Source organism: Triplophysa rosa, linkage group LG2 (assembly GCF_024868665.1).
Source record: "Triplophysa rosa linkage group LG2, Trosa_1v2, whole genome shotgun sequence".
NCBI classification, from domain to species: Eukaryota; Metazoa; Chordata; class Actinopteri; order Cypriniformes; family Nemacheilidae; genus Triplophysa; species Triplophysa rosa.
The window spans coordinates 1,771,551-1,893,446 of NC_079891.1; the positions used below are offsets into that span (position 1 = coordinate 1,771,551).

The 121,896-nt window shown below is 40.5% G+C and overlaps 6 protein-coding genes across 12 annotated transcripts; 5 read left to right on the forward strand and 1 right to left on the reverse strand.

Annotated features, from left to right (window-relative positions):
• The first annotated feature begins 11,388 nt into the window (after positions 1-11,388).
• On the forward strand, positions 11,389-19,528 carry lhx3 (LIM homeobox 3). 2 transcript variants are annotated; one of them, XM_057351629.1, is made up of 6 exons: positions 11,389-11,582; positions 15,813-15,984; positions 16,072-16,274; positions 17,450-17,601; positions 18,268-18,439; positions 18,546-19,528. In XM_057351629.1, exons 1-6 carry the CDS (start codon positions 11,519-11,521, stop codon positions 18,971-18,973), a joined length of 1,191 nt encoding a protein of 396 aa, XP_057207612.1. In that variant the 5' UTR covers positions 11,389-11,518; the 3' UTR covers positions 18,974-19,528. The 2 variants fall into 2 exon arrangements, with proteins under 2 accessions (XP_057207612.1, XP_057207608.1); XM_057351625.1 differs by lacking the exon at positions 11,389-11,582 and adding an exon at positions 14,267-14,366.
• Positions 19,529-46,492: 26,964 nt separating this feature from the next.
• LOC130565116 (transmembrane protein 250) lies at positions 46,493-48,107 on the forward strand. Its single transcript, XM_057351685.1, has 2 exons — positions 46,493-46,581; positions 47,504-48,107. The coding sequence occupies exons 1-2, from the start codon at positions 46,565-46,567 to the stop codon at positions 48,105-48,107; spliced, it is 621 nt and encodes a 206-aa protein (XP_057207668.1). The 5' UTR covers positions 46,493-46,564.
• LOC130565021 (nucleus accumbens-associated protein 2) lies at positions 48,070-86,695 on the forward strand. Of its 4 annotated transcripts, none has more exons than XM_057351554.1 (6): positions 48,070-48,184; positions 77,425-78,285; positions 80,296-80,466; positions 81,415-81,520; positions 81,722-81,819; positions 82,048-86,695. In XM_057351554.1, exons 2-6 carry the CDS (start codon positions 77,475-77,477, stop codon positions 82,539-82,541), a joined length of 1,680 nt encoding a protein of 559 aa, XP_057207537.1. In that variant the 5' UTR covers positions 48,070-48,184; positions 77,425-77,474; the 3' UTR covers positions 82,542-86,695. The 4 variants fall into 4 exon arrangements, with proteins under 4 accessions (XP_057207537.1, XP_057207529.1, XP_057207549.1 ...); XM_057351546.1 differs by lacking the exon at positions 48,070-48,184 and adding an exon at positions 51,989-52,160; XM_057351566.1 differs by lacking the exon at positions 48,070-48,184 and adding an exon at positions 51,989-52,160 and having other exon boundaries at positions 77,425-78,249.
• A 4,231-nt stretch (positions 86,696-90,926) lies between these two features.
• On the forward strand, positions 90,927-111,067 carry nup214 (nucleoporin 214). 3 transcript variants are annotated; one of them, XM_057351497.1, is made up of 37 exons: positions 90,927-91,116; positions 93,200-93,395; positions 93,487-93,638; positions 93,747-93,945; positions 94,082-94,152; positions 94,229-94,292; positions 94,374-94,477; positions 94,569-94,675; positions 94,785-94,851; positions 94,928-95,054; positions 95,215-95,373; positions 95,460-95,946; positions 96,051-96,178; positions 96,425-96,522; positions 96,606-96,686; positions 96,771-96,920; positions 97,018-97,176; positions 97,272-97,375; positions 97,457-97,639; positions 97,769-97,854; positions 97,974-98,057; positions 98,161-98,427; positions 98,694-98,855; positions 99,172-99,274; positions 100,574-100,640; positions 100,723-100,801; positions 101,779-101,863; positions 102,725-102,774; positions 102,878-104,434; positions 106,656-106,726; positions 106,805-106,964; positions 107,034-107,177; positions 107,416-107,593; positions 108,930-109,201; positions 109,431-109,549; positions 110,729-110,762; positions 110,853-111,067. In XM_057351497.1, exons 1-35 carry the CDS (start codon positions 91,072-91,074, stop codon positions 109,538-109,540), a joined length of 6,156 nt encoding a protein of 2,051 aa, XP_057207480.1. In that variant the 5' UTR covers positions 90,927-91,071; the 3' UTR covers positions 109,541-109,549; positions 110,729-110,762; positions 110,853-111,067. The 3 variants fall into 3 exon arrangements, with proteins under 3 accessions (XP_057207480.1, XP_057207487.1, XP_057207493.1); XM_057351504.1 differs by having other exon boundaries at positions 107,037-107,177; XM_057351510.1 differs by lacking the exon at positions 109,431-109,549.
• A 1,086-nt stretch (positions 111,068-112,153) lies between these two features.
• fam78ab (family with sequence similarity 78 member Ab) lies at positions 112,154-118,213 on the reverse strand. Its single transcript, XM_057351652.1, has 2 exons — positions 117,094-118,213; positions 112,154-114,186 (listed from the first exon to the last, which is right to left on the reverse strand). Exons 1-2 carry the CDS (start codon positions 117,384-117,386, stop codon positions 113,649-113,651), a joined length of 831 nt encoding a protein of 276 aa, XP_057207635.1. The 5' UTR covers positions 117,387-118,213; the 3' UTR covers positions 112,154-113,648.
• A 490-nt stretch (positions 118,214-118,703) lies between these two features.
• Positions 118,704-121,061, forward strand: LOC130565085 (inactive phospholipid phosphatase 7). Its single transcript, XM_057351640.1, has 3 exons — positions 118,704-118,899; positions 119,242-119,771; positions 119,855-121,061. Exons 2-3 carry the CDS (start codon positions 119,321-119,323, stop codon positions 120,241-120,243), a joined length of 840 nt encoding a protein of 279 aa, XP_057207623.1. The 5' UTR covers positions 118,704-118,899; positions 119,242-119,320; the 3' UTR covers positions 120,244-121,061.
• Positions 121,062-121,896: the final 835 nt, after the last annotated feature.

The window sequence follows — 121,896 nt, forward strand, 5'->3', positions numbered from 1 at the left end:
TTTTGCTCATCAATGTTTACACCGTCTTCTTTAGAAAATAATGCGGGTGTGCTGGCGTGATGTACCAATGAGTTTAGATATAAACCTCTTATCCACGATGCATGTGTGTCACTTTATACAATTTAAATTTATACTTTAAACAATTAATATCATTTCAAGTTTCAACTTTTTGATGTGAACCCACAACCTTCGCAGTGCAATGTTCTATCAACTGAGGCACTGGAACAGTAGACGTGTGATGGTATTATTCTCTATGTGAAAATATCTCAATGAAGGAGTCAACTTCACCCAATGTGTGACTGCTTGTGTAGTGTGTTAGTGTGTGTTCTGTGTTGTGTGTTATGTGTTGCTGCTGAGCAGATGCTGAAGAGAGAGATGGTCGGCTGCTCCTTCAGTGTTGGGTTTCTGCCGTTACCATGACAGCAGTTTTACCATCACACAAGTAACCTTCAAACTCAGGTTTCAGCAGATGGAGCCAAATCAACACTGCTCTCTCTTTACCTGTATTCATATTCTCTCTCTCTCGCTCTCTACCATAAAGAATATAATAACATGATAACAACAAACAATAGGTGGAATTAAAATAAGGTGCTAGGTGTTGGATAAAATTGAATATAAAAATTGGCTTTGAAATGTGAGAGGTAATATACAGTATATGAAAAATGTTTTTAAACAAAAATGTATAAAACAAAGATGCATAAAAGAAAGAATTCTTTCATTTCTTTATGTCTTTATTTTACTGTATTATTTTTCAGCGTTTAGTATCCATAATAAACTCTGCTTGTATGTTTAAATTGTACAAAAAGCAAACAGCAAAACATACAAAGAGTTTATTTTAATTATGTTATCATGTTTGTATTGTGTTCTATTGTGTGTGTGTGTGTGTGTGTGTGTGTGTGTGTTTTTTAGTTGTTATTACTTAATAAAAACAACCCACGTTTTGTCTCATTGCGCTCAGTCATATCTGCAACATGTACCGTCCGTAAGGAACAATGACGTTTTCACTCAAGATGCACCTAGGATTACGATCACCGACGTGAGTCAAAATATCCAAACACTACATCATACATCGACAAGCAAAAAGGGGAAAGGCTTCAGGCTATCCGTTTCAAGTGACGTCCACAAATATGAAAAACACAAAGTAAACTTTTGCACTAACTTGAGGCCCAATCACAGAGGCACTCAACAATGCTCCGTTTATCTGAAATTAGTAAACATCATTATCACTTGGTGACAAATAACCTCAGCGCAATGAGAGTGGAAGTGGCTTAGCCGGCTGAGATTTTAGCGGACGTACGTCATCACCCTGTGTGCATAGAGTCTATTAAAGCAATAATATGGTCCTTTGTTGGATCTGTATAATATTGTAATTTTAAAGTTCTCCAATAAAAAAAAATGAAAGCAATAATCCCCAAGAAGCAGTGTATTTTATAACAGCTAAGGGCGTTGTGGCACGAGTCATTAAAACCCCCTCAGCTGTTATAAAACGCACTGTAACCCACTGCTTCGTGGGGCTTATTGCTTTTATAAAACGGTTATTCCATATGCTTAGCAAGGTTTTATAAAATAAAGTAAATAAAATGATATTTAGGCTTTCTAAATCGGGGTATTTTATAACGGCTTAGAACTCAGCTCAGCCAATCAGAATCAAGACCAGAACTGACCGTTTTATGATGATCGATGTTAACTGGAATGCACAATAACTGTTTTTGCACTTGAACGCTTTCTTGAGTGAATAATGTCGGTCCTCCTATAAATACAAAATGTTTACGAGTTTCAGTGACCGAGGAACTGAAACATTGGTCTTATGAAAGTTCCACACCACGCTTGGGTGTGTTTGTGCCGGCTGGGCTTTGTGTTGAGTTAGTTTGAGGTCAGGCGCTCTCCTCTGGTTCTTGGCCTACTTTGAGCTGAAGTGGATCAAGGACACGAGGATTATCCGAGAGCGCTCGCTCCAGCGGCCGCGCCAGACTCCTGCAGTCTGCCACAGATTAAGAGTGAAGATGCTACAGGAGTTTATCTTATGTCAGGCTTTTGTAGCATTTCCATAAAGAAGAGGCGAGATGATGAGAATCTTTATGTGAATGGAGGCTGGATTATCATAAAGAACTGGGTGTGATCTCTCACGCTATTCAGCTTTAAACCAAACGTTTGAGCGAGAGATTCAACTGACTGATTTGTTAAAAAACAATGTGAACATGTGAATTTTCTTTTCTATTTTACTTTTATTAAATCTTTCTAACCTAGACTAAAAGTGGGAAATAGTTGAATTAAATGTAAAAAGCATAATTTACTCGCCCTCATCATTGACCTTATGAAGTCACTTTCTGAATACATAACAGCAAAATGACCCTCGACTGGAAGAGGCCTCTGGGGGCCGGTGGTCTGCCCTGTCATTTTGTCTCAGGACCCCCCGCCCTCCAGCTCACCCACACGGGCGACCGTCAGCCCCTCTCCTCCAGGAAAGTGGGTCATGGTCTGAGATGATCCTAATCCTGCCGCCCCTGGAAAGAAAAAAACAACAGCCCCCCAGTTCATTTAGTCTTCACCTACTTGTTTTTCTGTGCGGTTTAAAGTCCTTTCGTTTTATTAGATCACATGAAAGACAGAACTCAGTCCGTGATGAAAACAATTTAGAGCTGTGTCCAGAGAGAAAGACAAATGTCCAGTGCATTTCCACCTGTGTGATTTGCGCAGCGTCCGACGAATTGGTTTCTAATGGAGAACTGCTCAGCGATAATGACGTATAATAACGACAAAGTGATGAATGCACGCTTTTAAACGGCTGACCTCCGAGCGCTTCATGACAGCACATTTGTCCGCGATGGCCTGACACGCGGCGTGATTAATACGCAGTGGATAAATGATAAATAATAAATACATTCATTTTGCACTTGATTCGTTACATCCATCATTACGCGAGTTAGAGACGAATCGGAGCAGATGAAGGTTTGCTGACATTGATTTCATTGGTTGATCCTGAAAGTTTAAAGAGTCATCCGTGATCCGTACCTTCTGAATATCAGTCGTTACTTTGTATATTTACTTCTTTAGATTTAACATTTCAATTGAGTGTATGTGATGCTCATGTCATTGGGTCATTTGCATACACTAAACTACAGAAGTTTACAGTCACTTCACCAAAATGTTATGATCTTTTGATCCTTTTGATCAGAAGGTGTTTGCTTAAAGGTTTAAAATGAGTTTTGTATACAAAATATAATTGTGCAGTAGTTTGTTGTTTTATAGTTTTAATAAGAGGACATTTCTGTAAATTCTAGACAAAGGCTGACTACAACAATAATACAACATAATTTTCCCATATTTGTGTTATTCCATCGTTTTGATAAGTTTACTATTATATGTGAATAAATTAATGATTAGTGTCCTTAAACATTTGAACGGCAGAGTATGTACAGAGTATTATATATGTACTTACAGCTGCTTTTTGTCAAAATAATGTTCAGTCAAAACAAATGAAATGTTATATTCAAACCTCTTGAGATCAGATTGTCATTTGTTAAATGTGAAATCCTATTCGTTTTCTGCCTGTCTACGTATTGCTGGTAATCTGTACTAATGAATGAACCCAACAACGATGACATCACTTCCTGATGTGACATCATATCAAAGAAAGCATTTGATCCATTTGATTGTATAAATGTCTTTTTTTCTGATGAACACAGAGAAAGATATTTGGAAGAATGTTAGCAAAATCATTGACTACCATAGTATGAAAAGTTAAATGGCAGTCAAAGGTCCCCCAAAACTGCTTGCTGTCCTACATTCTTCAAAATATCTCATTTTGTGTTTAACAGAACAAAAAAGAAATACAAGATATGTTTTCTATTGTAGTGAATGACTGATTGCTAACATTCTTCCAAATATCTCTCTCTGTGTTCATCAGAAATAAATAATTTGTACAGGTTTGAAACAACTTGAGGATGAGTAAATGGTGACAGAATTTTCATTTTTGGGTGAACTGTCCCTTTAATTGTTTGTTCCACTAATATTTATTCCATCATGTAAGACAAATACTTGAGTTTTAAATGTTAAGATATGAGACACATAAAAGGTCAACATCAGCCATTGACCCTAATGCAGTGTCACAACATGACAGATCTGCGGTCAGTTAAATAAATATTGACTTCAGAGAGGCTGTTAGTTAAAAATCTAGTACACAAACAACTGTACAGTTTTTTTAATCAAACAACCAAATAGTAAGAGTGAATGAGAATATCCAACATGAACGTTTTGCTGTTAACAGACCACATAAGAGCTGATCTCAGGAGAAGTGTTAACTTCCCTTAAGAGCTTTGAACTTTGACCTGCGGTAGTGTGTCTGACCTGATGCGCGTCGTGTTTGCACTTTCAGACAAAGCCAAACCAAACTCGTGGAAATAAAAAAGAGGTCGTAAAGGTCACTCAAAGCGACAAGAAATACGTGGCAGTTGTGTTGAAGGGCCGTATAAAGAGCCACAGAGAGCTCCGAGATTCCTCCGGCGTGGACAGTTGTGCTTCTCATTGTTTGGTGACACATGCAGGTTGTAAATATGTCGGCTGTGAGCTGCAGGTCATTGTTGCTGGTGTCCAGCGTGGCATTCTGCCTTTTGTTGCATTGTGTTGTTCATCATTAGCATCTCAATATTGAAAGGTTGATGTCAGTAGAAGCGCAGTCGCCCTTTCAACTCATAAGACTTGTACCTCCAGCGTCTGATGATGTCACAATAAAACAATTATATTACATTAACTTGTGTGCATCAAATATGTGTGTTGTATTGCACACGTGCCTGTTTGTGAAATTATTTATTTGGTTAAAAGAACGTTTAAAAAGAAAACATTTCTTGAAACCTGCAGGCTTTTCTCAATATTATGAATATACGTTTGAATACATTGATCATATGAAATGCACAAATAAATATTGAAATTATTTTATTTTATTTGTCCTCATTGAGAAACAAATTTGTTACAGTGATACATTTTTTTAAATTTATTTTATAAAAAGTATTTTGCAGCGTTTATTTCAACACAATGTCATGGAAATTCATCGCTGTTTTTAAGGTGACTTATTTGTATGAATTTGTAAGATCTCATAGTGTAACGTGTCCACAGATGATGGTGACAAGGAACAGATGGTGAGTAAAAAAGGTTTAATAAAAGGTGTGAACAGGAGCAAAACAGGGTAGGTGGGCGTCCTGGAGACTCGTGTAGGACACGGGGAACAAGACAGGGAGTCTCCAGGACGTCGCCACCGACACCGGGAATCCACCGTGGTGCCGGTAGCTCAGAAGGCCTGAGGGTGCCAGCCGCACCGGGAGCCTGGAGGGCGCCGGCCGCACGAGAGGTCTTATGTCCGTGCTGGCCATCCCGTCCCTATACTGCGCACCCCCCAAAAATATTTGGGGCGAATCCAGGGGCTCTGGGCAGTCTTCAGGCCGGGGGCAGGCTTTCGGACGGAGCTCTGGGCAGGTTTCGGGACGGGATTCTGGGGAAACTTGGGGACTGGTCCGTACTGCCCAGACGCATGCCAGAGCCATGGCCACGATGGCCACAGCGGTCACCATCATCCAGTCCCATTAGAAAACACGCGTTTAAAGAAAGATTGTCCCAACTCACCTGATGACTTATTTCGACGAAGTCCTCCACATATCTCTCCAGAGGACGGACATGGCTGAGATGGTATCTGAGATTGTCCTCTGGAGAGATGTTGAGCCACAAGGAATCCATCATTATAAAGGTCGGTTATTCTGTAACGTGTCCACAGATGACGGTGACAAGGAATGGATGGTGAGTAAAAAAAGGTTTCATAATAAAAGGTGTGAACAGGAACAGAACAGGAACAAAACAGGGTAATCCAATAAACAAAACATCCACGGAACATAAAACACGAAGAGCAAAAACATCCACGGAACAAGTGCTAATCCACACGCGCAAACCATGAACCAAGTAACATTACATTAATAACCAACAAAGAACTGAACTAAGGGGAGAACTTCAATAGAACAGATAACAAGGGCTAAACAGGTGATGGGGATGAACTAGATGATGGGGTGCAGGTGCAGAAGTTAGTGAGGGAGCGTGGGAAAAGGACATCCTTGGGCAAAAACGGGGAAAACAAGACTAGGGACCGACAGGAGTGTCACACATAGGGCTATATGCAGTTCATCGTAATTAATCGTAATCGTCAATTTTGCCTTCCGACGATTACAAAAACAAAATAATTGAGGTGAAACAATTGTTGACCGGCATTCAATTTTGTTTCATAAGCCAGTGAGTAATCATGTTAAATAATCGTGGTCTCCATCTTCACCAAAATAATCATGGTTCTGATTTTTCTTACAATCGAGCATAGTTAAGAATTCATGTACTTCATTTTTAAAGTTTTTTTTGTGTAGAGTTACAGTATCACTATCATCGGGCCGAGTGTCAGTAACTGAGCTTTACAGGATTGTTAACAGCATCCAATCATATATTCAGTGGAGTGTCAGTCAAACAAAAAGCTCAAATGTGTCGCCCGTCTGACCCTCTGAACGGTCAGCAGCACACTCCGGGCGGCAGTTGGGCAGTCAGGAACATGCAGAAGAGAGCGGGTGGACAGTTTAGCCAGCTGCTCCACAAGCCATTGGCCAATGAAAGCTGCCAGATGGACACTCGCATGCAGAACAATGAGTCTTCTGCAGGAGCCGCTATAGGCTAACGGCTAGTCAGACATATAGCCGAGAGCCGCACGGGTCACTCGGGACAACAACAGCGTCTCGACCCGAGAGGAAATGTCCTGCTGGGGACTTATTCAAGGGAGAAATGTTTTTAAAAGATTAAAAAAACTAAATTTCATCCAAAGTAAAAACACAATTTCGCCATCTTTTGAGATGCTGAAACTTTAAAGCCATATGGAAGTGTATACTCGATTCTGAATGATATTTCTTGCAGACAGCAACAGGCTGAGTGTCCGCTGATCACGGCCGCATTGAGTAACCAAGCCTGTTTAATGAGGCGTGTGATCGGTTCCCTCCCTCCCCGCGCCAGAGACCCCATTCAGCCCTGTGATTGATTATGACAGCTACACAATAGAGACCTGGAGTCAAGACCAAACCCCCGGCCACCAAACTTCAGCACCCTACACACAACAAGTTGTTTACATACATCTGAGTGCACTACTGATGCTGGCATACACACGTGCTTATGGTTACTTGCCGTTTAAAAGTGTATTTATTCTCTTAAACTGCATTTGAAATGTAATACTAGATTAATGCGCATTGAGTACAGTTCAGTATAAACTGTAGCATCTTTACTTTTCAACATCAGTTCTACGTTCTACAGCAATACAATATAATGCAACATAAAGACGAAGTAAATCGTTTACTATACAGTATATATAGGGGTGTCACAATCAGTGTTGGTTACGTTACTCTGAAAAAGTAAGTAACTACTAGTTACTAATTACATATTCAACAGTGTAATTAGATTACTGTACAAATTACTCTCTCCGAAAAGTATTTAATTACTAATTACTTTCTATATCCTATATCAACCTTGATTAGTTCAGTGATTCAAGGATAGACATAAAACGACTCTTTTAATTCATTCAAATAAATAATATTAAACTACATAAAGTACTCTTATTAACTGACCAAAGTATTACAAATGTGAGAATTATACATTAAAGCACGGATTTTAAAGTTAGACTTTGAATTTTGATGTCAATTCCACTACTGCACACACAAATATTACACAAAGTATTTAGTTTAATTACATCAGAAGTAACTGTAGAAAAAAGAAAAAATAGAGTAATCCCTTACTTACGTTTTACTATGATCTGCTTTCTTTAAAGTAATGTTAGGTTTTGGGGTCATGCTTCATTCTTGCTTTTTACTAATAATCAAAGGTTTTTGTAAGATTTACATCGTATCATTTTGTGCGAATTCACCACCTCATATTTACATTGAGATCGGGATGGATATCACCTTAAAAGGTAAAAAGTTCATCTTTTTGCATATTTTAATGAAATTATAGTCAAGACATGATGTTTAAAAAATAATAATTTATGTTGCTTCCAGTTCCAGTTCATTTATCCACCAGGAAATGGAGGGTAAAGTCAACTGCATTGCATTGTGGGATACAGTATCGACAGGTCACCCATGCAGGTACACTCTTAAAAAAAAGGTGCTTCAAAAGGTTCTTCGATGCCATAGAAGAACCTTTTGGTTCCATAAAGAACCTTTAACATCTGAAGAACCTTTAACATCTGAAGAACCTTTCTGCTTCACAAAAGGTTCTTTGTGGTGAAAAAAGGTTCTTCAGATTATGAAAAAGGTAAGAAAGAGAGGGTTCTTTAAAGAACCTTTGACTGAATGGTACTTTGTGGAACCAAAAATGGTTCTTCTATGGCATCGCTGTGAACCGCTAAGCCCCTTTATTTGTAAGAGTGTATTCTGGTACAAATATTCAAAATATGTGTAAAATATTTACTAATATTGCAGAAAAAATGAATATGCAGAATCAGAAATTAGGGAATAATGTTTGCATTTTTTAAATCTTTTTATCAATGTATAATATGTGTAACTATAGGCCTAGAGAAATGCATATCAGTTTTTTGAAATATAGTAAATGATTCCATCGTGTCTATCCCGACAGTACACACGCTGATGATTTTAATAAAAAGTTGTTTGGGTTTTATTTGTTCGCGGCTGCTGACTGACCTGATGGTTACGCTCGAGCGTGCTGTAGATTTACAGCGACTGTGTGATCAATATGCGAATGCAGTAATGCGTCACTTACGTATGCAAAGTTCTGCACCCCACCGAGATGTGAGAAAATATATTTACGGAGCAAATCAGGCTTTTCTCACCCAACACTTTCATCTTGTTGGGATATTTAGAGCACATATACATTAGCCAAGTGAAGATCATCATATTTCATATTTGCCTTTCAATGCTCACAGGTCATCGTTACAGATTGTTAAATTGATTTGTGGCTGAGATTCTGGGCTCCAGTGAGACGCTTAACACTGTTTTATATCAACCCTGATGGCGCGCTTTGAACGGGGTCATATTTTCAACACTATTACCTGATGATGGGCTGAAAAAAATGTGTGGATGTAGGATATGTATCATTCTATGCTTTTATGACAACACATTTACAGATGAGAGAAAGCTGGGTTTCCTTTGAGACATCCATATAAGTGTGAAAGGATGAAACCATGCACATAGAAACACATGTTACTTCCTGGCCTTGTCTTCAAAAGCTACCGAAAGCAATCTGAGCGCAGACGGCACGGAGCTAAAAATATGACATTCATTTATTCCGAATATGATGCATCCACTTTCATCACCGGCCGACGCTCCTCACACAGCCGTGGAAGCCCATTGATGTTCATAGCCCTTAAATGCACAATCATTTAAAAAAGCTGGACATTCCACTCCACAGTAATATATAGTTTTGATCTGTTGTGGCCTAGGTACAATACAAAGAGGTTCAAGTGCGTCTGTGCGTGCTCGGCGAACGCGTGGTGTCCTGTAGCTCTGAGGTTGTGAGGTTGAACCTCTGCAGTAGGGCCCCTCGCACTGAGCTCCATTAAATCCTGATTGAAATGGCTCTGTAAGTGGGCCACAGGTGCATTAACACTTTAGCAATTTGCTGAAATCAAGTGAATGGGAATCACGGCGCACACAAGAGTCCGACTTAAGACAGACACTGTTTTCAGAGTCTATTGCTAAGATGTTTCTTAAGATTTCCTGTCTATGTAAATTACATTGTATGTGTGTGCGTGTGTCTCTCTTTTTCTGTTTATATTGAGATGTATATATACTGTAGATACTTTATACTTTTATTTTATTTTCATATAGGCCATGAACACACTTGACGTCTTTTTTGACAAGAAAAAAGCTCTTTTTTAGTCAAAAGAAAAGCTGTCAGTGTTTGTGCATGAAGGCAGCTCAGCACACGGGATTCATATAGGCAGAGTAACGGAAGTCCATTTGAATTATAAACAGAGACCGTTTTTGCAAAAACCAACCACATATTTTAAAACTACAGTACTAATTTCTCGCTAGAAGTGCAATCGAAAGGTGAAAAATAAACTTTAATTCATATAGAAATATGTTCAAAGCAGCGCTTCAGCCGCCATTTTATTTTTTAGAGAAGGATTCTGCTCGACCAATCACCTTCCTCGCATGTTGTTATGGAAACGACAGGCCTCGCTACTCGCTTGTCATTGGTTAGCTGTCGGGCGTTTCTTTTCAGAAAAGTTGAACTTTTTTAACTTAAAAAGACGCCCTTGAGCTGCCGAAAAGACGCCGGCGCTGGCGTTTAAAAAAGCGCTCAGGACGTTTTTTGAAAACACGGTTTACTCCATAGGATTATAATGTCAAACAGACGCTAGCAGCTTCGAAAAAGAAGTCAGGTCTGAACACGGCCTTAATCTGTATTTGTGCATGTTTATATTAAATTTTTCTGGGCTTTGGCAATGTAAATATTTGTTTTATCATGCCAATAAAGCTTCTTTGAATCTTGAATCTTGAGAGAGAGCGAGAGAGAGACAGAGAGATCAGCAAAGAAAAGGTGTAAAAATTGTATACCTTCAAAAAAATGTATATATATCAGTCATTCTTGTCTTGTGTTCTCTCTGGATCATGTATACAGAATTAAATAATAAAATATGTTAGTGTAGTGTATCGTTGCTGTCCTTCTGAAGCCTTTTATGTCCAAATTTGCTGTTTTTCAGGAAATGGTAAAAACACTGTAATGATTCAACACTGTGTTGTCAAAGTTGACAAGCAGTTTTTAATAGCTTACTTTTTTGTTAAATATTTGCAAAACCAAGTGACAAACATCAAATGCGACTAAAAATAGGAACGATTTATATATTTAATAACATTCACGAAAAATGGAGATAAAATTGTATCAGCATTCAGTTAAATTCATCACACGTCATCACAACACAAAACGATTAAAAATAGTGAAACAATTTGAAAATAATGGAAAAAGATCTGAAAAAAGATTACACAAAAAACATCGTTCTGTCCAATGTAGTACAAAAACACCCTTAAAATTCAGATAAATTCGAATTATATTCAAATGAAATTAAACTCTTCTTTAACTGTCAAATCTTGTGATTTTATTGTGTTCACTTTACACGAAGATAATGCAACACATGTTTATCATCAACACACACTGTTTGAGATGGGGGGGGTGTTCACGCCTCTAGAAACTCCTTCAGCACCGCGGACAGAGACACGCGCGCGCGCGCACACACACGCGACTCTGATGCGCTCCGCTCCTCCGCTTTTGTGATGCTAAACCTGTAGGTCATCAGGATCCTCCTCCCTCAAACCTCCAGATCAACACAAGACCTCGAACCACACACATGTGAAAATTAAAGACAGAGGAACAGTCGCGTTAAAACGCTTCTAGAAATAATTCTGTTGAGTTTGTTTCAAATAGTCACACAGTCGTTTTTTTCTCACTCTCTTTACCATGAAATAATTTTGACCTGCTGTGAGTTTAGTTTTAAGTCACAATGTTGCTGGAGCATCCGGGCTCAAGTTGTCAAAACGCTGGAAATTTCTCCAGGTACAGTCAAGGTAAGAGAGCTTTTGAACGTTTCTCTGTCCTTACGAGCTGTTTAACGTGGAAATGATGTGTAACATTGACCAATGATCCGTGACGTGTCGTGCTGGTGTAAACACAAAGCACCATTCAACAGTTAACTAGTTAACAAATTAACTGTTGTAGCGTTTGACTACCCGTGCATTCATTATTACGCGTGTGAATTTGAATTATTGTAGCATTTCTTCTATTTTGTATTTTATAGTTGTGGAAGAGCTGGTCATATTTTCACATATTTTTCAAGGTTATAAATTGACTCAAACAGTCTGATGACACAGAGCTGTCAGTTTTTTTTTGTAGAAAATTATTCTGTGTACTGGGTCCTTTTATTTGAAGAGCCCAGAAACGCATCTCCAAAGAATCTTCACTCTAAAAAATAAAGGAGCTGAAAAAGATTCGTTGTTATGCCATAAATAACTATTTTTGGATCACCACAGAACTTTCAGTCAATGTAAAAAACTATTCCTTTTCCACTCCAAAGAACCTTTTTGCAACAGTAAGGTTTTGTGAATTTTAAAGGTTCTGTATGGCACCATACAACCCACCAAGGAACATTTATTTTAAAATAAACAGCTGAATGAAAATAACAATTTGACACTAGGAAGCCTTGGAAAACATTTTTGTTACTTCTTGTTTTTCAAGACACTAAACGACTGTTTTTTTTTTGCTCTCAGCATTCGCGTTTCGGAAGCGTTATGCATATGTAATGAGCGACATTGTCCGCGCGTGGAACAGATGTGAAGCGCGTGCTCACGGTTGTCATGAGAGATCCGCCGGTGGACCGACGCTCTATCTGCACGCGCTCAGAAATCAGCAGATATCAGGTTCCGCTCGACAGGTGCAGCACCTGGACCAGAAGAGAACCTGTTCAGCGGATGACGTGTAAAAAATTAAAAGAAAATATAATGGTTTATTTTATAGGGCTAAACTTCTAAAGTAGCTTAGTCACATGTATTCATTCTTTCTTCAATTTAATTGCAGATTTATTCGTAGTATTATTATTAGTATTATTAACACCTTTAGGAAAATTAACCATGGTTTTATTTTTGGCTATACATAAAACTAGTTACTGTATGTAAATATGGTAAGCGTATACATTAAAATTATCAATGATTTTCGGTAACTATATTTGAAAAAACAAAAGATTGGGTTGTTTGAACTCATGGTTGGGTCAAATATCGACATTTACTTTTTTCAGTCACAGGTTGAAACAAGGTTGCACTTTTGGAAGTGCATCTCACATGTATTATTAATAAAGCAAAACGAATAACTAAAACTAAAAATCTTCCTCTTAATCATCTGTAGAATAAAGATATGTAAAATAATTTTCACAGCAAGTCTATTTTGTTTAACGCAGAGTAACATGCATTATGCTGCTATCAAAATGTAAACTTTTCCCACGAATTTGCGTCCATACACATCACAGGTAAACAGATCAATATGACATAAAAATTCTAAAGCTGAAAGTAAGGACAAACATTCCGCACCATCCACCAAAACACACTTTATAAAGGGGAAAAATGTAGGCAAATGTGCCATTGATTTTGAGTTTATCATGTGACAGGCGGTGGTGCCACTAAGGCTGATTTCCCCAGGCGCGAGCGATCAGTGTCAATAAAATTCATCTGCTTCTTCATCAGCTCCATCAGCATTTTATCCAAATGTCTTTCCTTTATTAAAGCAACCCATAGACATTTTGACATAAAATAAACATACGTTTATACACTGTTTATGTAAGTAACTTTTCAGCGGAAAAATCAAAGCATTGCACTTTTTTATTTGTTTTGAGATGGTGATACAGTGTTTGTTAGTATACATATGCTACAGCATTATGAAGATCTATTTGTTTTTTGTTTCGTTCGCAAATATTTGGAACGATAAGGATTAAATGTTAGATAAATATGTTTCGTTCAAAGGAGAATGATCGGTCACATAACATCAAATAGCCTTCGTAGAAAACATGTTTAATACAAACAAACTTTTGACTGAGCGTATTTCTTTGTAAATGTTCGTCATTTGTGAAAGATTGATGGAAATTTGTTTTCTTTTAGTACGTTTTTTCTCAGGCCTACATTGCCGTTTCCATGCGCTTGTTTTGTTTTTAAGTGAGTTTTCTTAACGCAAAAGACTTATTTCCCTGATTCTTTATTACTGGCAAATATTGCTATACTTTGCAGTTTTTTGTGCGCCATGCTCTATGCTGCAATATCGTTTACGCACTTCCATTAAATATCAAGATGACTGTGATCCAGCGTCCAGTATTTCAGCACATGTTGCTGTATAGAAAGGACTTGAATAGCTAAATGCATCAGATTGAAAACCTATAACTTCAAACATCATCTGGAAATAACAAATGCGCGTTTGAGCAGAAAAGCGTTTTATAATCTCATGCGCAATTGATGTGGATATGTTGAAGATTTTGTGGCCGTGTATCAGTGAACTTGCTTGGCACCGTGATGCTGCTGGTGTCCAGGTGACACTCATCTGTTGTATCAGAGAAACTGGGCGGCGTTTCCAACGCGCGTCAAGAGCCACACCGATCAGAAACTCAACGCGCGATGCGTCTGTTTGTGAGACGCTGTCTGCTTCCAAGTGTGCGGTGCGTAACTTTAAATGAGTTATTGAGTAAGTTTTGCTGTTTATTGTTTTAATAATGAAAATGGAGCAGAATAAGGCGCGACATTCGCCAAAGGAGTCGCCATCTCATCACACAGAGATGCTGCTGGCGTTACTGACGCACAGAGAGGAGTTACGGAAAGGTACAAGAACATCGATGAAACCGACTTTTGCTGTTTATGCTGAGCAGTTCTGTGTTTAATTCGGGTTTAGATTTGCCATAGAATTTGATGCACTGTGTGATGTTTCACATTTGACAGGAGATGAAATTACATATCTGTTTTTCACTGTAACGCTTTGTGTTTAGAATGGATGTGCGCTTGTTTCAGGGTGTAGGCTGCTGTCTCTGTCAGAATAACATGAACATTTTATTTAGTCAACCTACATTGTTTGACGTGCAGGTTGAGTTTAAAAATATACACGCAATATTTAGTCAAAGGAAAAACGTTGGGACTGTTTCAGAAACAACTTGTCATACTGACACAGGCTCGAAGAAAGCATGCGTTGAATTTAAAACTAATTCTTTCATTTACAGAATAATATTTACAGATGCTGTCTGATTGAATAATTGATATGTGCACTTGTTCATGACGTAGGCTAGTTGATGTTAACCCACAGAAACGCATTTGATTATGTTCCGACATAATAGACTTGTTTCTTTAATATGTTCAGAATATGTGTATTATTTGAAAAATGTTTCTCTGAATACTGTACTGTGATGACTGGTTGGCCTGACGCTTCTTGACCGAGTAAAAATATTTTTATAAAGGATTTCTGGATTTTAATGACATATAAATAGAGTGGCTATTCTTAAAAACCTTTCAGCATCAAAACTAGACTCGTCAACCTAGACCTGGGCCATTATAAGTATAATAGGTAAGACGAATACATTTACAGAAACCTATTTATTTATGTATTGATGTTGTTTCTAATTCCATTAATTTTATGTGCTTTGGGTGGTATCCAGCGAAACCCATCACAAAATTAAATTTACAGTAAAAACAACAATAATGGCTTAAATTATTGCCTTATAAACACAAAATTACATTTTTAAATGAAGATTTACTGTCGTTTCCAGCACAAATACTTTGTATTTTATGGTATTATTCATTTATTAATGTATTTATATATTTTGTTTTATTTCGGTGCACCAGGGGATCAGTCTTTAATATGTTTAAATAGACTTAGATTTTTTTTATTATAACCTAACACAATATGCATAAAAACATTTAAACATTCAATTAGTTTTGGTATTTTATTTTTTGTAAACGGAGGTTATTCGCCAGCATGCCTGGTGATGGAAAAGCATATAAGGGGCACTAAAAGCGCGTTTATTTTTATACAATTACAGGGTTAATAGAAAGAAATAAGATGGACATGATTTTAAAGCACTACACTGAATTTTAAAATACTTTCACGTTATAAAATAAATATGTGCGAAATTAAACCGTGCAAGATTTATATTCAAATGTAATGCTGCGTCAAAAATGGGTTGGGTTTAATGTCTAACGTGTATGAAGAGGTTAAATGCATTTTATTTGGTCAGTTCATATACAGTATGATAATGTAGCGCACTTTTGCACCTGCAGATATTCCTGTTTGCGCGGGTTGTAACCAGCACATAGTGGATCGGTTCATCTTAAAGGTTCTGGATCGACACTGGCACAGTAAATGCTTGAAGTGCAGCGACTGTCAGTCTCAGCTCGCCGATAAATGCTTCAGTCGAGGAGACAGTGTGTACTGCAAAGATGACTTCTTCAAGTGAGTTTCTTCCTGTGTTTATATTTTCACTCATGCATGCGCTTCTGACTGCATTGGACCAACCCATGACTCTGTTTCTGTCTAAAGGAGATTCGGGACCAAGTGCGCCGCGTGCCAGCAGGGCATCCCACCCACGCAGGTGGTCCGGAGGGCGCAGGACTTCGTGTATCACCTGCACTGTTTCGCGTGTGTCGTGTGTAAAAGACAGCTGGCCACAGGTGATGAGTATTACCTGATGGAGGACAGTCGACTGGTGTGCAAGGGCGATTACGAGACCGCCAAACAGAGAGGTACATTCACATGCTCGACAAACGAGATTAAACTGGAATTCAAATAATGCAGATATTTCAAAAACATCAACGATTTTCGACATATATTTTGTGGTTCTAAGTGACGACAATAATTAGGGTGTAATTGAACCCTCTAAAGTCATACAAATTGAATAGTGCCACTGAAAAATAAAACGAAACACTTTTTAAAGGTATAAATCTGAAAAATAAAGCATTAGATATGATGACACCCCTACTGTGAAAAACTACTGTGAATAATTTTTCGGCTCACCAAAGTATCTTTCAAGGTCAAGTCAAAGGTTCCACAAAGAACCGTTTCTTATAGAACCAACCTTTTGCGCAGTAGAGATGATCCTCATGGAACACACAACCCAATAATGAAGCTTTTAGGAGCCTTTATTTTTACACGTGTGGTGGTTATCAGCATTAGACGTTAATAGACTTTAACTCGTGTTGTTGTTGGAAGAGATGCAAATCCAGAAGTTGGACAAAACGTTTGCGCAAGCACAGTTCTGTCAAAGTCTTAATGGTTTTACTTCTTTTATTCAATGACCTCACATTGATTGGCTGCTTTTAACTCTGAACTTAATCTTGCTGGTCGTGGACTCGTCCATAAACATTTGACCCAGCTCAGGTAATTGCGAACTCGCCAGCCTCCAAATCGATAAGTGCCAACGCCATACATAAGCGTTATAGTGAGAGGTGCACTGGAGCTGATGTATGGAGCTGGAGAGACGAATCTGCATTCTGAGCAGTTTTCTGCTCCTTCAAATCCATGCTGGATTATTTTGGAAATGGGATCTGGAAAGTCCCCCGTGCGTCTTACATTGACACATTACGCTGCACGTCACTGGATAATTACGCACTAAATGTTTAATACGTGTACTTAGTTGAGTGCCTTCGCATACGTTTCCATTAATTAAAATGTTTATTGATGTTTAGCATGTATGATTTTGTAATAATAAATAATTTCGTTTTGAGTGAACGTGAAAAAAATTGTGCATTTAGTACTCCACATGCGTTTCGATTAATAAAAAATGTAGCCTAAAATGATATACAAAATATGTTATTTAAAAAAATGAGAGTAGAAAAAAGAAAAATGACGACTCAGTTATGATTTATTGATATTAAACATTCATATGATTTTGTTAATAAATATGTTTTTCATATTTCAGAGGCGGATTCGACGGCGAAACGACCCCGCACGACAATCACCGCCAAACAGTTAGAAACACTGAAGAACGCGTATAATAACTCACCGAAACCCGCGCGACATGTGCGCGAGCAGCTGTCGTCAGAGACCGGCCTCGACATGCGGGTGGTGCAGGTAACATTCACAGCAACTACATGTCCATGTGATGTGTCATTCATTTAAACTCAACAGGTGTTTCTTATGGATTTACAGAGTAAAAAGTGACGTAGTTACGCTTAATTTAAGGTTGCTTATTTTGTTATAAAAGTAATTTCGTAATTTTTTTCGTAAATAAAGTAATTCAATTATTTCAATAATTTTAAATGCGACAATAAAGCACAAGGTTATCAGCAAAATATGTTTGACACTATGTGGGTACATGGAGTCTTTTCTTTTTTAATCTAATTATTCGTGCATATAATCGAATTTTACTCCAAACGCTGGATTGCTGTAAACAAAAAGGTATGTGAGCTGTTGGATATTTTCTATCTAAAACGTAAAAAAAAAATTTGCTCTTGGTGTAAATGAAAAGTTTGGGCATAATTGTTCATTTCTGTCTGCTCAGGAGACTATTAGATACACATTGGAACATAGGTGCATATTAAGAATGTCCCAAATAGGATTTTCCAAAAAAACTGTTTTTATTTGACTGTAAAAAAATCTGGAAACCTTAAACATAATTCATGCATGTCAATAAATGTGCTTTGCTTTGTTGTGATATGATGTAGTTGACTCTATTATTGACTCTTGTGCAATATGAAGCATGGCTTTAATGTGAAAATGAATCGTGTCACCGCACAGGTCTGGTTTCAGAACAGACGGGCAAAAGAAAAGCGTTTGAAGAAAGATGCAGGACGGCAGAGATGGGGTCAGTATTTCAGGAACATGAAGAGGTCACGTGGAGGCTCAAAATCTGATAAAGACAGCACGCAGGAGGACGGGATGGACAGTGATGCTGAAGTCTCTTTCACAGGTATGTATTCACCTAAACATACGAAGCCAAGAAAAGTCAAGTATAGAGGAAGGATGTTTTAAAACAGATCATGTTGTTTATTAAGAATCGCTGGTTCTGTGTACAGATGAAGCGCCGATGTCCGAGCTCGGCCACTCCAACGGCCTTTACAGCAGTCTGAGCGAGAGTTCACCGGCTCTGAGCCGTCAGGGCGGAGGTCACGGTCAGTTCCCGCTGGAACACGGCGGCATGCTTCCGTCCCAGGATCAGTACCATGACATCCAGGCCAGCAGTCCCTACAGCCTGCCTCAGTCTCCGGGCTCGCTGCAGGCTCTTCCCCGACACCAGCCGCTCATCTCCAGCCTGGTCTACCCTGAATCAAGCCTGCCCGTGGTGGGACAGAACGGAGGGCAGAACATGACTCCGGGCGTTCGGATGATGGCCAGCGGCAACGGTCCCAGCTCAGATCTGTCCACGGGAAGCAGCGGTGGCTATCCGGACTTCCCTGCGAGCCCGGCGTCCTGGTTGGATGAAGTCGACCACGCCCAGTTCTGAAGACTATACGAGTGGATTAATAACTCTATGAATCTTATTTTTTCATCATCGGGATGGAATGGACAGCAGAGTCGGACTCTCGGTTACAGATGAGCTAAAGGACACAAGAGTACGGAAAGCTCTGCGAACGCCTTACGGCAGCATCACTTCGACCCTGTCCGGTTACAGTGCACCGACTGTACCAGCAAACATCACTTCTCATGGCTGTTATTGATGTTTAAATGTGATCTCACGGGTTTTGGTCAAAGCGTCTGGTCGTTGCCAAATGTCTATATGCATTATATAACATGTTATCAAGGTGTTGTCTTTATTTTTATACGACCCCCTCGGACGATATGGGAAACGCATACGCAGATGTGTTCTGCCACAGGGATAGACAAGTTGTAGTTGTTGTTGCTCTGTTGAATAGCTCTTCTATGCATTCGTGTGTTTTCACATGTACCTTGTGCATTTCACTCTGTCGGAGAGATCTGGACGGAAGGCTCCCGTGTTTGTTTATGTGAAAGAAATGTTTTATGTCTTATTTATTCTCTATGATGATGCTTAAGTAATATACAGTAGGTCTTTAATAAATTTGTCAGTGAAATCTTGCAGTAGCGCCCTGGCACTGATGTTTATTACGTCGAGCTTGTGCTTTCATGCCTTCATTTGCTAAAAGGATGCAGATTCTCGTCTTTTTATAGCGACTTCATTGTTATGCGCTCCGTAAAGAGCCATTTGATCCCAGCAGGTTTCTCCGGTGGCCCGTTTGGCACAGAGACGACGGGGCCGGTCTTGGATATTTATTTCTCTCTTTTTTTCCGAGATTAATCACATTGATCTTATATCGGGGCACGGATAATGGAGCCGGGTCCGGCTGAGTCGGCAAATTGCCGGTCTGGCCTGAGACCAAAGCCGTATCAAGAGTTCAACGCCTCTTTAGTACAGAAATTTGATGCAGGCCGTACGGCAACTTGTCGATTCGGAGATAAGCGCGCCACGTTTACCCAGATGCCCCAACACAGAGAAATATTCAGTTCAGTGGTGTGTCAGGGATCAGGGGAATTTCTTCAGTTGTTTCCTTATTCAAAAACACATTCAGGTTCTGGTGAACTGTGTGCGAGGCCGTTCATCCTCAGATAACAGTTGTGATCCATTCGAAGTGGGATGTGGGAATGTCCAAAATGCACGATGGGATTTAAAATGATAACACCTACATTATTTGTGCATCTGGTTGTGAGTAAAGGATGCTCTGCAGTCCTAACAGAGAAGACGAGAGACACGTGTGTCTATGTGAACAGCTTTGGTTAGGATGCAAAAGCTTGCTGGTCTTTTTAAATGTAATTTATTTCATTTTAAGGGGAAAAAACGACATTGCGTTGAGATACAGAGATCAAGATAATAATAGTAAACTGTTAAAACTGATTTTACAGGTTTTATCAAGACTTCAAATGCAGGCAAAACATTAAGGAATTTTGTCAAACAAAGACGTTAGCAATAAATTCAACAGCATGGTTACTGGCAGAGAAATTAAAGAAATACATCTTGAAGAAAAAAGCTTAAAACACATTTTATTAAAGGAGATGCCTGACTGCATTGAACAAATCCACACCTCTCACTTTGTGAGTATTTTTGTTTATTCCTGGGTGCTGCAACGTGGACATGACATCACGTTTCTGCAGCTCAACAACGCAACCTTAATGTTGTGGTGGGTTTTTTGAAGCATTAGGCTGTAGGGTGGGAATAATTATTCCTGCTCGTCGAGCTGGTCTGCATCTTTCCGTTCACAGTGTCCAGCTGCTGATGAAGATTGACTCTCCTTCTGTCGTGTGCTTTATCTTCAGATGGAAGGCATGTAACTGAAGGCGTGTGAGAGTGAACGCAGTCCAGAGACTGAATGAAATGTAAAAGCAGAGCTAATCTGAGAGGATCTGAGCTCTGGTCAGTTTTCAGGACATCTCGGTGGATTTGTCAGTAAAACAGTTGATTCACTGGAGTTTTTCTCTCTCAGATGCTCCGGTGACGGATGTGTGAATGCATCTCAGACAAAACCCAGATTACACCTGCAGGTGTTTACTTGGTGAACTCAATTCAGTTAAACAGCAGAGATTATCTGCCCCACTCTCACCTTCATTTAAGAGACGCAAAGAGAATTTCCTGTCGGGATCATTGTGTTTGCGTGTGTGAATATTTTCCACCTTCCTTTCGACAAATAGTGGGCTTTCACATTTCTGTAAATGCTAAAGATCCGCACATGGAGTACGTAAACAAACAAACACGCAAAAACACGTCACGCATGATTATTATGCGTTTTATACTTTGTTTAGGTGTTTGTCATGTGATATCACGCTGTGTTAAATGGATATTCCTGGTGAAACAGAACCATTTTGGGTTCCACAAAGAACCATTCAGTCAAAGGTTCTTTAAAGAACCATCTCTTTCTTACCTGTTCATAATCTGAAGAAGAGTTTTTCGCCACAAATAACCTTTTGTGAAAGAGAAAGAACCTTCCTTTTAAACCACCTTTATTTTCAGGAGTGTGTGGGGCAGTGATAATACCCCTGAGGCATACCAGCAGTGTTAAACTTATACAAAAAGAATATTAAACTTGTCAGGATATGAAGACCTTTTTAGTTATTTTTTAAGAAATAAAAAGTCAATGCTGAAGAGAAGAGAATTTCTATTTTGTCAATATTTCTTTAAGTGCATCAAATTAATATACAACAAAGCCAAAACGAAACATCAAGTATTTTTCTTAACAAAGCGCATTTTAGTCCACCGGAAGTTCAGCTGCCGCCTCTGGCGACGAGTGGCATAGCACAAGACCACTCTCTTTAATTATACATATGTGTTCAGTGGTGTGTGCCGCTAAATTTGTAAACAACCATACAGACACATAGGTAGACATTTCTGTGCAATGTAGAAGTATACACGCAGTTAATGAAATAAAGAATGCACCCATATGGACGCGCACGCGCATGCGTCAGTGCTCGTGGCAGCGCTGTATCTGACAGCGGGGGAGGTTACTATAGCCGCCGTTAAAATGGGTAGTGAGAGAGGCGCGTTTTGCACTTTAATGTGTTAAAGAATTGCACTTCGTTTGCACTGTTCGAAAAAATGTTAACATAAAAGACAAAACACTTCTACATACAACTGTTTTTTATATTTTATACTGTATGTAGATGGACATACATGATGCTATGTTTATAAAAATAAGCTGAGTTAATCAAAAACCTGTACTTTTCATTGCACGTTACATTCTATTACATAGCAATAGAACTCCGCCCAAAACACAATAGAAAATGTAATGGGTTTCCTTGTAAGTACCATTATGAACCTTTGGGTTTTTATGCATTAAAACCAAAACTAAATTCCTATTATAACTAATAAATCCATTACATTTTCTATTGTGTTTTGGGTAGGGTTCTATTGTTTTTTATTCTTAATAAAATGTAGTGAGTGGTGTGTAGTAATATGAGACATTACATGTTGATCAAGCAGACTGTATATTATAAAAACTATTTCTTCACTACTTCTTCTTTTATCATGGGTCACTATGACCAGTTAACCTTTACATTCGCATACCTGAATATGAATGAATAGCTTTTATTGTCATTGCAGGCAAAGCAAACAACGAAATTCTTACAGCACCTCTAACACAAAACACAAGACATAAATAAATATTCGTAATATAATACGACAAAAATGCCCTCTGGCCGGCGCTTCAGAGCACCAAACACCAGGATTTCCAGACACAGAAGCAGCTTCTTCCCCCAGGCAATCTCCCTCCTGAACACATAACTGCTCCTTAAGAGCAATATTCCACTTCCACTACTGCTATAGTGTGCACTGTAGTGCCTTATTATATCTACATTTTATTTCTACCTACCCATTTGCACAATACATACAATCTGTTAATATGTCAATTCTACTGTACCCTGTACAATATCTCTTATATTATTATTCCCCATTTTCTGTACAATGGTCTTTATATATGAATATTTTAGAATCTTTTAGACTGTAAATCTTATTATATTGTATTGTCATTGTCTGTAGCTAGAAGAACATTTAGAATTCAGAATTCAGAACTTAGAACTAAGAATAGAATAGAATTTAGAATTCAGGATTCAGGATCAGAATTCAGAATAGAATGGAGAATATAGAAGAGAAGAGACCGTAGTTTGTCTTGTGTTGACATATTTTTTCTCACTTTGTATATCAAACAGATTTGTATTTCTCACAGTCAGGTGCAGGTTGAATTTTGAGGCGAAATGTTCTGATTGTGTCGATTGTGATCGCGCATTTAATCTATAAATCCCCATATATTTTTACTCTGATTTCTTGAAAAAGAGAAATAATCATATTTTCACAATGTCTCAGTTGAAAGCGAATCTGTTACATTATCTTCCTCAGCAACATGAAAACACACAGTGTTTGATATTACTAAAGCAGTTTACACATGGAGTTCACTGATAAGTCAAGTGATGTTGAGCATCCAGATATGAAAGTATAGGTGAGAATGTCTGCAGTCAGCGGTGTGTGTGCGTCTCAGCTGGTTCGGCGTCAGATGGTTTCAGTAAATTAGTAGTGGCAGTGACACTTCCCCGGGGTCCCACACGTCACCCGCAGCATTCAGGCCTAATGGAGCAGCTCTGGGGACACACGGTGAGTAAGCAGCGGCCGTCTGCCGGACCCTCGGGACCCTCTAGATTACTCAACAGCTTTCATGAGTAAACAATCAATTAACTGCGGTAATGAGTAATATCCTCTGCTGAGCCGGCCACTACATGATCTCAGAGCGTTCCGGTGTGAATCTGGAAAAAGAAATGCCACGAAGATGAGAGGTGTTTGAGTGTGATGCTGTTTCAGACTCGCTTCTGCTGCATCCGTGCCGATGTCTCTCTCTCCACACACAGCATCTGCAAAAACACATTCATAAACACTGATAATCGCTCCCATTTATTTTCCAGAGGTGCAATAATCACCAGCTATCTCATTAGACTCTTCTGAGTGTTGGGCGGTCCCCCAGGGGCCCTTAATGTCTATGAGGTGTTAAGAGGTCCCAGGGGCGTCCGTCTGCCTCGCGCAGACCCTCACGGCACACAGATGGTCCCCACAGACGGCACACTTTTCAATTACTGCATGTTGTGAAGAGCCTATTCCTCACCGGTGCCAAACCACCGCACGCACACGCGTGTGTATGTGTGAAATATCCACATTGTTGCGGCCCACACACATGCCATTAGAATATCAATCTTGAGTTGAGCGTCTGTATGCGGAGGTCATTTTTTAGCACAACACAGCTGTAGCGGTTTGAAGTGTAAGCGTGCGGCTGCCACTGATTGATTCTGCCGGTTTGATGTGATGATAAATCACGGCCCGTGTTATGAGGCGGCGGTCCGATCTGTTACGCCCACGTGTGCCTCTGGTGAGCTGGACTCGGTGACGCCGTGGCCCGGCACACTCAACACTTCATTTGAATACGGCGTTAGAGCTGGGCGTGATGACGGCCATTAATAAAATGCTTAAAGAATTTCATTTTTAGCCCTTGTGTGGTTGAACAGATGACTTAACAGAGATACAAGAGTGGAAATGATAGAAGAGATAATGAAGGTTTTGTGCCGTACAAAAAGGAGAATGTGCTAATGCAATATCATCATGACTATAGCTCATAGTTAAAGTTGGTGAGGAAATGTATCTTTAGTGATGAAATCACTAATAAAGACATTTCTGTAGATGTAGATCTTTTTAAAAGAGCAATCCAGAAGCATCTAGGCCCATGAGAATGAAAATCAAAGATTACATATTTTGAATGTCTCAATTATTTCTCCTATAGACACCAGTGAGATTACATGTTCTGATAGATAGATTAGTTTGAGAAGAGACGTCAACAACGTGTCAAACTCAGCTCAGAAATCAGACGTCAATATGATTGAAGATCTCAATATCAACTCAAACATTTCTCATCACATTTACTCAGATCCAGATGATTTGACCTCTACAATCTACATTCATTTACACCTCCAGACTCTTCATGTGTTTACACAATTGCAATCAACACACAATGTGTGTGTGTGTGTGTGGGTAGGGTAAACCCTACGGTGAGATGGCAATATCCAAAACCCTTGTCCTTGTGGGGACATGGGGAATGCGGGGAATATGATATACAGTTTGTACAGTATAAAAACCATTGTGTCTATGGAATGTCCCCATAAAACATGGAAACCCAACATGCATGTGTGTGCGTGTGTGTGTGTGTGTTAATATGCGGCACACGCCGTGTTAATTCCTGGTTGTGTTGTGCTTGGGTTGACAACAAATCAATCAGGTTTGTGTGTGTGAGATGCGAAGTGTTTTCTTTGGACTGTAACAGACAGCAGGACATCATTATCATGCCAGATGAAAACACAACATCACCTGCATTCAGTCTGATCATTCTATTTTTGTTCGATAACAATTGTTCCCTTTAGGTTGTGTAAAGATATGTATAAAGTCAGGTCATTAAAGGGTCAAATCTATGTCCATTTTAATGTAGCATGGTGTTGTCGGCATCTAAAATGTTTCACTGTAAAAAGTTGAAATCAATGCAGTTATATGACAACATATGTTTTTACATAACTCAAGCAATTTCAGCTTTTGTTATAAATTACATCAACTCATCACTCTCAAGATTTAAAATAGTAAGTTTAATTGACAGTCCATTTTACTACATTTAAAAGAACTAAGCCATCAACAATGAAATGTCTCCAGAATACAAAAAAAATGAAATATTGTAAATGTAATATTCTTTGGACCTTATAGGAGTTCAAACATATGACCGTCTGTGAAAACCAGGCTAGAGTCTCAAAATCTAATTTTGAGATAATGAGCGTCAAAGTTTGTTTTCCGTCATTAATTTAATTATTAATAATCACCAAAAAACTGACTTTAGCTGATGGGTTTTCGCATGCAGGGTCATATTGATGCAAACATTACAGGAGTCCTTATATTTAATGTATGGATTTATTCATTTGTTTTTCAATTGTTTTATGATATCACAGCTATGACGTCATCGCTGAGCTACCATCAGTATCATCCTTTATTCTGTATTTTATCTCTTCATCCCCATTTAAGAAAAACTCCCTACATCTGTAACTACATGCGCAGTTGTCATTTAAATACTAATGCATGCACGCAAAAAACACATATAATCACATGGATTGATTTACTTTTAGCTAGAGGCTCAAACTTGACCTCTACCAAAAGACAATTCATTCAATACACTTTTAGTTTTGCATGATTTCTTGTTAATACCATAATCACGTTTCCTGAACTGCGTGCTGTAGTAAGCAGTGTGTGCTAAATCCCTGACTCTGAAGGACACACATTCTGGAACAATCTAGGTCAGAACATTGTTTTTTCATAATTCATGTCAGTAAGATGGTCTTATCTAGGAAAGGGTGGGGGCCGCTGGGAAATGCACGCACTAATCCTCGGGTCAAGATGTATTTATTGAAGATTAATAACAGAATCAATCTCATCATCGCACTGTCTATGCTTTTGTCGTTTTGTCCAGGATCAGGGCCACAGGCGGTTTTTGAAATGTTCAACAGGCCAGGAGACGGGGAGGAGAGTACCAAAATGGACGGGAGGAATATTGCATATGCAGAGTGGTTGAATCCATCTCATTGTCCTAATGGAACTATCAAGCGCGCGCGGACTGACGACTGAGGCCGTGACAGATAGAGATAAATTTCTCCCGGGCTAACGGTTCAAGGTTCACAGTTCACGCCTGATCCAAATTATTTATATCCCTAATAAGAGAGTGGATGGAATAGATTGCTCGTCTCTGACCTTGCTGTTCATTGAAACCTCATCCCGTTGTGTCCCGGGAAAAACCGCAGAAGATCCGTGAAGGGGTGTCGATCCGTGGAAGTGGGAGGGAGGGGGCGGGGCCAAGCAGGGAAATTGTTTGCATACCGTATGGAAATGAGCAAGAACACTCGAAGGGTGCTTGAAGGACACAACAACAGCACACGACTGAAAAAATCGTACACATCTCGTAAATCAAAAGTCGAACGTTATATTAAACATATTTCTTCTAATGACATTATGCCATTATTTTATATTATATCACAATATGTTGCATTAAATCATTGTGTTATGCTATATTACATTGTGTCATTATATTTCATTAGCCTACATTAAATTTCATTATGTTAAATCACATTACTGTTACATTACATTGCATTATATTATATTGTATGAAAAGAGGACTAAACTTGTTGAAATATTTGGTTATTTGCGTGTGTGATAGTATACCTGCTGAAGTGTGTGTGTGTTGTCAGACATTATATGTATTTTATAGGGGGATTTCTGTCTATTTCATGAGCTCACGTGTTGAGCAGATGTGTGTGTTTATGGTGGATGAACACACAGGTTGGTGGCGTGCTGTGATATTGATCATACAGACACGAGCCGATCTTTGACCCTTAGATGGCCGGAGAATCTCAATTCAATAGACTGAAGTGGCTAAGACACACACACACACTCTCCACAGGTCCTGACCGATCGATACCGGCCGACATGATTTCCACATTATGGATTGGCAGCCTCCTTATTAATAGAATTGCGCGTGCGTCATTTACTTTGTCACATTAGAGATAATGATGACATTCTAAATAGTCGAGATTTATGATGAAATGAAATGATTTTATCATTAAACCATAAGAATGATGTCAAATTGAATGATTAGAAATTATACGAATTTAGCTACATTATAAAATACATATTTATATATAAAGTAAATATATGTTGCAGAATTAGGAGATCATACAGGAAAAGGAAATCTAAAGATGCATCTTATATGAATAACATTCCCTTTCTGGTGTTCTGGCATCTTGCCTGCATAATTTCAAGCATTTTAATATAGCACATAATGTATATAGAATGTGTAGCCTACATATATAAATTAAATATGGGTGTGTATATGAAGAGTTTGTTTCCAAAATGAGATCACTCCGTTTTTTAAAATCATGTTTTTTATTATGTTACCATGTTTTTGTTGTGTTTTATTGCGTTAGTTAGCTGTATATTTGAGTTATTATGGCTTAAATCAAAACCAACTGCAGTATTTATTGATATTAACTGTAATGCACAATAAAAAACATCATTTTTGATTATGATTATCTCATTTTGGAAACGAACTCTTCACATACATTATCGGTTATTTAAGTTGCCCCGTGGTTAATGTCCCTGATATAGAAATGTATATATTTCACATGACAGATTAATTTATCTGCCATTTTATTCCAGTTTTCTTTTATTCACATTATTTTAACTATCGCTGCAAACGTCGTTTTAAAACCAATGCCAGGATGTAAGAAAGAGAAATAAAAGAAAACAAAATTTCAAAGTTTCATGATGTGTGATTTGTTGTCTTCGAGGAGCTTTAAGCTGCTGTTTTACTCCTGAAATCACATCTGATAAACGTTCACGTTCAATGCGCAATTAATTGAAGGAATGGACGTGTCGTTGTGATTCGTTGACATTGTGAAGTGCATCTGTGTGTGTGTTTTGATGCGTCAGTTCAAAGGCTCGTCTCCAGAGACCCGTCCCGTCCCGTCGCATGTTCACCGAATCGCATCAAACAGCACAAGCAGAGAATTCAACTCATTTCCTAATAGAGACAGAAATGTGTCCAGCCAAACCATGTGTGTGTGTGTGTTATTAAGGCTGATTAGAGATCAGATGAAAAGCCAACATTACCCCCTGAGCATCCTGTCATTTTGGAGATGGTTCAATCTCATGGTGCACGTTAATGAAAGCGTGTGGATTATTCTCATGGAGTCACTCTGTTTATTTAATGTCCCGTGTGCTGGTGCACTTTGCATCTCTGCTCATCTAGACGTGTCCCCTCAAAGTCACACTCACGCTGAGCTAATAAGACCCCCCCCTCACACACACACTCCTTTTGTCGCACAACATATACACAACCTTTTATGTAATGAAATTACAGGGCCCGTAAGTCCCATCATGTCGCATAGAGTTATGGGAACGTTTTACATAAAATTCATATTGGATCGTGTGTGCATATGCATTTATGTTTAGTGCTGTATGAAAGAAATGAGCAGAGGCCTGTGAACATAAATAAATGAATATGTAGAGTAAAATAAGACACGTGAATGCTGGGCGGATCCTCGCAGATCCTGGAAACCATAAAACACACAGTCGCCCTGAACTCTCTGACTGTCTGTAATCGATTCTCATATAACAAAACATGTGATGTGATGAAAACACAAACACAAAATCAACACAGCACAGTAGGACAAATAAATACACATCGCTGACCCTGATGTGATGGATTCAAACATATTCAATCTCAAAACTGAATCATAAATATATTCAGGACTAATCAAATATTCTCTCAATACATAGTATATAATGTGTCTTTGTTGCAAAAAAATTATCAAACAAAATGTAACAATTTAAATTATTAAATGAATTAAAATAAATGAATTAAAATATATTTTTTTACTGAGTCGAGGTGTTTACAGTTCACAAAAGAATAAACTTATGGCTCAAACACATGCATAAACTTAATATATTGATATATAATAGGCTACAGAGGAACTGAAAATATTTGAACAAAAAAATGACACTTAAAAAAATCCAAATTCTTTTGACAGCAAAACTCTTCGGGAGTGAATTGAAACAAATACAGAAGATCATCAATCAATCAACATTTAAATCAATATATTTTAATAAAATCAATCAAAACTGAATATTCTATCAAGTTTAAAAAAAGATGAAACAAAAGAAGCATTGAAGAAAGTAAAAAGAAACTGCAGGAGGAAATAAAAATTGAGAGTTAAAAATATATATATATATACAGTATATATATTTATATATAGAGAGAGAGAATTATACTGTAGATCATACTGTATATAACATTTAAAGACATTTTTTTTAAACATATTTTCAAGGCAGAAAATACGCATCACGTTATTCATTGTTGTGTCATATCAAATGAAAATCACACCGGATGAATAGAACTGAATGGAAATCTAAATTATTCATATCACTTTATTATCAAAAATCTATAAAATGAAAATAAAAACTGAAAAATCAAGAGTTTAGTTATTTATATTTAATACATTGCTGTGAAATTGTTAAAATCATGAAAAAAAGATTACCAATTTTTCAATCCAATTTTTAATCATCTAAAAAAGGTGTAGAAAGGATCTCATGTTGATGTTGATCTTAAAATGCTTCACAGAAATGAAGGATAGGAAATATTTCTGTGAATGACATTAGACTTCACATCAACTGAATATTGAATATCATTAAAACAGTATACAGTGTGAATTGTAATGTTCAGTTTTTCTGTGCGACTCATCGCTGTGACAGATGAAGTCAGATGAAGGATTCTGTTAAATCATCAGATCTGAGGGGTCAAGGGTCAGTGTCAGGCCGCTGCTCTTTGGCCTCTTCTTACGGTCACACTTAATCCAACATGTGGCGGTTTAACAAACAAGATTATACATTTCTTTTATTACTGTGGAGCTGGGGGTGAAGGGCCGAGCTGACCAGATTATCACCAAACTCAAAGACTTAAATGTCACTGGGAGTTAAAATAAAATATCAAGATGATGGGTTGGAATGATGATGCTAAAAATATTAAAATGGTCTGTCTATTAAAGTGTGGTAAGCTTGTGAGCTTCGGTTTTGTGAGCACATGCATCACAGGTTTTCAGTGTTGTTTCTGCAGGTGTGATCTGATTGGTCATCTCTGAACAGACTGATTAAAGGCAAAAGTACTGGAGGTAAAATGACCTTGCGTGAAACAACAACAGCCGCCTTAATGTGCCGCATTACACGTTGCGTTAAAAAGCATTTTTATGAGCAGGCAGTAAAGACAGCGCTAGAGAGACACACACGTGTGTAACGGGTCAGGAACCACTGATATGGAGGTCACTGCTTGTGACTCATTTTTGGGGTTCACCTTGGCTTCTCATGTGCCTGAATGTGTGTGTCTGTGTGGTCTTGTTTTTATATCCCGGTGGCACCAACACATGGGGACTCGTGTCACCGCGGGGACCAAAATTGAGGTCCCCATGGGCAAAAAAGCGTATAAATCATAGAGAACAATATGCTTTAAAAATCTAAAAATGCTATGATCTTTAGGTTTAGGGGTTGGGTTAGGGATAGGGGATAGAATATACAGTTTGTACAGTATAAAAACATTACGCCTATGGACGGTCCCCACGGAGATAATGTGTGTGTGTGTGTGTGTGTGTGCGCGCGCTTATCATTTGAAGTGTGTTATTTGTAAATGTTGCACATCTGTAGTGGTGCTGATGTTAATCTCAACAGTAATGATGATGATGATGATAATGATGATGATCTTTATGTCACTGATGGAGAGAGCTGTATCATTTCACTGGCTTGGTTCTCAAATGCTGCAGTGATGTAAGTGGTTTCTAGCATGGTTGTTAGGGTGTTGTTAGGGTATTGTGAATACTTGATTGTGTATTGTGGTTGTTAGGGATTGGGAGTAGTTTGCTATGGTGGTTGATAGAGTGATGTAACTCGGTGCTAGGGCAATGTGAGTGGTTGCTAGGATGGTTACTAAGGTGTTTTCAGAGTTTTTATGGTAGCATGAGTGGTTGCTATGATGGTTATCTATGGTTTTTTGGTGTTTTTATGGTAGCGTAAGTGGATGCTAGGATTGTTACTAGAGTGTTTTTATGGTAGTGTGAGTGGTTGCTAGGATGGTCACTGGGGTGTTTTGGGTGTTTTATGGTAGCGTGAGTGGTTGCTCTGATGGTTACTGTGGTGTTTTGGTGTTTTTATGGTAGCGTAAGTTAATGCTAGGATGGTTATTAGGGTGTTTTGAGTCTTTTTATGGTAGTGTTTGTAGTTGCAAGGATAGTTACTAGGGTATTTTGAGTGTTTCTATGGTAGCGTGAGTGGTTGCTCTGATGGTTACTAGGGGTTTTTATGGTAGTGTGAGTGGTTGCTAAGATGGTTGCTATGGTGTTTGGATGTTTTTATGGTAGCGTGAGTGGATGCAAGGATGGTTACTAGGGTGTTTTGAGTGCTTTTATGATAGTGTTTGTGGTTGCTAGGATAGTTACTAGGGTATTTTGAGTGTTTCTATGGTAGCGTGAGTGGTTGCTAAGATGGTTGCTATGGTGTTTGGATGTTTTTATGGTAGCGTGAGTGGATGCAAGGATGGTTACTAGGGTGTTTTGAGTGCATTTATGATAGTGTTTGTGGTTGCTAGGATAGTTACTAGGGTATTTTGAGTGTTTTTATGTTAGCGTGAGTGCTTGCTCTGATGGTTTCTAGGGTGTTTTGAGTGTTTTTATCGTAGTGTGAGTGGTTGCTAGGATGGTTACTATTGTATTTTTATGGTAGCATGAGTGGATGCTTGGATGGTTACTAGGGTGTTTTTATGGTAGCATGAGTGGATGCTTGGATGGTTAATAGGGTGTTTTGAGTGTTTTATGGTAGTCTGAGTGGTTGCTAGGATAGTTACTAGGGTGTTTTGAGTGTTTTTATCATAGTTTGAGTGGTTGCTAGGATGGTTACTATGGTGTTTTTATGGTAGCATGAGTGGATGCTTGGATGGTTGCTAGGGTGTTTTTAGGGTAGCATAAGTGGTTGCTAGGATAGTTACTAGGGTGTTTTCAGTGTTTGTATGGTAATTTGAGTTGTTGCTAGGATGGTTAATAGGGTGTTTTGAGTGTTTTATGGTAGCGTGAGTGGTTGCTAGGATGGTTGCTATGGTGTTTTTATGGTAGCATGAGTGGATGCTTGGATGGTTACTAGGGTGTTTTAGGGTAGCATACGTGGTTGCTAGGATAGTTACTAGGGTGTTTTCAGTGTTTTTATGGTAGTTTGAGTTGTTGCTAGGATGGTTACTAAAGTGTTTTGAGTGTTTAATGGTAGAGAGAGTGGTTGCTAGAATGGTCGCTAGGGTGTTTTGAGTGTATTTATGGTAGCGTGAGTGGTTACTAGGATGTTTTGAGTCGTGTAATGCTTTTAATAAAAAGATCATAACTTTGGTTGTGTTTAGTAAAAGTAATACATAATATATGTTTCAAAATATAGATTCTTGCCTTCTTGCCAAAAATTGGTAAATAGTGAACACCTGCCATCATTTATTTATTAAAGATATTTTGCAGAATCTACGGTCTTTTATTGTGGTTTTCTTTTGTGAGTGACTGCACTGAGAGTTTTCTGCTCTGTTATGATCTTTTTTCCACATCATCTCTTCATTAGTCTTGTTTTTCTACTTCATCGTTCCCTCTGCATGTCTCCACTGTTCTCACATATTCTCCTCGTGGGCTCTGACAGCGCTCCAGCCTCCTTATTTCACACTATGGATGTTAGGCCGGGACTTATTGATCGCATCATAAATTACCCATGAGTCAGTGCGCTGCCGTGCCTTGTGCAGGAGTCTGGAGAAGCAGGAAAATAAGAGACTTTCTATACGGCTCCTTCAAATTGTTAATTAAATTCAAATCAATTGGCCGTCATCTATCAGAGCCGCCGGCTGGCCGACTCACATCTGCAGAATCAATGAGCTGGAGTACAGGAGCAACTTATACTTCTGTTGAAGACTTCATTCTGTAAAGAAAAGTTCGTGCCTGTGAGAGTCCAGCTTATGTGCTTGCAATAATTGATGATATTATATCATATTACAGATAAAATAATATGATTAATATGACATTTAGTGTTTGACTTATCTACGATGCATTTTGATCGAACGTAGACATTATGATGTGTAAAGAGCTTTAAAACTTTTATTTCCCTCTCAAAGCATTTTGTCTACGCGAATCACATCAGTGAGATTTATAAATCTTATCGCCCCTGGCGGGCCGGCACAGCAAATCAACACAATAATTATACAGTCATGCCCTTCCAAACACGCTGCCCAAACTCCATAAATCCTCAGCCATTGAAACGGACACCAAATTTGCACTTGAACTGTAAATTAGAGGCAGAGGATGAAAGTCCCTGATCGCATCATTCGGCTCATTTACTGTACGCTTCAGAGTTACTGTCGCTTGTGTAATTTAGCCATACACTTCCATTAAATTGATATTTGAACTAGTGCCATAACTGTGGATTTCTGGAAGGCCTGACTGTGTGTTTCTCTGGGTCCTTTACATCATTACTGCTTGAACTGGCACCGGGCCTCCGGAATCATCTCCAGGTTTCATCTACAGCAACAGCATGTGTAATATAAAATATTTTGTTTCAAAAACAAAAACTTTTTCAACGGCTCTGGTCAGACCTTTCAAAAACAGAGAACATTAGGATTTAGTTAAATGATAAAATGTGCTAATAATTATATATTCGTTATGTAAGGCAAACTTAATGGATACTGTTTAAATGTGAATTAAATGTTGAAACAGTCAAATCAGCATTTGCAAATCTGTCTGACTGATTCACTCGTTCTGTTTGAGCGATTCTCTAGCGAAGCACAAGATCCGATGCCCGCGAATGACTCGGACTCGCAATGGCACGTGCTGTGCAGGAGAAAACAAACGCACAAGGCACGAGACGCTTCTTAATCCCGTCCGTAAATGTTTTATTTTAACGTATTTAATAACCAAACTGACTTGCTTTTCTCACGAGTTTGGGAATGCGAGTACATTTAGTCTGTATTGTTTACGAGTCGTGAGACATTTACTTTGTCCAACTCGAGATCTCTCTCTGGTAGGTTTTATGCACGTGTGCACGCACACACACGCACGCACGCACACACACACGCGTGCACGCACACACGCACGCACGCACACACACGCGTGCACGCACGCACACACACACGCACACACACACACACACACAGGCCGGAGCTAAATTAACGAGCACCTTTCTGAAGTCTTTTCATTGTAATATAAAATTGAACAAACCCTAAACGTGACGAACACACAAACCTGTTAAAATAAGATTTGAATAATAAAAGAATGAAAATAAAACTGAAGGTTTTGAGTGTCTGGTTAACAGTGTTGACCGGCTCATTGATCGTCATGAGTGTGTGTGCTTGTGTTTGGACATCCGAGACATTTGAATGAGTTCAGACTAGAACTGGATTTCGTAAAACTCTGTTCTTCAACTTTCATCCGCTTTACTCACTTTTGCTTACCGTTACAAATCACACATTGTGTTTCAGAACCGAATTGCCTCTGGCCCCAGCGCTCCAGATCTCTGCTCACGGTCGATGTTCAATGTTTCTCTCATCCAACACGAGATGCAGAAGGCCGCAGCCGTAGCCTGTTGCCGTGGATACGGTGAAATTCAGTGAGAAATGGCTTCGAGGAAAGTCTGCGTGTCGCCACAGAGCTCTCGCGCGGTCGGAACATTAGAGGCAGGATGAGATTGCAGAGAATGAGAATTGCTTTGATTCAGCGCATTCGGTGGCCCGGGGTGGAGGGTGAGTGGGTGGGGGGTTTGTGAAAGAAGATGAGAGATAGAAGAAGGGGGGGGTGTGGGCCATGTAGTGATGAGAGTCTCTGCCGCACCATTTTTCACAGCAGACAAAAACATTTGCCTGGATATCAATTTGGAGGCGTGCGCAGCGTTCCCCTCCTGCCCTGCCATCCATCATCTTTACCTCACCCCCCTCGCACCACCTACACCTCCTCACCTACGGAGGCTGGAGGTTGAGGCGGGGCGAGGGCTTCCGAGGGCCGGTCTTCTCGCATTATGCTGTCGTCCGAGACTCCGCCCTGCGCCGAGCCCTTATTGGCACCTTCGCCAACAGCCCATCAGTCATTGCGCCAGCGTCATCCATCAAGCGCGGCGATCAATAACCGGCCACGCATTCATCACGCAGAGGTGCCGGTGGTCACGCGATGTGAGTGTGGGGGGCTGAGAGTCTGACTCTTTAATGTCTCAGTTTGTAGGCGTTTCACAGGTGTGTTGTTATGTTAACATTTAAGCATTAACATCTAGCTAAATTACATCTTAAGGAGGTCATGAAATCGCAGTTTCATGTCTCTCATGTCGTCGTACTCTTAAACATGGCTGTGACGCTGTCTCAGATCAGTGCGTGTTAGCTCTCGCGATATCGTCCGCATCGTTCCGTCCGTGTCAATGTCACACTCACTGGTGGATGTCAGTTACCGGCAGAGCTCCGTGCTGACAGCTCATAAGTTTCTCAGAGAAGCTGGCTCAGGTCTTCTCATCCGGACGTTAAAGTGATGCTAATGCTCAGGGTTAGCAGCGACGATAACTCAATGCGTTTGTGTTCTCATGTCAAAGCTGTAAATGTGCAACCTTTAGTTTGGCTGAAGTCTTGAACATATTACTTTAACATTCTGTGGTTCTTTTAAGACACTTTAACATCCACATAAGCTTTCTGTTACATGAAAGGGTATTTTGGGTAATCAGACGAGACTTTTCAGACAATGTTTGGGGAACAAAAAATGGTTCTCCTACGATTCTGAAAAACGTAGGCCTCAGCCCAGAATTTTCTAGTGATTGGTTGCATCTCAAATTTTCAATTGGCTCTGTTAAAGTTTTTGTAAATTTAAGGAAGGAACTCTTAAAAACTTGTGCCAAAACAAAAATTGATATGTAACCAGTCGTTACAAAATGTTTAGTTGAGGCCTGAAATTTGGTTTACGGTGAATCTTAGAATAATTATAAATTGAGCTGTCAGGTACAATTTCATGGGAAATGTAACTGTCAATTAACACAAGTTAAGAAAAGGATGAAAATTAAGCTGCAGTTTTATGTTTCAAATAGAGATGCAAAAGATGTAGATCTCAGATTTAAAGTCACCATGAAACGGAAGTTGTGATTGACTTATTTTCCATATCTTGACGTGTATTTATTTTACCCTTCCCTTTTTGATTGGTTTGTTGTAAGTTGGGCCTGCAGGGGAGGGCTAAAATGCCTGGCCATTGGACAGTCGGTATAGTCCTACCTCTTTTTTGTTGCTGATGTCATGTGGTGAGTTGTTGTTGAGAGGGGGAGGAGCTTACTGTTTTTGATTAAAGATTACAAGTGCAAATGAATTTAAAAAAAATAATGGTGTGCGCGGATAAATCATTCGCAATAATCACTGCAACACTGTGTAAAACACTTAGAATTTTCCTGTTTGATTGCATGGTGACTTTAAAGTCTTCATGAAACCAAAATTGAGGTTTTTGTTATTTAGTCTGAACACGTAAGCCTTAAGGATATCTATGAACTAATATGAACCAAACCAATGACAAAATCAACATTAAGAAGATATAAGAATTTAAACGTTCTCTCACTTCTACCAGAATGCATCATTTCGCACTTTGGCTTCTCATCCTCAAGTTTTCTGACCAATAAAAAGTCTAAAATCAAGAGAATCTATTGTCCTTAATTCTTTGTTCAAAGGAAATGACCTCAACGCATCAAACAAAGCTGCGAATTTCAAGGCTCTTCATTGGGTCCTTAAAGAACTGATTTTGTCACCCATAAGAATGCACACACATGCTAACATTACATTCACGTCAAACTGAATTAGTAAACAATTTTAAGGATGCGTTTTCCCGAGTGCAAGAATGTGAACTCGTTGTCAACTCAAAGAAACGCATCGATTCAGTCACTAAATCAACGGAGCGTGCTCTCTGTTTTCATGTCATGTGAAGGCGTCTTTATACATCTTTAAACCGCTTGTGTTCTTATTACTCATTCATTTTTCTAGCTGTATCGCTGTCGCTGTGATGTCACCGTGATCTACTGTAAATCCTCCAGGTCGAGTTTGTTGCAGGAACACAGCAGCCCAATCTCAACAGCGTCTGTAGAACCGGTAACGGAACACGCGGTGGAACAGCGCGTTTAACCCCGCGGGGCGGAGACGCTCGGGTCAAAGGCCAGACGGCCACACCTGGCCTAGCTGATCTGCAGGTCGCCGGGGGGTCAGGTGTCACTCTCTCGTTTCAGCGGAGCTCCATCTGCCCGTGGCCTGGATAATTCACGAGCAGCAAAACACGCTTTGTCACTACCTGACTAGAACAAAACTACCGGCTAGTTTAAGCAACGCTAAGATAACGCACGGCAACGCGGAGCAAATCTCAGGCTGTTGAGCTAAACAACAAATTGTTAAAAACAACCCCCAAAAAATCTTCAAAATGAAATGAATGCACATGTTTATTTGTGGTTACTAAAGAATTTTAATTAATAATACACATAAAAAACAGTACTTATGTCCAAAAACGTGTATATCAATAAAAAATGATATAAATCATCTTTTATTTGCATATTTGACTTAGCTTTATGTCTTCACACTAGTGTTTATTTACATGTTCCGTCCACTCGACATACAAAAAACAGATGTGTGACAGGGTGAATGTATTTCTGCTCTTTGACCTCGAACGCCTTACAACCCACCGCTATACAGCGCTAAATATTTCATGGCACACCTGTCCGCCCTCCCAGTCTCCACGCGATGTGTCCAGCGAGGCGGTGTGTGCTGGATGTAAGACGAGCTCATGGGAGATAATGGTGCGACACTATTAATAATAGACGCATCGATGTAATCGCAAACCAGAGACGCTCAGCCGGTCACCTGAGAAGAAGCGCTGATAGCCCAGAAGAAACTACGTCAAGTTTTGATCTGCTGTAAATCTACCGATGGCCTGCTGGATAACAGACCGTGGGTCAGTAGACGTGTTGTGTTGTAAACAGGCTGTCAGATGACAGAATCCACCTTGATTTGAACATTTTCTGAAGAAAATCACCAGCTGGGGCCGGACGTCACTGTTTTGAGAAATGTCTCAGTGGTTTCGTGTTCACAATGGAAGTCAATGGGGCTCAGTGTTGTTTGGTTATCAACGTTCTTCAAAATATCGTCTTTTGTCTTCTGAAGAAGAAAGAGACTCATACGGGTTTGAAAAACGATGGCAGGATATTGACATTTGACTTTTGCTTGTTTTTCTCAGGAGCAGAAATAAGGAGTGACGTGGTGATCTGTCTCCTCCCAGCTTGACCTTTTAATAGGAGGCCAGTTGTTTAAGTGAATTTCGGGAATCCCATAAACACAAATTGCCGTCCGTAATCTCCTGCCAGGAGCGGAGAAATATTTCAGCGGATGGTGATCAATCACGCGCTTAAAGCCCTTCACGGCCTCGGCGAAGCGAGAGAGAAAAGTGACATAATGCACCGCAGCCCGCTTCACATAAAACTACACACGCAGACTTTACTGTAAATGTGACTGTAGTTTTCTGTTCAGAAGTCGTGCTGGTAAAATTCCAGCAAAACATCAACAGCAATTTGCCTTGACGTGTGTGAGATTCCAGTGTACTGTTTCCACATAACAAATACTGTAGTATACTTTAGTATTTACTATAGTAAACTGTAGCAAACTACATAGAATTTGAACCCTTACCATAGTAAATACTAAAGTATACTACAGAGTATACTTCAGTGTATTATTTCAATATCTTTAACACTACAGTATTCTAAAGTATACTCAGTGTTTTAGTCAACTATAATACACCATACAGTATTCTACCATTCACTACAGTTCACTATAGTAAATACTAAAGTATACTACACTATCTACTATAATTTTATAATTTATTAATTCACAACAGTTAACACAACAAAATGCTGCAGTACTGTACACTCAGTGTATTAGTAAACTGTAATACACTGTACAGTTTGCTACAGTTTACTATAGTAAATACTAAAGTATACTACAATGTATATTTTCCTTTCTGTAGAATGATTTCATTGCAAGTATGGCATGTGTGAAGTTGGTGAGGTGAAATCTTGCAGACGCCCTCATATGGTAAAAGCTGTATTCCAGGTAAGCAAACCTGCGCTCGGCATCTTAACCAATGACTGGCGAGAGCGCTTGATGTAATGGGGGAGGTCACCGGCTTGCACTCCTTAACCCTCTGACCCTACAGCTCATGAGGCACGGAGGTATTTCTTTCACGGGGATATCGGAGATGTGTTGTGGACAGGTTAAAGGAAGAGTGGTAAGCAAGCTGGGATCCGTTTGTACCCGCTGTAACTTTAATGGGCCCTGATAAAGATGGATCCCGTGGCTTTGTGATGGATTAAGTCACAGAGCACCGGCGTGGAAACTGATGCTTTTATCTTAGTTTATTTAGGCCAAGTTGTGGTTCACCACACATTTAGGTTCTGGACATTAACATTAATGAATGACCAGAACACTTTCTATGAGCGCGATGCACAAAGGGCACATCCCGGCTAATAGAGAACGTTCTCAACAGATCTCTCATAGTTATTAAAAAATGTTATTCCAGTAACATTAAGAGAGCATTTAACATTCTTGGTTGCTTGACATTTTAAAAACATTAATATAGCATTGTTACTGAAACGTGTGAACACGTTTAGAAATAACTCATGACTCAATGGGAATGTTGGCAAACGTTTTTAGAACGCATTTTTGATAGCTGTTCAATTCAACTTCTAAAACACTTTTATAATGTGCATTGTTGCAAAGCCGCTTCCAGTTTGAACACAATTTGAACTAAAACTTATTTTCTGTTAATTCTGGTTTAAGTTGTTCAATTACTATTGAGTGAAAGACAAATAAACACTATTTCTTGTAATATTTTTACTGTAACTAGAATCGGTGTAGTGAAAAATGTGCTTGAAGCTTGTACAACATTTTCATACCAGCTGTGCGAGACGCCGAAGGCTTTCAGATGGAATATATTCATTATTTCAATGAAGGTATTGATATTCTCCATATCCAAAAACTGTGAATTAATACTCACGTAAATCTGCATGTGTTTGAGGCTCTCGTAGTGTTTGAAGTCACACGGGCTCAATGTCTGTAAATCACCAGAAGTGAAACGATAGATTTTCCGGCAGGAATGCAGCCGCATGCACATAACTCAGACGAAACGGCCACGCTCGACCCCTGGCTGCTGCCGATAGGGTGGGTCAGAGAATCGACACGGCAATTGACCCTTGTTGACCCCTGTGGCCAATAAGGCTAATGGTGGCGTTTGGGCTGAAGCGGCATGCGCGGGGTTCTAACCCGACTCGCATGAGTCGGGTTAGAATTTTCTAACATGAGTGCACACAAACTTTGAGTTTAAATTGTGTTTTTAAAAATCTCATGAATTTACATTGACAGAGAGACCCAAGACCAGAATATCACAGATGTTACAGGCGGGACCTTAACACCACTTTAACTGCTTAGCAGTGCGTTGGCCACGACTTAGAACATCTGAACAAATGATTATCATAGATACACATTTTTTAAATTACATAAACACAGGGAAAATATTACCAAACAGATGCTATGTGTTTTTGTACCCCTAACAAAACCAAAGATCTGTAAATGGTTTATTTGTTCACCTGCAAGAAACAAAAACCTTCTGAATTTACATTGATGGAGGGACCCAAGACATATTTAAATGCTATAATATCACAGATCTTACAGGTGGGCCAATAAGAGACCACCCAGAACACTATAGTGGACTACCAGATCACCCTAGCAACCACCCAGAACATCCTGGCAGCCACCTAGCAACAGTTTAGAGGACTGTCAGATCACCCTAGAAACCACCTAGCAACACCCTAGTAGACTACCAGATCACCATAGCAACCACCCACTGAACTAACAAATCACCCTAGCAACACCCTAGTAACTACCTAATGATTGCATAGCAGTGTCTTGGCAGCTACTTCGAGCCTCATATAGCAAAGGGTTACCATAGTTACACATTTGTTCCAATGTCTTACTGTTTTCACAAAAAACACACAAGCTGCTGTGAGTTTTTGCACTTTGCTTTTTTTTATTCAATATTTATATGGAAAGTTTCCCTCTGAATGGGTAGCTATGGTAACAGGTCCTCCTTACCGAACACTGAACACCAATGTTCATCCAATCGAGTCTTTCACAGAGGATACAGAACACTATCAATGTCTTCGAAACATCACGTATCACAAGTGTGCGAGTTTGTGTGTGGATGTGTCTCTCAGAGTCCGTTTGTGTGTGCACGGGACAGTAAATATTAGAGTCTGAAGCTTCTGGTGGATTAAGACGTTAAGCTCTTGAAGTGATCTCTTCTTCTGCAGACTCATCTCACAGCAGAGGATTCTAGTGTGTGTGTGTGTGTGTACAGATTTCTATACGTCATGGGGACCGGCCAGCGGTGTTAATACTGTATCACACAGTCAAACTCTTCAGTGCCATCTGTGTATAAACATCTGTTCAGCAACGTAAATCACGTCATGTCGATGTGAGTCTTTCCTGAGCAAACGGACCGGCGTACAGGCGTCCACTCCTCAGTGCATTCCCTAAATCATCACTTCATGTATATTAATGCTGAGATTCTCGTATGCAAAACTGATTTATGAGTTTATTCAAAGACAACAGCAAGAAACCTGGACAGATCATGTCACCGGTCGGCATGAAAATATCCAGACTCAAATTTACTCTTGTTGTTTTTCTGTTGTTTGTAAACTGCGTGTGGGATTTGCGACTGATGTTATACATACAAACATAACTTGATCTTAATCATCACATAGAAACACAGTTAAAGCCATCACTTATGCACTCCAACTATAGTGACAATGCTCAATATAGCGTTTGAGTTTAAGCCAGTACTGTCTGTTTGTTGGAGTGTTGGGGAAAAGGTTGTTTGTAATGTTTGCAGCTGAATCTTTTACATCTGAAGTTGTGAAGTTTAAGGAGTGATGTTGTCTGCTCATCTGCAGACTTCAATCTAATCCAAACCCTTACGTCACAGATTAACACACGCACTACCGACAGAGAGAGAGAGAGAGAAGGGAGCTTTATCATTTACTAACATCGCTCACCAACATTTATCATTTCAAAATGAATTATGTAAGTACATCATGTTTTTATTCATAAATATAAATATAGAAATGCACTTCTTTCTATTACTCATGTTTGATTATTTTCCCCTCAAATTTTAAAATAACTGGAAAACTATGAAATAAAAATGAAAGTTTAACGTCCTCAACTCATATGATAGACACATTTTAACTGCTTGGATGAACTCATCATATACGTAAACTTTAAAAAACAACTTTACAATTTGGTTCAATTGACTTGCATGAGTTATGCTATTGAATAACCTAAAACAACAATACACCATACAGCATTTATTATTATTATTTAAACTGTTATTAAAATTTTGAACTGAAATTAAGCATTCATGAAAAATATACATGGGCAAAACAGAGCAGTACAGTTATGATATCAGTTCATTTGTGAGTTCCCTGAACATCCTGGAGGTTTATAGAAAACACCTTTTCTAGACGTTAGTAAAACGTTGAAAAGACGTTCTTGTTTACTCTGAACTTTAAACATAAAGAAAACCCATCTTATAAAATATAGTCAGTTGCTTTATCTAGCATATTAAATATATATTAAAGCTACTGAAAAAGTAATGCGTGCATGGCTTAATTCTTGTCATTGCTTACATACAGTTAAATATAGTATTAAACCAACAAGAAAAGCGTTTAGATAGATGACAGATGGATGGATGGATGGATGGATGGATGGATGGATGGATGATAGATAGATAGATAGATAGATAGACAGACAGACAGACAGACAGACAGACAGACAGACAGACAGACAGACAGACAGACAGACAGACAGACAGACAGATAGATAGATATGTCTTAATGATCATGTATGAACTTGCAGAAGAGAGAAACCTGTATTATCACATCCTTTCACCGAAGAGAAAGGGAGAAAGGGTTCAATGTTTTTGTCTGTAAATGTTCTTCTTCAGAATCGTAAAGACCTGTGATTATCGACAAGAATTGATCTTTGATGATTGAAGCTTTCAGCACATACCTGTACTAAAAAAGAAAAAACGAGACGTTACAGTATATATTCTGTGACTAAACATGTTTACAGATTCTACGTACACCTGTGTTAACTGTCTCATTGTTGCTTTTTCGGAAATGCCACATGAAAAATAACAGTTCATGACAGTTGATATAGATTTTTTTGTGAACTCTTAATAGTTCTTTGAAAATTCTTATAAGTTGATTGAGTAAACTTGTTCCCACAATAGAAGTGTGTGTGTGCGTGTGAGCTCCAGTCACACCGGATATATTAAACGTTTCCTTCATATTAAACTGTGAATCTCTTTAATTAAACTTCTTTTAATTAAACTTCTCTTGTTCTCAGTCTCCGGTAATTGATTCAATTTGTCTCTCTTCGTCTGTTGGTCCTGACCTCTACTTACTTAATGAATGAATTGATCAACCTTCAGTGTATTTTGGGCTGGTAAGAGGATTTTGACATTTCACTGCTTTAATCTTGTGTTGGGTGGAAGTATTTTGTGTGTCAAAAGAACCAAGGTGATTAAATAGCAAATAAACAATCCCTGCTTTATGTATTTCTTTGTTTTTTCTGCTTTAGCTTTATCCATAAAATCTGTTTTTGTGTGTATTTTTTATCTTTTACGTACAAATTTTAAATAAAACTCACAAGTTCCTTTTTGGTGTGTCAGTTGAGGTGCAGTGTATTTTAAGCAGCAGGAGAAACAGATGAGCTGATGTTGAGATATTCAGTGACATGACCCTGGATTTCATCAAGAGTCACATTGTAGTAGGAATACACCTCCCTCTAGTGGAAACAAACTAAACTATCCCACAGGAGAATTTTCCATTCAAAGGAGAAAATCAGTGCGTGGCTTGCGTTTTTTACTGCAAATTGATTGAATGTGTAAAAACAGCTGTTGCATTTTGAAATGAAACTAGCAGCAGACTGACAGTTGAAGGGGCGGAGTTAACGGATTCTCCGCCCAAGCCATCTAATTTACATAATTTGAGATGGATCGTCATTTCAGGGCGGAAGTGCATTTTCAGGTTTTAACTGAAGATTATGAGGGCACATTAATTTTAAAAAGAAAATGACCCACATTGATGAGCTATTTACTATAAACGCTGCAATATTTAATGAAAAAATAAGAATTGTCATTTTTAATTTCACTGGGACTTTAAAGTGGGCCAATTCAGAAATAGTACACAAGAAATAGTACACTTACAAATATAATAATAGTTTTAGTATACTTACTACACAAAATATACTTGAACTTGTAAGTAAAGTGAAGTATTTTAAGTATACTTTTTTGTAAGGGTCATGAAACCGGTTCATTCATCACACTGGCGATGGAAAATCAATTTTCACTTTTTAGTGTAAACTGTAGTGTGAGCCACTAGCATTTAATACTTTTTATATTATTGCTCATCTGGTACAGTGTTGCTCTCTGAATCCTATTAACTTTAAGTCTTACTGTAAAGGTCTTGCAACGAGAAGGTTCGGAACCTTGCAGACTCTGACAAAAGAGAGCGAGAGAGTTGTTAAAGATACTGTACTCACCTAAATCATCACAAATTGTCCTCCATATCCACAACAACTCCACCCTCAGCACTGAGCGCTGCTGAAATTATTACGCAGCTGATTAAATTAGGAAAAGCAATCACAATCTTAAAGCAAGTTAATTGAGAGAGTTTATACAGTCATGTTGACGGCTTTATGCATGTTTGAGTAAGTATTATAAGGTTTGTTTTTCAGATTTTGCATAATATGTCTTTAAATCTTGCACAAAGTGATCGGGCGACCCATTAACGATCATAATAAACTCTTTTTAAAGTGGCACGCTTCATGATTTATCTGCTGTGAGCGGTGCTGCTGATCCTCACACTATCTGGCTGCCTGACAAGTAGGCAGGATGCAATCTTACAGCCGTGCCATAAATCTGCTGTCTTGTGAGCTGTGAAAAAGTTGAGCTGAGATGAAAAGAAGTTTATGAGGGCCAGCTTGCACTATAACAGGTTCTTGAGGAGGCATCAGATGAGAGAGAGGCTCATGCCGATGTACAGCTTCATGTCTCCTGTGCTTGTGACACTGTAAAGATCAAGAGAGGACAGACTGTTCTTGGGGTTTAGTATAGAGAGCAGTATAGATAGGGTATTATTACTGTAATTGAGTCTGACCCACTGTGAACAGTTGAAATCAACAGGACACAAATGTCTCCATCAATACACACCAGATACTTCACCCCCCCAAAAAAAAATTTTTTAAATATTGACATCGTGTATTAACCTTGTCATTCCAAATCTGTATGATTTTCTTTCAACATTGAACCCTATTTACTTCCTTGTATTTACATTGGCTCTTTTCCTTCGTTTTCTTGTTGCTGTTTGTTTGTAACTGATAACACTGTATTGTCAAAAATACTGTTTGTAATTTGCCTTAATTAAAATAAGTAGGTGATTTGTTGTTAACCCGCAGGCCCGTCGCGTGTTTAACCACAGGCCGTAATCCGCGCCGCAGCAGACGGACCGTGGCTAGAAGGGATACAGCTACGGCCGGAAGTGATGCAAAACCTCGCCATAAAATTACAATAAATTACATTAGATAACGCCCACACCTACCCCAACCCTAAACCTAACCTTACAATAACAAAAAAAATAGTAATTAACTGTTGTCGGCGTGACAAAAATTATGCGGTATTGAAGTGCGCATGCCCAGTGGAGGTAGCTGTATCCCTTCTAGCCATAAACGTCCGCCCGTTGTTATGGTAACCAGCAGGCCGGTGTGGTTTGCGACAGGCCGTGTTTCGTAGCGTAGCAGAAGCAGCGGCGTTCGGCAGATGCATGCGGTGTTCAAATATGTGAGTGTTTTTCTTTTATATCATATCATATATAATGTTTTTTGTCTTGTAGAATACATACGTTCGCGAAGGGAGGTGAGAGAAACAGTGTTCTGTGGCGCTACATGAATCACATGAGAATATTTGCTTATTTTTCTCTCAAAACATTATTGCTTACGCTTGAACCCCAACAAACTGTGAACACTATGTTCAGTAGCATCATGACGTTACACGGATTTTTTTTACATGTACCATGGTAATACTATGGTATTCTTGGAAGTGACGAGTGTAATGTGAAGTTCATGTAAGGGAATGCATAGTCTTCCACTCATTTTCTCTGTTTTTTAAAAAGCTTTAAACATATATTTTAATATATTTCATAGTTTTCTATTCTAGTTATATTATAACTCACCAAAATATGAAAATTCACCCTGATGCTATCCCAGATGTTCTTCAGATGTAGACTAAGACTTTCTTTCTTCAGCTGAACACAAGCAAATAATTGTATATTAAAATGCCGCCGTGTTATCTAGGGGGGCTCAAAACGGCCATACTCCAGAAAGTTATGCTTGTAAGAAAAAAACATAGTATTAGAGTTTTCATTTTGCATAAAGTACTATGTCAAATTGATTTGATTTGTCAAATATGTTCTTGAAACCTGAAGTTAAAGAGAAATATACCGGTGTAGTCCGGTTCACAAACAAAATACATATTTTGAAGATAGTAGTAATTAGTTGTTTTTGTGAAATGTTAAAAAATACACACTTAATGACTGAAGTGAGACTGTGTTTTTTTAATAGCTTTTCTATAAATTGCCATTTTCTGTAAATGATGTGTATATCGTCATGTATATCATTATCAACGCATTTGTCATTCCATAGTCCACCCTTACAACTACTATTATTGTTATGTTATTCTTTCTTAATGATGTTGTTTTCCTCAGAGCTTCAACCCTTCAGAGATGCTCACCGGGTGAGAACCAGCCACCGATCGTCGGGGCCGTCACATTTACGTCCTCCCGCCTGTTAAACAGCACATGCACCTGTTATGCAACATGCAGCCCTGCAGTTACTGGAAGAGTCCTGTGTCCGGGCCTTCCTGAACCCAGGGCTTTGCCAAGCCCACCGATGCCCGTCATCCCCATTCCACGGAGGGTTCGTTCCTTCCATGGCCCTCACACCACCTGCATGCACTCCGCCTGCGGGCCGGCGAGCACCGCCCAGCTCGTACGCACCAAGTACAACAACTTTGACCTCTACCTGAAGTCGCGATGGATGTATAGTTTCGTCCGCTTCCTCCTTTATTTCGGCTGCAGCCTTTTCACCTCCCTCCTCTGGGCAGCGCTGTCGGCCCTCTTCTGTCTGCAGTACGTCAGCGTGCGGATATTCCTCCGTCTCCAGTACAAGCTGTCTGTCATTCTCCTGCTGTTGGGTCACCGCCGGCTGGACTTTGGCATCCTCAATGATCTCTTCATATACAGCATGCACCTCACCATGTTTCTGATTGGAGGGCTGGGATGGTGTTTCATGGCGTTTGTAGATATGTAAGAACAAACAACAAGTGTTAAGGACAAGTAGACACGTCTAGATTTGCTGTTTGACCATACAGCCGCCTTGTACAGATGGTATGACACTCCTCATTTCCATGACTTATATCTCTCATCCATTTGCCAGAAGTAATCTGTTGTGAGTGTGCATGGGTTGTTGTTTTTTAAAGAGTGAAATGTGATATTTGTTTACTAATGCTGTGCATAGGGCGATATGATTTACTGTATTTTGTCATGTTTCATACATTTTTGTATTCGTTCAGAATAGAGGAATAGTTCACCCGAAACCTCGAGTAAATGATGACGACTTATAGATTCTTGTGCTTGCATTTTACAAGGTTGTTTCACAGGTTCTCATACAGAAATCCTCTTTCACTCGTGGCTATAAAACCAGATTATTTGTGCCATTCGCAGTCTGATGCCCCATGTTGCATTAGTGTTGTGTTACTGGCGCCAGCCTGGCATGAAACGGAAGTGAGTTAATACAATCTGCTATTGTTCCAGGATCAAGACATCATATGCCTCATACTTGGCCAAGCACAGCCTTTTGTTCTGAAACTAAAGTGACACCATTGACGCTTTGTACAAGCCATTGTACATCTCAACCCGCTGAGGCTATTGCTCTGATCAGTGACCACATGATCAGAATATCACCTGTGTCTGATGACCAGGTGTATATCAACTTCTGCTGGTCTTTAGATGGACTTTGTGGCATACCTCTCAGGAACAGCGTCATAACACTATGAATAAAACCAGTGTAAATATTTCTGGTGTGAGTATAAATGTGACACAGAATTGTTTAAATTTGTTTTAAACTGATAAAATATTGTATTGTTTATTAATGACACTTATAACAGCAGTTAAAAAGAAGAGAAAACGGATGAAGGTTAAAGTCCCAGTGAAATTAAAAATGACAATTCTTATTTTTTCATGAAATGTTGCAGGGTTTATAGTAGGGCTGCACGATAATTTATCGCGATACCACCAAATCTCTTGTAGTCGAGCTGGCTGCGATATGCAATGTGTCGATATTTTTTTTAATGCGTAGCTTGTCCGTGAAGCACGGCTCTGGGATCAGTAGGAAATGCTGCTCGATCTAAAAGCAGTGCGAGTTTGAGTCGCTTATAATGTGCATTTGAAAAAGCAACACCTGTCAGACATGATCATTATAAATATACTTTATTATCATAAAAATACCTGATGAGGCTTGAGTAACAGTGATAAAAAGATGTCCATAGGCATTTCCTAGATTTTAGAAGGTGTTATGGTCTTCTTCTGCAGTGCGTATTTGTAGTTTCCGTACGAGAGCGCCCTCTGGCTCTCGGATGCAGCAGCATTTTCCCGTACTTCACTCAAAAGCTGTGCATAAATCACTTGATATTTATCGTCGGTTTATCGCGACAGCCCTAGTTTATAGTAAATAGCTTATCAATGTGGGTCATTTTCTTTTTAAAATTCATGTGCCCTCATAATCTTCAGTTAAAATCTGAAAATGCACTTCCGCCCTGAAATGACGATCCATGTCTTGGCCGGAGCATCCGTTAATTCCTCCCCTTCAACTGTCAGTCTACTGCCAGTTTCATTTCAAAATCAATGCAACACCTATTTTTACACATCCAATCAATTCGCAGTGAAAAACGCAAGCCACGCCCACTGTTTTTCTTCTTTGACATTTCTTTTCGCTCGGAATGTGTCAGAATACAGAAGTAAAAACGATCGCAACTTCCGGTTCACGGGGACTTTAAATACACACATTTTCGGAATATCTATTACTGGTGTTTTCTTTCAGCAGATGAAGGCAAACTCCCACTTTGAATTAAAGGGACAATTCACCCACAAATAAAAATTCTGTCATCATTTATACATCCATTTATACATGCCTGGTACTAGGCTGGGAGCCATTATATTCTGGAGAGTTGTGTAGATTACTTGGGAATTGTAATCGGTTACTGATTACAAACTACATGGCAAAACGTAATCCCTACACAATTCTTGTAATGTATTCAGAATACTTTTTGATTACATTTAAATTACATGTGTTTGTGTCCACAACACTTTTCTTAAAGTGTTTTTCTTATAATTACGTGAAGTACAGTACTAGAAGTTAGTCAAAGGCCTTTATACTGAATGATTGCATTACAACAGCACATGTAGGTTCAATACAAATAGTTAAGAATAGAAAAAAGCCATACAGTGTAGAAACCAAATCAATGTAAATGGGATAATATTCATGCAGTGATGGGCAAAACAAAAAGTATTCATACAGCAATCTGACAAGAAGCTTTTACACTAAACAATAGGCTTTTGTCTACACAATTTAGATTCATAAATAACTGCATATATTGCATCAATAATGTTTGCTAATAGGAAATGTAAATGTTCACAACAGAGAGACTGGACAAATGATAGGTGCACGCAGTCACAAATCAACAAAATCAAATTCTGAAAGATTAAATTTATCACCCACCTGTGTTTGTGATTGTTTTATACAAAATCCAATGGAAACGACACATCAATATTTTTCACATTTATTACCTTTGTGAACCAAAATTGAGAAAATAAATTATATATTGTGAATGATGGGCATGGACAGTTCAGCTGCACAAATCTATTTGGATTTATGACTAATGCATATGTTGAGAAATAGACTCGTTATCGTGGGTTGGTTTGGTTGGCCTAACCGTTAAAGTGGTAGGCTTACAAAAATAAAAAGTAATATGCAATGTAATCTATGTAACGTAATCTGCAACAATAAAATAGTAACCGTACTCTGATTATGATTATTTTAAAATGTAATGTAAATTTAATTACAAGTACTTGATTTTTGGAATCTGATTACGTAATCCAGATTACAAGTAATCAATTGCAGTGAATCATAGTTCACTGCATGCATAATTTTTACATTTCTCTGTGATTAAATGGACAGGTCATTATTTAATAGATCATACAAGGAAGTGTTAATTAAGAAGTTATTAATAAGTATTGTCCGCTGGATGTTTTTGGAGGGCCCAAGAAAAATCTGGAGAGTCAATGTCCCCCCAGACCCCGTCATTTATGGAAGTCAACGGGGGTTCAGTGTTGTTTGGTTATCAACGTTCTTTAAAATATCTTTTGTGTTCTGCCGAAGGTCATACTGGTTTGAAATGACATAAGGTATTTTTTTACAACTTTGAATTCAGGTAAAAATACAATAACTGGTATGGCCCTGCCTGTCACCATCTTTACATTAGCAATGTTTATATGACATTTGTCTAAAAACAATAATACTTTTTAAACAACAATAGAACCATTAAGCTACATGAAATATTTAGAAAAAATATATTTTATATTTAAAATATGCATGAAGAAAGTCTGTTAAATCGCACAAAAAAAGAAACAAGTCTGCAGACAAAAAAAAGAGATCTAAATCCGATCCAGAGAATTTGTTTAATTGTTCAGGTAAGATAGTTTTACCAGACAATTTGCCTAGGACTAATTATTTCATTATACGTTTATTTTTTTATTTAGTTTCGCGCTGAACGATCATGTGGAACCATTACTACGCCCCTCAACCCATCAGATTCATCCGCGCTGACGAGCAGAGCCGAAGCTCAACCCCGCAACATATTCATCGCTGAAAAGTGTTCTGAAAAAACTTGCTTCACCCACTACGTATTTAAATGGTGAAAATACACGCTTTAATTGTAAAATAAATATCAGTATAAATAAATTAGCTTTTAGAAGTAAAAAAGTATGTAGGTAACTAGTCAGCTCGCCATGATACAGTAAATTATTTTTTCGTGAGAAGTTTTTGGGACGGTCCGACTGTGTCTTTAAAAACTCTTGAAAGGGTTTGATGATGTCAGACTGAACGCAAAATCACTTCCTGAACTGAGAGAGAGCTGTCGGCAGAGGGAGGGATAGAGAGAGAAAGTGAGAGAGAGAGCTGTGGATAGAGGAAGAGAGAGCAGTCGATGTGAGGAGGGTCTGGAGGACTCGGACCCGCTCGGAAACTTTACATCCACGGATATAAGCGCGCCTCAGAGCGTCTGTATATGGAGGAGAGAAACGGCGGGTAACTATCTGACACGCTTCATCTTTGACTCTTTATGGCGGGGCTGTATGGTGCATATGGGCCATATTTTATCTCGCATTAAACATATTTACATTCGTGAGAGTCATGCGGTCATACTGATGGAGTTAATCCAGACAGTTCCTGAAACTTCGTGTCTGTTTTCATTGGTTCATGACGAATGTCTGAAGTAGACACGTCGATTTCTGTAGAATGCAACTTATTTCCAGCAATAACACCGTGCAGCGAAGGAATGTCAGTGTGTTTTATTGTGAGCAAATTAAGCGTGTGCGCGCGAGCTCGTTACTGTATGTTGTATAATGCGTATGAGTTGTATAATGTTGTATATACGTTGCGTCACTGACTGAATGAGCCTCCTATAGCACACATGGATTTAAAGCAATGCTATAAGACGAGCATCAGCAAAGTTCAAATATACGCTAACATACAGTATGTACTTGAAAGAACCATCAGAATTGTATACTTTTCATGTACCCTGCTAGTTTATTAGAAGTACTTTTTGCAAGATTAACAAACTGAAACGTGTTTATTTCATTGATTATGTTTTATTTGCAGATTTATTCAAATTTTCAGTTATAGATGTATAGAATGCATAGAATAGACAGCACATGATCAGATTATATGTCATTTTTGTATCATAAATGAAGTTCATTGTAGCATAAATTCGATCAGTTTAGCAAAAAACACATGAATTTGACATGTTCTTCACACGTGATCCCATTGGTCTGGCAAAGGAACTGACATGGGGTTGACCGCAAAACAGGTTTCACGTGTGTTTTTGCACATGTGAAATTCATGTGGCTCTTCTGTAAGGCACCGGATGTCATAAACAGAATCACAAGCACACATGGCTGAAATCGGTTTGATACGGTTTGTCTGGTGTTGGTTTTTAGTTTTGTTCGTTGAGAGATTATTCAGACGATGACTAAAGTGGAGAAAGGAAGTTTGGTCAGAAGAGAGAGTGTGTATGGTGTGTGTGTGTGTGTGTGTGTGTGTGTGTGTGTGTGTGTGTGTGTGGTGACTGTTGCATGCTCCTGTCTGGTTTCCAAAACATGTGACTGTGTGCACCGTGCCTCCTTTCCTATGCAACTAACATGCATGCGCTCCTTGACATTTCCTGCGTGTGCTCCCTGTGTCTTTCTCCATCTAGATTATATGTGATCTGACAGATTAAAACTCCTGTTTTGTTGTTGTTGTTGTTTTTAGCATTGCAGTCATGCCACATGTGCCAGGCTACTTGTCTTGGTTCTCACTCTGCGTGTCTGAAGGTTTGAGTTTCTAGCGTTCTAAATCCAGGTCTTCTGCAGAGATACGGGCGTCTTCACTGCTGTACATTGCTGTCAAATCTACACCAGCTGTTACTGCAAATGTGCTGGGTATAAATCCAGTGCTCACTTTTTAAAGGCTGATTCTTAAATTCTTAAACACCTAAAACAAATGATGCGCACAGGACCAGTGGTTATTAATCTTCACTAACCCTGAACCCAACCCTAAAGCAACACTTTAGATCAGAGTAAGTTTGGCATTCTTATGGCTGATGAAGAAGAGTCTGTTAGTCTGTTAACATCACTACGTCTCAGTTTCTTTCAGATTAAAGTGTAAAATAAAATGCCACAAAGTCATTTGTTAAGTTTACTTTGGGTTACAGTAAAGGCTAAACAATTACTGTTATACAGAACAACCCTCACAAACCACATGAATTTCACATGTTTTGTGCACATGTGATCTCCACATGTTTCAAACCCCATGGGAATTTACATGGGACTTGCACAAAAATCAACCACGTTTTACACGTGACCACATGCTTTTGTGAAGTTCATGTGGCTTTTCTCTAGGGAAAAGGTTAGAACTAGAGCGTCTGTTACGCTGATCATTGTTGGGCGATTTTTGATCAATTTATAACCATCGGCATGTCGGCTATAGGATGAAGAAGGCTGATAATTTATTTATAGCACTAAATTGGATAATCCAACTTTTTTCTCTGGGACATACAGTAATGAAATACTTGACAAAACAAAATAAAACCTGTACAAAATATAGTTTGTCAGACATGTGCAGGGCTGTAAGCTTTTTTTAAACAGAGTTAAAGGTTTGTTAGTTAAAGTTTTGTAGCAAAGGCCAAACAGTTGTAGCACAAGCATACGTCTGTTATCATCTTTAAAGAAACAGTGCAGTGCAGGTCATCACAACTGTTACTATATTATATATATATATATATAATATTATAAATATTATGCAAAATAAATGTTAATTTAGTTTGACTAATTTTTTGTATGTTTCTCATTTACTATAATTGCATTTCTTATATCGGCCTATCGGCCACATTACTTTCTCAGTGTCGGCATCGGCCATTAAAAACCCATATCGGTCGACCACTAGATTTACTACAGTAGACTGCAGTAAAATTCTTGTGTACTATAGTATATTTGAACCTTATTAAAGTATACTATAGTGTTTACTACTAGGGCTGTGCAAAAATATCGATACATGTAACTATCGCAATATATTTTTTTCGATAGTGTATTGATAGTGATACCTCTACTATCGATATTTTTTTTAAATCATGTCATATACATACGGCCAAAAGTAAGTGGAAGCGAGCATGGCGAAAAATATAAGAAGGCTTGGAGCTCTCAGAACTGATGTGTGGGTGTGCTTTGGTTTTCAAAATAAGTCATGGAGTAATGAGTTATATAAAATAATGCTGTTTACAGGCTTCTCAAGTCATGACACAAGTCACTTGGCTACGGCAGTGCATTAGACACAAAGTTTATTAAGAAAAGTAACAATGACATTTATTGTGCTTTCACGGATGTGACACCAGCACATTTACAGCACGGATGAAGCAGGGGTTTTATTCTGCCCATGTTCAGTGTTTTAACTGTAATGCACCACAACAGCCAAGTGACTTGCGTGAGCCACCATATTCCCCTGTGCTACCCACTTGAGGGGCGCAATCCACAGTTTGAGAACCCAAACCTCTGATCTAAAGGTCCATGCATCGCACATCATGGCCACTCTGCAGAGGTAAGGGATGTTTTTACACTTATCCTTACAGAAAACCCCCACTGGTGCACAGCATGTTGTATTTCTAGCTCTACTTTTGACATCTTCTATTTAAAGTATTGCAATATATCGCAAATGTGTATGGTATCGAAATACTTAGCAATATATTGTATCGTGACCCATCTATCGTGATATGTATCGTATCGGGAGGCACTTGCCAATACACAGCCCTATTTACTACAGTTTATAAATTTACTATAAGTTAATTATTTTATCATCTGGTTCAAATGAACCATTTTGGCGGGTGGTGGCGAAGATGCTTGAGCTTTAGTTTGTTTGACAGTAGCTTCACTCGAACAGTGAAATGCTCGTAAAATAAACTTGGAACAACTCTGTGGATGAAGTTCATGTGTTCACGTCCTTGTATAGTAAGATACAGACAAATCCACGAGTGTCACGCTTGTAACATGTTAAAGTGTTCAACTCATTCACTCACTGACACGCAGAACAAGCAGAGGACATGTTTAAATAGTAGAATTCCGCTTTCGTAATTCCTTCCACGTTTTCCCACATCGCGCAGATCATAGGGCTCTAGATCAATGGACTCGATGCAGCTGGAAAACAAGTTTTAATCGCTAAACGAAAATAAATAATGGTGCGGCATTAGTCAACCTCACACACAAACGAGCACAACGACAAACGCACTTCACACAAACGGCTCTGCCAAACTGTATCGCATGCGTGCTACACTATTAAATGTACTAGTAGTAAAGACCGATTTTTTCCCCCGGACATGTGTGTGTCAGGAAAAAGATGCAATAAAATGTCAGTGGTCTGGGCCTTTTTCAAATAATGACCAAATGCCATTTGCATTGAGCGTTCTGCCAAAATATGAACAGGAGCATGGCTACAATTTCAGTATTGGTATTGTAACCGACCAAAAATAACTACTCTGATCTTTGCATCCCTATTGAAGCCATACAGCAGTGATTGATTACTGAGTGATTTTGCTTCAACGCCGGTTTATTCTTGCTGCAGTTGAACTTAATTTAGTCTGCTTGTATTTTCTTCTGCGACTGCGTGTATAGGTTTGTTCGTGATTTTTGAGGATGAGAACTGTACATGTTGGCATCGGTCCGTGTGACAAAATACAGTTTGATTCAACAGCAAAAGATATGTATTAAACGTTGACGAATCATTTTAATATCCACGGTAATACGCTCATGTTTTTTCACACGTCACAATAAGTGTCTTTCTTAAATTTCAAGTGATCTGTGTGCATTCTCACACAGAGTTCATGCGGCCGTGTCTCAGCGCATGACTGTGAAGCATGTCTTTGCTTTGGCCTGCCGCCATGCCTCTGATGACGCTCAACAGCTGTATTTGTGCACTGTGTCCTGAGTTGCCTTCCTGAGGCCTTCGCTCTATCACACATTCCACATGGGGCTGAAGGGGCAGTCGGGGTTTGTCTGGCGTACTTTCTGGGCCGAACCCTGATGGGCCTCAGTCTTGAATAAAAGGAGCTCGCGCTTCGCATCAGTCATCAGATCTGGACTGTAATGAATCTGTAGTTTTAACGCTGATGTCAGCGTGTGATGTAATGCATCTCCTTGTAACAGACTACATATTTATGAAATAGACAGGATTGGTTGAATTCTAGGCAGAGGATAGTTGTCAGTTTTAGGATGTGATGCATTGGTTGCTTGACTGATGAAGTGTTAGTGCTGTTCAATGGGTTGAGCGTTGGCTTAGTTGTGCAAAGGTTGTGGGTTCGATTCCCAGGAAACACTTTCAGAGATACAATGTACTTTGAATGCTCTTATGTGTTTGTTTCGGGTTACGCTTTACCAAATAACCTCAAAGGATTTATCATTTATCATTTAAACGTATCTGGGGTTGAACATTACAGGGTTAAAAATCTGCAAAATTTCTTTATTATACATTTCTGAGGAATCTAAGATTTGGGTTCATCTCATATGTAGCCCGTGTTGTCAACCGTGACTAGATGTCCTCTTATAAATAGTAACTATCCACCTGTCACCGGTCCAGGCCCTTCGTCACCCTGACCCTGCCATTCACATATCGTGATATATCGAGGTAAGAACGAAATGTGGGTGGAATGACCTTTCTTGTTAGACGTGTTGTGTGAACACATGTCTCATTGGTTCGCAGAAACCCGTTCACACTTAACAGTGTTTCTGTGCTCTCGGATGTGAGAGAGTTTAGAGAGAGAGACACGTCAGGGTGGGGCGAGCGAGCGCGTGTAAACCGTAGATGTGTTGAAGACAATGACTGTGTGATTCAGTGCAGAGGTTTGATAGTTGTGTAATGAAAAGGCTGTCTCTTGCCCTCCCCTCCCCCTGGTTCTCTTTGTGAGATTTCTGGTAAGTGACACGGCTGGCCTTTGGCATCATGCCTGGCATGATCACATGTCACGCCAGTGTGTGTGTGTGTGTAATTCCACATGAATGACTGTGTGTGTATAATGTATAATTCCAGCAGGGCAGAGCTCACAAGGACTGTAAACACTTCAGAGCTCTGAGCATTTGACACTTTAGTGGACTTATTTTGAGGATCGAAGCCGTTTTTATCGCCGCTGAAGATTTCCTCGCAGGTATCTGTGGCTGTACGCATACACGTGTTAAAACACGCACACGCCTTGCTGGTAAAGCCGGCCGTCGTCTCGGCAAGCACGCTAACAATGCTTTCCATTATCAAGTTAATTTGTATATTTGAATGTTTTTTATTGACTGATCACAGTTGAAATGTTAAGAATTCCCACAACATAAACACCGAAGTGGCCTTATTAGTGATGTTTACTAATGCCAGCGTCAGTGGAGCTATTTCTTTGGATGGGGTTTGTTCACATTTCTAACTATTATTGTTAAGTCTGGGTGGTGGACTCTTTTGACACCCTTGAGTAGTCAAAGTCTTACATACTTTGCAAAGAATGCAACATTCTGATACTTTGTTTTCTTTTTGGGGGGGCTTTACTCATTTGTTTTCATATTCTCGGCTTATTTAGTAGAGGTGGGAATCTTTTGCTACCTCACGATTCGATTCATATAGATTTTTGGGGCCACGATTCGATTAAAAATCGATTCACGATTTTTAATAACGATTCTTCATCAAAATTCGATTTGATATATCTTTAGATTTTATTCCATTTTGCTGTTTAGTGTTACTTTTTTATTTGACTGCGATAGACAGTTAGCTCTTGAAAAAGAAATCCAAATGTATCAAAACCTTAACATTTATTTTGTTTGTTATTACATTTTGCATATCTTTTCTGCAACTTCAAATACAAAAATCAAATGAGTAGTGTTCCCAAAATACTTCACCTTCGCTTGACAAAGCTTGCATATTGCATAAGTCTTGTCAAGCTCCTTCTTACCCTGGAGTTGATCAAATCCGAAGTATTTCCAAACACTTGCCCTCGCTAAAAATGGGACGGTATGTATTTATTTTTCCTCCGCCATTGCGGTTGTTGCTGAGCTTGAGGTGTGGGGTCTCTCGACTGTCCGGGTGCCGCACCGCTCTCGCAGTTAAGTTCCGCCTTTTTGTTCCGACAACATCAACAATTGTTATATTAACTAGAAAATCAATAAGAATCACTAGAGGACTGAATCGCGATTCATATGTGAATAGATTTCTTCACCCACCCCTGTTATTTAGCAATTTCTATGTCGCCCTGTCCATTGCAACATACTTTTCAGTACGTATTTCAAGTTTAAGCTTAAAGCCACAATATGGAAGAATTTTGTTATGAAATATCCAAAAATCACTTGCACAGTGTGATATATTTCATGCAGTTGTGTACTTGCATTATCCCAAATGTTCCCAAGAATGTGCAAATCCAGAGAAATTCCTATTTAAAATAATGGCCCGTCCCTCGTCTCCCTTGTATTTGTCGCATATCAGTGACTTAATATCCTCTGCTCCGCACTACCCTCAGTTTCCGGTTATAGAAACTACAGCAACATGCACATGCGGAAGTGGTTATACAGCATCTGTTGTTCTGCTATTATGGATCACGATTACTCTTTGGCGAGTAAAGGAAACACAAAAAAAGTGTAAACGTAGGCCAAATGAGGCAAGCAGGCTTACGGACAAATGAAGAAATAAAACAAGGATTAATATCGGCGTGGCGTTTTCTAAATGGAGAGAGCTTCATGACCAACTTGGACTCGACAGAGACTCCGTTCTCGCATGTGTTTTAATAGACAGGTAAGCACATTTTTGTTATTGTACACGAAATACTCATGCACAGATTATTTGAATAGTTATGAATGCAGTTACCCTATGAAATACAGCATATGTCGCACAAAAATATGTCGCCAATAACGTTACTTGTAAATGCTGTGGGTTCATTCAAATTTACTTTTTAAACGACGACTGTATGACTGTTTGAAACACGTAACACTGTGTAGCATTACGCTACCAAATCAATGGACAAAGTCCAATATCAGTCGCGGGCTAACGTAGCATTACATTCCACGTGTCTTGAAAGCTAATTCATTATGATGACATCAAATAAAATGAATTCATTACCTCGTCCGTGAACATGATGGGCGATCTCCATACGCCTCTGGATGGTGAAAACGACATGTCCCGTAATTCCACTCTCCTACATAACGTCATTTAGCTTCACCTTTTGTTGTTGTTTCGAAAGTGCACCATCTAGCGGTCCAAATATTCCATATTGTGGCTTTAAATATTCTCTGATGTGATTTAATATTTGAATCCAAAACGTTTTATTTTGATTGTCTTACTCTCTACACCCGTTCTGTATGAACCCTTGTGTGCGGTAATCCAGATCTTTCTGAATCGACTCCAGGAGAATGTCTGAATCTCCGGCTCGGCCGGCATGTCCCGTGATGCAGTGCGAACTGAAGTCTTGTTAAAGTTCTACAGTAAATGAATTGATGTTCATCAATAATTTGTTTTAAATCAGAGAAGGGTTGCTAGGTGATGAATTTAGAGATCTAGCTAACATTCTGTTCAAGTATAGCTGTCTGTTATAACAGAAATCCTAGAATTGATGTAATTATTCATTTTAGGTCTGCTTTCTCAAACACAGCGCTTGGTACAACCACTGATTTCTGTTTGATTCTCAGAGAACACAAGACTTTTGTTTGATTTTGGGTGCCGTTAAATCTTGTATTTCACAAGCTGCTAAAAGTACCTCAAAGCTGCAATATGCAAATTAATTTTGGGTTAAAATAGAAAAATATCTGTTAATTTTCCTTCATTTTCAACAAAAGAAACATTTAAATCATTATACATATAAACCTTTCTTTTGTGAAAGACCTTGTTTTCCAGGAATTCTTTTTTATTCTACTCTTCTTAAATCCTTTTTTCATGAAAATCTGAAGACAACCGACTGTGCTTACGTGTATACGCGCCAAGACGGGCATTATAACCTGTGTGTCTGAACATTTATGCATAATAAATTGCGAAAATAACTCAATCTGACACTTGTTGCGAGCAGTTTGAGTGGCGGCTGTGTCCCGTTTGCGCGTACATTGCCTGAATGGACTGACTGAAGTTCGTCTTTTGAGAGCACGCGAGTACATGATGCTGTAAAATGGTTTGTATTTGTGATTGGCATGACTTAAAATAATGTGCAAATGCCCATTCCGTCAACTGATGCACGTTCACTGAAGCAGCTCGAACTAGCAAATGCTTAAATCCAATCCTTCCAGTGCCTTCAGCCTCCCGCGTTGATTGGCCGGACTTGTGACTCCCAACAAATCAAATGGGTTGGCATTAGTGTAGGCAACAGACTTGAGTGCCGTGTTCCGATGGCTCTCACTAAATCCTTGGCTGCATCAGAGCCAAATAGCGAATTTCAAAATTAAATTACTTTATCGGCAAATCGGCTTTTAAAATGACCGATGTTGATAATCGAAAAAATGCTTAATATCGACGTCGATAATTGGCCAGTTTGATAATCGGTCGACCCCTAATTGCTACCAACTCGACAAAAAGTGGAATTACAAACTGCCCTCATGTAATCTGTCAAAATGGCAGACTGCCTTCAGATTTTCCGTCACTGGTATAGAAAATACGCTTTCAAATTAAACCATTTTTTTAGTAAACGTGGCTGGTTAGCTTTAGCCGCTTCGTTTGTAGATTTCTCCATTGTAATGTAATCATGTATTCTGACTCCAAATATAAAATTATTTACTAAAAGGGTTGGGAATCGAAAGGTAAGGAATCGAAAAGAATAGGAATCGGATACTTGAAATTAAAATTAAAATTCCTCTTATCAATTCCTGTGTGCATATTTTCAGAAATGTGCATGTGTTGACCTGTGATCTGCTGATATCACAATAAAAACCCTTCTGAAAGTTAACAATGTTTTTGCTATAGTAAGCATAGTTTAAGTGTAGTAATTACAGTTTAACCATGATGTAGTTCAACTATGGTAATACAAATTGTAATAAATCAGACAAAACATGGTTTCTATGTGTATATATATAAATATTAGGGCTGTCAAAAGATTAATCGCGATTAATCGCATCCAGAATAAAAGTTTGTGTTTACATAATATATGTCTATCTACAGTGCATATTAATTTTGTATTTATAAATACAAACACATACACAAGTATACATATTTAGGAAATATTTACATGTATTTATTTATATTTACCAATAATTGAAATTATATATAAATGTTTATTAATATTTCGATTTTTCTTAAATATATGCATGTATGTGTATGTGTTAATAAATACAAAATTATTATGCACAGTAAACAGATAAATATTATGTAAACACAAACTTTTATTCTGGATGCGATTAATCGCGATTAATCTTTTGACAGCCCTAATAAACATATATATATATATACACAAAACAGTGCTCATATAATATATAGTGTATATACAGTATATATATATTGCAAACCAGTTGATTAGCAGGCTAAATGACCATACAGGTTGATATCAAAATGTTTTACTTCAACTGTGGAATCGAAACTGGGAATCGATAAGAATCTGAGTCAATAAGCTGAATCGGAACCGCTCAAATTTAAACGATACCCAACCCTATTTACTAATTAATATTTATATTCACGCTAACTTGCTGATTTGTGTCTTGGTTTTCTCTTCGGTACGGACCAGCATTACACTGTTGATCTACATACTGTGATGTCAGAGTTTCATCCAGCAGTCACTGACTCATGATTTACTCAGCTGTCCAGAGTTTTTTCTCAACATTCCCAATCTCTGATTCACTAAACACACTGTGAGCGTCTGGTCTATACATGTATTAGTATTGTGTGCATATTTTGGGGCATGTAAAGCAACATTTCATTTGGTGCCTGTGGTTTGGCACTTTTATTGGAAAACTATGAGATTTGAGGAACTCAAACTTATTTCACTTCTGGTTGTTGATCAGACGTCTGGTCTCGCAGGAGTAGATCAGTAACCCGTTTAGTCCAGACTCTTGTCACATCTGCTGGTTATTGTATGACAGACAGACAGCATTTCATCATGCAGGATCACCTCATCCGTACCTGCATCTTCATCACATCATGAATTTCACATTCATGTATTGATATGTCAACATACGGTAAACATTGGCTGTCACTGAACATTGGGTTCATTTGGAACTTTGGGTTGTAACCACCATTTTGTTATGCCCGACGTCTTATGTGCTGCCATGTTCGTCACTTCTCTTGTGAGCTTTTCAGTACGCTTGCAAACATCAGACGTGCATTTAAATCAAATTCAATTAAAAAATCTCATGTCATTTCAACCTTGTTTTGTTGTCTTTCTGGATTGACATGAGGATGTGAGTGTAAACCACAGAATTCAGTTCACTTAACTGAAGTTTTGACACCTGTCTTATCTGTACTGTAATGAAAGCTCTGCATTAGGCTTGTTGGGATAGTCGGTGTCACCACGGTGTCCATCCTCCTACCGATTACATCACTTGTCCACCGCGGCACCGACCCCCACCGCCATTTTTTATTTGTATAGTTACAAATCACTTTTTAGACAAGTTTAGTCATAGTCAAAGATCAGCAGCAAGAGTCATACTTTATTCATCATCTGAGGAGAGTGAAGTGTTGACTGACAAGACGATGGCGGAGGCGGAGAATATGTAAGCACTGTTGTCAAGAGCCGGTTAAGGTTTCATTTTCTTTTTTCAAATGCCGGTGCTTTGCTATTTATTTAAAGGTGTGATGAACTGGCCTTGTTTATTGTTTTATACTGTTGTATGAGGTCTACTTATGATGTTCGCGTGGTTTTTACATTCAAAAACATCAAAATCAATAAGTAATAGGCTATTTTCAAACGATCTGTTTGAATGGGCGCTCCGCCATGAAGACTTGGAAGTAAACGCCCACTGCTATGATTGGATAGCAGTTTGCGTAGTAAACTTAGTTGGAGCCTTCTGTGAATTTGGTTAGAGACGTAAGGTTAGGTTACACATTCGCCCTATTCACACAGGATTAGTATTATCTGGGGACCTCGTGTGATTTATAAATACCTCCCCACATCAGTATTTCATGTGACGCATGCGCACGGGATAAGTGAAGCCTGTGATTTCACTCAAATTTACTGACTTATTTCGCGGCTGTGATGGCAAGGCTTTGTGTATAGTTTGTATGCCTATAGTTGTATTGTGTTTAATGATATATGACCGTACCTCAGCATTTGAGACCCGTGATCGCGAACCGGACGTAAGATCACTGCGATCGCGGGTCTCAAATGTTACGAGAGTTTCCATGATAAATAAACAAACGGGAGACTCCCGGTAACTTATGGATATGACCCAGCACCCGAAATAATACCAAAACACTTCAAAACAGCCTCCATTATTTGCAAACGGTGGATAAAACCTTGAAAAATGATATATGAGCCCACCAAATCACAGCGACCTCTAACAAAGCAATAATGACGCATAGTACAAATATGTTTTACTCACATAAGATTGCTGCGCCATTCGTATCGGATCCAATATTGGCGGCACAGTACTGCTTTTTCATTTTAGTCTCTCCCCAAATCCATTGTCAACCTCTGCCTTGTTCACGAAGGAATCCGCGGTAATGTTTTACCCACGTGAGCTGGAACGTCTTTAAAAATAAACTACCACGCATTACTAATGTCAGAATCCGAAGGAAGGTTATGCAGCGACTGTGTTCTTCCACAACCAGGCACTGACTCCACGATATTTTGTGATCTTTAACGGCATGTTTATTGCTTGCTCGCTCTATCTGGTTCCGCGCAACTTGTGTTACTTCAGTTCTGTCATGTGTGAACCAGTGGGCGGGGCTAGAGAAGTAGTCGTTGATATTCTTCTGTGGAGGCGGTGTTCGACCTATCTATGACATAGATAGGTGCATTCTAGGACCTGGCGTTCGCTGAGCCTGGTGTCAATAACAGTTGTCATTTCAGTAACAAGGGCGACTTCAGTTCTTACACTTACAGGATGTTCTCGTGAATACGATTCCCTCTTATATAACAAAAGCTCGGGTTAAAATTGAGGTCTTAATTCATTGCCCCTTTAACATAAACGTTTTTTGTTTCGTATTCCCTTCTTATTCGTTTCTTATTTATTTATTTATTTATTTGTTGCACAATGTGTGCCATGATTACTTGAAGATATTACCATAATTACCATGAAGATATAGTGTCTAGATTTCCAGCAACAGCGTTTCCCATACAATGCATTTACTTGGGCGGTCCAACCAGGTATATTTATGGCCGTCCAAGTATATTTGGCGTCACATTTTTTTTTTATCCATCCATGCTAATGACAGTATCTGTGGTCGAATAACAAGTGGATAAACAGCGCTTACACATCTTCTCTCCTTCCTGAATTGTTTGGTGTGAGTGGAGCGTGGCCGCGTGCGCGTCCTCATCTTCCGTGTTCGCATGAACTCTCTCTTTCCGATGAGCTCCATGTGTGTGCGCGAGCCCCCGGCCTCTCGTATTTAGCTGTCACTTGCATTTAAAATCAAAGAAGCGTTTGTAATACAGCAACACATTGTCGAGAAAGGGCAAACAGCATATAGCCGCTATTTAATGTAGAAGTACTGTATTGTGATTTTGTCCGATGATGTTGCGTTTATAAATCAGAATTTATACGCCAACGCCGGCATATTTTTCTGCAGCTCAGAGCGTCTTTTGAGGTTGAAAAAAGTTCAACTTTACTGAAAAACTCAGAAAAATACTTTACTGAAAAATACTCCTTTTTCACAGCTAACCAATGACAGAGACCTGTCGTTTCCATAACAACATGCAAGGAACGGGATTGGTCAAGAAGGCTCATGCTCGAAAAAAAAATGGCGGCCGAAACGCCCGTTGGTGGATAGTTTTGTATAAATGTAAATTTAGTTTTCACTTTGAACAACTTCTGATTGCATTTCTATCGAGAAATGAGTATTGTAGTTTTTAAATATGTGATTAGTCATTGCAAAGACGCTCTCTGTTTATAATTCAAATTATAAATAGACTTCCGTTACGCTGCCTATGTTTCTCTGGGCTGCCTTCGTGCGCGAAGTCATGGAGTTCGGCTGCTATTTGTAACAAAACGCTGCAAGCGTTTTTTTTACTAAAAAGCACTTTTGTCGACTTTTTCTTGTAAAAAAAGGCTAACACGACGCGATGACGTCACAAATATGCTAATTAGTTTGTGAAGTCACTAGCGCAACAAATCTGTCAAAATCCTATGGGAAACACTGAGCAAAACTAGTTAAATCTGGGAAAGACATTTTAAAGCTTGGTTTAAGGCTGTTAGTAACAAGTGAAATAGATACAGTATTTTCAAGCAAAACTGTGTATTGTGCTTAAGTTTCAGCCGTGTACAGTATATGAAATAAATAATCGCTACATATTTACTGTTTCATTACCATTGTTTTACTACAAATATCATGGTTATAAAAATTTGGTTACTGCTGTGATACAGCGGTTAGTTTGTGGTTATTGCTGTGCTATTGTTGAATTGTGGTTAGCTTCGTCGTAACCACCGTCGTTTGAGCATCAGACATTGAGTTACTTGACAGAGTTTTAAAGTTTGTGTTTTAAATCATACAGCCATCTGATATAAAGTGAGAGAATCATGCGGGGTCATGTGAATGAATCAGATGTTTCTCATGTTTCCTCTGCTGAGTCATGTGGGCTGAAAGCTGTTCGGCAGAATTTCACAGATGAACTTTATCTTTTCCATTGATTTGTTACCTTGAAAACTGAGATGTAATCCATGACACACACACTTACACATTCACACTGCATCCGTACCGCACACAGAGCCTCTGATTTCTATCATCATCTTTTAAATCAGAATCCAGCTTTAGTTCTGCACATGTAGTTTGGTGATTTAGCTTGTTGTCATCCTTATATCACAGTCTTCTGTCCTCTGGACCATCAGAGTCTTTACACAAATAAAAGTTCTGTTATTCCAATGAAATGTCGTTTCAAACCCGTATCAGACATGAATAAACAGTTGTAATTTAAAGTGAATTCCCTCCGAGCGTTTGTTGGATCTGTCACAGTTTGTTTGTTTATCTTCTATAACAGCTTGAGTCCATTACTGTGGTCATTGACTCAGCCGTGAGCGAGATCTAACCCAAACTCAAGACATTCAGGATTTATGTCTGCGCCTCACTGACAATTAGCCGGGTTTCCATCACCCTGGTTTTAATGCGCATTTTGAAGTTTCGCATCAGAAACGAGGGATGGAAACGCCAAATTTTGAAATAAAAACCGTTAATTCGCAAAAAAGTTTTTACGCTCTCTTGAGGTGTTTTTTCATTTTTGCGAAAAACAGTGTGCCGAATAAATTCTGACGTAGCAAACATTAAAGCCACGAGACGAAGCAGCTGTTACCGTTGAGTATTGATGCGTCCCAATTCGCATACTATCTGTCCTAAACAGTATTCGAAAATAGAATTAGTATGTCCCAAATCGTAGTATGTTGAAAAGAGTCTTACAAAGATTCTCGGATGGTCTACTACTTCCGGTACAAAATTCGAAGTGGAGAATGATGCACACTAATATTACCCACAACTCACCTCGAGTAGGCGGAGTTTAGTGACGCTCCACTGCATTAATAAAATTAAATAACTTAAGCATCAGTAAATTAATAAATATTACTATTGAGTTAACATTACATATGAAACAAGAAATGAATAAATACTTAAATGGAAAGAAGAGCTGTATTTTGATGTGTGTGACAGTTAATGGCCACATTGTTGTCTAGGCAACAACGGCCACTTCCGTTTCCTGTTAGTATGTCCCAATGCGTACATATTGCTACACACTAAAATGTATACCTTTTCCATAACAAAAACACTTTTAGTGCATGGTATAAGTAGGCTAATTGGGACGTATGGTGGTTTTTCTAGACATATTATTGACTTTTCTTATATTCTAAATATATTACTGAGTTTTCTTATATAAAATAGTTTTCTTATATAAAAGAATACATTTAAAGGTAGTTATAGGGTTCATGTACTTCTCTGATCTTAACAAGGGCTATGGGCCTCATGTATGAGTTTGAACACTTGAACACCTGCGTACACACCAAATATCTTATCAAACTACGACAGGAACTGCACGTACACCACACACACTTTTGTAGAGAAGTTTCATTAAGAACGCTGGGTTGTTTATCATTATCACTCTAAACCATGAGTTCTTTTTTAATAAAACCAAGGTTAAATCATGTATCGTCCGAAAGCCCCCTGAAAGGTGTCAAGATAAAGAGCACATGATATACGTATGTGTTATTGCACATGATATACGTATGTGTTATTGAGACGTCCGAAAGCCCCCAGAAAGGTGTCAAGATAAAGAGCACATGATATACGTATGTGTTATTGAGAGCGCTCCCTACAATTAAATCCTAATATGGTACGCCGGAGATCTTAATATGGTAAGCCGGAAATATAACTGTAGCAAGTGCAGGATGAAATATAACTGTAACGAGGCATAAGGGGATGGACTAATAAAAATAAGTGATGTCATGTAAAAACTGGTTGGTAGAAGATGAGGTCAGGTAAAACCTGATTGGTTTGAACTGTGATAACTACTTGAGAACAGTGTATAAAAGATGGAGTCAGACATGTATTCGTGGGGCATCTACAGATGAACTCTGTGTGTCTCACTTTGCTTGCTCGAGCAAATAAAGATTGAAACCTCTTGAAACCTGGCTCTCTGGTCTTCGTGAATTCTTTCTACATTGGCTGATCGACTTTTCGCCACGACAGACGCAGCATATGTCTTTCTGGTTTCCAGATCTTTATTATTTACTGTTAGTTACTAGGTTACCAATACCACCGTGATAGCTCGAGGAACTTGATGGAATCACACCAATTTCGCATTTCGTCTTTTCTCCTGTTATTGCAAACTTTGAAAAGATTCGCAGGCAACACTTTACAATAAGGTGCTATTAGTTAACATTAGTAAATGCATTAGCTAACATTAGATAACGATGAACAATTGAGTTAAATTTATTAATCCTTGTTAATGTTGGTTCATATCGATGCAGATATTTATGTTAGTTCATGGTGCGTTAACTAATGTATTAGTAAATGCTGAAATAACCATGAACTAACATTAATAAATGCTGTATATAGTATTGCTCATTGTTAGTTCATTTTAGATAATGCATTAACTAACTGTTAATAAAAAGCACCTTATTGTAAAGTGTTACCGAGTCGCATCACGTTTGGATGGAAACCCGGCTATTGATGCTTGTAAATTAGCATCTAATTAATATCTGGATTTATTGTTATACATATCAAAGTTTTAATAGTTACGTTCGCCTAACTTAAAGACATAAGCCCTGTTTGGACGGTAACTGTTTTTTTACCAGGACGTCTGGAAAAATTCATTATTTTACTCCATCATCCAACATTCTTACTGAATTCTGGCTCAGACACTTCTGTTCTCAGTCCATCCCTGGTCTTGAATTTTTCTCTGAATTGTCACAGAACTCTTGACTGAAACACTATTAACGCAACTCTTTAATACATTCTGCTAGACAGCAGTGAGATTCAATGGAGATTGGGCAGATGGAAGTACAGTTTGAGACCATGTGTACAATCAAAGTCAAAGATCACAATATGAACTCGAATGTTTCTCATCTGAGCTAGCCACATTAATTTGATCTCTAATTTATATCGGTTTTGTTATTTGTCCCATGTAGTTGAAGAAGAAACGTCTGAGAAAAAGTTCCAGATAAGTATCACAGAACTCCATGAAGTGTCTTGAGCTAATAAAGAGCAATATCTGAGCAATAAAACAGTTCAAAATAGCAGCCGTTTTTACAAGGGACCTTTATCTGTGATACAGGGAGACACAGATGACACGCGGGGATCGTATGTCACATGTCATAAAGCTCGGGGCAATAGAGGACGTGTCATTGTGGTATTTCTGTGTACATCACCTCATGTAACCCAGCGCCTCTTTATCTATATTAGGACACAGGATGAGCGGTTACAGAAGTTATCATTTGGCTAGGAGAACTCATTACGTTTGCATACGTTACATACAGTATATATGTGTATATATATATACTGCGCTCGCAAATCTACAATGAATTAAGCTGTTTTAAATAGTCAAATAAAAATGGGAATCATGAAAAATCTATTAATGGTGGCCAGCGTTGATAGTGTGGCAGGCCGCGACGAAGAAATCAATATGGGAAACGGACAACACAACAATATGTTGTTATAAGACGTGTACAAAAGAAGTGGTTCGTTTTGAAACTACGGCCGAACAAATTAGACGATTAATGAATGGGAAAAGCTGTATATACACACACAGTGTAGTCCGCAGTTGTGTGTGAACAAAAAACAGATATATGAGTTTATGAATTCAGTCCTCTTGAGCTCTCGTCTTCTGTACATCCCAGAACTTTCTTCAGACGCCGGAAGAGGATTGGCAGGCCTGCTGCCGTCTCGCCGTGGACTGAATGTGTTGTGTCTGTCTGCGCACTTACACATGAGACCAACTGCAGTGCTTGAATATTGATGAAGCAGGTTGTTGATGTATAGCGTCGGCGAGATATATATTTATGTGAGATTCACTCTCCGGTGTGTGTCGTCCCTGCGCTAGATTTGCTCTTTCTCAGGACAAAGCGTGCCAGGCTGCTCAATGATTTGAACAAACGTCACTTTTAGAGTTTGCTGCAGTGCATCATGGTCACAGGCAGACGTGCTGTGAAGTCAGCTGCGGGTTTATGAGTCCACGTCTGTATGTGTCTTATCACAGAAGTTTAAAGTCTATATTTAGCGTGTGCGCGGGTCTGACTCGGCAGTGTTCCTGCACGTACACGCGTGTGTGAGCGGGCACTGCATTGCAGCGCTGTGCATTAACTGGCAGGAGGGGCGCGCACGCGCTCGGCTGGCACAGATGTGCGCTAATGCTGCAGAGGTGCCGCGCATGTGATCGTATCTGTGATATCACAGTCTCAATGTCAAGTGTGAGCATCGGCGTTAAAACGATATAAGAGTATCTCTTTAATACCGCTGTCATTTGTGCTAGACCTCAGTGAGGAGAGCAAATGGAAGTCTCATCTGCGTCTCAGATATTTCTCTTGAGAAAAAGAGTCGGAAATCTCACAAACGTCAACCTTTTCTCATCACATTGACTCAGATCCAGATGATTTGACCTTTTCAATCTACATTCACTTACACCTCCAGACTCTTCACGTGTTTACACAATCACGGTCTCATTTGTGTCTGTCGCTGACGTCTGTGGAAATAAATGCAAATGTTTAAAGCGACACAGATTTCTGTTTTCATTCTGAGATGCCTGTGGTTTCTGTGTGTCCTGATTTGCATTCTCTGGCCATACACGACCTGTGAAGAACATGTCCTTATTTCACCTCACAATACCTACAGCAAACATGAGGAATTATATGGTGGATATAGAAAGCGAGGCCCGTTTTTAGGTGGTTGACATTGTGGCATTATTTTCCTGTGATTGTAGCACATTGTTCGCTGACTTCTTGTTTCTGTAGTAAAAGTTGTTGAGTAATGTGAATTTGGGGTGAGACGAGGTTAATTGAGGTGAAAATGATGTCACAATGCAAACACTATTAAAATCAGCTTTGTTTTCTTTAAGCAAATGTCTGTGTGAGATTTTTGTTTCTTCCACCTCCAGTGGAAATGCATCACACTGATACCTGATCCTCTCTCTGCTCATTGAGTGTTGTGTGTTTGCGCGTGTGTCATGTGTGTAGATATGCTTGTGGGTTTAATATGTATGTGTGTGTTTGCGTGCTTACGTGTGTGCGTGTGTTGATGTGTGTAAATATGCATGTGTGTGTCATTTGTGTAGCTATGCTTGGGGATTTAATGTGTGTGTGTGTGTGTGTGTGTGTGTGTGTGGGAAGGGTAAACCCTACGGTATGGGAACAAAATGTCCCCACAAAGATGGCAATATCCAAAACCCTTGTCCTTGCTGGGACATGTTTTGGTCCCCATGAGGAAACGAGCTTATAAATCACACAGAATTAACTTTTGTGTAAATGTAAAAGAGCAGACAGTTGCGTGTGATTGTTAGGGTTAGGTGTAGGGAATATGAGATACAGTTTGTACAGTATAAAAACCATTGTGTCTATGGAATGTCCCCATAAAACATGGAAACCCAACATGTGTGTGTGCTTATGTTGCGTTGATGTTTGTGTGTGTTAATGTGTGTAAATATGCATGTGTGTGTCATTTGTGTAGATATGCTTGTGGATTTAGTGTGCGTGTGTGTGTTCATGTTTGTATATCCCGGTGGGGACCTAAACCTGAACGCACACCATCACATGGGGACTCGTGTTACCAAAATTGAGGTCCCCAGGGGCAAAAAAGCTTATAAATTGTACAGAACAATATTTTTTACAAATCTAAAAATGCAAAAAGTGTTCTATGATCTTTAGGTTTAGGGGTTGGGTTAGGGATAGGGGATAGAATATACAGTTTGTTGTACAGTATAAAAAACATTACGCCTATGGACTGTCCCCACGGTGATAGTAAACCAGACTGTGTGTGTGTGTGTGCTGTGAGATGTAAAGATGTGTGTGTAGTGCACTTGTGAGTTTGTGTTTATATGTGTAGATGTATGTATTTGTTGTGATGTGATATGTGTAGATGTGTGAGTGTGGTGTAGATATGTGTAGATGTGAGTTTGTGTTAGATGTGTGAGTGTAATGCTGTGAGTGTTGGTTTTCTTTTCTGTTTCTGTCCTTAAATGACTTTCCTCTGTCTCACTCCTCCCTCGCCCGTCTCACTCTCTCTGTGTCTGTCTGGAACTGTAGATCTCTCTCTCTCTTTCTTTTTCTGCGACATGTAGATGCAGCATTGATTAAGACCATGCACACAGAGAGAGAAAGACAGACAGACACCGAGATGGACAGACAGACAGAAAGTGTCTTTTGAAGATCAATGAAACTGCAAAGTTTCATTGATCCAGTTGTTCTTGTTTTGAAGGAGTTTGTCTGCAGAATTCCTGTAAAATCATAAGAGTAGTTCACTGTAGTATCTCAGGGTGTGTGTGTGTGTCTCATCTCCTCGAGTGAGTGTGGTGTGTTGTGTTGTGTGTCATCATTGTGTCTGTGTTTATCCGTTTCTTTATGGCAGCTCAACGGATAATAGTTTCTCAATGGCTGTTACTGATAACTGTTCTGCATGTTGTGCACGTTTCATTGAGAATTACACAAAAGTAACATTTGTTTAAAGTACACTGCGTTCCAAATTATTATGCAAATGATATCTTTCTCTGGTTTTCCTAATTTGTCGATGCAAATGACAGTCAGTATAATTTTCAAGTAATCAACAGTTAGGGTACATTTGGAATTTTATTGAACAAACCTCCCACTGACAACAGTATTTATTTAAAAAATGAAAAACTCAAAATGCACTGTTCCAAATTATTATGCACAACAGAGTTTGAAAACATTTCATAGGTTGTAAAAAACTGAAAATGGTCATTTGTTGAATTTGCAGCATTAGGAGGTCATATTTACTGAAATCAAAAGCTATTTCAATCAAAAACATCCTAACAGGGCAAGTTACATGTTAACATAGGACCCCTTCTTTGATATCACCTTCACAATTCTTGCATCCATTGAACTTGTGAGTTTTTGGATAGTTTCTGATTGAATTTCTTTGCAGGATGTCAGAATAGCCTCCCAGAGCTGCTGTTTTGATGCTAACTGCCTCCCACCATCATAGATCTTTCGCTTGAGGATGCTCCAAAGGTTCTCAATAGGGTTGAGGTCAGGGGAGGATGGTGGCCACACCATGAGTTTCTCTCCTTTTATGCCCATAGCAGCCAATGACACAGAGGTATTCTTTGCAGCATGAGATGGTGCATTGTCATGCATGAAGATGATTTTGCTACGGAAGGCATGGTTCTTCTTTTTGTACCATGGAAGAAAGTGCTCAGTCAGAAACTCTACATACCTTGCAGAGTTCATTTTCACACCTTCAGGGACCCTAAAGGGGCCCACCAGCTGTCTCCCCATGATTCCAGCCCAAAACATGACTCCGCCACCTCCTTGCTGACGTCGCAGCCTTGTTGGGACATGGTGGCCATCCACCAACCATCCACTACTCCATCCATCTTCAATTCAATTCAATTCAATTTTATTTATATAGCGCTTTTCACAATGTGCATTGTTCCAAAGCAGCTTTACAGGAGCAAATAAGAAAAACACAGAAAGGTAAAACACAGCACAGTGCATGGTGTTTATAGACCAAGCAAGATCATTATAATAAATAATATCTAATAAATAAATGAATAAATAAATAAATAAATGCAGTCTCCCGGTGAGCAAGCCAACACTGCACTGCTCTGCTGTGGCGAGGAACCCAAACTCCAATGCTGAATAATGGAGAAAAAAAAACCTCGGGAGAAACCAGGCTCAGCCGGGAGGGCCAGATCTCCTCTGACGTGTCATGGCTGCACTCAGTGACCCCGACCAAAGCCACCGAGCAACGTCCACGAAGAACAGGGAGAGCCCACGAGCCGCGACCCAGGAAGCCCCACCCGCCGAAACCGTGCAGGTCCAACCCGGTCTCATTCCGCGATCAACAACAGACAACAGAGGAACAACCAGGGAAAAGTAGTAATGGCATAATTAACTTTATTCCTCTGTTGTCCGACATCGACCACAAAACAAGACCAACCAGACCAGATCCACACAGTCCCAACAAATGAAACGCCCCGAACCACAACCAACAAGCCCCCCCACTCCCTACAACACCCACCCAGCTACCTCCAATCAAAGTCACTGAGTGCAGCCATAACTTCAAACTGCTGTCGTGTGATGTAAGTTTAGCATTAAATACCAAGTATTGTAAATTTAGCATTTATGTGACAGGTAGTCCGTCTTTGCTCTCGGTTGGGGATGGAATTGTCTGAGCTGGGCCGGCCAGATGGTCGCCTTTTTCTTGGGTGGTGATGGAATTGCCTTGGATGGAGCTGGATGGTCAGTCAGTCCGCAGGCTCTCGCAGGAGGATGGCACGGGATTTTCAGATGTAGCTGGCGTAATCTCTAGTTGTGGATGGGCATATGACGTTCATCTGGGCTGGCGGAATCTCTCCCTACCTCGGGATGGGCATCCCGAGGCGAGGGCAGAAACAGAAAGAGAATAATTAGCGTAGCTGCTGTTCATTAGCTATGTATTAGTGAATGCTTGGCTGAAAAGATGTGTCTTTAATCTAGATTTAAATNAAACGGACGTCGAGATGTCAGCCATGCTTTCCCGGGCCGCCGTGAGCTTTGGGTTGCAGTGCCCGCACTGCCTTTCCCGGCGCTCGCGGCTGGTTACATGGCGCCTCGGGTTTGACCGCGGCTCCGAGCCGCGCCCGCCCTCAGTGCCGTGTTTACCGGAAGTGCATGAGGAACTTGGTAAGACCTGGAACGCCCCTTTCCGGCACGTTTTACGTCAAACAAAGTTCAGTCACCCTCTCCTAATGGAATGGGTAATCTTCCCCAGAGGTGGTGAGACAGCTGGAGGAATACCCGATTGTGTGATCCCTACAGGTGGCAGGAAGTGGTGCCGCCGCGGCTGCATCCGTGGGGTTGCGGGGGCGAGTTATTCAGCACACCTCCCGGCCAAAGTCTGTAAAATTGTATCAGGCAATCATCTAAGTACGGAAGCAGGCACAGGGCGTTCCATACGCAAGCCCGGTCTGTGGTGTCTCGCATCATTCCTAGGCCACCGGCCTGGTCGAGAGCTTACAATTCAATGTGTGTGTGTGTCTCATCTCCTCGAGTGAGTGTGGTGTGTTGTGTTGTGTGTCATCATTGTGTCTGTGTTTATCCGTTTCTTTATGGCAGCTCAACGGATAATAGTTTCTCAATGGCTGTTACTGATAACTGTTCTGCATGTTGTGCACGTTTCATTGAGAATTACACAAAAGTAACATTTGTTTAAAGTACACTGCGTTCCAAATTATTATGCAAATGATATCTTTCTCTGGTTTTCCTAATTTGTCGATGCAAATGACAGTCAGTATAATTTTCAAGTAATCAACAGTTAGGGTACATTTGGAATTTTATTGAACAAACCTCCCACTGACAACAGTATTTATTTAAAAAATGAAAAACTCAAAATGCACTGTTCCAAATTATTATGCACAACAGAGTTTGAAAACATTTCATAGGTTGTAAAAAACTGAAAATGGTCATTTGTTGAATTTGCAGCATTAGGAGGTCATATTTACTGAAATCAAAAGCTATTTCAATCAAAAACATCCTAACAGGGCAAGTTACATGTTAACATAGGACCCCTTCTTTGATATCACCTTCACAATTCTTGCATCCATTGAACTTGTGAGTTTTTGGATAGTTTCTGATTGAATTTCTTTGCAGGATGTCAGAATAGCCTCCCAGAGCTGCTGTTTTGATGCTAACTGCCTCCCACCATCATAGATCTTTCGCTTGAGGATGCTCCAAAGGTTCTCAATAGGGTTGAGGTCAGGGGAGGATGGTGGCCACACCATGAGTTTCTCTCCTTTTATGCCCATAGCAGCCAATGACACAGAGGTATTCTTTGCAGCATGAGATGGTGCATTGTCATGCATGAAGATGATTTTGCTACGGAAGGCATGGTTCTTCTTTTTGTACCATGGAAGAAAGTGCTCAGTCAGAAACTCTACATACCTTGCAGAGTTCATTTTCACACCTTCAGGGACCCTAAAGGGGCCCACCAGCTGTCTCCCCATGATTCCAGCCCAAAACATGACTCCGCCACCTCCTTGCTGACGTCGCAGCCTTGTTGGGACATGGTGGCCATCCACCAACCATCCACTACTCCATCCATCTGGACCATCCAGGGTTGCACGGCACTCATCAGTAAACAAGACTGTTTGAAAATTAGTCTTCATGTATGTGTGGGCCCACTGCAACCGTTTCTGCTTGTGAGCATTGGTTAGGGGTGGCCGAATAGTAGGTTTATGCACAACTGCAAGCATCTGGAGGATCCTACACCTTGAGGTTTTCGGGACTCCCGAGGCACCAGCAGCTTCAAATACCTGTTTGCTGCTTTGCAATGGCATTTTTGCAGCTGCTCTCTTAATCCGATGAATTTGTCTGGAAGAAACCTTCCTCATTCTGCCTTTATCTGCACGAACCCTTCTGTGCTCTGAATCAGCCACAAATCTCTTCACAGTACGATGATCTCGCTTAAGTTTTCGTGAAATATCTAATGTTTTCATACCTTGTCCAAGACATTGCACTATTTGACGCTTTTCGGCAGCAGACAGATCCTTTTCCTTTCCCATATTGCTTGAAACCTGTGGCCTGCTTAATAATGTGGAACGTCCTTCTTAAGTAGTTTTCCTTTAATTGGGCTCACCTGGCAAACTACTTATCACAGGTGTCTGAGATTGATTTCAGTGATCCAAAGAGCACTGAGACACAATACCATCCATAAGTTTAATTGAACAATATAAAATTAAATGTTTACGACACTTAAATCCAATTTGCATAATAATTTGGAACGCAGTGTATAGAAATCGCTATCCGGGTTAAGAGTGACGTGTGGAATCAAGCTTGTGTGTTAGACTGTAACTCGCGTCGGTTCTGTGACTTTAATATCAAATCTGTGATAGTAGTGATGTTATTATTCTGTATTCTACAGTATGAGTCTCAAGTTGTGTATAGTTCTGTACATTCTGTATGAAGATGCTGAACTTCACCTGATGTGTGATTCTCTCGTGTGTTTTATTGGACATTTGTAATCTATGTGTTTCTCTCCCTCTCTCTCTGTCCAGATGACCTCTCGTCTGCGCTGTCCACCGTGTCTTCCTGAAAGCGGGCCGCCATGTCCCAGATGCTACACGTGGAGATCCCAAACTTCGGCAGCACAGTGCTGGGCTCGTTGAACGAGCAGCGCTTAACGGGCCAGTACTGCGACGTCTCCATCCTGGTGAAGGGTCAGGCCTTCAAGGCTCACCGGGCCGTGCTGGCGGCCAGCAGCCTGTATTTCCGCGACCTCTTCAGCAGCAGCACCAAAGCCCAGTTCGAGCTGCCCTCGTCCGTCACGCCGGCCTGCTTCCAGCAGATCCTCTCCTTTTGCTACACCGGCAAGCTCACCATGGCGGCCAGCGAGCAGCTGGTGGTCATGTACACGGCCGGTTACCTTCAGGTTCAGCACATCGTGGAGCGGGGCATGGACCTCATGTTCAAAGCCAACTCGCCCCACTGCGACTCGGCCACGGCCGCCATGGACGATCCGGGCTCGGAGCCGCAGAGTCCCAATAACAACCCCGCCTCCGTGCTGGGACCGCCGGGCTGGTCTCCATCTCTGTCGGCTCAGGCTCGCCGAATCAAGCTGGAGGGCTCCGAACCTCTGGTGAACTTCGGAGGGGTTAAAAGACCCGTCAACAGCGACGGGGGACGTTCGGGGCGAGGCGGTCCGGTGTTCTACGCTGGGGCGACGGGCGTTTTCCCGCTTGGTGTCCCGTCGTATTCTGTGGCCCCCGGAGAGCGCTCCAGTCCGGGAGCGTCCAGCCTTCCGACCACCGACAGCCCAACGTCATACCAGAATGAAGATGATGAGTTTGAGGAAGAGTCGTTTGACGCTGAGGAGAGCTACGGTCAGCTGTGTGGTCGCTCCGCTAACCCTTACGAGAGTAAATACACGTCTGTTTATAGAAATATTAAATAACAATCGTCTTGGTTTATTCACCCTCAGTGCGCTCACGGCGACCCGAGTTCCATTCCTGTCTCGACAGTTCTTTGTCGTACCCGCTCCCCGAATACCTGCCAAAGCGCTTTCCTGTCAGCTCTATACTGTCCTGTGCCAATAAAAGATTATATATATAAATACAAAAAGATACAAGATCAATCGGATGGATATTCAGATGACAGAACCTTTTTGCGTCTATACAAAATGTGTCTAATAAGATGCAAGAATAGAGTTGCCCTCCTCGTGTATAAATAACCAATCAGAGGTGATGTTTCATGAGCTTAAAATGGCGATATATTTTATTATAGACGGTTTTAAAGTGACAACATAAGCAAACGTTCTGCGAATGCGCCCCTTAACTTCCGGTACACATTGACAAACAACAGAGTGCCTGTAGATTATTTCTGATAACAATCAAAAGAAACCGAACCGGCTAAACTCGTCTCTCCAATATTTTGAATTTAGACTGCGATACCGAGCTCAACCGCTAGATGTCAATGTACCCTACGGTTTCTTTAAATGCGACCAAACTACAGGACCCATTCAACAAACTGTTTATTTAACAAAATGACCATACAATAAAATTCAACAAATCGTTTATTTAATACAATTATTATTCATTAAAATAATATGAACATAAATAAAATAAAATATAAATAGTTATATTATTAGACACTAGCCAAACACAAACCGGAAGTTAACTGGGGGTCATGCACGCGCGGAAGGAAGTTGTCCTTGATTATCATGACGATAATGAAAAAATTCCAAACTCTTGTCATTCGTCGATTGGCAACTACTTTGTAAACTTGTTTCCTGAAAAACTTTTTTGCTTGGTGAAAGAATATAGCTTTTCAATCTCATTACATTTTTGTTGCGGTGTGATTTTTATGAACCCTTTAAAGGGATACTTCACCCGAAAAAGGATAAATTCTGTCATCATTGACTCACCTCAAGTTGTTCCAAATCTGTATACATGTCTTTGTTCTGATGAACACAGGAAGATATTTGGAAGAATGCTTATAACCAGACAGATCTCGACCCCCATTGACTCCCATAGTAGAAAAAATACAATGAAGTCAAAAGTGCCCCAGAACTGTCCTACATTCTTCAAAATGTCTTCATTTGTGTTCAACAGAACAGACAAAATGCTAAAGTAGCTTTTCCTACTATGGGAGTCAATGGGGGTCGAGATCTGTCTGGTTATAAGCATTCTTCCAAATATCTTCCTCTGTGTTCATCACAAAGACATTTATACAGATTGGAACAACTCGAAGGTGAGTCAATGATGACAGAATTTTCATGTTTGGGTGAAGTGTCCCTTTAACATACAGCATCAGACGTATGGACTTGATCTTTAAGTGTGTTGAAGTCATACGATGACATTTCTCACTAAATCGTACTCGACAGCTTTCCGTTTTGAATCCGAAAACTAATTTAATTCAAAAAGGGTACGGGATCATTTAATTTAGATTCTCAAATCCATTTAGTTTGTAATCAGTCACCGCTCGCGGGGGTCACATTGTGGGATATTTCAGATCGTGTTAGTGAGTGAAGGACAAACAAAACGCAGAAAGCTCTTTTATCATTAGTGACAGTCTGATGCAGCTCCAAGCAAACTGGTGACAGTTTCTGAAAGTGTCCTATTTGTTCGTCCGTCGTCCTGGATGTGTGTGTCGTTCTTTGTCAACACATTCACAACCGCTGTACGAACAGGACATCATTTCTGACTTTGACCCTTTGATCTGTTTCTCTGAAGTCTCTGCAGTTCTTCTATCAATGATGTTCAGTTAAAAGTCTTCCCATGTTTATTGCAGCAAATCTCTGATCAGTCGTAACTTTTTTGGTTCTGACTATGAAAAGAAATATGCTAGAGATTTTCTCTTCCAGAGCGACCGGAGGATTTGCGTCTTCATCTCATCACGGTGAAGGTTGTGATGGATCTTTCTGTCCACAGTTTCAGAGAAAGCAGACGTGGCCGGGATGGCGCTGGAGAACCGCTCCTGTGTTCTGCTTCGCCGGGATCTGGTGGCTCTGCCCGCCAGCCTCATCAGTCAGATCGGTTATAGATGTCACCCCAAACTCTACACGGAGGGCGACCCCGGAGAGAAGCTGGAACTGGTGGGAGGTTGGTGAAGTTGACTGGTACAACAGATCCGTTTTCAAAACATTCAAGGAATATTCCTGCCGGTTGAGTACACGTATCAACATCTGCGGCATGCCGTCATGTAAATGGGAAGAAAAATCTGAAGAGTCCATGGAAGTGTGTAAACATTTATCAGATGTTCACCTACAGTTACACACTGTTCCTAAACGATAACCATACATCTTAAACATTACACGTGTTGGTACAATCTATTACTAGCAGGCAGTGATGCAAGCATGTGTAGAACACTGTCTACATGCGTCAGACTCCGCCCACAGGAGTGACATCATCATTGCTTCCTTTTGAACCCGTTGTACAACTTTACAGTTCCAAAAAGAGTTTGTATTGATCTTCTTTAACGAAGCTCAGAATCTGCTCTCGGCCTCTAGTGAGTGCTTTACTGTAAACATGTTGTTGTTCATACAGACGGTGTTTTGAGAGAAATTACAATCTGTGGATCAACAGCATCTGTGATGTGCTCGCGACAAATGATTATTTACACTGGAATATTCCTGCAAGAGACTTTAAATGCTCTGTGCCGTTATTATAAACACCGCCGAGGTGATTCTAGCGTCATCCTGGACTGTTAAAGATTGTGTGTGTCAAGGTTATTTTAGTTTACTGAAACGTTGAAATTAAATTAAATATTGACCTAAAAATTATTGGAAGATTTTAACTAAAGGAAAAATTGAAGTGTTGAAAAATAAACTGATATAAGTTTAAAGCACTAAAATTATAATAATAAACAAAAATAAAAATGATTAATCTTATATAGCGACATCATTTTTTTAAAATAAATTATACAATGACAAAAGCATATACCAAAATTGCTAAAACTTTAAGTCAAATTAACATAAAAAGTAAAAGCTAATTCAAAATATTTGTAAAACTAAAATCAAAACTCTAATAACTCTGGTGTGTGTGTGTTAGGCACTGGTGTGTTCATGACCAGAGGTCAGCTGATGAACTGTCACCTGTGCGCTGGAATCAAACACAAGGTTCTCCTCAGACGACTCCTCGCAACATTTTTCGACAGGTTTGTGACATCAAATAGATCAAACAACCACACTGCAAATAACATTTATTCATCTGAATTAGCATATTTTTTTGGCAAATAGTGTTTCTGGTATAAAGATGATTTCAGTGCATCTGTGTGTAATTCTCATGTGATCTGTTGTAGCATTATTTCGATGTTGCTCTGCGTTTTCTCATGGCTTCTGTTTGTTTTCTTCACTAGAAACACGTTAGCAAACAGCTGTGGGACGGGGATAAGATCCTCCACCAGTGACCCCAGCAGAAAACCCCTCGACAGTCGAGTCCTCAATGCTGTCAAACGTACGTTTATATGATATTATTGATGAGGTTATGGTCATGTGACTAATGTTAAAGACGTCTCGGAGATTTATAACATTCTGTGCGTCACAAGTTAGTTAATGCTAATATATATCGTATATAACATTTTGCTTGTTGTTAAGTTATATATCATATAACATCAGTTGAACACTGCAGTAAACTCCACTGGTTTTGTGCGGACGGTAACGCGAGTTGTGTTTTTGTGTTCAGTCTACTGTCAGAACTTTGCACCCCACTTCAAAGAGAGCGAGATGAACGTCATCGCCGCCGACATGTGCACCAACGCTCGGCGCGTGCGGAAACGCTGGCTGCCCAAGATCAAGTCCATGCTGCCGGACGGGATGGAGGTTTATCAGGGTTCGTCCGCGGCCGTCGGCGTGGGTCTGGCCATTGGCGGCCTCCCGCTGGCCGTTCAGATGCCCTTCGAGTCTGACTTTAAGAATCTCCTTCCGTCGGGCCTAGAGCAGAGGATTTACGCCGAGCGCAAAGACCCCATGAGAACTCACTCGCTGATGGACGCCGACGGCTCTGATCTGCCCGCTGAGGAGACCCAGACGAGACCACGGCTCGAGGAAGAGGATGAGGAGGAAGAGCCGCAGACCGACGGCCTGCCCGGAGCTGAGGGCGGGGTCGGTGTGGCCACGCCTCCCACGGGCCAGCAGGAGGAGGAGTTTGTGGAGGGTCTGAGAATAAACGGGCAGTGAGGGGCCAGCGTTGAGACTCGGTACATATCCTCCATGTGAATCCACACTGAAGGGAATTCTGGGAAATAATGCACTTATGCATGTGCTGTTGCATTTTATTAACCTGTTGAAACCGGTGTGTTCATCTGAGCTCGCCTAATGAAAAACAGCAGAAACATATGAGGGATGGTGCAAACGTTTGACACATGCGCCGGAGAACAGCTCTGGTCTTGTGAGGACCTTCATTGCGAAACTCAACGCTTTTCTTCCGTTCTCAATATCACGTCGGCACAAAAATAGCAGTTGGATGATTCTCATGAAAACATGTCCAGGTCACATTTTTCTTCAAAATCAAAAGAAACAAGATTGTGAAATGATATACATTATTTATTGACAGCTATGCACCCTCCCAATTCTCCGTCAAGTGACGCATTTTAATAAAATACGCTTGTGGTTACTTTTCAATATATTGATCTTTACATTACAATAATAGGAATTGTTGTTTTGAATGAGATGATAAGAGATTAGAGATAAACTACCTAACTGTCATGAAAATAATGTCTACAAATCAAAAGATTGTAATGATATTCATGATCCGTATTTTGGGGTGAAATTTGACCAGAACATGTTTCATAAGGTTTATCTGCAGAAAGGTCACACATAACAGCTGAAAGATCATAGAAAACAAGAAACGACAGGAAAAATCGTTTCGCAAAAATTGATAGTTTATTTTGTGTCTTTCATATCTGACATGTACAGACGGACAGACACAACACAACACGTATGACGTCAGACTCTGATATTTTCACGAATCCCTCATGCTGAAGTGTTAACTGCTAGACTGAGCGCTCACTTTAACCGCCGGCGTTTAAAATCATAGAAACACACAGCTGCACTAGAAAAGATTGTTTGTCACTCTGTTGTGATCTAAACGATGCTTTGGGTTTGTACTGTAAACGGTCTAATGAAGCGACTCTAAGAACATTTGCTAGCTTTATCACATTTGCACTTGATTGGAGTTAAAGAAGCTTCGACTGGTGAGAAAGAGAGACGATGACCGGCAGACGTGCACAGCTGTGGCTTACAGGTGGCTAATGTGTATTAATTCATAAGACGTGAACTTTACTACAGCATGCAATTATTAGAAAAAATCAATAGTGAAACCACGCCCCCAAACCTAACCGCCGCTCGAGCAAAAGCAGATCGTACAAATTCATAGGAATTAGCCACCTCGTAAATCAGTTAGTATATTAATTCTCCTGAGATCGTGCTGTTTTTTCACTTTCTTTACAGTGTGTTTTCTGTTCGTCCGTCACGTGAGCGTTTGGCTAACCACACAATGACATATTCTGCGTTGTGTAACAGTTTCAAAGGTGATAAAACACGGTTTTCATTAACACGTCGACGTGTCCCACCACTCCATTGAACTACCATGTGTGGCCCATGAATCTCACAAAAACATCCCCCAAAATCAAAAGAAAAATGTCCCGGATTGATTTTAATTTTTGGACAACGAACTTTATTGTCTTTGTCTCCTCCTACGGTGAATCGGTGACAGGGATTATTTAAGGGATGTAGTGTTTGTGCTAATAAATAATATGAATAATAATACAATAAAAATAGGTTACATATATGACACAATACAGTGACTGCAATATAATGTGCTAATTTATCATAAAGAACGTCTGTAAATAATTATAATGGACTTTAAATGTCTTTTATTTGAAGCACAAGCTTTAGTTCTTCTGCAAAAACCAAAGTTTTTGCACATGTGACCTTCATGAGTTTTTACATTTTACAGTGAAAGCAATTTTTGATTATATTATTATAAATATTTCTTTCTTTTGATTTTGGGGTTGAGAGATGTCCTGGACACTTTTGTGAGATTTAACTTGCTGCAATCTGTAACTTAGGTTCAAAATAAACAAAAATCAGTTATTGCGCAAATACAAAAAAGCAACAACTGTAAGCTTACGACGATAATTTAGCATTTGAGCTGTCGAGTATAATTTCCCGAGAAATGTTGGTTTCGATATATATAATCACGTAAAGCTGCAAGCTTCTAACAGATCTGGGCTGGGTTTCCCAAAACCTTCGTATCACTACGCCGTTCTTAAGAATATATTGCTAGCCTAAGAATGACGTTTGGGAAACCCAGCCCAGGTGATTTCTGTGAAAGTCTCAGATTGCAACTTTAATGACACAAAACTAGAATAAGAAAATGGTGTGGTGTGTGAAATGAATGAGGTAGTGTCAGAATCTCCAGGTGTGTTGGGTTGTCACAGAATCTCATGGTGTTTTACAGTAAATGCATTTCATCCTTTCACAAATGATTTTCGCTGGCACTTTGTGTGTGTGTTGTGTTTAGCACCGCCTGTATTTAACACACACACGTGAAACAACTCGAGCAGTAATGTTCTTTATCTTCAGCAAAAGTTTTTAAGCTTGAAATGAAACTCGTCTCGTCTGTGTTTTCAGCCAAATGCGGCGATGGCAAATATTATATGTGTCTTACAGAGGAGAACCGTCTCTTCTAGATTTGCAGTCGAAGGTTTTTGTTTGGTTGTTTTGAGGTTGAAAACACATTGTGCCTTATTGTGATTTATCAATGCGATAAAACCTTCATTATGGCTCGTTTGTGATGAAAAATGATGCAAAAAGGCTGCATGCAGTTGCTTTTTTTTAGTTGAACGACCGTGATGCAACACTCCTGAAGATTCTGACGTGAAGAGAAACATCGGTGTGGCTTGTTTGAAGATGTCTTTGTGTGATCGATATTCATTTTTTGCATTTGTGCAGTTTGGGATCTGTACTGAATGTTTTAACATTTGCTGAAACAAGTGAATAATCCTACGTGTGTTTCACACACGTCTTTCGCCACAATCCCCCAATATTTTCACATCCGTGCGTCTGTTTGCCAACCTTCCGTGTATCTTGTTTTTATCTGCCAACGATATGTTTGAAGCTCTGATGTCGATGTGAATTCTTTGCACTAGATCTGCTGAGCATTTCAGAGAATGTCCTGTCTGTTTGTTACGGCAGCCTAAATACATGTAACTTATAGATTTATGTTTATATTGTAGAATTATTCCTTTTAAAAGGCCTTGTGTTATAACAGCACTTTGGGTTAATGCCATTGCTTTTGCACATCCTGAGAGAGAGAGAGAGAGAGAGAGAGAGAGAGAGAGAGAGAGTGTTTGTGTCCTGACTGATCTAAGGTCTGTGCATGTGTCTTTGAGATCACAAAACCAAATTCTGTATCTGGATATGAACATATTTATTATTCAGATCCCAGTATAAATATCACACTAACGATCATTGAATGTCAATAAATCGCAACTCGTTCATGGGACATCCTCAAAAAGGTCAAAGGTCATATTTCACCCCAGAATCAAAAGAAAAAGAATGTTGCATGAAAAACGACATTTGCAACTTAATTATTACAGTTTTTATTATAACACCGAGTTGAATCCAGCAGAAACGTGCACGTCACAGTATTGTCCAGTAATGTGATTTATGGGTAAACATGGTGTCATTTTTTTTTTTGAATATCTGATTTTGCGGTCAAATGTGACCTGGTGTTTCCTGAGACGTGTCATGTCATTCATACTCTTTAGATGCTGTTTAACCAAATGACGTACTCTTCCCATGACTCTTCACCTATAACTGCATGTTTCTCTAGACTCAACACGTGCGAGAATGTGTCGGGAGCGCGAGTCCACGTGCACTACATTGGTGTGATTGTTTTCATCGTTAATAATGGCAGCACTTTAAACGCCTCACGGTTTGTGTGCAGGTTGGTGGAATGTTTCAAGCCATGAGCTCACAGCGCAGACAATCAGAGGCAGCGCGTGTTTCTCTAACGTTTCGGCTTTTTGATACGTGACCGAAGACTCAAACGGGATTGAAATGTTTGTCAAGCTTTGCCTGGTGTGTCCTTACCACACAAACCTGCTTTGCATTAAAAACAAGCAAAGTCTATTGTTGATATGAGAAACGACTAAATCTGCAAAATGTCACTGTTGTGATGAATAAAATCTTGATTCCCGGTTCATTTCTGTGCAGCGGCTGTGTTGTTCTTGGACTGATGACATCGTGTTGTGTGTAAAGCTGATTTCTTATCAAATGTCATACCCAATGGTCTGCTTTTTAATAAAGTTACACATTTCACACAAACGCTACTTCTGGTCTGTTATTGTGTACAGTTACAGCATAATATAGTCTAAAGTGTGACTGGTCATTTGGTTGAGTTTCTTCAATCAGCTGTTGCCTAAGTTCATCAATGTTGAAAATGTGTTCCTACGATAAAGAGTTTTAAGGAACGGTTCATTCGAAAAGGAAAGTTATGCCATCATTTACTCACCCTCAAGTTGTTCCAAACCTGTCTCCATTTCTCTGTTCTGTTGAACACAAAGAAAGATATTTGGAAGAATGTCAGCAACTGACAGTTCTGGGGCATCATTAACTACCATGGTAGAAAAAATTAAAAGGCTTTTCAGAATATCTTCTTTTGTGTTCAACAGAACAAAGACATTTATGCATGTTTGGAACAACTTGAGGGTGAGTAAATGATGACATAATTTTCATATTCATTTTTAATATTATTATTTAATGGTAAGAAATATGCAACATTTAACCACTATTAATTTACTGTATGACTCTATGGTACTAATAATGTGCCCAGATGTATAAATTACCAGCCCTGCATAATTTGTATTGTTCATTAAAAACAGATGCATGTAAGAAAATAATACAGTATATAAGTGAAGAATATACAGTATATAAGAAAATACATATGGGCCTCATGTATAAAATAATCGTATGTATAAACTAGTGGTTAATACAGTCTCTAGAGCGTGTGTGCGTGCGTGCGTGCGCGTGCGGGGATAGTAAACCAGACATGTGCGTGTGTGAACATTTGACAACATTGTGACCTGTTTCTTTGTAAAGTTTGTGCATCAAAGTTACTTTAATGAGAAAATCTGATTCTGTTTCTCTTGATTTGAACTGCTGGTTAATTGTAAATGCATACAATTGCTATTCAAAGGTTTTGTGTCACTTATTCTGTTAGAATTGGCTAGGATCTAACTTTTTGTCTAGGTGAAAGTCGTAGTCAGTCGATGGAACACACAGAAGTTCTGGATGGGAGCAAGAATGACAAGGCACAGAAGTGCAGTTCACTCAAGTCTCAATCTTTATTGAATACAGGTCCATTATATAGGAACAAATGAGGAAATGATGCTCTGACCTACACACTTAGACCAGATGGAAAATCATGAAACATGGATGTTAGTATTTCTGCTTAGGTTAACAGTACTTGAGTTCCCTGTTCTCTCCATCGGGAACATCCTGATACGGGCCTAGCCACTTAAACTCGTAATTCTTGGTGACATTTGTATGAAATCAACATATACAGGATATACCATAGGTCTAGGCATAACACCAAGTGTGGGCAAAAGTGTGAGACATATATACAGGATATTGCATAATACACAGTGTGTGTCCCAAATTAGGACACAGGCAAAACTTAGAATGTCACATATTCATTATTCAAGTTTTAGAATAACTCATTGAAACTATGGAATAACACTAATGTAACTTTAGGCAGTATTTTATGATGAAAAAATCCAGTAATAATATTATTATCATGTTCAAATAAATAGAATTAGCAGAAATGGTTTGAAGGAATTTACATCTATTATGACCTTTTACTGGCTGGTTTTTCTTCCTTATTCAGTCCAAATCGTCCATTTGAAGAACATTTTTGTTTTGTTACGAAAGAATTATATATACATATACAATTATTTTATTGTTCAAACATTTAAGTAAATACAATCAGATCAAAAGAAAGAAACATTTTTGCGAAGTACACTTTTGACCGGTTTACAGATGCGTTTTTGATTTGATGGTCTCGTCAAAAAAAGCATCTGTTATGAGGAATATTGTCCTGTAGAGGGCGCCGTAATCGTATATGATATCCTTGCTTGCTTGCTAAGAATTAGTCATATAAGTTTAGTCATGTTTATATGGGTTCCTGCTCATGTGGGGGTGGAGTCTAATGAAGTGGCTGATAAGCAGAGGTGGACGAAGTACACAACTTCCTTACTTGAGTGAAAGTACAGATACTACTGGTCAAATATTACTCCACTACAAGTAAAAGTTGTAAAGACAGATTCTTACTTGAGTAAAAGTACAGAAGTACGTGCTTTTAAAAGTACTCAAGTATTTAAAGTAAATTTCCTTTATGTCAGTTGTGCATTGTTTTATTGTCGTATACCTTATGCCTCTGAAGCACCCTACTGAATACACCGAGTAGCTCACAGAATCAGTGGTATTAAAGGAGTAGTTCACTTCAAAATTTGCCCCCATTGACTTTCCATAGTAGTTTTTATTCCTACTATGGAAAGTCAATGGGGGCAAATTTTGCAGTGAGCAACTCCTTTAAGAGCTTTATATGTTTAGCACACATATGTTTAGTTTAGATATAATCCTGTATGATCATTTAGCCTAATTATCCTCATTAGCCCCCTAGGCCTATATGTATTTATGAGCAGTGTTCTTTTATTTTGTATATTCCCTTTACCAGTTTTAGCAGCAATTTACCAGTAAGTAGTAAGGTTCTTGTAAATAGTAAAGTGTAGAAGCCATGTGTTTGTTGGACTTATTACCATAATTTAACTACAAACATAAACTATAGCTAGTATAATAATGAATATAATGAAACTATGGTATGTTTAGTTGCTGTGGTTTTACTAAAGATTATTAATTGGAGTATGGTTCCTATATTTAGAAAATGGTAAATTTGTGGATACTGTGGTTTTAATGCAAATACCATCCCTGCTGAAAAAAAACAATGAATTTTTTAATTAGAATGAGATTTTTAAATTAAATTCCTCTTTGTAGTGTGTTTTGGGTTTTATTCCAATAGGATTTACCATCCCACCAATAGAATCCATCACATACAAGTAGACAACAAGTATCCATAGTACAATTCCCATTATAACCATTAAATCCATTACATTTTATGTTGTATTTTGGGCAGGGTTCTATTGTTTTTATTTCAACAGGAATACTTCAACTATAGTTACTTCAGTAAAAACATCATTCATTTTCCAAATCGCTTTAAATGATATAGCAGCAGATCAGAAGTTAACACGCACGTGTAGCTCAAGGTGTATGTGATGCTTATTTACCGTTTAGCCGTTATGCCGATCATTTTCATGACAATGTTTCAACGATCTTTGACTGATCGTAACCCACAGATGATTACACCACACTTTAACATGTGCCTTTTTCCTCTTTTAATGTTCTATTTGCCTTTTTAGAGCGCTATCAACGGTGTAGCAGCGCCTACGTTTACATTAGTTTAGCGGGGAAGATCCCAGAGTTGCCAGATTTGCGTTAAAAAATCTGCCAAATGGCCATTCAAAGCTTGCCGGAAAACCGCGAGCTTAGAAAAACTGAAATACTTGGCAACAGTAAAAGGTCCTGGCAGATCGCAAGCCAGATAAATTGTGCACACAGGAAACCCCGCTGCATAGAAACCATTTTCTACTTTTGGACCTTTTTATAAATGTAGTGGAGTAAAAAGTATGATATTTGTCTTTCAAATGTAGTCAAGTTAAAGTACAAGTACTCAGAAAAAATAATACTCAAGTAAAGTACAGATACTCAAAAAGTGTACTTAAGTACAGTACTCAGGCAAATTTACTTAGTTACTGTCCACCACTGCTGATAAGATAGCTAAGGAAGCTCTGAAACATAATGAAACAGATATCCAGGTGAATCTTAGCAAGAAAGAGGTCCAAGCTAAAGTAAAAGAAATAACTTTTAATAAATGGCAAGAAAGTTGGAACAATGATAGTAAAGGAAGACATCTTTATAATATCCAAAAGCTAGTATGGAAAGGTAGAAATGTTATTAGTAACAGGAGAGATGATATTATTATAACTCGTTTACGAATAGGACATGCTGGATTAAATGATTACCTTTTTAAAATAGAAAAACATGAGTGAGGTAGATGTGTACACTGTGATGAATTAGAAACTATAGAACATGTTCTCATCCAATGTAAAAATATGAATATGAAAGACAGAAATTAATTCAAGAAATTAGCAAATTAGGAGGTGATGCATTTAATTTACAGAGTCTATTGGAAGGATCAAATAAATCAAAGCAACAAATCAAATATAGAGTTATTATAAAAATTTTGAGAGAGATTGGAATAGACAGGAGAATTTAAAGGTTTTTTTTCCCTAATATTAGGTTTCCTAATATTGGCGCTTCACACTCCAGTCTAGTAGGTGGCGGTAATGCACCAATAGCTGGTTTGTCAACCGCCATAAAACGTCAGAAGAAGAAGAGGGCGCCGTCTCGATCTGAATTTGACGTGTTTCCGTTACATGACATGCGTCATCTCCGGATGAAGTTCAGCGCGGGTTGTTGCTAACGTGAGGAGAGTTGATATTATGAAAATAAAGTCTTTAATTCCTCATTATTTGTGTGTAATTAAATCAAATTCATTCTCGAGTGAGAGTTGTGGAGATCTGTGATGATGGCGGAAGACACGGACTCCGTTCCTGACAGGGAAATGAAGGTGACGCACGCACGAGCTAATATACAAACATTAATATGATTAATATTTACATTTCTGCGGAGTCCGTACATCACAGGATTGTACTGTTTGGTTGTTTACTTGTGTGTGTTTACGTCACATGTGGGCTTTTAGTTTCAGTTTGGCACTAAATGTGCTCTTTTAAAGCGACATACGTTGTTGTTATCGAACTATGAATTCACTTCATGTGTAATAATCACTTTAGCTGAATATGAGGCGAATAATAACGGTATTGACACGAGCCCAACGGACATTGAAACGTCACTGAATGACTGAACGACATTGTTACAAGTTGTATTGCACTTGTGCTTTTTGTTGTCCTTATGTTGTTCCAATTGCTTCCGTTGTTTACCTCATTTGTAAGTCACTTGTGACTTATTGTAAATGTAAATGTAATGTTAAAAATGTAAAAAAAATCACCAAATGCCAAATTGACCTGGGGCCTGTTTCAATAAGGAGGTTCAACCAACACCGAGTTAAAATGTGAACTCTGAGTTTATTTACTCAGAGAATCGCAACTCCGAGTTTTCGGTTTCAGAACAGGTGATTTCAATTAGTTCAATCCACTCTGAGTAACTTCACTCTAGGTTACGCGCGTGCACCATTGATTAAAAAAGCCATCATCAATTGAGCGAAGATAGCACGATTCACCATGGCAACAGCACCAAAAAAAGCAACATGGCGGCAGAAAGTACATGAGAGTGAGGCACACTTTCCGCTCGATTTACTGATGTCCTGATAATGACTTAAGTTTAAATTAATAAATTGATACCAATAAACAAATAAATTAATCATTAAATGAATGAAACAACAGAAATTATAAAAAAATCGTATGTTCTCACTCGCCATGAGTGCTCTAGTTACGCAAGTAAGACGTCATGGTGTATAGGACACCTGTAGGGCGTCAGACTCTCGTGCAAGGTTAGACTGATCGCCGGTTCGAATCCTGCTCTGAACAGATTTCACTTGGAATGGCTGCATGTCAAATTTACTTGTTTATTACCTTTATCGCTTCATTTCTGCATGTATGTCTGTATTTATTCATTTCTTTATTCATGCACTTTATTTATGTGTAAGGATGGATGAGATATATTTTGATACATCTAATTCACTGTAAAGAAAAACGGTACAGTTTTAATAAAAATGCACAGGGAAATGACAAAATTCCACTCGGTGCTCTCCTGAAATCAAAGTACATTCCAATGAATTAATGCAGCCTCTTCATGAATCCTCTATAAAAGCACATATGACATACAGTATAAGTCACTGAGATGGTCTCTGTGTAATCAAAATGTGTGCCATGAATGACTGTATTAATGAATGAATGGATGAGTTACACCACTTGCGCTTTAAAAGGGGGAGGAGATCGAAATAAACTCTGGGTTTACCAAAGAAAACCTGCTCCCGACCAGGTTAGGTTCACAGAGTAAGTTACTATGGTTACTGACTCTGAGTATAAGATACCTCTCCTTTAGAAACGGGCTTGAGTTACCCCGCTTTCTCAGGTTTGACATACCTCACATTCTGAAACGGAAAACCCAGAGTTTCCCTCATTTCAGGGTTAATATACTCAGAGTTTTCACTAAACCTCCTTTCTGAAACGGGCCCCTGGTAGAAACTTTATCTTTATTTATAAAAAACGCACTTGATAATAAACCAGAGAGATGAAGCTGTCATTAAAGTCCCAGTGAAATTAAAAATAACAATTCCTATTTTTCTTGAAATATTGCAGCGTTTATAGTAAATAGCTTACCAATGTGGGTCCTTTTCTTTTTAAAATGCATGTGTCCTCATAATCTTCAGTTAAAACCTGAAAAGGCATCCATCTTAAATGTAAGTTAGACGGCATGGGCGGGGCATATGTTAACTCCTCCCCTTCAACTGTCTCCCTGTTCCATTTCAAAATGCAATGGCTGTTTTTATACACGTTTTATGCAACATCCGGTTCATGGGGACTTGAAACCCAATGAGTTTTCATTATTATATCTCAAATGTAAAGACAGTAAAAATCAACATACATCTTCTGCGACATGTTTCTATCAACTGATGTTTTTTTTCTGTTCAGGATTTTCAGTTTCGTCAGCTGAAGAAAATCCGTCTGTTTGCTCCACCTGGTGATTTACCCAAAGAACGCTCAAATCTTCTTGCTGTCTCAAATAAATATGGTCTGACGTTCGCTGGCCAAGACGGAACGCTCAAAGTGTTCTTGACGAGAGACGTCATGGCCGTCGGGCACGTGGAGGCAAACCCTAACGAAATAGGTGAGAGATGATGATGTGTCACTGATTTCGTAATGACATTGTGATTCTTCTTTTTCGGCGTACTGATGTTTTTGATGTTGTGTTTCGTCAGTGGAGAACGTGAGCGCTGTCACAGTGAGCGTCCACATGTCCATGCATCATCTGGCTTTGAGCAGCGATGAGCTCACGCTGTCTGTGTGCGGCATGCAAGACGCCGCCGAGCTCACAGTAGACTTCTACGACGTCCGCACCTTCTACAACAAGGTCATTTACTTCAAATAGCTCTCGAAGGATATAGTCATCGATTTGTTTGCTTTGGGGATGAGCAGATGGATGATGTGCGAGAATGTGCTGATGTGTCTTCTTCCACAGTCCCGACAGGAGAAACGTCCCTTCGCCTCCTTCGGTCCAGCAGCTACATCAAACGTTGTTCTCCAGGACCTGAAGTGGAGTCCGGTGGACGCGTCCCGTCTGGCCCTGTGTCTGTCTGACGGCAGTATGATGGTGCTGGACGTCCAGGACTCTGTTAATGTGCTCGCTCAGCAGCCTGCGTCTGCGGGGGTCACCTGCGGTCAGTCACCTCATCACATTTAATATTGTTAGCGCTGGGATCGTTCTCGCACTGGCAGCTGTTGTTTGCATGATTGTTTGTGAGACTTATCGAGTTAAAAAGCGCCTTCACCTTTTTTCTCGTTCTCCATGTGCAGTTTGCTGGAGTCCTAAAGGGAAGCAGGTGGCTGTTGGGAAACAGGACGCTACAGTAGTTCAGTTCACACCTGTAAGTCTGATTCTTGTCCACGGTCTTTGCTGGTTGTGTGTTGGGTTATGTTTTACACTGTGCGGTTGTGTGACAGACCTTACAGGCCAAGAAAGTGATTCCATGTCCCAGATTCTACAGTCAGGAGAATCCTGTCACAGGTAGCGCAGATCAGATTCGCTCTTCACAGTTTTAACACTGCAATGCTTTACTCATATGAGTGTGTGTGTGTTGCGCTGCAGTCCTGGACGTGTTGTGGCTGAGCACATACAGCTTCGGTGTGGTCTACGCAGCAGCCGACGGCTCTCTGGAGACTCCACCTGACCTGGTGATGGTGTCACTTCCTGTGAGTCATTATTGCACGTGAAGCACAACACACACGGTCTGTCATATTTCCACATAACACTGACCGTGCGCCGCTTTTGTGTGTGTGTCAGAACAAAACCGACCAGAGGACCGAGCTCTATATGAACTTTAATGACCTGGTGTTTGGAGCCTGCACTGTGAGACAACACCATTTTTATCTGTGCCACATCGAAGACTGGTAACCTATCCACACGCTCTGTGTGTCGACCGTGTATATTTCCCCATTCGTTCAATTATTTTCAATTCAGCATTTCTGACAACTGTTGTCTTCCGTTTGATCTGTTTAGGGATCTCGTGTTGGCCGCGTCAGCCGCTTCTGCTGAGGTCAGCGTCATCGCCAAACAACCAGACAAGGTAATCAACACCCCCCTCAAACAAACACACAAACAGTGGGTGTTGAGATCTGACGTGATGTGCGTGGGATGTTCAGGTGAACTGGGAGCTGTGGTTACTGGAGGACGCCAGCAGAGCCGAGCTGCCAGTCACAATGGACAGTGAAGACACACTTCCTGTGGGCGTGGCTATAGATTACACCAGTCAGGAGGAGATACAGCTGTGTAAGACTCGTGCAGTAAATGTGTAATGCGTGATCACTATGTAATGAAGATCACAAGCAAGTGCAGTGTAAAAACATCGTGGTTGTTGAAACATCAGCATCCAGGACTGGAACTGTCATGTTGTCAATTGATTTGTGTTTCTCTGTCGGGTTATATTCAGCTGATGAGAAGAGGGTTCCTCCAGCCCCGACACTGATGATACTGTCAACAGACGGAGTTCTGTGTCCATTCTCTTTACTCAACCTCAACCCCAGGGTCAAACCTCTGACCAACGCCACCAGCCCGCTGCCCGTTGATTGCGAGAGAGCTCCTTACACCAGTAAGACACAATTTACAACACAAATGAATTTACAATCAAATGATTTGTCATTTAAATTTCGTGTTTTTCTGTTGCCATCGTTTCAGAGTCTCTCTCTGCACCTGCTGTGTTTGCCGCCATCCCGTCTTTCCCAGCATCCTCCAGCTCAGCCCCGCCCCTGGCCTCCTTAACCTTCGCTGCCCCGCCTCCAGCCTATACATCTACTGCAGCTCCGCCCCCAGGCACTGCAGCCCCGCCCCCTGCTTGTGTTTCGTCCTCCGCAGGTTTCTCCTTCTCTCTTCCCGCTCAGGGCTCTGTCGCCCCCTCCCACTTCTCCCTCAACTCCACCTCGTCCAGCTTCTCCTTCAGCGCTCCCAAGCCCTCCTCAGAGGCTCCCTCAGGCTTCTCTTTCGGCTCCGCCGCTCTGAAGGAGGTCAGCAGCTCCACTCCACAGCGGATGGCAACTCCCATCATCAGCACCCCTAATATCCCAGCGGAACCCGCCCCACAGCGGATGGCAACTCCCATCATCAGCACCCCTAATATCCCAGCGGAACCCGCCACACCGGCGGTCAGAATGAACCTCGCTGACAGGTGAGACGCATCACAGATCATCACAGTGTCCGAGATTTGGTCTCAGTGTGTATGTTTTCCTAAGAGTTGAAAATATGATGCGTTTTAATGGTGTGCGGGTGCAGGTTTTTGGCCGTGGAGACACCAGCCTCATCCATCCAGCCGTTTTCTCTGACGTCCACCCCTAAACCAGCAGCGTCAGATCCCATCAGTCAGCCGGCATCAGTGCTGAACTTCAGCAGAGCTCCTCCAGGTCCTCACATTTACATTTTACATTTACGCATTTGGCAGACGCTTTTATCCAAAGCGACTTACATTGCATGATACTATACATTTGTTTCTGAGGACGTGCAATCCTGGGAATGGAACCCGTGATGTTGGCGTTGATAACGCCATGCTCTAACCAATGAGCCACAGGAAAGCACCTCATGAGAGACTGGTTCATTCACCTCATCACAGACTGTGGAGACTCACGTGTGTTTGTGTTGTGTGTTTGCAGCCATGTCACGCCCCGCTCAAAGCTTTGCACCTCCACTCGCTGTGCAGAAAACTGCTCCGGTCGCCCCGCCTGCGTCCACCTCTGCACCGTCTGCGCAGGTGCAATATACACACATCACATGAGCGTTAGGTTTCCTCATTTCACGTGTCTGATCTCAGATTTGTGTGTGTGTGTCGGGCAGGGCGTTTCTGCGAAAACCCCTGAGAAACGTCTACAGCAGAAGAAAGTTTTGGACCCCGTCATGGTCGGAATCCACGAGGAGGTACACAGGCTTTCCTACGGCTGCATGCTATGAGTTTGTCGGAATGTTGTTGTGTGATGTGTCTGACCGCTGTCGCCTGTGCAGATCGAACACTTTCAGAAGGAGCTGGACGAGCTGAAGACTCGCTGTAGGAACTTCGACTTCATAGTGGGCAGCACAGACGAGATGAGAGAGCTCCGGAAAGAATCGGAGAACTTGCACACCTTCGCTGGGGAGATCAAAGAAACCACCGAGGTGCGCTTTACACACATCACCCCGATCTGGGTATTCTAGAAACACTACAGAAAATGAATTTGGTTGTCATGTCTTAACGAACGCGTTGAACGGGCAGTCTGTGCATGGAGACATCAGAATGCTGAAGACCAGCCTGCTTGAGGGCTTTGCCGGAGCAGAAGAAGCCACAGCCCAGAGCGAACTCAACCGAGATAAAGATTACCTGCAGCTGCTTTACAAGAAACCGCTGGACCCTCGACGAGAAGAACAGCTCAAGGTTTGAACAAAACTGTGACCCATGTTCCCCGTAGTTCCTTTGGATTGAAAAGTGTGTTGTTTGACCTGTGAATGGATTTGTTGTCGTGCTCACAGGAGATCCGCCGCATGTATCAGTATGTGAAGTTTGCCATGGAGGACGTGAACGATGTTCTGGACCTGGAGTGGGAGAAACACTTGGAGAAGAGAAAGAAGCAGAGGTGACCGGCCGTGAGCGATTCTCTGCTTCCGTTCTCTCCTTTCCGTCTCGCGCTGAACGTCTCCGTGTGTTTGTCCCGCAGGCACATGGTGGTACCAGAAATAGAATCTCTGTTTGCTGCTCTGGCCAATCATCTTGACATCATCCACCAGCAGAATCATCGTCTGGAGAAGCTGCTCAATGACCTGCACAAACTGAGACTCTACAAACGCACGTCAGCGTGGAGTTTGCCCAGCCGGACCCCCTCAACACCTTCACAAGAGAGGTGAGACCGCCAGGAAGTTCCTCCTCCGATAGCCGTCTCGTATTTTTGATGATGTCGAGTCGGATGTAAGGTTGCAGTTCATCAGAGCTGAGTTCTCTCACGAATCGACTTGTTGATGTTGTTTTGTAGTTTGGACAGTGAGCTTGAGAGTTTGAAAGACGCTCTTCTGAAAGCCAGTCTGGATACGGCACCCAGAGCTCCTGTCAAATCACCATGTAAGATTATTCAGCGTCTGATCTTTGTAGACTCGCCTCACACACAAACACTCTTCACATCATCGTTCAACGTAAAAAGGAACTCTGTTGAAATACATTTCTGTCTGATGTTTGCGCAGCTAAAATGACTCCAGCCAAGCAGACGCAGCTGAGGAACTTTCTGTCTAAGAGGCAGACGCCACCGGTGCGATCCACAGCTCCTGGTACACCATCTCATATCTGTGTGTTCCTCAGTCATTCATGTTTCTCATACGTGACGGCACATGCAGAGTTCTCTCTCTCTCTCTCTCTCTCTCTCTGTCAAAGCGAATCTGTCTCGCTCAGCCTTCCTGTTCCCTCAGTATTCTGAGGATGAGGTGAGCTCCACCTCCTCGCTCTCTCAGCCTCTCGAGCCGGAGGACACATTGGCTCTGGCAGAAGAAGAGGAGGAACCTGGACCCATCCCCATCGTGATGCCCTCTGTCCTGCGGCACCCAGCGGTGGTCCGCACGCCCTCCATACAGCCCGGCTTCATTATGCAGTCTGCTCCGTTCGGTAGAGTCCTGACCGGCCCAGTTCCCGTCATTAGTAGCGGTGAGCCTCTCGTATGCAAACTCAAATAACATTCAAATTCAAATGGACCCAATTGACTTTATAACTTATATTATAATCGTGTCAACAAAGTGAGTTTGTTCAACTAGAAAGCGAGACATCAAAACTCTAGCTGTAAACACACAGAAGAGTCTGGACCATGTATTACATTATGTTTTGTTGCGTGAGACAGGAAGTGCTTCTGGACCCGTGTTGTTTTACATGAATGGGTGGTGTTATCATAACGGTTTTTGACATATTTGTTGAAGCACCGAAGATAATCATGGACAGCGCAGACAGCACAGCATTAGCTACCAAAACCGTGAAGCACGGAGCCCCGCCCACCGAGAGGACCACACCCACCACTATCCCCGCCACTCAGGCTGCAGCAAGAGCCGCTCTCAACAGATACATGAGCAGCCAGAAACCAGGTACTAACACACAAATCATGTGAAGAGTGCGGTTTATCACGTGAACTCAAGGTGGCGACAGAGCTTCATCAAACACACACACCGCATGACTGTTTATTCTGCTTTTTTTGTTTTTGTGTAGTTATTTGCTGTTAGAACCGCCATTATGGTTTTTATTCCACTCACCAGATGTTTGCCACGTGTACGCTTGATTTATCTGCAAACTGAAAATGAATAATAAAGTCAAATCTTGTGTTCCTCCTGCCGCTCCAGGGCTTCATCTGTCATGTGACGTAAATGCACTTTAGCTGTGTCGTGTGTTTTTGTTGTGCTTCAGGAGCTCCTCTGACCGAGTCCACTCTCAAGGTCGTTCCTCAGGTGGTCAACGTGCAGGAGCTGAGAGATGATGGACCACCGGCACCCGTGTCCACTGTCATCAGGTATGTACACTCAATGCATTTAATGTGTGTGTGTTACTAAATGTTGTGTTGTGAGTGTGACATCTCATCTGTCTGTAAATGAACAAGACCGTGTTGTCCTGCAACTTTAACCAGACACATTCATTATTAACAGTCGGGCTGCCCGGCCGAAGGCACATACACGCGTGTGTCATGGTCATGCGGCCGTGTTCAGAATTGTGTTGTACTGTTTGTACGACGTTTGCAGTGAATGTTCTGTGTGTCTGGATGACCTGCTACAAAGTGTGCAGCATTCAGTGGCTTTACTCGGTATTCCAGTTTATACAGAGTATAAAACCGGGTGCATTTTGGCACGTTCCAGAGTGACCCGCAAATCTGTTAAAGACATGACGGTTAGAAGATGCGTCACAGCGTGGCCTTTTCAGATATTGTGCTGTACAAATCGAATTAGTCCGTAATTTTGTGTTGTTGTAGTTTCATTTTTATAGTATAGGAGGACAGTAAGTGTGTGTGTGTGTTGATCTCTGGAGTGCACAGAGAGACGCAGACGCAGGACGTCTGGTGAGATTGGGTTAGTTGTGTTGAGCTGTGTGCCGGTCAGGTGACCGTTCAAATGAGGTCACAGCGAATCGGTGGCTCCAGATGTTTATCTCTCCTCTTCCTCTGCTCCAGTTACTCTTCATCATCACGTGACGTTCCTCTGGCCTTTAAACAGAACGTTCTGTGATGCTGGAGTGCTGCAGGGCACTTTCCACATGAGCTGCTGTCACTCACTGTCTACACACACACACACACGGCTTGTGTTCAGATAGTCAGACTGTATGTTGTGACAGTATGTGGGTCGTGATCTTGCTAACATCAAATAATTGTCGGCAGCTAACGATGAATGATCACGACAGAAAGACAGTACAGTACTGTATTTTAACTGTGAGCAGCTGAAGTAGTTTAACCAGAGGAAATGATTTATGGGTTATAATATATCGGCCTAAATTTTATTATCGCCGATAACATTAAAAATGACCATTTATCGGCTCGTACCGATATGGCCGATAATTTATCCCTATTTACAGCTCTGCTGTGTTTTTATGTCTTGTGTAATCATCTGTTTATTATTTCCCATATAAGACTTTCATTTGTCATCATTACAGTATGTATGTATGCATGTTTCTGCTTTGATTGTGTTGATACTGTATTCTTACGCTTTTTGTGTGTGTGTGTGTGTGTGTGTGTGTGTGTGTGTGTGTGTGTGTGTGTGTGTGTGTGTGTGTGTGTGTGTGTGTGTGTGTGTGTGTGTGTGTGTGTGTGCGTGTGTATCCACAGCTCGTCGGTTCCCACTCCAGCAGCTCAGGTGGTCCAGCAGGTTTTGGCTACAGTGGAGGCCAGTAAAGTGAGTTCAACATGAGAAGTTAACATCTGTACTGTACAGTATCAGTGTGTTGTTGTTCATGTGTTTGTGTTTTCACCTGCAGAATTCGTTTCAAGGAGGTTTAAAGGTCTCGGCGCCTCTGGCAGGAGCCGCTCAAAGCACACCAGTGGGTTTTTTGTTCGGTGAGTGTTTCTGTGATGTCTCTGCTCTCACACAACTTCTGAGATCGTTTTACTGAAAAGATCGTCACGTTGTGCTCTGAGCGCTTTTCCACCATTGCGCCTAATCGTTCCACTCTGTGCCGATCCGGGCCAGCCAGTACGTAAGTAAGGGATAATCCACGGCTAACCGTGCATTAAAGGATTTTAGGTTGCCTCCGCGAAGTGCATTAAAATCCTTTAATGCACGGCTAGCCGTGGATTATCCTGCTTATACCATGGTCGTTTGCCAAGTTAAATCTTTTATTGATGTTTACAGTGTCATTTTAGATCAAACAGGTGAAATGACAGTTATTTTGTCAGTTAATGTTAAATGTAATCAAACTGACTGGAGCTACCCGTGCGTTAAAGGCTTTTAATGCACACCTTCCAGCCAATCAGAATCCAGTATTCAAACAGACCATGGTGTAAATGGATTTATTATCCACCGCAGGGCTGATAACGGAAACCTTTAGAATGTAAACACAAACGCATCACGCGCTGCCTTGGCAACACACGAGACTGAGCGATAACATCTCTGAACGCATTCTATTAGCAGGATTCAGCGCGGTTAGACAACCGAGCCGAACCAGGCTCACGTGGAAGCATTACTGTAACCGTAACAGACCGTGCTTAGAACGGTTCGGCGCGATGGTGGAAAAGCGCTCTCTGATTGGTCATCTGGTGCAGTCTCTGTGATTGGTCAACCGGTTAGATTGTGTATTTGTAGATTACCACATATAACATAAATAAATGAGGTTTTATAGACCACAAGGCGTTCAATGTAGTAGAAAATGATGGAAAGTAACATTTTGACAAAAGTTTCTGCACAGGTTGTTTACGTGCACAAATAGCTTGACTTTGCTGGCTGTACATACAGAGGGACATTTGAATGGATGTTTGTTCAGGGACAGTAAGGGATGCTTCACCATAGTAACTCTATTATATGATGTGTGTTACAGCTGCAGCAGCAGACGCAGGCGTAACTTCATCATCCGCCACTGACAGAAACTCAAAGGCTCCTTCAAGCTTCTCTTTCTCAGCTGCGTAAGTTTATCCGCATTTCTATAGAAGTGAATTTGCGGTCTGTGTTTGGTTATAATATAACAGTTTATTGTTATAATTGATTATTAATTGAATTACATTTAAACTACCCTCTTTGCGGAGGGATAATTCTTCCAGAAATGTAAATCATGTCATCATTTACTCACCCTCAGGTTGTGCCAGACCTGTATAAACAAAGGAAGATATTTGAAAGAACGTCAGTAATCAAACAGATCTGTTGACTCCACAGTGTGGCAGTAAATAGGGGATGAGATCTGTTTGGTTACTGACATTCTTCCAAATATCTTCCTTTGTGTTTAGCAAAACAAATACATTTATACAGGTTTCTAACAACCTGAGGGGAGTAATAATGATGACAGAATTCTTCTATTTTTATGTGAACTGTCCCTTTAAGTTTGGGCCACATAACTTTTATGTTGACGCCGCTAAAGCAGTCTATAAACACCAGCAACATGTCTGATCATTATTAGTATTAGTAACCTATAAAATATGTCTGTTTTTTGTTTATAAAAACATACTGAAATGTAATTGTTTTGTTTAAGCATCAGTTCTTGGCAATGTACAGTTCGCATAGTTTTCCTTGGCAATTATGATTTTCCAGAACTTTGTTTACTAGATCATGCTAGTAAGCTTTGCACCTATTTGACTTGTATGTTGAATACATTGAGAAAGATATCCGTTTTTGAATTGATTTAGTTTTTATTGTATACCGTGTAAATCTTCACATAGAACAAATTCATTTTTGACCAAATTCATCCATGTATTTTTTATATAGATTTTCTCTCCCCCTGCCTTGTAAAGTGTTATCATTAATGAAGACACTAAAGTGATGTTTTTTCACAGGCCTGGGTTCAGTTTCACAAGTACCTCTCAGTCACAGGACAACACTCAAGGTATATATGTGTCTGGTCTTGTTTACAGAATGTTTTTGATTAACTTGCTTTATATTATTATTAACATGACATCATTCTGTTTTCTGCTATATTTGGACCGTAGCTAAGAGTTCCACTCTTCCAGGCAAGTTCTCTTTTGCCAGCGGTACAGCAGCTAAGAAGGCATTTGGCTCAGCGGGATCTGAAGAGTCCTTTTCCTTCGCTCCCAAACTGACGTCTCCTGCACAGAACGTGAGTTCCTCCACTCCTCCTCCTGCTTCAGCCGAGACCGCAACACTCCCACCGGCTCCCAAAGCTCAGGGCGGAGCCGGAGAGACCCTCGGCTGTTTCTCTGGTTTACGCGTAGGCCAAACTGACGAAGCCTCCAAAGCCATGAGTTTCTCTTTTGGATCATCCAGTAACGGATCTACAGGATTCACGTTCAGCCCTCCTCAGATCAAGCCTGTGGAAAGTGCCGCTTCATCCGATTCAGTAGTTCCTAAAGCCGAGGGTCCCAAGACGACTACACTGCAAGCATTTGGACTGTCATCTACGTTCCCCTTTAAACCACAGGAGGGAACGCCTCTGTCAACAACCCCAGCTTTCACAATTCCATCAACAACATCTTTTCCTCCATCCGCCACCTCGTTCGGCAGTCTCTTGCAGGCACCTCTTCCCGAGACTGTGACAAAGTCCCCGCAAACGGAGGCGTCTTCATCAACTGAGCTAGCTGTCTCTGAAGTAAACGAACCCCCGGCAGATCCCAGTTGTGAACCCACAACGTCAGTGACCCCATCCACCAAATCTACTCCTGAAGGAGCTGCTTCCTCCCAACCCGCTAGTGTCGATACCACTGTTCCGTCTACAGACACGCCCTCAGTGCCTTCTGCCCTCACCCCAGAGGTCACACCACCACCACCGGCTACAGTTACCCCACCAGTCGAGGTGACACCCGTCACCAAACCCCCTGCAGACACCGTCTCTGCTCCTGCCTCTGAGGTCACCACCGGTCCCGCACCCACCCCTGCGTCCCAAGAACCCCCAGCAGCATCAGACGCCACACCTTCAGCTCCGCCATCAGACAAGCCAGGATCTATTTTTGCCCCAACGTCGGGCGGCACAGACGGTCCAATGTTAGGAGCCGTCAATCTCACCCCAGTCGTGAGTACGGCAGCACCATCCACCCCGTCAAACCCGCCGGTGACCAGCACGCCGAGCGCAGCTCCCGTCGCAGCGTTCGGTCAGCCTCCGGCTGCCGCATTTGGATCTCCAGGTTTTGGCACTCCTGCCGCCTCTGGCTTCAGCAAACCGGCGTTTGGACAGAGTACCGGTGCTGGTTTTGGCCAGCCGGCAGCCCCAGGCTCAGCTAGCGGCTTCACGTTTGGGCAGTCGGCGTTTGGCGGTGCTGTGTCTGGATTTGGTCAGCCGGCCGCACCTGCAGCTGTTACCACAACCTCCAGCGATGGAGGAGGACTGTTTGGATCCTCGACAGGCAGTGGTGCCAGTTCATTCTCGTTCGCCGCCCCCACCAGTTCAGCCAGCAGTACAGGTGCTGGACACTTCGGTCAGAGCAGCGCGCCGGTCTTCGGACAGCCCAGCTCAGGCTTCGGGCAGGGCTCTTTATTTGGCAATAACACGACTACATCCTCCTCTTCTGGATTCGGCTTCGGACAACAGTCAGGTGAGTTTTCAGGACTAGACTTTCAATGCTGCTAATTTCACACATGTTTGCAGCCGCGTTTAATCTGACAGGATAGGATGAAATGATAGAACGATAAAACGAAATTTTTGGTTCACCCAAAAATGAAACTGGTCATAATTACAGTTATGTCATTGAATATGACTTGAGAGGGAATAAATATTGACTGATCATTTATTCCTTCTGTTTCTAAGTAGTGTATCGGACACTTCTTTGCTTACACCTATAAAATGTGCATTTTAATTTTGAAACATGTGATTAAAGAGTGATGGTGTTGTGTACAATGTCACTCACGTGTAGCCGTCAGCGGGTGCTGGCGTGTTGTGATTAAATGAAGCCGTTTAGGGTGTGTCTCTCATTCCTGAATTTTTAGAACTCTTTAGAATCCGGACGACATCGTAAACAGCTGAGCTGTAGATCATTCCAGTGTTCTTGTTGACCTCTGACCTTCAGTGGTACTGTAGGATAACTATTCAAATCTGCTGGGATTATTTGGGGATCACAAAACTGTATTCCAAAATTTAAAAATAAGCGTTCTGTTATTAACATAAAAATGGCGTTAGAGAGCTTGTTATAATACGTGTGGCAGTTTGGTGATATTTAACAACAATTTAAAGTTAAATCTGCAAATTAATCTGTGATTTTATGTATTTAACAAAGATGGCGATAGAGAGGCAAATGTTATGAATTGTAGCTTTAAACACAGAAGAATATGCTTTGTGAAATGGATGGTCAGGTTGACCTCAGTCCACATGTGAGTCTGTGATGGATTATTATTGACGTGTGTGTGTTACACTGCTCACGGCTCAGTGTGATGTGGACGAAATGCAAAATTAAATAACTGTAAAGTAAAGCATGATGTGTTTAACGCACTCATCTGCTGTTGTGTTCATACACACACACACACACTGCTGGAGGCTCTGCTGTTACACATCACACATCACACATGGTCATGATAGCCCTGGTGGAGTTTGTGTCAAACTTGGGGTGCAATAATACATCACAGTTTCGCAACACAAAAACATTATGTATCATAGAGCTATGGCAATATATGAAGAGTTTGGTTCCAAAATGAGAACTCCATTTTCAAAAATCATGTTTTTATTGTGTTATTTAGCTGTATTGTTTTAAGTATTATGTCTTAAATCAAAACAAACCAACTGCAGTTTGATTGATATTCATTGGAATGCACAATAAAACAAATTAAAACGGAGTTATCTCATTTTGGACCCAAATAACATTATTAGTTAACAATATTTTACTATGTAGAATTTCTCATTTATTTGCATACAAGGATTAGCAAAAAAAGAAAAAACAAGTTTACAGTTATGATAACCTTACAGTAAAATGTTAATAAAATAATAAGTTTCTTGGGTGACACAATCATGTTATAATAAAGCAATAAGCCCCAAGAAGCAGTGGGTTACAGTGCATTTTATAACAGCTAAGGGCGTTGTGGCACAAAGCGGAGTGCCTAAAACCCCGTAGCTGTTATAAAATGCACTGTAACCCACTGCTTCGCGGGGCTTATTGCTTTTATAAAACGGTTATTCCATATACTTCGCAAGGTTTCATAAAATAAAGTAAATAAAATTATATTTAGGCTGTGTGGTGGGGTCAGCCGTTATATATTGGGGTATTTTATAACGGCTTAGAACTCCGCTCAGCCAATCAGAATCAAGGACCAGAACTGACAGTTTTATAAATCACAGTTTTTACCGTTTTACATTTATTCTAATCTGGGTCAAAGTGAACATTAACGTTTTACAACGATTGTAATACTACCTGTAGATAGTAGATAGTACATAACATTTGATGTGTTTAATAGTACACCATATAGCATAGTTGGTGTTCCAGATTAAAGTAGTATGGGCAAAGTGTCAAAATCTGACATTTGTGAATAAAATGTTTTAAAAGAAATATTTAAGATTTTTTTGGGAATTTTGGTTAATGAGCATTCTTACAAACTTCTTATAATTTCTCTTGGAATGTTTTTATTTTTCATTTGAAGAACATTTTGGTGAATCTGGCCCCAGGTTTTATTTCAACTGAATTCTATGGTTTGGGTCTCAATGATGTAACAAAGTCCAAATGTTCTTCATGTGGTTAATCTGTGAAATGTAATGCAGACGCTCTCATACTAGAGAATAAGCGCAGTTATTAGATTTAGTTTGTGATCTCTCTCTCTCTCTCTGTGTCACAGGGTTTGGCAGCAGTACGGTCTCTTCGTCTGTGTTTGGTCAGCAGACCAGCGGTACTAGCGTCTTTGGTCAGGTAGGATCCACAGCGGAAACATTTCAATCTTAACGAGTGAGCGTGTAACATGCTTTCTTTGTCTTGTGAATGTGTCAGGCTCAGTCCGGCGGAGGTCTGTTCGGTTCCTCCGCAGGAACCGCGTCATCTGGATCCGGGTTCTTCAGCGGTCTCGGAGGCAAACCCAGCGAAGACGCCGCCAACAAGAACCCGTTTGGATCGACAGGCGCAGGAGGCTTCGGTCAGAGCGTCGCTGCAGGTGTGTCGATGAGTGTGACCGTGTGCAGCCTCGGTGAATGTGTGTCTGATGGTCAGAATTCGTCTCCAGCAGGTTCCAGCAGTCTGTTTGGGAACAGTGCGGCTAAAGGCTTAAGTTCGTTCGGCGAGCAGAAGACCAGCGGTTCGTTCAGTACCGGAGCGGGATCTGTGGCGGCGCAGGGCTTCGGGTCATTCTCAACACCCACCAAACCAGGTAAAACACACCGGCCTATATATCTGCTCATTCAGCACAGTGTATGTTTGACAAATCAAATCGAGACGTGATAACAAGCCATGTATGTTCTGTGTGGTCATATCTGGTGCTGGGGAACACTGGACGCTCATCCTGAACGTGTGTCCTCCGGTTACACGAGCTCGATCAATAATTCACACCATCAGTCGGCTGTAATTTCAGAGCGGCTCTTTACTGTGACCTCTCCTGTGTTCCTTAGGAGGTTTCGGCAACCCCCCCTTGTTCGGCAGTCCTCCTTCCTTCGGTGGCTCACCAGCGTTCGGAGCTCCGTCCAATTTTGGCCCCGCCCCTTCCTTCAGCAGTCCGCTGGGTGGCTCCTCCTCCACAGGGAAGGTGTTCGGAGAGGGCACTGCGGCCGCCAATGTGGGCGGATTCGGGTGAGGTCCTTTAAACTACATCCATGATGTTCACTACAACATTCCGTCAGATGAATGTGTTTATATGAAGATTCTATTCGATGTTGTTGTTTTTGCTCCGTAAATCCTCTGATCCATCCTTGATGTCATCAGACGTGAAATGTGTTTAGAATCAGATGAACACATCACGTGTGTTGGCAGATGTTTGTGAGCGCTGTGAGATTCAATGAAATGTTGGATTATGTTTATGATCGTGTCACGGGAGAGCGTTTGATGTCGTGACGGAGGCTTTGAGATTATGCAGAGATAATCTGAGGTTCACGTGTGTTTGTGGATGTGTGTTGAAGTGTGCTGTGGGTTTGGTTAGTGAGATCACAGGCAGCGTATGAACACTGTCATGAGTGATTCATGTTAGTGAAATTGAGATGAACACTGAAAACTGAAGTTTGTATGCAGTGTGTGTAAATGTGCGTGTGAGAGCCGTCAGGTCACTCAAATATTGTCTGTCATATTGAGGTCATAGGTCAGGTTTATTTCTGTCGGCTCTCTGTTTGATTCTCTTGTCTGTCCGTGAGCTGCTCCTCTTGTCTGCTGTAATCTAATCCTGCAGCGCCGCTCACTAATGCTGTGTGTGTGTGTGTGTGTGTGTGTGTGTGTGTGTGTGTGTGTGTGTGTGTGTGTGTGTGTGTGTGTGTGTGTGTGTGTGTGTGTGTGTGTGTGTGTGTGTGGTGTGGTGTGTGGTGTTTTGGTTCATGTTTTGTATATCCGGTGGGACTAAACCTGAACGCACACCACAATGGGGACTCGTGTCACTGTGGGACCAAAATTGAGGTCCTCATGGGCAAGGCTTATAAATTGTACAGAACAATATTTTTTACAAATTAAAAATGCAGAAAGTGTTCTATGATCTTTAGGGTTAGGGATAGGGTTAGGGATAGGGGATATACAGTTTGTACAGTATAAAAAATTACGCCTGGTGGATCTGTCCCGGGGTAGTAACAAAGCTGTGTGTGTGTGTGTGTGTGTGTGTGTGTGTGTGTGTGTGTGTGTGTGTGTGTGTGTGTGTGTGTGTGTGTGTGTGTGTGTGTGTGTGTGGTGTGTGTGGTGGGTAGTGTGTGTTAGTAGTGTGAGTGTTGTCAGTGTGGTGTGGTGTGTGTGTGTGTGTGTGTGTGTGTGTGTGTGTGTGTGTGTGTGTGTGTGTGTGTGTGTGTGTGTGTGTGTGCGTGCGCACCTGTGCTCGACTGCATAGCTCACCAAAATAAACGCTCTGGCATTCAGACACAGTGGACGTCTCTTTTAGTTGATTGTATTAATAGAAACATTGATGACATTCATCCCCATATTTTCTGTTTTGCAGGTTTGCCTCACCTTCCAACGCACCCACCTTCGGCAGTATAGCCAATCAGAATACAGCGCCTCCGCCATCGTTTGGGAGCATAGCCAATCAGAATACAGCACCGCCGCCGTCGTTTGGGAGCATATCCAATCAGAATACAGCACCGCCGCCGTCGTTCGGGAGCATATCCAATCAGAATACAGCACCGCCGCCGTCGTTCGGGAGCATGGCACAGCAGCCACCAGGGTTTGCAGCTCCGAACACTGGATTCCCCGCCTTCGGCTCCCCTGGAGGTGAGATTACGGAGTCTGTGTCTTTCACACCCAACGCTTTTCCTCCCGCAGCTTTCTCCTGCCAGGAACGCAGCTTCCAAATGTAGCGCTTAAAGGGGGTGAAGATTTAAAAGCGCCGGGCTGCTTTTATTCTCCTTCCTAATGCTGTTGGTGGCGGTGGCAGTTTTAACAGGGATGAGTTTATCATTCTGCTACTCACTGGAGCTTTTGATCTGTTTCACATAAATAGGAGTGACAGGACATACGCTACAGACATGCATCTGCGGATGGTCGAAGATAACATCATACCGGGGTCTTAGAATCCATCAGGGCAAGATGAAGTGCCTGACAAAGTTTTAACTGGTTCCGGTACAGTACCCGGAAATCGGTGCTGGTACCCAAGAGTACCTTTTTTGATACTTTGCTCTCTGTGTAATACAAATATTTATTTCAGTGAAAAACGTCCAAATCTTTCCATTTCAACATTTAGTTGAAATTTTACAAAAGAAATAACTGCAGCATTATCATTAGTACCAGCTTATTCTATTTCCTCATCACACACATAATCACTTATTTATGCAGTGTGATCATTTACCTTCACCATTAGCAGACCATTAAAACAAAACTTAAAACTATTTTAACAGCATCATTACTGAAATGAACAGATTGATTGTTAATATGCAGTCATGGAATAATTACATTCATTTTGTATAATGTGTCATGCTGTGCTGTTCTCAGCCTTAAACTGCACCTTGACGGCCTCACTAACCTCTTTCCATGCTTTGTTTTTATCGAGTTTTTCGGCTGCTCTGATGAAGCGTCACTAATAACTGTGTTTTCAAGACAAAAAACACAAAGCGCCCTAGACTTGATCGCTCAACGTAGTGTGTGGGGAATAATGCACGTCTCTCTCTTTCTCTAACGTACCTGCTCTCACGCGGCACTCGCATTCTCAGGTACTGAAATTTGGCACCGATTGATTGAATGTGAATCGGTACTCGGTTGTACCAACGTAATGCGCTCGGTGCCCTTAAAAGTGGAGGAAGGCCACTGAAGCGGAAAGGAAATGTTTCGAGGTACGACAGGGCGATTAACATCACCTTGCAATGTGTGAAGAGCAGAAAGCTTGAGAAAGAAGGAGCGAAACAGGGCTGCCTTCTGTAGTTTGCCAGTAGTGTCTTTAGCGAGGAGAAGACCGGCACTCTTAAAGTATCAACAGCGGATCTTGAAGAACATCAGAGGAAACTTATTCTGACAATCAGAGGCTATTATGCAAATACAGATTTAGGAGTCAAATATAGATTGAGTTCACATTTAGCAGATACTTTTATTTTTTATGAAGATCTACATTTTGTTTCCTGGAGATGAAATTCACAATCTTTGAGCTGTCGGCGTCACACTACTTTATCAGCATGTATTTCTTCTGCTGACTGATCTCACATCTGACAGCTCATCCAATCAGAATTCAGCATCTTTAGTGTTTGTGTACTTCAAGATTAACAATCAACAGTGATTAACTCCGTTTTCTCTCTGTGAATTGTGTTGTAGGTTTTGGGAGTTTTGGAAACGCAAACACCAACCAGTAAGTGTCACAAATCCTGTTTTTGTGTCAAGCGGATTATTGTGTGTGCGTGTGTGGGGTACACTGACGCGTGTGTTGTTTCTGCTGCAGGTCATCATCGTCTCAGACGTTCAGTAGTTGGAGAAGTTAATGATGTTTCTCATTGGCATTTTATCGAGTGACATTGAAGATCGATAGATTTTATTTTTGTGTTTACAAGAATTGTTTCATTGAAATATTCAGAGCTTTGACATATTTTATGTTTTCTGACAAACTGTTCAGTTCTGTTTTAACCTGCACAATTAAAAATAAACTCTAACACTGTTGACCGTCATCTCTGTGTGTTCGTGTTCAAGTTTTCCTGACTGTTTATCTGTCTCTGTGTTTTGTTGTGAATGGATGAAATGATATAATCTTTGTAAACACACTGGTCTCAAACTTGGATTTCTCTGTGTGTGTAAGAATCATTTTCAGTCAAAGACCACTGACGTGATATATCTGACACAAGGCAAATGCTCCCATTTCCAAACAGATGTGATGGCTTTAGTATCTGTGAGGTGACATCAGACAGATGCTTGTTTCCCGTCACCATCACTCGAGCTGTTATCAGACGTCACAGGAATGTTCACGTATCTCAACCTGCTCACACATTTCAGCACATTCAAGTGGCCAATGATTGTGTCCTTATGAACACCAGCAGTACATCAGCACGTCTGAGCTCATTTCATGCATTTAAGAATAAATTCTGCTATTAATACCAAAAGTGCATCGTGGTTTTTTTGTTTTCTGCCGGAAAATTTATCTTCAAAATCAGTCCTCGGATTTCAGTTTCCTGTATAACAAGATCCCATGAAAAAATGGCCCAAACATCCGATTATTGATTCTTTTTTATTGATTATATTAAATACTTGTATTTTCTGGGTTCCTTAAGAACTCTTTGAAGCGCTGGTGTGATGCTGGAGCAACAGAAATGTGTCCAATGTTGTGATGGTGATGAGAAGCTTGTTGACCTTTGACACTAGTGGTTGTGATACCGCAGTCCATGAACTGACGTGTTTTCACGATAAGCATCACGGATGAGCATCACCAGGTGATCGTATACTGTTAAAGAATGAAACAGATGCATCTGTAAATATAGAAGTGAATGCAGGCCTGGGAATGCGGACACGCCTGCAGTTCTGACACCGCCTGTGCAGACGCCTCTTCTGTGACTCTTGCTGAATCCTAGTTAGGGCGTCTTCAAAGTCACACTGTGAGAGGTGCTTAATATTAACCCGGTTAACACCCTGATCATTTGACACGAGCCTGTAAACAACCACGCGTGAAACACCTTAGCAACGGCCCGAATTAATCCACAGCGTTGTGCATCATCCAGTCAAAAGCAGCGCAGTAAATCCAAGACACACTTTGGAATTTCACAGTTTTATTTCTTCGTGAAAAATTCATTTGTCATGTGCATTTTCACAGTTTGTGTTACACTCCAATTCAAGTATTATTTCCAAGGACGAAGCTATAAAACAACTTAAAACACAATCAGTCCTCACAAGACAACTAAAGCAGAAAATATGAAATAATCAAAAACAAAAAATAATAGGCCATTTTCCGAATAAAGACACACATTGACTGTAGGTTGAGGTTGTGATGTTATAATCGAAGGGACCATTAAATCAAAATTGCTGTTATATCCAAAACTATATACAATGATATATCATTTAAATTTTCTTTTGCAAAAATATACAAATTGTTATTTACCTTTGTAATGTTTGTATTAATATAATACTGAAGAACAATTCAGGCCAAATAGCACAAACCAAATGTAATACACCAGAGTTTGATAAGAGTGTAGTAGGAGTATGGTACACTGGTTCTTTTTCAAGCAGGAGTTTAGTTACTTTGTTATAACGGATTGAAGTGTACTGAAGGTCAAATATGAGCGGATACAATTTTGTAGGGTTCATGCAGATATTTGGCGTATGTGTGCACAAGCGTATATTATCAGCGTTCGACTGTGAAGTGGTTTTACTGAAGTAGATTGACTACAGCGTCTGTATTAACACACTTTAGATTGAAGCGCTCTGTGTTACGCATCACAAATTAAAGCCAAGAGCAACCGGCCTTCGATTCACAAATCTGGTCTATAGTTTGCTTTCCTTGTGCTTTGTTGTAATAAAATGTCGAAATGGTCCTAAAACCATTTAGTTCTCACAAAAAATACTCATTTGGAAAATCTGGAGAATCTGTGTCCTGTGAGATGACGCGAATCAAACTCAAAGCGAAACAAATGACCACATTCATTCATTCATTCATAACAGCATCTATTTCAATGTGATGAAGCAACAACTGACACACACGTCACAGCAATGAATGACAACTCACATGTACTAGAAAATAATTCATCTTGATTGCTTGAATCTGCAGTCTTGTTCAATACACCAGAAGGGCATTAATGGCTGGTGGACAGGTGTTCTGGAAAAACAAGGCTATATGTGCAACTAAAATGCTTTTGCTTAAAACACTGTGTGCATAAAATTAATAATTCCCTCACACACGAGCACAATTTGCTCTTTCCCTCCGTCATCAACCCCTTCATCCGGACCTTGAGGAGAATGAGGAAGAATCGGACAAATCAGCGGTTCTGACGGTAGGTTCACTGCATCGCACGTTAAGGCTAAACATTTGCAGTTGAAAGCAATGTAAACTTAAGGCCATGGGAATCGAATGTCTCGCATGTCCAAAAAATGACTCGCACGCACACATATATTCCAGTTAGCCCATGTCGCTCGGAAGCAAAATTCCCAAACGCAGCGTAAAAAAAGCTTTGTGCAAAGACGTCATTTAGCACAGTGATTCCGACCCAGTCTGCAGGTAGAGCGGTTGCACATCGTTCTTCATCTCAACGGAAGTCAGTTATAAAAGCGGTTCGTGTTTGGGAGGGATGACCACAACCGCCTCGCCCGTCCTGGGCCTCCACATCAGGACCTGAGCGTCGTTGGCGTTGGGTTTGACCATGGCGTTGGACGGGATGGGTTCGTTCTTGCCCAGCACCTGCGGCTGTTCCTGGGCTATGGGCTCGAGCAGCCTGGCTCTCTGTCCCAGCGGCCTGTCAGGATCCACCTCGATGTGCAAACGCATGCGCCAGCGCACCGTCTGCAGCACCAGCACCTCGCCGGACGTCTGGTTGGTGGCCACCAGCCACGTGGTGAAGCTCTGGTCCCTCCAGATGCTGCTCAGCATGGGTATGTTGCCGTCGCTCACGGGGACGCCCCACGTCACGCTGGGGTAGAAGTTATCGTTCATGCTGACGGTGAACTTGATGTCCTTCTTGGTCGGGCCCACCACGGTGCAGGTCTCGGTCGTGTTGCCGTACCACGGGTAGTTGACGCCGTCCGAGTCGCTGATGGCTTGAATCTTTCCGTCTCGGATACCCGGCAGCTCCCAGCTGGACCTGCAGAGACACGAGAGTGCGTGAAAATAAAACTGAGCCTGAATGCTGACATAACGCTTTGAGTTGGAGATTAAGAGGGCGCTGAGTGCCAAAGGCAAGAAATGCTTTTTACGGCAGCTCGAGAGAGAACAGAACAGACGATCTGTTTACGGCCACTGCTTTCAGGAAATAAAAAGAAACCTTTCATACCCCAACGATATAGACACAAGAACCCCCGTCATATGACTTGTGCTGTGAAGTATTTTGAACTGCTGTAAGCGTCTGAAACACTGAAGCTCAGGGCTCAGCCCTTGTCAATGACCTTCGTGATACAGTAGATTCAGCACATGGCGACGGGTGATGGCAGGACAAACGCTGCCAGAGCTGTTTGCCTATCGATTCTCTGATGGTAGGAAAACGATGACCTTTCTCCCAGAACTCACACATCAGCAGAAGAGCATTATGGGTAACGCCCATCACCAGCCACTTGAACACATGGGTTGAAAAGCACTGGTTTAGTCAGATTGGGTTGGTTGTGACTCATATGAAGATCACATTTTTTACAAGTAAACAATGCAGAAGTCTAAAGATTTCGCAAACCTTGTCTTACAACCAGTTGAAACGTTTCTTGAATGTATCGTTTGCTCTATTTCAGCATCTATATCAGACACTGGTCACTCCCCTCTCTAAACCTCACATTCAAATCCATATTGGTTGACCACTAGCATAAACATTGCAAAGTCATAACATACTACTACTATACAGAGCTTGTTAATCGACGTCACGCCGTGTTGAATGTTGCGCCATCTTGGGAGGATGGCTGCTAGTGCGTTCAACGCAGCGTTTTGTTTTTCTAATTTGATTAGGAAATATAACTGGGTCGGTCTTGCTGTGTTAAAAACTGCAATAGCATTACGCGGAGTCGTTCAGGAAAAGTTTCACTTTCGGTTTCTCCATATATCAAACAAAACAAGTAACAGTACATATCAAAACAATATTAGCAGTGGGGTATGATCCTCCCAAGATGGCGGCGCCACTGCGACATCACATTCTCTATAGGGCTAAGAAATGAAATTGTAAAATTTCTAGAATTCTGATTGACATCTGCATTTAAAAGTAGGAGTGAATCCTCATCGTTGATCTCTCTCTGTGTGTGTGTGTGGAATACAGGAGTCATTCTGTAATGATTTGACCATTACAAACCAGTTAAACCAGTAAATGTTCAACGTCTGTAATGTTTATCTATGGGGTATTATAACAGTGCTCAAGTTTAGATATTAAAGACGTCGAGACTTTCAAACATCTGTTTTGCTATTCAGTCTGTCTGTTGAAGTTTCCGACGTTTATCAACCTGAAACTTTTGTTTCTGAGTTTCAGTATCATACGTACTGCTTTGCTTCAACTGAAACGTGCATCATTTTTCAAACATTTCCTGTTCATTACCGTAAAGCTGCTTTACCTCAGTGAGGTTTGAATGTTGATGTTCATAGACGCGTCAGAAACATTCACCGAAAGAAGACGTTTCGATGCATTACAAGTTTTGTCAGACTTCCAAAGTGTTGAACATTTGGACGACATTATGTGTCCAGTCGGTTTATTCTGAAGGTTTAGGTTTTACCCTGTCTGGGTTTATTGTTGTTGATTGTTTACTCCTCAATCTGGTTGCATTCATTAACTAAACTCTGTTTGCTCCTAAAGCACGTTTATCTCAGACACTTTAACCAATGTTCTCAAACCGCAAAAAGAAGTTGCGTTTTCAACATCAATGGGAAAAACAGCACTGAGTAACATGCGGTTTCTGTCACAGCGGCAGCGTTGCAACAACCTTACAGGAAATGGTTGAGAGAACAAGAGAATTCTTTAAATATAACATTATAATCATGAGATATCAGAAGAGCGAATGTGAGGTCACAAAAAAAGATGTTTTCTTGCTTCCTGAATGCGTAAATGTCTCGTCAGTATCTGCGTTATCAGAACACAACAGCTGTTCTGCTGTGAAATATCAGTCGTGTGTGTTATGTTTCAATTTACAGAATTCTGCTGGAGTGTCAAAGCACGACTCGCATTTCTGTTTCAGTCGAACTAATATTTGCACAAATGTGAAGGAACTGACGTTAAAAAACTATTAAAGACGTTTGCGCACATGTAACATCAGTCATGTACACAGTACTTCACACTTATTTCTGTGCTTTACGTGTCTTGTTTTCCAGGAATAAGTGGAGTGCTAATCTTACCTGCAGTCTCAAGATAACTTAAGACACTGGCGGGGTTTTATCACACAGGAAATAGGGCAGAGTTTAGTCTCTTCAACAGGAAGTAGGACACGTGAAAGCTCGGTGATATGTAGGGTATCACTATACAGTACACGCATGTTAAGTTCAGTAACGAGATTCAAATGTGATGCGCACAGACAGGAAACGTTTGAATATGAATTCTGTTTGATATTCTCAAAGTAAATCATCACACGACCTCTAAACCGATTAACATGAACCTGTGAGAAATGATGAACAGATCAGTGTGATCAGACGCTCATCTGATCGTATCAGACATATCAAAGCAACGCAGACTCTTCAAAACTCTCCAGAAAAGTTTCCATAAAGTGTCAAATTGACAATTGCAGTTACACAACATTTTTTTCATTAACGGCTAACTAACTAAGCCTTTTTTATTCCAACTTAAATCATATAAAATACAGATAAGTACTTATTCTAGAGTAAAACTGGGGAAAATGGTGACATCCACCACTGTATTAAAAACAATTGAATACAACTTTATACAATACATAATAATAACAACATATACATACGCCTACACAATACACACATATATATATATATACAGAAAGAGATTTTTGTAAGAGTACAACAGTCATCATTTATGGTAACCCGTTCAGGCCTACTAGTGTATTTTCAATACTTCAATACTCACATTCCTTTGGATCCGTACTTGTTGTAAAACTCCATGTGATTGCACGCCTGGATCCAGCCGACAGTCCAGCTCTCTTTACCGGCCACCGGCGGCACCACGACCCGAGCAGACGCGCGGAAGTGAGGCGTCCGGTAGCGCAGCACCACGCTGGAGGACTCGTCGACACTGGTGGGGTTCGAGTCTATAGAGGAGTTCACCTCCAGAACCATAATACTGTCCCGAAAACTCTTGGGTTTACACCTGATACTCTGAATGCAGCCCATCACCAGCCACACCAGCGACCAGCACGACATGAACCCTCAGAATAACACACCCTTACCCTGCTAATGACACACGCGAACTACTGCCCCCAGAATAAAACACACGGACCCTCAAAATAACGCACACTGAACACTGCCCCTCAAAAAAAAACAAAAAAAAAACGTTGACCCTTAAAATTACGCACACTAAATACTGCCCATCAGAATAAAACACACCGTCCCTCAAAACAACACACACTAAAAAATAAGGAATGTTTAGTTATTTAACTTATTCACGTTTACTAAGAAAAGAAAAGACATTTCAAATGCCGTTGCTCAACTTCGCGTCATTTAAAACGCGCGTGTAACGTTACCTCAGAGCAAAACCAGCGTCATAATTTCCCTCATATTACGTCATGACGTTTAAATGAAATTAAATGAAAGGCTATTTCTGTCAGCTCACAGTGACATTGGCATGCATATCTATATTGTGCGCCTTTAACTTAAATCACACAAAACGGCATTTTTGGGCATAACAATTCCCGTCATCCGCTGACAGAGTGATATCTCGCGTGGAACACGTAGAAAACAATTCCCAGCGTTGGTTTTGGTCTTCTTTAAGTTTGTCCTTTAGCTTTAAATGGCAGAATCTCACTTTCGGTCTTCATCCGCCGCAGCATCCAGGTCAACTTCATCACCTTGACTGAGTGGTCAAACGGGAAATACGAATCAAATATTCCCGCCGTCAAGAACATACATGTTGTGACGAACAGCTCGTCGTTCCCGCGTATGTCTTCATCATAGCGACACAACATCAGTTAAAATCGTCCTCGTCCTCATCCTCGCAGCGGTGCCGCGCTCAGCCTCCGTCCCGCAGCGCTGTGAGCGGCGCGCGTCTGAAGCGGCGGCTCTCCTTCAACTGCGCCCTCGCGTCACTTCCGCTCCTCCACACACGCGTCGAAGGGAAATGTGGTTCCGTTGATGTTCTAGTTTTGCATTAAATTGACACTTTACCAGGACAACTAAAAACAATGTTTTCGAAACTGTCTAACTGTTTAATTGCTGCTGTTAATATCCCTTAATATTCCAAAATATAATAACAACAAACAATTTGATAACGTGTATATTTTACATTAACCCTCGTTTTAAGCACCTTGGAGAACGCCATGAGCGTAGACGCTTCCAAATTACGAATCCTACTACGGTAAAGACTGCGCTCGTTAATAGTAATCATGCATTGTGACGTTCCTCCCTTTTCGTTGCTGAAGCTCCGGGTCACGTGGTCTAATGACCTCACCAACGTCTGCCTTTAAACCAATCAGTTGAGAGAACCGCGCTTTGCCTAATTAATATTCATGAGCCATGCCTTTGCAATGATATGCCTTGTTATTTTTACCGTCGTGGTTCCCAGCGCGCAGGCTGCAAATGCAATGAACGTGTTTTGTGAAACAGAAGCGTTTGAAAACATTTGTTTTTGTGTTTTTGTATTAAATTGACATTTTTCACTCGATCTCCATCTTTGACGCGCAGCGACTGTTCTCCGCCAGCAGTAATTCAATGGATTGAGGTGGGCCTAATATATTCTATGTGATTAAACCATTCGTGTTTTCTCTTATATTTTAATCATTTACGGCAAACGCAAACGGTCTTTTACATTTTAAAGAAGGAATTAAATTGGTTGCATAAGGAATTATTTTAACATTAAGATGTATATTTAACATTAAAGATGAATGACACATTTAAAAACAAAAGAAACTTTGAATTAAAGGTGTTGATTGTAAGCATGAAAACAGTATATTTTGTTTATTGAGGATACTTTTATTTCTTGATTTTCTTTCTGAAAGCAGGCTGTTGTGTGATGGCTTACATGTTCCAAAAGTCTCTATGCTGCATGACACTGTTTTCACAGATGTGCTTACAATCTGAATCTGACAAGCCCCCCGGCGTCAGTTAACTGTACTGAGAATACTGTACAACTAAACCGCACCATGCCTCTTAACCCGAGCCTGTCCAGAGCAAAAGATCGAAGCAGCAGTGTTCTGGGCCGACCTGAATTCTTATCGCTGAATCAGCCACTGCGAAACAGCAGAGCATCGAGAAGAGCCAACCACTGGAGGACCCACCAGTGTGAGAACCTTCCAGAGCCCGAGAGCACGAAGGAACGCAAAGAGCCGTCAAGACTTCCAGACGAAGACTGCATGCTGCTCAACCCGTCTTTCAAAGGAATCGCCATAAACTCTCTGTTGGCCATCGACATTTGCCTCTCCAAGCGTCTGGGCGTGTGCGTCCACAGCTCGTCTTCGTGGGGCAGCGTTCGAAGCGTGGTCACTCTTCTGGCTCTGACGGGTCACGGCATGACGTGGATCTGTGGGACTCTGGTGTGTCTCATGCAGAGTAATACGCCGGCCGGGCAGGAGGTCCTGATCAATCTGCTCATAGGTGAGTTGAACGGTGCACTTTTAAATACGCTCCAGTGCCGGATTGTGCAAAATGTGTCATGGTTTTGTTTTGCTCACCTCCAGCTCTGGTCCTTGACATCTTAACTGTGGCAGGGGTGCAGAAACTGGTCAGACGCAAAGGACCATGGGATATGAGTCCAGGCTTTCTGGACTGCGTCGCCCTGGACACGTATGCATTCCCAGCAGCTCACGCCAGCAGAGCAGCCATGGTTTCAAAGTTTCTCCTGTCCCACCTGGTGCTGGCCGTCCCGCTGCGTGTCCTCCTGGTGCTGTGGGCCTTTCTGGCGGGCGTGTCCCGGGTCCTGCTGGGTCAGCATCACCTGACGGACACGGTGTGCGGGTTCGCTCTGGGTTTTCTTCACTTTAGACTGATGGAGTCTGTGTGGTTGTCATCAAGTGCCTGTCAAACGCTCATCTCAATGGGAACGTTCAGCTGGGGCTCGTCGAATTAGAATTCTACCTCGTGCAAAAGTCAAACTGACGTCTGTAGGGTGGACGGACACATTCTTGTGTTTTGTGTTCTTTTTCAAATGAATTCAGCATGCTTCGTTACAAATCACAGCAGAGCAATTTGAGGAAAACGTGTTGCCGTAATGGCATGCGTTTGAGTTCGGTGATGTAAAAAAGGTTCTGTCAGGTTTTTCTAAAAAATCTTTCGATTTTAAATCTTTAAATCTAAAAAGTCTTTCGATTTTTTTTTTTATCACACTGAATGTCCACAACTGCTCATGAGCTCAAACAATTTGCATTTCACGGTTTTCTTTTTCGTCACGTGTCCCAGTTTCACTTCATTAATTCAGCTGAACTGAGACAGTCTTAAAAGTCTTGTGGCTGCCACCAGCTTCGTCTTGTTTTATAAATGGGAGCTTTTGTTGTCGAATGACAATTATGCCGAGTGTCTCTTGAACTGGAGGGTTTCTGGACAGCTTTACAGATAAAGATATGAATTCAACCCCAAACGCATGGTGTTCACTACATCACAGATATTTCAAAGCCTTCTTTAACCATTCAGTATCCATTAATGTTATGGACGATGACCTTTGACCTTTACATATACTGTCATTCTACAAGGCTGTCCTATGTGATTGTGTTTTTTACATGACTGACTAAAGTGGTGATGCACAAATACCTCTGCAGTATTCTGGAATGTTCTCCGTTGCAAATATATTGTACATCGTTTTATTTATTTGTTCTTTACATTGTTTTATATAAATGACTTCATATGTTTCAGTTACCATCTGCAAATCGAAAAGTTGAAATAAACTTAATTGCCTGGATTTTATGCCATGTTTTGTTAGTTTTTTATTTTGTAAGGTCTTTTAATTGATCTAATGTTCCAATCAACATTATCATTTTTATTCCAGAGTTATTACGTTAGCGTTAAATCAATTGTATCGTGGTGATAAAGTGCTCTTTAAATGTTTCCACAAGATTTTTTTTATAACTTTGAGAACATTTTTCGAGAACGTTGGCACACACACATTAAAGCAGAGGTGGGTAGAGTAGCCAAAATCTTTACTCAAGTAAAAGTACAAGTAACTAGAGAAATTGTTACTCAAGTAAAAGTAAAAGTCACTATTCTAAAAATTACTGGAGTAAAAGTAAAAAAGTATGCAATGAAAAAACTACTCAAGTAGCTAGTTACTTAGTTACTTTGTATCTGATTATATAGGCCTACTACATAAAATTAATATTAACGGCAATATTTTAATATTACATTTTAATCAATATTTTTAATTATCATAAGCAGATATCTTTGCAATATACTAGAGAGACTAAATAATAGACAAACACAGAAGAGACAAGCATTTCTGTAAATTTCATCTAGTCCTGATGTCAATGTAGTTTACACAACTTATTTAGAATAATAGACCATGTCAAACTAAAGCATGAACTAAACTCAGAGCATTTCCTAAGATGATTTAGAACATCTGCAGTGTTCTCTTAAATGAAATACACATTTTTGAACAAAGCTCATGTTTTCTCGTGTTGTGTCACGTGTGTGTTGTGAAACGCTCTTACTTGTAAACAAACAGTAAACAGTGAACCACACGCCCATCAACATGTTTTCTTCCTTCTGTTCTTCAAATGTATATTTCTGCAGG

What these genes read in the sequence shown, in the direction of transcription:
- lhx3 (XM_057351625.1), top strand. Translation starts at nt 14,267, where the DNA reads ATGGAGCAGAATAAGGCGCGACATTCGCCAAAGGAGTCGCCATCTCAT. An exon ending in TGCAAAGATGACTTCTTCAA is followed by an intron (nt 15,985 to 16,071) that starts GTGAGTTTCTTC and finishes TTCTGTCTAAAG; the next exon opens with GAGATTCGGGACCAAGTGCG. An exon ending in TCGACATGCGGGTGGTGCAG is followed by an intron (nt 17,602 to 18,267) that starts GTAACATTCACA and finishes GTCACCGCACAG; the next exon opens with GTCTGGTTTCAGAACAGACG.
- LOC130565021 (XM_057351554.1), top strand. Translation starts at nt 77,475, where the DNA reads ATGTCCCAGATGCTACACGTGGAGATCCCAAACTTCGGCAGCACAGTG. An exon ending in CTCCGCTAACCCTTACGAGA is followed by an intron (nt 78,286 to 80,295) that starts GTAAATACACGT and finishes TTCTGTCCACAG; the next exon opens with TTTCAGAGAAAGCAGACGTG. An exon ending in GAAGCTGGAACTGGTGGGAG is followed by an intron (nt 80,467 to 81,414) that starts GTTGGTGAAGTT and finishes TGTGTGTGTTAG; the next exon opens with GCACTGGTGTGTTCATGACC.
- nup214 (XM_057351497.1), top strand. Translation starts at nt 91,072, where the DNA reads ATGATGGCGGAAGACACGGACTCCGTTCCTGACAGGGAAATGAAG. An exon ending in CTTCAGCAGAGCTCCTCCAG is followed by an intron (nt 96,179 to 96,424) that starts GTCCTCACATTT and finishes GTGTGTTTGCAG; the next exon opens with CCATGTCACGCCCCGCTCAA. An exon ending in CCCGTGTCCACTGTCATCAG is followed by an intron (nt 99,275 to 100,573) that starts GTATGTACACTC and finishes GTGTATCCACAG; the next exon opens with CTCGTCGGTTCCCACTCCAG.
- fam78ab (XM_057351652.1), bottom strand. Translation starts at nt 117,386, where the DNA reads ATGTCGTGCTGGTCGCTGGTGTGGCTGGTGATGGGCTGCATTCAGAGT. An exon ending in AAGTACGGATCCAAAGGAAT is followed by an intron (nt 114,187 to 117,093) that starts GTGAGTATTGAA and finishes GTGTCTCTGCAG; the next exon opens with GTCCAGCTGGGAGCTGCCGG.
- LOC130565085 (XM_057351640.1), top strand. Translation starts at nt 119,321, where the DNA reads ATGCCTCTTAACCCGAGCCTGTCCAGAGCAAAAGATCGAAGCAGCAGT. An exon ending in CCTGATCAATCTGCTCATAG is followed by an intron (nt 119,772 to 119,854) that starts GTGAGTTGAACG and finishes GCTCACCTCCAG; the next exon opens with CTCTGGTCCTTGACATCTTA.